Here is a 121,896-nt window from a genome sequence, read left to right as displayed (position 1 = left end):
GGTGTCCTTATCTAAGAGAGGATACTGAGTTATCAGAAAGAGTTCAAATGAGGGTTACTAGAATGACTCTGAAGATGGGTTAACATCTCTTAACCTACTTTCTCTAGAGGAAAGAAGAATAAGAGGTGATCTTATTAAAGTTTACAAAATTATCTGGGAATCTATAGAATAAAAACTTTTGATTTTTTAAGGCAATAGAATGAGAAGACACAAGGTTAAGATTAAGAAAAGGCAGGCTAAGCTCTAAGTAAGGCAGTTATTTTTCTAACAAGTTAAATGATTTATGGAGCAAATTGTCACAGGCAGTGGTTGAGGCTAGCACTTTACAAACGTTTTCTGAGGGGAAACAACGAATTCCTTAAAAAGTAAATGGTGGGTGGAAAAGTTTAATTTTCTTAAAGGTGTGGATTCGTGTGCAGCCTTGAAGGACCAAATGGTCCTTTGTTAGCTGTCTGTAAGTTATTTTTTATTAATATTTGTGGAACACAAACTTTTAAATAAAGAGCATAATTTCTAAAATATGTTCAGGTCCTAATAAACTCTTGAAACTTTAGTAAAATAATAGACCTGTGAATTTTTCATGTTATCTTAATGATTTGTAACTTGCTTATACTGAATTCTATTATTGTTCAAATTTTGTATCGCATTAACACTTCATTGCATATATTTGCATATTTAACTTAAAATTTAAACACTATTTTAATTTCTTTATATTGATGCCTCTTTAAGTTGAACTGTCATTATATACTCATTTTATGTTGACATATTTTGTGCATCTTACGACTAGTGTGCACATTTAATTACTTTTGTGCCCATAATTTTACTATCTGAACTTGTGTATTTATGTTTTCACGTCACTCTGATATATTTCTGGTTACACTTGATACATATCAGGAGAGAAAATGTTGGTATTATTGATCTGAGCTTTTGAATAACGTTCAGTATTTAAAACTAAACTACATTTATTATTCTATATAGCTCACGTTTGTGTGTCACTTATACTTACGGGAAAATATTGAATTTAAATTTCAAACTACACCATAAAATAATGACTAAAGTAATTTAGATTATCATATACTCGGGGTGGGGGGCTACTATTACAAGCCAGAGTTTCAACCTTATTTGCATTTCACTGTTCAGTTAATTTGTATTAGATCTAAAACCGAACAAAAAACAAACGAAACATACTTCTCAGAAACTAACCTTACTTTAACATCTACATGTCTGATGTTATCACTGTGAATATCAGGTTTTCCAAAAATATATAATTCACATGTTTTTCATCGCTCTTTGATTAATGCTAAGTTATCACATTCTTTTACAAATTTATATTTGAGTCAGGTCAACGTAACTTCTAGTTGCCACTTTGCGTTCTGAATCAACAACTCTCTCTATTCGAACATATCCTGCTACGCAAGGTTAGGTCACATAAGCTATACAAGAAGCTGACGTAGATTGCGCATGTTCAATACATCTAGGCAAGCTTGTATATAAACTCTTACATGGCTATATTAATGCGCAAACTTCTTTGTATATTATATCAGTAATATTGAGGAAATCAACATTTTTATTCAAATATATTAGACTAAATTTATTGTCGTTTTAAATATGTACAAGTTTTAACATACTGTGGCTAATTCAATGTTAAAATGTTTTCATGTTCAACGAACTATTTTCCAATATACTACAGTGGCTGCCGGTTTGCCCCATGTATGTTGTTAGGTGAACGCCAATACCTCAAGATTCCAGTGTAGGACTAAGCGACAAGTTTAAGTTCTTTATAATGTAACCAGTTCATTTGTGTAATATGTGAGATTATTTATTTTACAAAACAATAAAGTAAAATGTCTGATTTAATTAAAGAGCCTAAGAAAACGTCATCCCTTGAAGCAGGTGGGGAAAAATTGTTTATCTCGTAATGGTGATTTGCTGACGATGAATGCACTCGTCGAGTTACAGTGACTCTGGATCTAAATTCGTTTATTTTATTTTCTTTCAGAATTATATTATCTCATCGCGAAATTTCTAAATTCTGGGCCATGCAAAAGAAGTGCAGAGGTAAGAATATTTTCATAAGCTTTAGAATAATTTGTACATCATGTGGAAGATATTAATTTTTTTTAATTTTTATTTTGCAGGTTCTTCGGCAAGAGATCGAGGAGTACCAGGTAAGTGTATATACTCAAACTCAACAACAGGCTTAGCTCTCTATTCAATTTCCTCGTGGTTTCCACGTGGTCTCTCTTGAATTCAAAACATTGTCAGTAACCACGTGCTTAAGTTACTATGACGTAATATTTTGTACTAGTTTTTAGAAATAAAAAGTGATTATATTATAATACTATCTACTTCTGCTTAGCTTATGCCATGCCGTATAGATTGGTTGGGACGCAGTCATCAAAGAAGTTTTGAAGATTTGGTAAGTAAATAAATCAGTTTTGCTTGCCTACATTACTGAAGCAATGTCTTTTAATATTGTGTGTGTGTGTTTATGTATATCGTAAAACATTTGCCGTTGCTCCTTACCCCATCTTTTATTGTTTAAGACAGTAGATGTACATGCTATAAAGTTTACCATGAATGTTGAAATTAAATCATAAAAAATCAAGTTCTTATTTAGGCTTAACGTGATTAAGAAGGCTACTAAATGTAAGCGTAGATGTATAACGTAAATGTGACGTCACAAACGAGTTCACCGTGTGGTTGGTTTATTAAAATAAGCGTGACGATCCTCCCATCTGTTGGTTGCTTAAGTAACTACATTGCTCAGTGCACTTTTGCGTAATTTAAGTAATTAGATTACTTATTAATATAATGTTATGGTTGTTTGGTTAATTAACTTATAAAACTTTAAAATAAAACGTTTTTAATGCAGGTTAAAGTATGTTCAATTCATAAATTATAAATCACAGTTTGGATTTATTTTCAAAACAAAGCTGCTGTATTGATATATATATACAGATATGTACATATATAAATAAATTTTAAGAAAAAATTAATTATACACACATAACGGTAAAATAAAGTAAATAGTTGTGTATGTATGTGTGTGTGTGTGTGTATATATACACAAACATCCATACTCTGTGATGTCCAACTTTCTGCCAATTTTATTTCAGAAGAACCTTTGAAATGTATATGTTGTAAGTTAGTTTGAAACATCTTATTGCTATTGAAATAATGGGAAAGACCTCCAAGACTGTTTATTTCACCCTGTAAAATAAAAATAAGATATGAAAAACAAATTTTACAAGTAAATATAGTCAACTGTGATACGATAAAAAGTAAAAAATAGATTAAGGGAAGTGACAAAAAATGGCCCATTTGTAAAAAGTAAAGATAAGACAATAAGTACATTCAAATATAAGCGTGAAAAAGGATAAGAGAAACTTCACACTAAGATTAAAAACAGAATGGTAAAGATTTTTTTATTACTATAATTTGTTAAATAAAGTTTAATTTAGTGGATGAGGCAGCTTCAGTGGATTAACAGGTCCTTTGTTATCCTTAAATGGTATGCTAAGAAGCAAATAGAGAAGTTGTACTAGTAAAAGAAAATATATTGGAAAGTGAACAAAGAGAAGAAGAAGAAAAAGAGAACAAAATAATGTGCAACAAGAAAAGAGCAAAATAGCAACTGTATAGAAAACAAATGTTAAAATATATAATGGCTAAAAAAATGAATAGTTTCCTGGTATAAAAGCAGATATTTATGAAATTGTAAGTTCATTAACAGGGTTAAAAAGTGCAAAAATATAGGCCTGGAATATGTCGTTACACAAATATTGAATATCAGATTCAGGAATAATCACCATAAATGTGTATGTTATGACTATCTCAAAGCCATACCATAAATTATGTCAATCAACAAATAAAGTGGTAATGCAAGAGACAAAAAATTAAGTAATAACAGGACCAAAAGATGATTATCAAAATTAAGAATAAATGTCAGAGTAATGGAAATTGAACAAAAAAAACATACAAGTAAAAATTAAAACCAAATTGCAACAATTTGTGATGATGAGAATGGCTGGCAATGGTCAGTTGCAAACCCTATTTGTTAACCTTAAGATGATCTAAGAAGGTCAAAATATTGTTTTGTACTTTATTTTAATTGAAGTTTTAATACCCACACCAGTCATCTTGAAAATACAAGTTATAATAAATATTCATACTGTGATTTCCAACCTAATAGATTTGTTTTTTTTACCAGTATATAGGTTAAAAGACACTTAAAATATGACCTTGTTTTTTTATACTTGCAGCCTGTACATTTGTGAACAATTAGCAACTTTTATTATTTACACTGTGAAGAACAAAAAACGGGTTTATAGAAAAGGAAGATTTGTTAGATAAAAAGTTTTTATATTGATATTTCAGAAAATATGTAATATTTGTAACTTTAATCATGCATTTTCAATCTATATAGAAAACATACCATAAAATTTAGATATGTTTGAAAAAGGTACATTATTTAGACTCATATTTCAGTCAGTTCATAACATTTAATCATTTTAACAGTCAGCATTTCAGTATATCAGTACAAAATTAATTTTATCTTTTAAAGTCAATAAAGATATTTAGCCTTAACTCACCCTAAAATAAGCAGTTTTATAACTCTTTGAAAATAGGTAAAATATTTTGTAACTATTTTTAAACTAATAATGGAAATTATCTACTTCACCAACTTTCATATACTTATGTGTATTAAGTTTATGGCTTAAACTATTGTTAAAAGCAAGGATACCAACTGGTGAAACAATTTTTATCACTTTGCCTGGTTCTAGTTACAATAATATATTTAAATTAGTTACATTAAAATTAGTGAGGGTTAACGTGTAGGTCTGATCTACATAAGTAGCTTGTTTTTATCAGATGTGAATTATAATTGAAGATGCTATATCACACATATGTTTAAGCATTTGTTGTTACAAATTCTTTTTAGGAACAAAACCATCCTCATATATCACATGATCATCTTCTAAAAATATGTTCTCGACTTGGTCCAGTGTTAGACAAGGAGGTACCGTCCAGTGTACCAGGTGTTCAGACTCTGTTAGGTGCTGGGAGACAGTCTATGTTAAGGACAAAGCAGAGTAATCCACCATTTTATTATTTGGTTTTTAACATTTGTAATGTCTTTAAAACTTCTAATGTTCACATTTTCTTTACCATTTATACAGTATGTGTGGGAACTCGCTGTGATGGTTTCTTAGTATAAATTAACTTCTAAAGAATTTTTGTTTGAGGGGTAACTAATCTTGTTAAGTTGATGTATTTAAGTTTTTTAAGATGATGTATTTTGGTAGTTATTTGTGATATATACGGTATTTTGTTGTCTGTTTAATTTGTTAACCTGAAAATGACCTAAGAAGATCAAACATTGTTCTGTACTTTATTTTAATTAAAGTTTTATTACCCATACCAGCCATCTTGAGTTACATTAGTATTGTATTGTTTTCCTGAAGGGCTTTTCTAAAATTTTCTTACAGAAATTATTAACATATCGTTAAATGGTAGTTTTGATCATCTTATTACTGGTACATCTGGCTTAAGAGTTATTTATAGTTTGCTCTTAAACAACCTAAGACTTCAGTAAAAAGTGGTGTATAACAAACCTTCAAAATGATTTATTTTAGTGTTGTGAAAATGTGTATTACTACGGTTTTTAAACATTGAAGCCTTTGCATAGACTGGATCAAATCATTAGCAATTATTTTATTATTCTTAATCTATTGAATGTTAAGAATATAGATGGCCAACAGTTTGTAATTATGCACAAAGTTACATAGTAGCATATCTGTGCTCTGTCTGCTATAAGTATCAAAATCCAAAGAGCCAGTAAAGGAAACTTGATTGCTATTTTAACAACCAAACATTATGATTCCTTAATGGTAAATGTATTGAATAATGTGTAAATGTTTACTCAGTCAAATAGTGACCTCAACCCAACATACAAAAAAAAATTAAGAAACTAGTCAAAATACTATTTAAAAAAATACCATTACTTTTAAACTTTATATTGTTTTTGTATACAAACCAACCTGGAACACCACAAACTTACAGTTTTATCAAAAGTTCATAAAAATCCAATAATCTTAAACTCAATTATGTCCTCTCTAAATTACAACCGAAGTAAATACATTAACTGCATTTTAGAACCTTATGTTTCCAAAATAAGAATCTAATTAAAAATACATTCCATATCTTCTGTAACTTGTATAGTTTAGAGAGTAATGTCGTTATGTCCAGCTTTGATGTCGTAAACCTATTTCCATTAAACCTCTTGTCACAAAGCAATACAAATTACTACAGAATTTATTTCACAAGATCTCAAAAAAAAAAGAGAATTACCATAAAACAGCAACACCTAATTACACTGTTACAATTAGCCACATTTATTTGCTTTCAATACAAAAATTGGTCCTAGCAGTTACATGGATTTGCCAAGGGAAACAATTGTCAAGTACTTTGGCCACTTTCCTCACATCACACAGAACAGCATGCCATAGCCACTTCCATATATAGTATTTTTGCTTAGATATGTATATGAGGTTTTTTGTGGTTTTATTTGTCAAGATGAACAAACACAACACATAAACATATCTACATAAAAAGACATATTTCACAGTGGAAAATGAAAGCAACTATATGATAATTTATTTAAACATTAACATCACATGAACCTCCAAAGATTTTATCACTAAAATTCATAGAAAAAACACATACAGCAGACATTACATAAACTGGTTTTCTAATCATGTAATCCACTTAAGGGTCATTCCATGTCAAATCATCCAGACTTTGGAAAATTTTCCAGGTGACCCCCTCAGAATGCCTTGAAAAAAAAATGCCAATTCAGGTGTGTTACTGTGTGCAAATATATCCATACAAGTTTGAAATAATTTATGAATCCCATTGAAATATTCTAATCAGCCTTTACCATATATTCTTACATCTCTGAACATGATCTTCAAAAAATTCAAGGTTGTGTAAAATAAAAAATTATCACATTTTAAGTTTCTCTGATATGTACCATTGGGCAAAGGACCACATTCAGGACATTCAGTTCTTTCAGGAATCAGTCCTGCAGAATTGTGTAAAGTTTGATCTACTTGATCACTATGAAAACTGCAAAACTGTCAGGTATTAGGTCACATCATAGCTTTATTCTACCAACAAATTGTATATGAGAAGGCTATCAGATGATGACGTGTACACAGTTGTAACTGTTTGTAGTAACAGTGAAAGTGATGCTGCAGCAGCTCAAATAGAGTCTAATGATAACAATGACAATTATCAGCCAGGGAAATATGTGGCATGCATATACAATCATGAATGGAATGTGGGAAACATAAAAGATAGATCAGATGAACATTCTGATGTGTTGGTGTCATTTATGAAGAAATCAAGAAACGAACTGTTCTCATGGCCTGCAAGGTCACATAAAGATGAAAGCTGGATTCCTATCCAACATATTCTTTGTCTGATAAGTGCACCTACTGTGCAAGGCAGTAGTGCTTGCCACTATGTTCTAAGTCAAAGCGATCTCAACATAATCAAACTTGAATTTCAGAAATTTATTCAAGCTGTCTGAACAAAGCAATGTTTATTTGATGTTGTTAAGGCTAATTTATCGCAAAAGCATTTTTTTAAACATTTCATTGTCACGATTATTTCAGTTTGGTGTGACTATAATCTTTCTCAGTTATCCCCTGTTGTAGCACTGTGCTTTTTGTGTCCCATTTACCTTTGTATTTATTATATTATGAATATTAAACTCAGCCATATCTGCATAACTGTAATGCATACACAATATATTTGCATTGCCATGTGATCTAATTAGTTATGCCAATAAACTTGTTCAGAAATGAATTAATTCTTTCTTGTTTTTTACAACTTCATTATTTAACATTGTGAAAGGCTGGTTAGAATACTTCAGTGGGATTCATAAAATTTTGACAGGTATTTTTCAAAATTGTATGGATATATTTGCACACAGTAACACACCTGAACTGAATTTTGTTTTAAATAAAAACATATGGTCAGAGGATACTTTAAAAAATTATAACTCAAAAAGTAGGTTAAACACCATCTTGAATATTTTTGTAGATCATATTTAGAAATGTAAGAATATATGGTAAAAATTTGAAAAGGCTGAATAACTGATGACATGGTCAAACTGTGGCCTGAAGTAGGGCTATTTTTAGTTAACTCATAAAAAGTTGCATGCAGCTACATTTTTTTACAGGAAGATCTCCTGTTAAATCAACAGACTTTTAATTACAACAATTGCAGATTTATCAACTGATATATTATAAGACATTTGAAAAAAAATATTCAGCTTTGTATCATATTAAGTCTTAGAGCTATGGCTTATTAAATAAACCAATGTTTTTTACGATTTTGGGTTTTAATGTGATTTTACAGCTTCACTATGCAAATCCTAAGAGAGATAAACTTGATTTGAGACCATTTTTTAATTTTGTGGGATTAATTCAGTCAATGTAGCAAATTTTAGCCTTCTACCACAATTACTCTTGCAGCTTTAAGCAGCCAAAATTGCCTGAAAATGAATTCGCCAAAAATAACAAAAAAATTAATCAAATTTTACAGGGCTGTAAATCAGAAACTATTGGAGATATTGATCTAATCTTTGGCAATTTTTCATTATATGGGTATATGAGCACGTGAATTTTTTCAAGGCATTCTATGGGGTCACCTGCAGCCCCCTGAATGATTTGACATGGAATGACCTATAACATACACTATATGCACCACACAAAACATTGATAAAGAAGTTACATACTTAACTGAATGTTTGTTTTACTTATGTCAACCAGTTACCTTCTAAAGTAGTTATAGAAACTGTTAGAAAATTTTAAAAAACACAAAAAAGAGGCATTTAACAAACAAATTAAATCAAACATTGCAAAACAAAGAAAACCTAAGCACTTGCACCATCCCATATATAAACAATATTAACATTCCTTTGTGAGAAATTTCTAAAGACTAGCACATAAATATAACCTTAACATAACAGCTAAATTTGTTTTCACCCCTGGAATAAAAAATAAATACTACTTAAGAAAATTGTAAAATGAACCCACTTCACCAACAAACATTTACAAAATACAGTGTAAAATTTGTCCAGCCTTTTGCATAGGTCTTAACTTGAAGATAGGTTAAAATAACACCAAAGACCCCTTTTCAAAGTTCATGAGCATGACTTAAAACAAACAAGTTTATCTGAACTGAACATCACAGTACTAAAACATGAGCTTGACACTAACAGAAGAAACATCAAAGAAGCAATATTAATAAAAGTAAACAATCCTACAATTAGCAAATTTCCAGGCACATCTTTATATATCTTTGGCCATTACTTCCCCAAACATTCCTAAGCTTATCCAAATATTTTGCATAAAATATTTTATAGTTTGTTTGCTTTTTAATTTATTCATCTTTGAATTTTTTGTTTAGCCATACATAAATAATGTGTGAGATTCATGCAGATTGATATTTACATAAATAAATATCTATAATCAATTATAAAATTTAAATATATTGTTGGATTTTGAATGTTGATTTAAATACTAAAATGTTCTTTACTGTAAAAACTTGTCTGCATTATAAAAATCACAATAGTGATAGAAACAACTTACTTGTTCTAAACACTAATCTTAGTCACTGTAAAAGCTGTAAATTGTAGTATAATATCATGCAGATGTTTACTAATGCCACTTTAATTTTTTAAATAGATATAATTCTAAGCAGTTAATTTTGAAAATGTATTATCAGAAGTAGAAAAATATTATAGAATTTTGTGGAATGTTTTGATTTGTCACAGTGTGTAGTAATGTATTTAATTTTCTAAATAATCTGTAAATGAAGAATCAAGCATCATATCATATTGTTTTCTTTCTTAGATAGGTTTTATTAACTTGTTAATTTGATTAAAGAAAACTTAATGACTAATTTTAATAAAAGAATAGTGATCATGCCATTTCTCAAAATATTTGTTGTGAAATATTTTTAAAACATAATTATCTTAAAGTTAATCCTCAGGTATTGATATCAGAAACTCACAATTATCATTCTTATGAACTTGTTGCTGATACATACTGAAGTATTAACTTTATTATTTATGTTCTCTTCTTCTAGATGTTTTGACACCAAAATGGAAAATTTCAGAGATGACAGCTTGCCACCATGATCGTCCTTTTTTACCTCCTAATCATGCAGAATCATCTTACCCTCCAAACATAGGTATGAAATTTAGAAGAAAAAAATAGATAAATTGATGTTCTTTACGAGTATAAAAACATAACAGATGATTAACCCAATTTGCCTTTAGGTATTAGTGATGTTAAGTTTTTGTTTCTTTAAAACTATATTTTTTATTCTAGTTCCTTAGGGATTTTTGAAAATTTAGATGAGTGTATAATAATAGTATCTCAACCACACTACATTTGTCACACCCATTGCTAATGACACATTTTACTCAATCCAGAGCTCACCAGTTGTATTAAAAGAAATAATAGGCCTGACATAATGTCTTATGGCAAGTATAATTAATTCTAACCAGGCTTTGCCAGCTTGTAAAAGGCATTCACACTATAACAATTGTTGTTGTAATTAATGGTCTATATAAACAGTGCTTGGACCATTACTATCTTTGTTTTATCTTAGCTGGCCTGAAGAGTATAAGATGGAACAAAACGTATTGTCAGCAGTTGATATTATAAATATACTATGGTTAAAATACTATTATTAAGTTGTTATATATTATTATAGTTCTTGAAACTCCCTAAGAGAGTAGATTTAGAATGTGTGTGTGTGTGTTTTCTTATAGCAAAGCCACATTAAGCTGTCTGCTGAGGGGAATCAAACCCCCTGATTAAGAATGTAGTTTTAAAAATGATAGGTCTAACATAATGTCTTATGACAAATATAATTAATTTTGAAATGTGTTTGTCCCAAATTGATAGAGTGTAAATTCACTTACATTAAATTGGACTACTGACGTAAAGTTGTTACACTCTTGTTCTCTCCTTAAACTTTCTATCAGCAAGATCTCATAATGATGTATATGGCTAGCATGGTTTATATGTATTTTATAATCTTATGACACTGGACCAAAATGTTCTTGTGTTGATTTAAAAAACCAAAAAAAGCCCTAATATAAAACAGCATGTCCATATGAAGCACTGATGTTTATATTCTGTATATATTATCATAACTTAAAAATACAAATACTTCGGTAAATTAAACTTTCAAAGAATGATGCTCAGGTGGTATTTTGCCCTTGGCTAATCCCATTTAAGCTGATAACCATGTATTATCAGAGATGGCAAGTTTAGTTTTATACCACACATCCTGAGAAAATTTCTACATAATAAAGACATGATCAAATGAGATTGTTGTGATGTTCCAATTTCTTTATTCATTTCTATCATTATAACAACCATTGCTTTTGGAGTGTGGCTATAATTTTTTGGATTTTTTACTTGGATGTTTTCATCAGCTTCAAATTTATTTCTAGAATACTTTTAATAGTGTCAGGAAATAGACTGAATTTCATCACAGTAACTATTTCACCACAGTGTTCTCTTTGGCTTTTGTAATCAAAAGTTTGTTGATGAGGGTGTTGTTCTGATTTAACTTGAAGTGTGGTTTGAGAGCCTGTTCTCCTAAACACACTGTATGCAAGTCTTCTTTCTATTGTGTCTTGGTTGATTTAGAGTGTGGTTTCAGAGCCTGTATCATCCTAAACAAACTGTATGCAAGTCTTCTTGCTACCATGTCTTGGTTTGTTTAGGGTAGGGTTTCAGAGGCTATTGCTGTCCTAAACACTACATGTAAGTTTGTTGCTTCCATTGATAATATTAAAAGCTCCTTTCTTGAATTGCTGTCTTCTTTGTCACTGTCATTCAACAATTATGTTGTTTGCAATCTTTACTGATAGTCTAACAGTGTTTGTGAAAATACACATACTGTATCAAAAGTTACAGTGCAAATACTTAACATGTGCTAATATGTAAATGAACTTGTGCATACCATACTGAGCCTGTAGCAAAAGGGTTAACTTGCCACAGCAACTCAGCAGTAAGTCTAAGGGCTTAACATGCTGAAACTCAAGTTTGATTACCTACAGTGGCCAGAAGACAGATAGTCCATTTTGCAACTTTACACTTAATAACTAAAGAGACATGTACAAACAAACTTGTTTAACTTCTTATCACAAATAACTCGGATAGTGATGGAGTCATTAGTGTTTTTAACTTCTATATTTTTCTCAACTTATTTTTCATTTCACTTGTTGTTTTCTATAAGTGGTAAAATAAATTGTTGTTTTTTTCTGGTTTTTTTTCTTTTTACTGTTTAAAATTCTCAACTTTTTTAGTTTCATCCTTTTCTGTATAGCTCATTTCATTTGAAAAGTTAGGTTTTTCTATCTACCTCTTTTATGTATAATCAGTAAATTAATTTGTAATTAAGGAAGTGAAATTGTAATTTTAACTGATTGAGTGATTCCATTCATTTTTAAGGAGAATTTTGAGTGATCATTTAGCTGAAAATGATGCATTGCTTGAATAAATGTTTGGGTCATGGCTGTCACAGTGACTCTGTGATTTTTATGATCACATGTTAAAAAAATTTAATATTGGTATGAAAGATATTTCATTCTTTTTTTTATTTTTCACAAAGAGGTAGAAACCTTAAGAACTTTCATTAAATAAAAGCTTTAATGATGGTTGAATCAACAAGTTGTAACAAGAGGTTTACTGTATACCTTTAGAATTTCAGCACTTATGTGCAATTGTAATATACTTAAAATTTAGATATTTGTAACATCAGTCAAAGGTTTCATTTATAATTGACATAAACATATACATTTTGAGTAGTTGTTTCTTTTCAAATACAGTGCACAAACCAGTTAAAGAATAACTGGAAATTTTGAATATGTTTATTTATGATTAAAGTAAAAGAGATTTATGAAGTAATGTCAAACACTCCCACATGTAATTATTATACAAATTAGTTATGATAATCCTATGTGTAATTTGCATTGCAAATTATTAGTTGTCAGCCTATTCTTATAAATGATGGAGGTAACATTGTGCATCTTTATAGCTCATGATAGTTCACTTTACTGTAGTCTGTCATTGACAATGCATGCTTTAAATCATTGCTGGTGGGGCTGTAACACACACCTGACCACTATTCTTAAGAAGTTGTTTCCAGAATGTGTTTAGCGTTTGATATCATTTAAATAGATGTAACTCATACCATGTACTTTGAAGTGTGGTGAGCAGGTCACTTTATTCAGTAAAATCAATCTTCTGTTTTCAGCCAGTTTACCATGGTGGGGTTGGGAATTATAATTTACTATGCTAAAGTTATGGACACTTGCACAAGTGCATGGCAAAAAAAAGGTCATGGGATACAGTCTGTATAATGTGAGGCATTAATGGTATCATTTTGTAAAATATAGAACTTAGTACATCCACCAATACTTGATCATGCCATACTTCCATCAGTGTCACACCCATCAAGTTCCTGTATGTCATGTGTATTTCTGTTTTCTCTCTTCTATTACAAGGAAGCTGTTTTGTGCCTGACTGTTAAGGTAATATATTTCACTCACTGAGCATCTGGCAAAAAGAGTGGTCTTGTGCTGTCGTGTTTCTAATTATCTATTCATTAACATGTTGTCTAGTGGTAGTTTTAAATTACACACTAGATTTATTCTTGTGGTAGGTACTCAACAATTGCAATGAATCAGAATCAACAGATAGCTATTGTCTGCTTGTGTTGTGGACAAACGTCTGCATAGCCCAGGTGTTCAAGGAACTGTATCATCAGTTTGGAATCAATTCTGGTGATGATATTTGTAATTAATTCATTCAAACTTGCTGTGTTTGTCTGGCTTTTATTTTATCTGATTTCTCTTAACATCCAGCTGTTCAGCCATGGCTTATGAACTTTCTAGATCACTTTAAGCTTAGTTAATCATTTGAAAGTGACAATTAAGACAAAATTATGTGAGACTATATGTTGAGTGGCCAGTCACTTCACATGAACTAACAATAACTTCATGATTTACATAATAATGAACTGACATGGTCATAAGACTTTATTTCCAGTTCCAAACAGCATATAATTGTCTTACACCAAATAATTTATTTAAGATATATTGTAATTTTTATGTTTGGAAGAGACTTTGTCAAATGTAAAGTCATACAGTAGATGTTCTTGGTACTGTGCCTTTCTCTCAACGTAAACAACTATAAGCGTTTCATTTATCAGTAACTATCATGGGCCTACTTACTTTAAAACCATGCCACCTGATTGTGGTTCATGTTAAGGACATTAACCATTCTTTACACTATCTGAATAGGTATTTATTTATAATATTTGCCTATCAATAGAAATACTTAACATTTTACATTAATCCCAAAAACCCAATTATTTGTTGGCAATCTCAGTACAGAGATCTTTTATGGCTCTATTCTCAGTTTCACCTCATAATGTTCTGTTGAAGATGTGTATGGAAGTGATTATTGTAAATTGTTATTTTAAGGTCTTTACATACATGTTCTGCGTAACTGCAGTTTAAAGTTTTGTCAAGTTGTAAGGAACAAAATGTCTTAATTTTCTAACTTAAGATTTAGAACTTAATTTTGATAACCTTTACCAAAGTAATATAAATGACAACTTAAGGTTTTTGTTTCCACTAGTTTATGGATTGTATACACGAGAAGCAAATGGATCTATGAAATGTCACCATCTTGTTTCATCCAAAATATATTCGAAACAGCAGTTGTATCGTCGCATGCTAGGGCATTTGTCATCAGTGTACTGTGTTCTTTTTGATAGAACAGGAAAATACATTTTTACAGTAAGTTTTAATTTTGTGCATAAATCAGCATTTATAATAACATTATACATAACTAACTTATTGTACAGCCAAATCTAGAATTACAGTAGAACTATATATTGTTAAAAAGATTAATGTTGTTGCCAGAGTACTTTTATAGGAATTGAAATAAAGAATAACTGAAATGTTGTAAAACATAAATATACTTTTTGTAATCATTGGGTTGAACATATTTTCTTGCTTTCAGAGTATTTTCACTCGTTCTGTCGTTAATCTTTACCTTTTAAGTGTGCAAAAAAGTTTTAATTTTGAAATAATTATAGTTGTAATATTTGTTGTATTACTTTTGTTGTTTAAGTCTGGAATGTTTAATTCAAATTAATTATCACTGAATCTTTTACGGTACATTGCTGCTCAAAACAGTTAATAGGTAATCAATTTTCTTTGCAAAGGCAAAGACAAGGCACAACTGTTTGGTTGGAGTTTCTGTTATTTCAAGTATCCTTTTTTTAGTTGTGGTTTTCTTCTTGTTAAATTCAGCAATCTTCATATTTATACTTCTACAGACTGTAACTCTTAATATTTGTCTCTTCCTATTTGTATTACCTCTTATGTTTTTCTCTCTGTGTTCCTTTCAACAGTGCTGCTAAGATAATTTACAGATCTTATTTCATAGGTTTTTTTTTTCTTGGTTATACTCCTGTGTTTTGTCTCTTGAAGAAGCGATAACACAATGTATTTTTCTGTGAAGATACATGTTATTGTTTTTTTTTAAAGTGCTTCTTTCCTTTTGGAAATTTCCTTTTAATTATATATTTGTGCTCTCACTAGTAATGCCTCCATGCACCATTCTGAATGTTAAAATTTTCTGTTTCATTTTACTACCGTGATTGTACAGTTCCTGGTTCTAGTAGAAAGTTTACCTTAGTAACTACTATAAAGAAATTTTCTTTGATATTGTTCAACACTGTTTAATTTTTTTTCCTCCTTTTGTTTTATACTGTGTCTGTAGAGTCTTATCCTGTTATTCTTAACTGGGTGCTCTTTCCTTGTAGACTTCAAAGAGCACATTTTCAACAAAATATCAAAACTACACAGGTTTCCATGAGGTCTATTGAAAATAAACTGTGTATTCTCTTCCATACCATAGACTGGATTGTGTATTCTCTTCCATGCCAAAGACTGGTAATGAAGTCATTAGTAGAAGTTACAGTTTTGTATCCTGATAAGATCTCTGGGTGCCTGTCCTGCATCTTATCATTTGGTTTCTTTGCAAGTAGAATAGATTGGATAAGTACACAGGAGAATGAAAACTTTAAATTATGAGAGAGATCTTGTTTTTGAGAAACCTCATAATTTAACCACATTTATTATAAAACAGTTGGAGGAGAAGGTCATTGGATGACAACTTGTTTAACTGTAGGACATAACTGAGTTAGAGTAACATAAATTATGGTTTTATTAATCAGTTCAATTTACAAATATAAAATAAAATTATAATACCTGACATTTTATTTAATTTGTATACTTCTCACTGAGAATGTTCATATTTTGCTCAATAACAACTTGAGAACAATACACTAGAGATGAATAGGGTTATTTTAAACTTATTGTTTGAGTCAGAGTGTTATGGGTTATATCTTATGGATTGATTAGCAGGGTATCTGAATAGTGTCTCATTCACTTCTGTATCTGTTTTGCACATCAATAAACTTTGATATACTATTACCATATTTTCATCAGGGAGCAGATGATACACTTGTAAAAATCTGGAGTTCTTGGGATGGTCGATTACTGTCATCTCTCAGAGGTCATTCAGCTGAAATCACAGATATGGCAATCACTTACGACAATAGCCTCCTTGCAGCAAGCAGTGTAGATAAAATGATACGTGTCTGGTGTCTAAAAACTACTGCACCTGTTGCAGTACTTACTGGTCATACAGGAATGGTAACCTCTTTACAGGTAATTAATTTGTTTTACACTTCTAGTTTCTTTCTAAAGATTATAATTTGTGCTTTAGAGAATGAGATAAGTTCGAGAATTTCTCAGTGTTGTATTGGCTGCTTTGGAATTAAATATAACTCATAACTGAAAAAAACATTAAATCTTTAAAGCAGTGCATCATAATGCTGTGTGCTTCAAACATAATGGATTTTTAATCACTTACACGATAACCCAGCTGGACACCCATGTGCTTTATGAAGCTTTTGCTGGTACTCAAGTTTCCTTCACATTATAACATTCCCGTTTTAAATGTTTCATGTTATGACACTTTGCATATTGTTACCTTTGTTGTGCAAATAATGACTTTACTCAATTTTTCTATAAAGAAGAAACTACAGAAACCTAACAAAGCTCTTTTTAATTTTAAACATATTCATGATATCAGCTTCTTGTACTCTGATAGAGTGCCAAAATGTTTAAAAGACTTGACTTCTACTCACTGTTATAGTGTTGACTTTTTATGGAATTAGCATGTATAACAATACTTTTCAGTCTAAGCTAAATTTCCACATTTTGTTTTCAGTTTTGTCCTTATCCTAAAGGAAGTCTCCACTACTTAATATCTACAGGTAATGATGGATGTGTATGTTTTTGGCAGTGGAACACAAATGCTACTAATGTCTTCAAGTAAGAAACTTTATATTATTGACAGAATTCTAAAAATAACATTATTTTTTATAAAAATACCTAAGCTAAGTTTAAGGGCAGTTTGTTGTAAAGTTCTGGTCTGAATGTGAAACTGCTGATTTTTTTATTTATTTACTCTAAACAAGAAAATACTGTATAATGGAGATTATAGTTAATAACATGCTGAATTTATACCACCTTAGGTACAATGTTATGAGAAGGTTTAATTAACCCTATGTAACAAAATATTTTAGGTTTTCATCATAACAAAGTTATTGTAGTAACATTTATTATTTTATGTCTTGGTGTCATGAGCTATGATATTTATGTTTCATATTCAGGATTTGTAACAGCCAATGTCTACAAATTACTGGGGATAAATTAAAGTTTCTTCTGAGGTTTCTGTTATTTGTATATCAATGAAGTTAATGCTATCAGATATCCCTAAATTGATCTAGCTATCATACTGTTTTTAGACCTGATGGCACACATAAGCATTGTTTTTGAACAACAGTGAAATAGTCTAATTATAAGTTAGATCACTTGATTAGTAACAATTATTATTCCACAATGTTAAATACTTTAGATCAACAAGATTTTTCCCATTTATTTACTAAAGTACTGATGTAAGGGTTTCCGATGAAGGGTGGGTCCTTTTGGACTGTTTGGTAAATAGAAGAATGCAAAGTCCAATCCACTTAATGGTAACAAAGGTGTTTTATGTGTAAACCAACAATGACCTGACTTTACAAAAAATAATGTCTTGATATATATTCTAGTTTCTCATCAGTTTTTTTTATATGTACAATACTTGTGTTTTTAAAGCTTTATTGAAAGTACAAACTCAAAAGTTACAATGCTAAACTAACTAAGTTTCTAGCTGATTCAATGATGAAGGCAACCATGTAAGAGACTAGTAAGCAGTATACTCAAGAGTCTTGCTTGACCCTGGTGTTGTAGTACGAGAAGAAATAGTGACACTTATGTGGCTAAACCAGCAAAAAGTAGTGTTATGGAAAAGGAATAATTTAGTGACTGACATATTTGTAATATTATTAACTGGTGAGGTATTAAGACTTCCATTGTATGAGAAGAAATAGTGACACTTGTATAGCTAAACTAAATAATGTATGTTGCTATTGATGGATATGGAAGGAATTGAATTATTATGGAGCTCAAGATTTTTAAAATCAAATTTGTTTTACCAGGTATGTAATGTCATCTACTCTGTGTATCTGGTGGCTTAAGTTTGCTAAGCATGAGCTTGAATATTTTATAAGAGAATTACCATAGTAAAATGTTACCTAAAACATCAAATACCAGAAATTTAATGCACTGTTAGAATTTAAAACATGAAAATGCCAGAGTATATGGTAATATATGCTAGATGATCAAATATTGAAGAAATTTTAGCACCTTTGTATTGAGATTCCCCTCAGTCAGAGATGTTGCTAGGTGCTTAAAAGATTTGGGCTGATTGGTGTGAGAATTTCCAAAATGTACTTTCCATGAACTGACACTATAGCTGTTTCTTTATCTCCAGAGTTTTCACTCTTTACCCATTTAAGCATTAAGAATGCTTTCTCCAGTTTTTTGTACCCCACTCAAGTGCGTTAGGTAAATTTTAATTTGCAAATTTCTTCTTCAACTTCAATGTGTTCTCAGTATTGGTACTGTATATAAACACCCCATTCCAATAATGTGATTGTTTTTTCCTAACAGAGCATTTAGCATTGGATTCTATCAACAGGAGTGTTGTGATTATTTATTATTTGTGTTATGAATTTGAACATGGTTATCTTTTTATTTATATTTATACATTGCTTAACCAGAAAAAACTTACCCACGATATGAATTCCTGTGTTAATATTTCGACTACAGAGGTCAGCCAGTCCTCTTCTCTGCTATCTGGTGTTGTCAACAGCCAGAGGATGAGTAACTTTCAATCAAAGTTGTCTGTGATATGATCCACTGAGAAAGATCTTGCACAATGTTAGTTATGTACATTTTCCTCTTAATTATAGTCAGAGTAGGTCTTAATTCTATATTCTTTGCCACCTAGGTTACATTCTCTCTCTGGTGCCTTAGATATTGCTTAGTTATTATTTTTCTTGGTAACTTCAGTTAGATGGCATTTTTGTTACTTTTATATTCTTTGTGGACTAGAAAAAGTTTGATACTTTTGCCCATTTGATGTCTGTTAGTTGTTTGTTTGCTGGGTATGTTTCAATAGTTGGTACAGTACATATCATTATTACAAGTAATATCTATTCATTGTTCTATCTGAATATTTCATGAATGCTCAATTATGCCATCCTTTCCTAAGTTTTGTCAGTGTGTGGCTTAAAATTTTGCCTTATTACCTCACTAATATGTTTGTTTCTTTCCAGTTCATTGGGCTGAACTTAGCTGTTGTTCCTTTTTCTATGTAAGTGATCCTAGATAGTTGTTTATGTGTTTTGTTAGGGAATACAAACTTTTGCCCATCATTTTCTATCTATGAGTCTTGCATTCTTCCTTCTTTTTGTCTTTGGAGCAAGCAGTTCACATGTCCTTTACCTTTCTACAGCTTGATATGTTCTATCTCTTTAGGAATATGGACTTCCTTAGAAGCTCTCATTCCTATGGGTTGGACTCGTATACATTCTCTTCAATAAACACTTCTCAATCAGTTGAACTTCTTCTCTGATTCCTATTTTGGTGTTTGAACAGAGTCCAGACTGTGGCAAGGGTGCTGCTTGCTCCATCTTGTCCAAATTTAGATTTGTTGCCATACTCTTCTCTAGGGACTGAAGTTCTTATCTCAACTCCCAGGAGATTTATGTTCAAGGAGTCTTTTTCCATGTTACATTTTTTGAGCCTTGTCTCACCTATCCACTCTGGTCACTTATTACTGAGCCAAAGGATACATATTCCTGGTTTCTGTTCTTTCAGATTCTTGGTTTTTTCTGAGCCCACTGTCATCACATTGTGGCTTTTGCCTGTCTTTTTCATGTATGGTTTTGTCTTGTCCATTGTCTCAGACCAGGTTTTGCATCCTTCCTTTCCAATACATGAGATCTTCTTCCATTTCCATTTCCCACTGATGTTAGTGTACCTCTTGGCTGTGGCTCCTATCCTACCTTCCTCTGCCTTTCCTATCCTTCAGCTGGTATCTTGTAACAGACTTGTTCACTTCATCTGTGCTCAGCTTTTGGGTATCTTTGTTTATATCTCTTCTGTATTTTTGTTTTCCCCTGTCCTTTCCTTACTTTATGTTCCTTTGCTTTGCCTATTGTAATGTTAATGTGGCCCTTTATGTCCTTTCCCATCCTACATTTCAGTCTTTGTCTTAATGTTCCATCTATCTTCCCTCCCTCACAACCTAATTTGTTCTCCTTGTTGCTTGTGGTTGTTGTCTTTCAAAATTTTTTATATCATTCATGTTCCTACATCTATACCTTTTTCTCTATTCCAATTTCAGCCCCTATTTTCTTTCCTTATTTTCCCACTTGTACTTCCATTCTAATCCAGATGTGCTTCCTTGTTTAGTTCAATTTCTTCAGGTGTTACATAGAACATTCTGCCTCCTTTTGGGGTCCCCCTTCTTGACTTATTTCCTGGAACTCTTCATTTTCCAGTGTACTCGCTGGCTAGGTCCATCAACTCACTCAGCTGGCTTATTCGGACTCATCCATGAAAGGTTGCCATCTCCTTAGCATCTTTTTGCATCAGATTTATCACATTACTATGTCTTCTGTTGTTCTCTCTCACCATTCTTTGAAGGAGATCATTCAGCTGGAATAGGAAGTACTACCAATACCTTCATCACTCATTACTTTCTAGATCTGGCTGTGTCTTCTTCTATAAGTGATTCCACACGCATCTTTTCACATTTACCTAAAGTAGGTCTTATATCTTAATTTCATCTATGTTTTCTTTTCAGCTTCTTTATGGATCCCATGTTGAGGCAGACATTGCTTGGCCATCTATGCTTTGTCTCAAACCCATGCTAATTGAATTAACTATTTAATGCTCAGAGTTGAGATGGGGTGTTACTGTAAGACCACTTGACACTTTCTTCATGTTTCAGATATGTATATCTATGTATCAGAAATCATTAAAACTATTACCTCTGGTGGACCATCACTCTTGGACTTCATGAGTAAAGGCAGAAAGGGATTTCTGCCAATCATTTGATTCCTTAATAGGTTTGATTTGCTTCTCAGAATAGTTAAATTGCTCTCTCCCCTGTGTGACATTCTTACAGACTACCCAGAACCTTTTTAACCCTCTTTTTTCTAGTGGATCATAGGAGAAGTCCTCACCACTTTCAGTTCCCAGTCACTGGTGTGGTGGACCATGGAGTATTCCATGTTACTATACCTATGCTCATTTATCCTTTTAGTGAGAAGAAAGAGAGAGCAAAGCTGGTTCACTGCTGTTGCTTTTTCCCAGATATCTTCTACCTGAGAGGACTACATTCAATAAAACTGATGATCAAATAATAACTGGAGGCAGCCTATGTGAGACCTTCTTTCTAATTTCAGGTTCAGAATGACAGCACCCTGGTCTTATGGTTGTGTGCAGTAGATACTTCTCTTGTTAATTTTGGATGCAGAAGGTTCTTTCTTTCTTCTGCAGTTGGGTTGAGAAACTTTGTCTCATAATACTGGCAATGAAATATCTGCACCCTGTTCTACAGGAGTGGGGAAATGCTGCTTCTCCTCCCTGTAATTCCAGATACAGGATGTCTCTGTCCTGCATTTACAGTTGAGTCAAAGCAATGCCAACACCCTGTAATGATGGGTTTAATTTATCATACTTCTTGCTCCCACAGTGGTTTTGGGAATTTGTCCTCTTTTGGTTGTTGCTTGCTTCCTCTTCATAATACCATTGGCTTGAGGTACAGCACTCTCTTTACTTACAGATAATGTTGTTGGGTACCAGTAACACATATCTTTTCCATTCATTTGGTGTTCCTTTATTCATTTCTGGGTGAAAAGCATATCTGTTCCAGAAGTAGTGCAATACCTCAAAGGTGTTCTTAATTTTCATCCCCAAGCAGACCCATTACTTATGGACAGTTGCTTTCTGCTTGGTTTGTTCTTTGTGTGCCCTACACTGGCCCTCTTCTTTTGCAATATAGGATTCTAACTCTAAGGTGAGTATATTTCAGAATATAACATTTTCTTACATTGAAAATGTATTTCCCATTGGTACTTACTTTCTGCTAAATTTCCTACCCTTTCTCCCCACTGAAACCAGTGTTTTTATTCTACTACTTGCCACTTCTTAAAAGTGAGGGTTGAGTGGGCAGTAGGTGACCCATTATAAATGATGCAATTTTAGTGGTGGAGAATAATCACATGATATGTACATTATTAGAAATGGCATAAAATTGGTTAGGTAAATAGTGGGTGTAGTGATTACTAACAATTATTTTGGAAGGTAGACAATGATTGAGATAACTTTTGTGTGAGAAGATTAAGTACCTGTCAAAATACATTTTCATTGTAAGGAAATACTAACTTGTAATGATACCATATGTAATGTATACAAATCTTTTACCTTGAACAGAAACATTTGTTTTTAATTAAATGGAATAACTTGTTTAATACAAATGTTTTGTTTAATGTTATTTTGTATTCATTTTACCAGCACCTGAAAATACATAACTGTATTACAAGTTTGTTTTTGAATTTTGCAAAAAGTTGCACAAAAATTATCTGTACTAGCCCTCTCTACTGTATAGACCTGAAGATTTCACACACAGTCACATGTTTTAATTTTTCATATGAAAGTGAAATAGTGGTTTCCTTTGTTTTGCTCAGTTTTATAATAATATTCTTTATGAAGCAGCAATTTACAGAAGGACACAGATTTTTACTTCCCATACATTACATTAATTATAATCTGACTGACTGAATGTAATAAAACTTCAGTTTCAAAGTATGCCTTATTTGTAGCCTAAATGTTAAAATGCATGGTACGTGCAAAACTTCGACAGCAGTGGTGTGGTTCAAAGTATATCAAAAGAGACTAATTAAGAGTAATACTGGTACATGTTACTTAAGTCTATAGAGTCCTGCGTGAAACAAGAAAAACAGAAACTGATTTAGACCAGTTTGCAAGTACTACAGACATATAATTTAAAATGTATAACAAAACATCTGGATTGTTTCATTTGTGATATTTATACATTACTATCTTTTCGTATATCTACATCAAACAAACCGTCAACATTCTTCTTATCATAATTTGAAATTAAATAATACAATTTAATTCATTCCCAAGTTATCACACGTAATACATTTTTCCTTACAGTTATGTTTTTCTTTAGTTTCTGTATGTGTGATTTGGACTACCCATTCAGAAGTAAGAACTGTTTATGACATCAAATGATAAATCCAGCTGGATATTGTGCACTTCTAATAGAGTCTAGCAGTGGGGAGGGAGGGATGGTTGGTTGTTAGCAAACTGTGATATACAAAAGTTTCATTGTTAGATGTTTGAATGGAAGGTTTGACAGATTTATTAGGTAAGGTACTAATACATTTACAGCACAACATTGGTGTATTGAATAACAGTAACATTACCAAAAATATTTTGAGTATGTAAAAAAAATAATTGAGTTGGTATATTTAAAAATGCACTTGGTATAATAAACATGTTAGGATTGTTATAATAAATCTTATGTGTCATTGTGGAATATCTGCCTTTTGGTGACTAATTTTGTCAGGTACATATAAGCACCATAGGCAATCACAGAGACTATTAATCTTTTTATTGCCCATATTTTAGAAAATCATTATTTGAGGTTCTCCTAATGTTTACTCTTTTTTTTTAATCTTCAAGATTAAAAGTTGCTTTGATAAGGCGTTAAAACATTTCTGATTGATTTGACAAATCATATATGACATATTTTAATGTGTTACAATTTTTTTTATTGTATCTGTGGAGACACAGTAATTATTTCAATTTTAAAAAATTCTTAAAGAATAGCCCTTAAAAACTTTCACTTATTAACCAAAACATTGGAGGGTTAACCCGTAGTAAAACTTTTTATCTGTTGAAATTAATCATTAATATGCCTCATTAATGCCAATGCCTTCATACATTTAATATTAAGAATATTTTGAAATTTATTTTCAGTTGCTTTCAATTTTCTAATTACAATGCAACTGTGTTAAAAATAACTAGATACAATATAGATATATATTGAAGAAAACAATATTTTTATTTCATATTAGTGTATATTACTTATGGAATTTTAATGAAATTACCTCTTTTTTTGTACTCTAGCCCTAAACCTATCAAGTTCACAGAGCGAAATAGAGCTGGAGCCCAGATGATTTGTTCTTCATTTAGTTCAGGTCTTGTATTTTTCTTTATCTGGCATTTGTTTGTGAAATGTAGTAATACATCGTTAACTTTTTTTTCCCCTATAATTTATTATTGTATTTTAGTAGGTAGTTTGATGTTTGAGTCCTTTGAAACACAATATTTTCCTATTAAAGCATGTAAAGATGTTAAGAAGCATTTACAGCAACATAAATTCTTCTGTTCCTCCTATGAACTTTTGGGACCATTTTTTCCATCCACAAGTTCTGTCTGAGAATCTGTCTTCTTGCCTTTTTTTTCCTTTTTTCACAATTTTAATGTTAAGGTTTTTCCCTTTTTTATGATGGTTCTTTGGAGTTTCTTCTGTGTTGAATTTAACTGTTGACATGTTTCTTGTGTGAGTTATGCTTGTATGGTTATATTTCTAACTTTTTTCGACTGTTGTCAGTCTCTCCTTCTCTCTCTCTCTCTTTTTTTTTTCCTTCTTCTTCTTCTTCATGAAAATATAGTTGAAAATTTTCATCAACATGTGTATTTGAGTGCTTTTACTGGCTGTGTGCAGTGTAGTTTTGGATGAGTTTCTGGTCTGAAACTAAGTCTTTGTCTGTTATGATCATTAACATTTACAATCTATTAAGAGTAAAATACATTTTTTGGCATGGTGAAAGAAACTTTTAATTAATTGTGTCAGTCAGCTAGTTGTGGTGATACATCTGATGATGGTAACTGTGTTACCAAAACTAGTTAGCTGTAAAAACTAAAAAGATTTTATTTCTCATTTTGCTAAGAACATTGTTTTTATTTTTTTACTTTTACTATACAGTAGCAAAATGTGCATGAAAGTAAATTATAACATTTACGATAATGTAAGATTAATTATTGATCAGTTACTGATGTTTAGTGATTACAAGATACTAATCAATAACTAGTGTATGTCCAGTGTTTTGACTTTGTTTACTGCTCTTTTAACTCTCTCAATACAGGCTCAGTTGATTTGAATGACAATGCAACCTTTTTGTACTTGTTTAAAATTATTTTACATTTAATACTTCTAACTTTCAATATAATGTACATCTTCAGAAAATTTGGTGGTCTTTCAGTTATTACAAGTCTTTCACATGCAAAGAAAAATTATATTTTTAATAAAATAATTTTAATAAAATAAAGATTACTCCATGACTGTATTTAGTATTTGTTTTGAATAAGTCAATGTGCAATGTAATTATCATGTTAAAATTTAAAAATACTTTTCCTCAGCTCAAAAATCTTAGTTTTTTTCCAAAATTAAATTTCTTTTGTGTAATCCCCAAAACACCCCAAAATGCATTTCAGACTTTTTTCAGTAAAACTTTATACTTTACCTGTTATTTTCTCTATTCTATCTCAAAACAGAATCATTCAATTTGACTAACCTTGCAACCACCAAAAAAAATCAAAATAAATCTGAATTACACATTTTTTTCTTTCCAGAGTGATTTAAAATTGTAACATGAAACTACGTTCATTTGTCATAAGCAGCTATGACTTCATAACAACATTCTTCTATTTATAATTAAATGTTATTGATTTATTGTTCTTTGAACTATGTCTAACATCTATCCATACTATTGTAATTTGTATAACGTAAACAAAAAGTAATTTAATAAAATTTTGAATGAAAGACACTAAAACCTTGTGCCATGTGCAGTAAAGGATACTCATAGCAGTAGGATTAATGGATGTTTGGAGGACGGTATGTTGGTGATGGTGGCTAGGATTTGATCATGGGTTTTCCTGTTTGAAGGGCTGATATTTGTCTGGGATCTTCCGTATTAGGGCTTCAATCACCTAACAATTGAAATGATTTTAAAAACATTATCTAGGTTTTGATCAATCTGTGCTAAATTTAATGTTTTATTAAGTTAGTTAGTTATAAAGGCTTTTTTATCTTTGTCTTGAATTTATATTATATCCCACTGTTTTTGTGTTAATCTATTTGATTATGTGTTCTTTTCCGAAATAGTGAGCTCTTACAGGTAATTTCCAATATGGGAGTCTTGTTTGTCTGTTATACTCCTGAACTTTTTTTTTCAGTTATTTCTTCATTGTATCTATGCTCATGCATACAACAAATGTAAATAGTGTTTTGGCTCTTTATTGGATTTAGTATGTATTACAGTTATTATGTTGTAATTTCTGGATATTGTTCTTTATCTATGATGTTTATATATCCTGTGAGTGCTTTCAAAGACAATTGATAGAGGGGAATATGAATATGTGTGTGTAATTTTCTTCTTGCTTATTTTTAGTGATTGTCTTTTCATTGTTTTGTTTATCAAGTGTTCTAAGCATGTATTGTGAAGGAAGATTGCAATGGTGTGTGTTTATTCTTTCTTCTTAGATTCTTCTGTATAATTAACCTTAATTCTGGAAAGGAACTGAGCAGTCTGTGGCATTGTTCTTTACACTGTTGGAGTTATTTGATTTATAGCTGGTGTATTAACTGTTGTCTGAAGATTTCCTGCGATTTCCTTTTTAGGAATTGGAATTTGTTATCTTTTCTCTGTTTCCATTGTAAATTGTATCACTGAATGTTCTTTGTTCAGTGGTTCAAGAATTCCGGTTGATTTTTCAATTGTATTTGGCCATAGTGTGGATGTATTGTTAGCATATATTAAACATAAGATATAAACTAGTTAGTAACTATTATCTAATAATACAAAGAAAAATAATAACTAACTAATAATTAGACTTAAATGTTTGTATACTATTAAACTCTACTAACCATAACAATTGATATCTGATTACCATAACCTTGCCATAAGTATATAGTCTTTAGCTCTTTCCACTATCTGGGTAGTTGTGAAAGCAAATGACTAATATGCTTTACTTTATACTAGCTTCATATCATTGCTGATCATATTCATCAATGAACATGGTGATGGACCATCAGCTGTCCTTAAAGCAATAGTTTGATGAACCAATACAACCAGATAACATAAGATGGATAATCAGTTCTTCTTAACACAGTAGTCTGATGAACCAGTGATGCACCATTATCATGTTCTGTCTTCATCAGAAGGGTTGTTTGTCACAATTCTCCACATTTGTCTGTTCTGTGATTTTTCTGACCAGGTCTTCATATTTCACTATTTCAGTCCACTCTTTAATATTTGTTATCCACTCTGTTCTTGGTCTTCCCCTTTCATTTTACCTTTCAGTACAACTTGCTGAATGTTGTCACATCTCATAGTATGGCAAAAATACGGTACATTCTCTTAAAACAGTAATCTGTTGAACAAGTATAATCACTTAACATGGTGATGAATTACCAGTTCTCATTAAGCCATCAGTTATCCCTAAAACTGTGGTCTGATGAAGCAGTTCACATGGTAAAAGACCATCAGCTTTCCTTATAACAGTATTCTGATAAACCAGTTAACAAACCATGATTGTGTCTTAGTCTGCTCAAACGTACATATTTTTTTAATTAAAATACAACTTAGTTATTAAGTTTGATAAATTCTAGTGGAAGTATTTGGTAGCAATATAGTTATTTATAATTTTTTTGTTATTTCAAATGTATAAATAAGACTTAAATTATTTTGTTTCACATCATCCACATGTACAATTTGAAAAGACTTAGCAGTCTATGGTAAGCAGCAAATGAATACAAATATTGTCATAATTAGAAGATGTAATTGTTTTCCTCATTATTTATTTACTGTTTTATGTTTTAAGAAAAATAATTTTAAGACCTTATTTGTAAATAATAATAGTATATATATATATATATATAGAAATCAAATAAATATATTTAAATGAAGTTAAATAAGTAAACAAAATTATGAGGAAGGACTATGTTAGAAACAGCAAATCCCAACCTCTGATTAATTACATTATAACCATACTTTTTTAAGCCAAAACAAAACACATTAAAATTAAACAAAATATATTGCATTTTTAAAAACAGATCCCAGGGTACAAGCTGCAATGTGGGATTATAAAATGTATCCTAGGTTTTGGAGGTGATTGAAGAATTAGGACTCACATTGCAGTGGGGATACACCATCGTTCACTCTTAACTTCCAACTTGCTAGCCTCACATAAGAAATAGACACAGTTTGATTAGAAATTAGGAGAGCAAGATGTAGGTGCTCAAGCCCACAACATCCCACATCTATATCACCCTTCACTGTCTGCAGACAGTTATGGGAAGGTGATTACTCTCCCAAGGTAAAATAAGAATACAAAAAGATAAAAATAAGTAAATGGAAAATATGAGGGGATGAGTTAGCAAATTGGATAGAAGAATAGTTGGATGGAAAAAAGCAGAGGATTGTTTCAAATGGATCTCAATCAATGTGGATTAATGTAATAAGTGGGGTACCTCAGGGCATAGTCTTAGGACATTTACTCTTTTTGATATACATCAATAGCATAGATGAAAGAATGGTCAATAAATTACTTAAATTTGCAGATGATATGAAGGTCTTGAGTGTTGCTAGTTATGAAGAGGAGGTTACTGATTTACAAAAGTATTTAGATCATTTAGTGAGTTGAGCAAATAAATGGCAAATGGATTTTAATTATAAAAAATGCAAGATAATATATGTGGGTTATCATTATTTGAATTATAAGTATAATTTGGATGGGAGTAACCTTAAAAATGTCATGAAAGAAATAACTTTAACATATTTATGAAAGAAAAAGATCTCGGTTTCACAGTCTCTAAAGCCATTTAAGTAGCATGCTGTTGGTAGTGGTAGGGCAAGTAGGACTTTAGGTTGTATTTACAGAAATATTGAATACAAGTCTAAAGAAGATATAATTTTATTGTATAGTTTACTTGTTAGGCAACCTTTGGAATATTGTGTTCAGTCTTGGGCTTCTCATCTTAGAAAAGACATTGAATTGTTGGAAAGAGATGGAAAAGCTCTCATACAGGGAGAGGCTGAAGTCTCTTAAATTATTTTCTCTTAAAAAACTAAGAGTGAGGAGGTGAATCTGATTCAGGTGTTTAAAGGTTGTAAAGGGAATTGATGGTGTTGATGCATCATCTTTTATCATATGTAATAGTGAGAATAGTAAAAATAGAGGATAGATATAAATTTTGGCACGGTAGGAGTCATCTTCAGTTAAGACACTTATTTTTTTCCTACAAGGTGGTTAGCCTTTGAAATGATTTGTTTTTTGATGTTGTGGAGCAGTAAATTTAATTGAGTGTAAGAGAAAGTTTGGTAAGTATAGTAATTATCATAAGGGCTGGCTTTAAGATTTTGAAAAAAATATATATCCATTAATAGTTTTAGTTTAGTTTAGTGGATGGAAGCTAAGTTGGACCAATTGGTCTCATATTATCACAAAACATTGTTATGTTATTAAAATTATCAGATGTATATTAAGTAGGATAGCTCATACATTAGAAGCTCTAAACTTTATATAATATATAGAATTACTTTCATGATAGTGTTTAATACATCTTGTGGTGCAATGCAGCATAAAAATTAGTTTGAACACCAACCTTAAATGATTTTAGTAAATCAGTAAAATATACAAGAGACTAATATTTTAAGTGTTTTAGTTGAAGGGGCAGGGAAGCTTTAACCTGTGAAAAACATAGATATTTCAAATTTGCATCTAGTATCTATTTGAATTTAATTTAATTCTACAAATGTAAGTAGTTAAACACTTGGTTATGCTTTCACTTCTGTTCAGGTGGTGTCTTCTTAGCAACAGGAAGTACCGACCATCATGTTCGAGTGTACAACATTCTTGGAAATGGTGATCCTGAGAAAATTATGGAATTAGAAGGCCATTCAGTGAGTGGGAATATATAAGAATCTTGATAAAAAAATTTCCTTTACAGTTTTTAAAATGTGGACTTAAAAGTAAACTTGTAATATGCTTTTTATTTCATTTCTGTGTGGATTAAAACCAAAGTAGCAAGTACTGCTATACCTTAAATTATCTTGACTTTATTTCAGAATATTTTATGTTGCACTATATATACCAAATGTTTTATGCACTTAGTGTATTATGAAATAAGAACAATGATTTTTATACAATAATTCACTTAATTCATTGTTTAATGGCTAGTACTAGAATTGACTGGCTAATTGAGAAAGGCTTATATTTAAAAATTATAATAATAACATACTTGTTGACTACTGTATTATTGTGAGTGTTTAACAGACCTAGAAACTAGAGTAGGTATGTTTTTGCTAAATGTATACAAAACTTTTAATATTTTACTCCTTGAACAATATTTGTTCAAACAAAAATTGAACATAAAAAGTATGCTAAAATGAAAAACAAGTGTATTCTCAAAGTAATATATCAGTTTTAGTTCATTAGTCAATTCCCTTAACTGGAAACCTTTATTTTGTACAGTTTGGAATTAGTTTTGGTAACCATAAGTTTACATGAACCACTGTTCATACAAAAGTTAGGATTTTATTCTAATTTTGATATTTTAATTCAAGTACAATGTAGTTAACGATAAGAAAATCACTGTTAAAAACTTTATGAATAGTATTCATTGTGTTAATTTTATAAAAATGTGCACATAGTCCAACAGAATCTAACATGAATAGTATTCATTGTGTTAATTTTATAAAAATGTACACATAGTCCAACAGAATCTAACAGGTGGTAGTTGAATGTGGAATCTTATGTAAAGTGACTGAAAACTTCCACTGCATATCCTTGCTCAGAAGCGAATAAATTCTACTTAGAAGGATCTCTAGCCATCTCTTAAGGATAGTGAGTGGCAAATTATCAGATTATTTGTGGTTACAAGATTTGAATAACCTGTAGTTGATGTCTTGAGAAAACTCGGTGTGGGCTATGTAACAAGATGTATGAAGAAAGAATAGAAGCATTTCCAAAATGTAAGCAGTTTTGGGTTAAAGACTGTGTAAATGAAGTCTTGCTATAAAAACAGCTTGTACCTAATGGCAATCACATAAAACATAAACTTTTAAATGGGGACCAGCTATTGCCAAAATGAATAGAAAATACATTTCAGGAAAACTCAAATACAAGAGTATTAAGAATATAGCTTTATGTAGTCTTCAAATGTTAGGGTATTGAAGACAAAAAATGAAAAGGATCTTGAAAAGTGGAAAATATAAGAATGTGAGTTGAAAAAAAAAAAGTAGAAGAAAAAGTGATCCAATTGGTTTGAATAACATAAGAAAAATTATTTATTTATGAGAATATTTTGCACCTGCTTACCATACTTGCCATATCATCAAAGAGTAATTTTAGCTGACTTTATTTGGTAAGCAAAACAAAAAAACTCATGTTTCACATACATTACAACTCCAATAAAACTGTATAACATCTGTAAAAAAGTAAAAACACTAATTTTAATCAAAGGAACAGACACAAGATACATTTTATTTAACCTTAATTAATCATCAGTCAAGTGACTTCTTTGTTTTTTGTGTCTAGGTAAACTTATATTTGATGATCAAAAAATCTTATTCAAACATTGTATATTTGTTTATGTGTTAAGCATGTGATAAAGTTTTCATTATCAAACACACAAAGACATTCATATTTTGCAAATGAAGGGAATTGAAAGGGCAAAAGCTGCAATTTCAAAATTATCTTCTTTCCAAAGCTATCTTGATCCTGGACTACCCTATAAACATTGTCTTTTATACCTCATCAGTTTGGTGTCATTTCAGAACACATGCTAATTATGTGATAACTCTCCATCATTCATACTGTGCCATTTCAGAATGTGTTTTTAAATGGAAACAGGAAAAGATTCCTTCTTAAGTTAACAAAAGAATATTAAATCATGCAAAATGATAAGCCTACAGAACATTTTAAAAGTCATATTTCTGGGGTTTGAAGTCATAAAGAACAAGTGAAGAACTACATAGTTACTCACTTTCTATGTGTAAAAGGCAACCTGTTAAAATTCTAGGCAGATAATCTGGCATTTCTAACAATCAGCACCCTAAAAAAAAAGATAGTATTGTGCAACAGTAATCATTTACGTTGTTAATGTTTTTTTACACTGAAAATGTATTTCTCATGGGCACTCACCTCCTTCAACCCAAAACTATCTTGATCCTAAACTGCCCTCCAAACGTTGTAAAAATTTTGTGATAAGAGTTTTTATACCCCATCAGTTTCACACCATATCAGAATGTACTGATATGTGATAGCCCTTCATCAATCTTATTTTGCCATATATACTGGCATAACTAGGTCTCTCTACTACTGAACAACAATCCTCACTTTCTTTAATGCATTCTACTATGTTAATGTGTTTTTTAACTTACTCTGTTTATGACTACAAAATTTTAAAATTGCTTTATCACAAATTTATATTAGTTTCAACTTCTTTTGCTTGATTTCCAATGTTTAATCTCATTTGTTTTAGACAAATGTCTGTTTTTTTGAATTTTCATTTGTTCATATGAAATTGAGACTTAATATGTTGGATGATGGTGATTCCTGCAATAGTTGACGATGATCTTCATGTAGCCCCAGACCTAAGGGTCAATGATGTATGCTGAGGAAGTACAGGTTTTAGTTTGTGAGTAGTTCATATATTACATTCAGCTGACAGTTTCTTCATTTCACATTACCATTATTTCAAAGGAAGAATATAACTACTGAATGGAAATTTCTTTATACTGCAGCTTCCACCTGTCACTATGCCTCCTTGTAATCTCCTGTTTTAGGTATTGTTCATTTTTCCAGGACACCTGTGGTATGTTCTTCAGCATGTATCTCTCTCTTCTAGTAGGTATACCCATGTATAGTAAGTTTATATGAGCTTTTATAAAATAACCTAATTTCCTTGTGTAATAAAGGTCTTTCATGTCTTCTGTGTATGTCTTTGATATCCTTTCAGTATTTGGTAAGTTAGACTTTTATAACTCTTTCATTTACAGATTGATTATTACTTTTTGTTTAATTTTTAGTATATGGACAAGTTTTACACAGTAGTTACTGTTTGGGTAATTGTGACTTAGTCCAATTTTGTGAATGTTTTGATTTATTATTAATATTTCATTTTACTCTGTGTCAGTTTGTTAGTCCTTGTTTCTTTTATAACACTATGTAACAAAACTTTTACTTTTTCTTGTGCCTGGGCAGAAAATGTTATTTCCCAATTGCTTATGCCTAAAGTAAATGGAAAAGACCCATTTTTCTCTTCAAACTTTGCTTTTGTGACCTGGGAGTATATAATGAAAATGTGATGGGAGACTATATTTGGGAGCTGATAAGTGAAAGTGACTTACATTACAGTCGCAAATCTCAAAAAACTACTCACTTCTAAACATTTTTGTTCATTTTTGAATAACTTTAGTATAAATACATGTAAATCTTGATTCATATGTTGTTTTGTTCAGACCTTGTGCAAATGAAATGTGCAAATTTGCCCATTTTTACATACAAAATAGGTTAATTTCTAAATTTCATTATCTTGGTCACAAAAGCAAAGTTTGGAGGGAATAATGGCCATTTTCTGTACTTTTACAACATAAGCAATTCAGAAATAACACATACTATCCAGGAACAAGATTTGTGTTAGATACTGTTATTAGTCCCATGTAATTGGGGTATTAGATTTTAGTCCAGTTTTGTTATTGTTAATTGGGTGCCTTTTCTTGTGTCCTTTAGGAGAGGTTTTACTTAAATGTTCTTTGTTTTGTGGTTCCTTAATTGGACTTATAATATTGTTATGTAGTGTCTTTTATCTTCCAAGTTTCTTTAGTGGTTTTTGACTAGGGGTGTTGCTTATTGTTTTGTGTTTTTAGGTTGAATTTCATAGTTTCACATGTTTCTTATTTCTATGTACTTTAAAAACACCAAATTTCTAGGTTTTGCTAATTCTTTAGTAATGAGTACATTCTGTAGTTCATTTGTTTTTTGGCTACATTTCATGACAGTTTCATGGGTTCTTTCTGAAGGTTTCTGTCTTCAGTTCTGCTTACCCCTCCTTTCCTTATCTCTGCCCTTCCTACTCAGGATCATACCTTTTCCAGTCATTTTGCCTAGTTTTTTTTCAACACAAAGGGGGTGTTGAATGGGTGGTTCCCATTCAACCAGGGTTTCCCTCCTGTCTAATTGTTGTCCCCAAAAAACAGAACTTAGAGAATTGTCATTTCCAGGGGGTCACCTGGAAAATTTTCCAAAATCTGGATGATTTGACATGGAATGACCCTTTATCTTTCATTTCCCACCTGCACTTTTGTTCAGATCCAGATTGACTACTTTTTCAAGTTCATTCCCTGCAATGTTATGTGGTTTTTACTGTCTCCATTCATGGTTCTCACTGTTGATCTCAATATTTTATACAAGATGTTTTCACTAGATATTTTGCCTGGCTGGACTGTACTTGACATACTCAAATGTCTTTTTTTGTTATTTATACTGATATTATCTCCAATATCAGTAACACAGTGCACTGCCTTTGGCACATACTTATACAGTTGCTTTTATGCAAGACCTTTCATGTTTGTCAGCATGGTGTTGTACATCACTTTGTTGAATACGTTAGTGCCTGCTGATTCAGTGTTGCCTTCTGTTTGTTCCTATGCTAATTATTGAGCGAAGAGCATATCTGCTCCAGAAGTAATGCTATACTCCATAGGTGTGCTTTCTTTTTATATTCTTGTTCTTTCAGTGTAGTTGCTTTCCATTTGATTGGAAATTGATGGACCTGCACCAACACTTTCACTTTTAAAATTTTGGGTGAGAGGCAATAAGTCCATTTCAGAAGTTAACATATTATTAAAATGAAAATGTATTTATAATAGTTACTTACCTCCTCTTCCAACCCTTTTTCTCCACTAATGTGCTGGATTTTGTGGTTTGTATCTTCTAGTTCTCAAAAATGAGAATTGTTTTTGAGTAGTAGAGGGAGCTAGCTGTGCCAGGATAGGTTGTGCAGTAAGACTGGTTGAGAGTTGTCACATGATTAACGCATGTTCAGAAATGGTGCAAAACTGATGGGTATATAAAACTGGTGGACTGTTATAAAGATAAAATTTAACAATGCTTATAGGGTAGTTTAAGATCGGGATAACTTTGGGTTAGAGGAAGTAAGTATCTATCAGAAATTCATTTTCAGTGTAAGAAAATGTTAACAAAAATTAAACCTATATGTTTACTGGAACATGATACTATATTTCTTTGAGGCTGGTGGTTATTGGAACTGCCAGATATTTAACTGCTAGTTTGCAAAGTTGTGGATACAAATGAGCATTAACTGCCCAGAATCTTAAAGATTTGCCTTGTAGGTGTTGAGAGTAAATGGTAGTGTACTTATTCACTTGCTTTTCAGAATGTTTCTGTTCTGTGAAAATATTCTTATTCTAGTAAATAAGCATTAGTATTTTAAAACCAGCAGTGTCCTTTTTCTTCAACAGAAGTTCTTGAACCTTTTGACCACAGTACTTACTGTAAGGTTTCCTTTCCTTATTTGAATAACTGTACTCATTTATTTATTTAAAGGAAGCGAAATGCTTAACATATATGCAATCATTTTACAGTTAGGACACTGTATAATATTGAATAATGATTGAATAAAATGTCAATATTATTCACATACCTAAATTAATTTACATTACATTATGGTGAAGTAAAATGGACTTGAAACACCATAGATTTGATCCTTAGAATGTTCTGAAGTTTTTCCTTTTTGCATGATTTGAGATTCTTTTCTTAACTTTAGAAAGAGCCTCCTTCCTGATTCCATTTAGATCCCTTTTTCTCTTCAGTATGAGTATTCTGGTCTTCAGACTGTCTGATCTTCCCTTGTTTTTATATAATAATATTTTAAGAAACGAATGCAACTTTTAGATGTCTTGTGGCATGTATTAGGTCATGTAGATCAAAAGGCAACGATTACTCATGATCTACATCATCTCAAGATTGAGTTACAGAACAGCACATTGAAAAAGGAACAAGTCTTTGAATGTTCCACAGTTAAACAGATTATTATATTATGGCATCCTTTAATAAGTAGGAGTTTGAGTTACATATTTTTTTCTCCTGATCTTTCTGTAGGATCGAGTTGACAGTTTACAGTTTAGCAACAAAAGCTCTAGATTTATTAGTGGAAGTAAAGATGGCACAGCTCGTATATGGTGGTATGAAAGACAAAAATGGAATACCATATGCTTGAAAATGACAACTAAACTTCCAGGGTAAGTTTCTTTGATACACTGAATTAAATCTTCTAAACTTAAGAAAATTTTTGTATCTATTCAATTTTCTAATTACTTAAAAATGTATAAATGACTTATTTATAGTTTCCAAGAACATTTCAGTAAATGTTATTGAAATAAACTTTATAAATATTGTGGATGTACATATCTAAAGATAAACATCTCCAAATTTGCTTCATTTATTCCTTCCTTATCTATTCTTAAATACTTTGTAATATATAAGTGGTAGTTTTATAAATTTTGATACTTCTACAGATTTTAATAATACATTTCCAAACTTTGTCAGGAGTTTATTTTGTGAAGCAACTTTACGCTTATCTCATGTGGGCCATTAGGTTTCAGGAAGTTTATTCACTTTGTCTTCCATCTTATTAGTATATCTGATTTTGTGCCTTTCCTATTTAGAACAGTTATTGGCTACTTAGAAGTAGATAAAGGATTTAAATGCTTCTCTGGCTTACTGATTTGTTTGATCTTGCCATGAGACTTATATGTTATTTTGAGGTATTTCTTTAAAGAGCTATTTTGTTTGGGACTTACTTTTTTCTCAATATTTTTTATCATCTCCAATGGACTCCTGTCTTGCAATATTTATTTTAGTTGATATTTCTTAATTTGGTTGTTAGTTAGGTGAAGCTTATCATAAGGAACTGATTAGGTATTTGGCTTCATATATGATTTTGAGTTGATGTCCTACTATTTTACATTCTAGTGGAACTAGTTATCCTCCTACATTATTTATTTTTTCTGCTGCTACTTTTTATTCTTCTATTTATAGTGTGTCTCATTCTTTTTGTTTCTTTTGTGTTTTGAAAAGGAGATATAAGAAAAGTAGGCCATCTTAATCAAGGCATTGACTTTCCAGTTAGGTGGCTTTTCCTCAATGTATTTTAGGACTATTCATTTGAATAATTCATTCATCTGTTGAATCTTTGGCTTTGGACAAATGGGGCTAAAAGTCTATTTAGTTTATTTTTTATATCAGCTTTCATCAACTTCCTCTTCTTTCAATCTTCCAGTTTCTTTTTCTCTTTCAAAAGGTAAACATGAAGCGTACTGTATGAAGTATTTCTTATTTTCTTATGGCCAAAGAGAACATGAGATTGAAGATTTGTATTAGATCTTTTCCATTTTAAAGAGGATACTTCTTGTTCTCTCTCTCTCTTTCTTTTTTTCTCCTATTGGGCTATATACTTAAACCTTGGTAGGGTTTTCCTTGATATGACCTGAGCTGCAGAGAGGGACATATCTTTTTCTCCTTTGTTGCCTACTCTTTTTGGCCCTGATTGGCCACAGGATATTTTTATGCCCTTCTGGGCTGTTTGTTGCCATTTTGCACAAACAGAATCTTTTTAAGAGGTTTCGGCATTGGTTATTTATACCTTTGGACAAATTCCACTCAACCGTTCTGTTTTATTTGCATTAATGAATAGGCTTATGCAGCTCATCCATCTTGTTTATTGTGATGTTCTTGAATACTTTTGATACAAAATTTAAGTTCACGATTTGTCCATGTCTTTTGCTTCCTGGTCTTTATATTCAGAGGACATGTATGCCAGCATGTGAACAAATTCAAATACTCTTTTGCAATTTTCTTTGCATCACAATGTTATCTCTTCAGAACTTTCACATATATATATCTTTTAATCTCTGTGTTTGTCCTCTACACAAGTTCTCCCTCTGTACTGGAGATCCATGGGAGAGTGTTGCTTTTTGAAAGAAGATTAAGGATGCCATCTGGCAGCTCATGATGTCTGAGTAGATATCTTACTTTCCTCCAGGTGTGCATCCTTTTGTTATATCAAAGATTTCACTAAATGTCTCCACTCCAACAAGTATTGAAATCTTTCATGTTTTGCTTTTTTCTTTACTGCACTTCCTCACATTATTTAACCCATCATTTCGGACTACTCGGGCCTTTCTTATGTTCATCCTGAGTACTATCTAACTTGGCCAATTGTCACTGGTTATTTTAATTATGCATGAAGAGGAGCTACTTCCCTTTCATAATAAGTGTCTGTGTTACTCATTGTAGAATCTTCCTCTGCAAGATCAGGACTTATCGCTCTTCTTTTGTCATAATGCCATCACCTGAATCCTATCTGTGGCTCCAAAAGTTGAATATACCCTAATGTCTTTCAGAGCAATCCCTTTCATCTGAAGAGTTTAATATTTTTATAAGTCTGGTTTTCTCTATTAATTCTCCCTTGCATCCTCTATGTAATGCATGTTATCTCCTATTCATGCCCTAATTCTTCCTGTACTTTTCAAACCTTTTACAGATGTATGCTAAATATTTTATTTCCTCCCTCCCTGCAAGAGTTCACTATGCCTTCCCACACCTTCCTAAGGTTGATTTACTTGGATCTTATATCTCGGATATGTGTTGTTTTATTTTTTGCTGTTTTTTTGTTTCTCCATTCTCCTTTTGTTCAGGTTTACACTGCACTTTTGCCACCCCATTTGGTAATGGCATTGGTATGCTTGTCACCTGCAGACTCTCATTTGGTCCACCCTTGCAAATTTTTGGACAGGCTCCCACATTCTGGACCACCTGTTATGGGTTTAGTTTACCTACTTGGAGGAATTACTCCTAAAAATGTCCTGATCATTCAACTTCTGTCCTGATTTAAGAATCAATCTTTCTCTTTTTATCTGAGGTTTTTAATGCAACCTCTTTGTGGTTTCTGGGAGCATTTCCCCTCTTCTCTTCCACTGTCAGCTGCATGTTCTTTTTAGTTATGGCCCTACGTATGGAGTTCACTTCTCTTCAGGCCTTTCTTGGACTACAATACTATATTTTCATGGATTTATTACCCATTTCTGTTTATATGAGTCATTCATAACTATGGCCTTGTTTGTATGGCATTTCAAGTTTGCCCCAATTATTGTGTCCTTGTTGTCATGGGTGGTTTCTGTCCTTTCCTTGCAAGAAACCCAGTTTTTTTCAGGTGGGGCTCCAAGTATTGTTTCCTGAACTTACACTTTCCAGCCCTGAATGTAACAGTTTCCTGCTCTACTACTGTTCATCTTTTTTGGTGGGGATACACATCCTTTCCTTCCTCCTTCTCAGAATCCCTGGTCATGCCACTGTCTGTCTGAGGCAGTTTTTGTCCTTCTACCCCAGTATATGTTGTACCTGCTCCACATGGGTTTTACTGCTGCCAGTTTGTTTGTCGTAAAATGGCATACCTTTTATGGCCTTGTCCTTTGGCCTTGCTTTCGTGCCATCTGTTTTTATCAAGTGTTTGCCCCCTTGCTCGGCATATTCATACCCTGATGTCTACAATTCCACATGTACAGGGGCAGCTGGCTTTCTCTTGCCATTTTCAAAGGGGAGTTGGCCAGTCCTACTCATAAGCTTCTTCTCAAAGCTGTGTAGGTGAGATTGTTGATCACTTTGAAGAGATACTTTTTTTCTTCCTCCCCATTCTCGGTATTTTGTACAGCTGGGTATTTTCTTCAACATCTATCTCAGTTGGGTTCTATCTTTCTCTCTAAGACTCCATATTGTGGAACTGACAGGCTGTGTTCCTTGACTTCCTACTGACAAGGTTCTATAGCACCTGTAATAGTCCTTGGCAGGGCTCATTTGCATTTACTTCTGTGGACCCTTCATGACTTGTAGAAATTTGTACAGGATCCCTTGGATGCTCCTGTTAATCCCCCCTGCCTTCCGATTGTTAATATTCAATGTACAAGGCCCATATGTTGACAGGAGTCCCACTTCTTCCTTCATGGCCTGAGTGGCATCCGTGTAATATAGGTGCTTTCTCTCTCTTGGTCCATCATTTTCCCCTTCCATATATATTTCATCTCGGGTATGGTCCCTGCATCCTGCTATTTATTGATATTTCTGTCTGCATCTGGGTAGACCCCTTATTGATGCCTTTGGCACTGCCTTCAATCCCATTTACCTTGGTTTTGGTTCACAGCTACCCATCCTCCAGCCTTGGCTGTCAGTGCCTTCAGCTGTGACTGGTCCTATCTGTTCCTTTGTGTTTATGTCCTATTCATTTACTTCTTCTGGTGGTCTCTTTTATCTTTGCTACTCTATGAAATAGTCATTCTGGTTGCTACTTACTGTCCTGCTAAACCTTGGTTCCCTCAGTTCCTCCAACTGCAGGCAGTCCCACCACTTCCTGTTTCCTTCCATCCTGACCTACCGCATTAACTCAGTCACAGGCACTTCATCTCATGCCATCTGTCCTTCATCTTTCTCTCTAGCTTTTGTCAGGTCCTTGGCTAGATTTTCTTGTTTCTTTTGCAGAGAAGCCTTACACTTCTCCTGTTACATCTGACCTTCTTTGGTATCTATCTACACCAGTTGGGCATTTTTAGCTCCTGGGCATTGACCTAGAATTTCTGGCTGCTTCTTACTCAGTGATTGCCTGTATCTCTAAGTGTCTTACATGACTCTTTGAGAAGGGTTCTTTGGTCTCCTGAATTTTGGGTGTCAAATGGTATTATCCAATTTATTTCATTTTTCCTGTTTCTGCATAATTCTTTTTTTCCCATCCTTTCCATATCAATCATTTCCTTCTGGCTCTGTTGGTCATTAAGGAGTTTGCTGCTTTTCATCTTGGACATTAGCATGGTCCTTTTTGCCCTCACCTTACCTCCATTTATGTCTTTGTCTGTGTGTTACATTTTCCTTTGATGGTGTATTTCTTCCTCCTCCGAGCCTGCTGTTACCATAAATCAGATAATTTCACCCTCAATGTTACCAGGTCCTTGTACAATTTTTCTCCCTTACTCTTTATCCAGATCTTGCTTCCTTTCATGCAGCTTTTCTGACTCATAATGTTTAGGTCTCCTTTCTCCCATCTGCCTGCCCTCAATTTCTTTCCTCTTCCTGATCTGGATGAACCCCTCTGTTCTGTGTCTTTCATTGTTATATTGCTCTCTCTGCTTCCTTCTGGGGTTCTTGTTTCCACCTGTTTTTTCCCTTGCATTCTTCCTCTTCCCATGATCTTTCCCTGGTTAGCTTGAAACCACCTGAGTTTGACATTTGATCCAGGTTGCTTATTCCTCCTTGTTTCCTTCCTGGCTTGATCTCTTTCACATTTCCTCACATCAGCTACATCACATTTGTTTCTCCATGGCCTCTCATCTTCATCAACCATTGGAGAAGATTCTACTTTGCACATGTTTATCTCCCACTCCTTACACCATGCCACTCTTTCTTTTTCCTTGGGATATTGCCTACCACCTGTGGCTCTTCTATCAACTTTGACATGGCTGTAACACAAGATAAGTCTTTACTTATGTTTTCTTTTCTTTCAGGAGACCTGTGTCAGCTTCACTTTGGATTTGCTTTGTGGCAAGTGATGTCTGACCATGTACTCTATCTGTACTCTGAATAGGTTCCACTTAAATGATGTAACTATTCACAGATATCCTTCCATCAAATCCATACTGTAGGCCATATTGATTCCTGTATTTCACTCGCTGTGTGCATTCACTCTTGTTGGGGGTTTTCATAAGTGTAAATTCCTCATGATACTTGGGTCAAAATATGTCTGTTCAACACCTCACCACCCATGGAAAGGTATTGCTGCCAATCCTTCCCATGCCTTGATTGAATAATTTGGTGTGGTCTGCTTTTAAATATAGGATTTTGTGATCAACCATTGCACTGACTCAAGTGTTGCTGTTCTCCTGGATTCCCCAGTGCACTTTTTCCTCCTTTCTTCCAGTGGAGTATGGGAGTCCTTACCACTTAATACTTCCAAGTTGATGGGTTGGTCAATTCATGGAGGCAATCTGCTGGATGGTTTCCACACAGACGACTGTATCCATTTAGTTCAATGTAAAGTATGGTGCTGTTCTGGTGTAGAGGGAGTTGCAAGATCTTCTAGATGGTTGACTTTCCTGTAGTTGAGACACTCAAAGGCAGTTCACCATTCCATTTGGGTACCTTCCTCCTATCCTCACTTGGATTCAGTATTCAGCAAATGAAGTATTGGAGATCAAGTGAACCAGTCACATGAGTCCCTACACAAATTTTGGGTTGCCCATCTTCCCCTCTCAGTTGCTTTTCTGTATAGTGGATTGCAAAAGGTCTTTGTGATATGTTTCAGCTTCTGTCCTGGGTTTTACCCACATTATGAGGTTGTTTTTGACTTGTTCATGGTAACTGGGGACTGAATGCATGCAATTTAATACCTTCAGATTCTGAATGTCATCTTCCCAGGTTGCTGGCTTTAAGCCACCCTGTTTGTTCCTGGAATCTTCTAATAGGTTTTCTCTGGACTCTTAAGACTTAAGGTGAAGATAGTATAATTTCTTATTATACCCTCATGAGGATGTTGATACCTAGTGAATAATATTTTGGATGTAGGTGACTTGCTGAGTGTGATCCTTTGTGCCCTAGCCACTCTACCATGTGGCTTCCATCCTTTCATCTTGGAACTGTGCAATTTTACTTTTTTAATGGCTCTCTGTTGTATCATTCTTTCATATGTGTATGTACTCTCTTCTTGTTCCACCACATTTGGTCTTCCTGACCTTGTTACTTTTCATGACAAAAATGTACTTGGCTCAGATGTGGTGCCTCTCCTCCGATCTTTTGATCTATTACTCTCAGTTTAAGAAGTGTCCTTTGGATGTTTCCAAGGGATATGCTAGTTCTTCCCTCACACCAGTCCCTTCTCCGGTTAACTGTGGGATTCATGTGAGTGGAGGGTGATTACCGTAACAGAAGTTTTAATTTTCCTAAATGAAAATGTATTTCTGATAGGTACTTCCAACCATCATCTTCTGGTGCTTGCATCTTCTGCCAAACTTCTAAGTGATAGTTCAGTGGTCACACATAAAGGAACTTCCATGCCTCATGTGATAGCAGTGCTCTCTCTTATTGGTGGAGAAGTGACACATAGTGATTTACATGTTGGAAATTTGAATTCCAGCAGAGAGAAGGTTGAAGGCCTTTGGCATATGTTCAGAAAAAGTTTGCAAATATAGGGCAACATAAAATGAAAAAAGTTAATCTTGTGCATGAAAGGAAATATCTGCCAAAAATACATTTTTATTTAGGAAAATTATAAATTATTATTAATCAATGTATTTGATTTAAAGTTTTTCTATGAATCCTGTCATCATTGTTGTGGAATGTTATTTATTTTAAAGTTTTAATTTTTTCTCACCAGAACATATTAAAATATCTCTCATGATTATTTGTGTAGTCAGTAACCAAGTAGAACTACTGCCTGTTATTTGATTTTTCACATACTCTTTATACATGTTATAGAGGGCAGTTAATATATCTGTATTTATTTAAGACCTTTATTATTAATTCCAGTTTCCCTACTGATGAAGGAGAAGATATAAAGTTAAAATTGAGAGTTACAATGGTTGGATGGAGTCTTGATGATTCTTTAGTCATTACTGCAGTCAGTGATCACTCAATCAAGGTGTGGGAGTCTCAAACTGGTACTTTGAAGCACATACTTGACGTAAGCAAACTGATTCCTTACTGCCATCGTAGTATTTATTATTATTATTATTGTTTTTTATACAAATTTAAATTGCATGGTTTTAAGGTCATGACACTAGCAGAGACCTTGTGAGATCTTTTACCCTTATGGTTGTAAGACACACATTATTAAAAGTAATAGTTTACTATGTGCATAATTGTAAACTGGCTGAATATCATTTATGGGTTGATATGAAGTTGTAGTAGCTGAACTTATTGTAATTATTGTGTGTTGCCAATAATATTTAAACATTATTTAAATAAAAAGTTATTAAAAAAGTGATTAAGGTAAAGAATATTGTACAGAAATATGTTAAGATATTATCTTCATCTTGATATTTTATTATTTTTTTCTTTTGTCAGTGTCATGAAGATGAAGTTTTTGTTTTGGAAACACATCCTAGGGATCAAAGGCTAATGCTGAGTGCAGGTCATGATGGGCGTATTGTGTTATGGGATATAGTGTCTGGAATTGCTATCAAAAGTTTTTTCAATACAGTAAGTCTTTGGTATTTTCCCCAGCTGAATCAGGGTTGGATAAACCTGTTCACAGGATTTTCAACTCTCCACACATTTTTTTCTGATTCGTACTCTGTTTTCATTTTGTTTTATATTCCTGGTAAATGACTTTGCCTCAGTTTCATATTTCAAAGTCATGTGTGAACTGTCAAATTGAGTTTCACAGTACAAAGACCAAACTCAGATCTGTCTTAACTTGCTCTAGAGTTTTGCTAATCATATTGAGTTTTTGAAGGATGAACTTCCACACAATAATCATTATTCTAGATTCCAGTTTGACCATTTCAGCCCTTAAACCTGTCTTGTCCACAGAGTACCTTTCAGGTGTCAAATATAAACCTGCATATCACGTTTCAAAAGTTAAGGAAAAGTAATAGTTCTTAGGTATAATTTCTGTGATGTAAATGTCTCTTCTAAGTTAGAAAGGTATCATTATAGCTAATTATATTATGTTATAAGATATTAATATTGGGCATGTTATATTCTGCATACAGTACATTATTTATTTGGTCCATTAATGTTTTTCAAGAATAAGAGTATATAATAGTATATGAACCACACAGTGTCAACCATATCCATTGTCATACCTTACCAGTCTGCTTTTCAACTAGTGATACAACCTGTGTCATGTGAGCAATGCTGCCTCTGTATTGATGCAATAAGTGCTCTAGATTTTCCAAGTGAAGACAGTAAGTGAATATGTTATTAATAAAAGTGAAAAAGGTTTTTATGTTACTGAATTCAGTTCTAGCAAGTGTAAATCAAAAAGTTACTTGTCAAAATAGGTATGTGCATTTTGGGCATCCAGATAAATATGAGATCTAGGTATGTGCTTAGTTTGCCTGTGTGTTAATCTGACCCTAGGTTAAAATAGTGTTTGATCAACTGTTTTCCAGTAGATACAAAAAGGCTCTGCTTTATCTCAATAACTTTTGTTTTTCTTCTTCTTGTGTATAAGAGTGAAGAACACTGTAATAATTTGTTTTGTATAAAAATTATATTTAACACCTAGTTGATAAAATTGAATATTTTAATTGACTTATTGAATTTGGTCTCTCACTCAGTGATGTCGAGAAAACCCACTTGTAGAGTGTTTTTTTTTTTTTCATGATTACTGAAAATTAGTCTCTTACTGTTTCCTCATTTTGTAATAGGTCTCAGCAAATCTTTCCTAAACACCCCCTTACCAATGAATGGAGCATTATCACTTCCTGGTCTTTCCATTCATTATCTGTTACTTTTGCTAGTATTTAATTATTGAGCTTGAAGAACAAAAGTGATTGAATTTTGCATTTATTATACAATAATTGTGATTTTTTGTATCATTGTATAAGTGAAAATCGAAAGAATTTTGAATTGTTGATTATACTTCAAGTAGTTTTTAACCTGTCTTTATTTAAGATGAGTAACAATTTTATTTCAGTACTATCTATGCTTTACAAGGATATATTATGTAAAGAATAGAAAATATTCTGTTTTGTAACTATTATAATTTCCATTTTAACCTTTATAACTTTATAACTCTATGATTACAGGAATGGGTTTCAGAGACTCATCTTTGTATGAAAATGCCCAAAAATTAACCCAAATATGTTTGGAATAAAAGAATATAGGAAGAGTCTTGAAAGTTTAATTCATGTGTGGGGATCATCAAAAATAATCAGTTTCAATAAATTTTCTTTAAAAAAAAGTGAAAAAACCAAAAGTTCACAAAAGAAAAGATGATGAATATCTAGAAATTTTTTTTTTTTTATATTGAATTTGAAAAATAAAGTGACAATATTAGGCTTTGCAAAGTGAATCAGTGGTAATTATTAGTGATGACAAGAAAACCCACGTGTAGAGAAATATATATGTAAAAACATATAAGTGGTAATTATTATTAATTTTCTAATGTTATTAGAAGGAGATACTTATGACTGAAGTTTAGAATATATGGCAGGAAGTAGCAGAAATAACTTTATATGTTCAGTGTATCACACAAAATTAGAAGGTTATACATTCCAAAGTGAAAGTGGTTAAAGCCAATTGTGAATGAAAATGTGTGCTCTTGGTTTCTTAAAAAGTTTTAAAGCTAAATTTTCAGTGTTAAAACAAATTTTTCTTGTGGTTATAAGGTTATTTTTTATCCTTATATTATATTTTATATATGAGTGGTATACAGTAATAACTACTTGTGGACTTTAAGTGTATTACTCATATCTCGTGATATTTTTTTCTCTTTTTCACAGTGAAGTTACTAAAACCAGTTGTATTAAACTTAAAAAAACTCTATTTAATAGTATCTAGTCATTCCTATAATATAAGTTTTTTCATCATTTTCTGTGTTATGAAATTTCAAGAATTTTGTTTTAAGATACTGTTTTCAAAAATTACTGACAATACATATTTTTGTTTTAGAACAAATTTTTCTTAAGTATTAGTTGGGAAGCTCTGTTTTATATGTCCAGTCAGTTTCAACTTATTGTTATTCATTAACACATATCTTTTGATACTTGAGCGAGGTTTGGCCTAATGGTTAGGGCACTCATCTTGCAATCTATGTGTTGTGGGTTTAAATCTCATTGCCAAACATGCTTGACCTTTCAGCCATGGGGAACATTTATAATGTCGTGGTCAATCCTAATATTTACTGGTAAAGAGTAGTCCAAAGATTGGCAGTGGATGATGCTGACTAGCTGTCTGCCCTCTAGTTTATTACTTCAAAATTAGTAAAAGCTAGTGCAGCTACCCTGGAGTAATCTTGTGAGAAGTTCAGCTAACAAATGAAGTTTTGCTTTTTTTTTCCAGTTACAGTAGTCAACACTTCTGGCTTTTAATCATGAAAAAAATACAAAGTAACAAACATTTGTTGATGACCTAAGATCTGACTCTTCAAAATGGTGTGCTGTCAGACTAGGCAACAATAGCTTTCAAACAATGTTATTAGTTTAAATCATATTATGTCTAATAAGTAAATTTTCTTTTGAATAAACTATAAGTTCTTTTATTTGTCTGCATTATTTTTATGTGATAAAAATTAAAAATAATATCTAAAAATAAAAATTGAATCAACAGAATATTTTGCCATCAGCTGCTGTAATCTGTGAACCTGATAGGACTTATCTGATTTATCATCGTATAAGAAATTTTCATAACTTTTAAACAAATGCTTGAAAGAATTACATTTTGAAAATATATTGAACCTTTCATGGCAGCTACCATTAGTATGAAACTGCCACTTTACTGTTTTTTGGGTTTAAAAGAACAAATAAAAAGTTTATTTATAGATTATTTTTGTGATCACAGCAAGAGAGATATTTATTGTTATTATTGAAAGCAGTACTAAAAACTTGTAGTAAAAAATTTGATCATTAACTGCTGCAGTATATCCTTATTATTCAAATTTTTTTTAACATTAGTTATGTTTTTAACTAGATTGAAAGACAAGGCCATGGAGCTGTATTTGATTGTAAGTTTTCCCCAGATGGTTTAATGTTTGCTTCTACAGACTCTCATGGACATTTAAGTATATTTGGGCTTGGCTCAAGTGAACGATATAAGAAGGTAAAATGTAGTTTAATAGTGCCATGTTTTTATTATTCATTTTGTTATCATATAGAAGTAAGATAATTTATTGTATCTTTTAGTCCTTCTATTTGCTCTTTGTTGTTGTTGGTTTTTGTTTGTGGTTAAATCTTTTAAAGGTTTTATTTAAATTTTTTTATTGTTTAAGGTGAAGTCGAGTTAAATATTTTCTTTCATTTTCTGCAAATTTAAGATATTTCTGTAAACTTTGCCATTAGCATTATCTAATACTCACTTCAAAAGAACTAGACAAAAAGACTATTTTAGAGGTGATGCTAAAATATATAGTTTAACTAATTTAGAAATTTTAGTGTCTTAAATGATAAGAAAGGTAGAAATTTGACAAAAGAAATATTCAGAAATGATAAAAAGTTAATTTTCTGAAGTCTCAGCTATTATTTGTCTTGTATTGTATGTGAATAGCTCATTTTTATTTAACAGTTGTACTGTACTTTATGACATAAGAAGATGTTTAACAAACAACTGAATTCATTTATTACTCTTTTAGGTGCCAGAAGAACAGTTTTTTCACACTGACTATCGTCCACTTATTCGAGATACAAATCAACATGTACTCGATGAGCAGACCCAATGTGCTCCACATTTGATGCCACCTCCCTTTCTTGTTGATATTGATGGAAATCCTTACCCTCCAAACTTGCAGCGACTTGTACCTGGAAGAGAGAACTGTAATGAGTCTCAGCTTATCCCCTACATTGCTGTTTCAGCAGAGGGTAATGATATTTTCTTTAAGTATAAAAAATATCCAAGTACCTAATTTTATGATTGTAAAGCAAATAAATTTTTGTGATCTCATGAATACTGTAAAATACTTTATTTATCCCTTCAAACTTTATTTCGATTTATATTTTACTCTAATGTGTGCTAGCATCTTTGTTGCTGCAATTGTTAAAGTATAAGAAATACATTAACCATCATGATATTTTATATTGTTTATATTTTTAATTAAGTTATATGTGGTTTAAACTAAAGCCAAAACAAGTAAGGGAAAGTTATTATGCATTAACTGTCCACTTCCTTAGGATTCCAAAACTAATATTCAGATTTCATTGTTTTACGACTTGACATCAGTTTTTCTCAGGATAATGCTAGAATGTGTTGTAACCCATTTGTACAGAAGCATTGTGTGACATTATTTCAAAAAAATTACTAAGGTGTAATTTTTTGAGAAATATCTGAGGAGATTACTGTGGGGACTGTTTTGAGGAATAGGGTCTCACATTAGCTTACAGACATTGCTGTGGTTAAATGTGTATAGAATATAGTCTATCATTGGATACTGTGGTGAAAATATAAAGATGTGTGGTCTGACATTAGTTTGCAGAGAATTAGTATGGTGAAGATGTTTAGAAATGTGATCTGACATTAGCTCACAGAGGATTGCTATGGTGATTGTGGTAAGAAGTATGATCTGACATTAGTTCAAAGATAATTATTATGGTAAATGAGTGCAAATTCGTGGTTTGACATTAGTGTACAGAGGATTGCTCGTATGTATGTTCAAATTAATCTTCAGGATGCTCAGTCAGATTTAAACCTTTTACAAAAGACTTAATTAACATACAGGAATTTGTTTACATAATTGGACATGTTAAGTATTTGCACTATAACTTTTGTTAAAGTATGTGCATCTTCAGAAAATGTGGTAGACTTTTAGTAAAGATTACAATTCTTTTGTACTCACAAAATCATATTTTTTTAAAGAAATATTTTTCTGAAGAACTGTTTGTGAAAGTATTGAGTCCGTCTTGTTACAAGTCCGAGTGCAAAGTACTGTCATGTTGTAATTAAAAACTATCCTTCATCCCAAAAATCACAAATATTATTTGCTTAATCTCTTAAAACCTCCTAAATACATTTCAAACATTTATTTTCAGTAAGACTTTATATTTTATGTTATTTTCTACGTTCTAATTATGTAGGGTCTTTTACTGGACCAACCTTGTATCCATCATAAAAAAATTAAGAAATAAATTATACTTTTTTCATGCTAGAATGACTATATAAAATGTTTAGTGTAAGTAGCTTAAGTCTCATAATTCTATATATTTTTTTATTATACTGACTTTCCGGTCATGCCCTCCTAACATCATGTAACTTGCACTGAGATGGTGCACATGCACTCGTGACATATCCTATAATATAAAACTGACGTTTAGTCTTCCCTGTCTTGGCTGGGTTTTAGTGAACTAGTATGTTGTAATATACAGCTACATTTCAGTTATTATACATTATATATGTACATAGACTATTACTATTTAGAAATAAATTATTAAACTTATTTTTCTTAAAATGTAGAATAATAAATAAAGAAGTAAAACAAACAATTATCTCTTCTCGTTATCACCTCTGAACTTTGTTGTTAATGGAGGATATCAAACAGATATTTTTAGTTTTTTATATATATAGTTGAATAACCAAAAAATGGTAAATAACTACACTGATACCATGGAATTCCACTTTAATTTTTCAAGCTTAGTAACTAAGATGTATTTGCATTAAAAAAATGAAGCTTTTAGCAAACTAAAGATACAATCTATCATCTTGAAATCTTGGTTTGAAAGAATGTGATCGCCTTTGCATAAATTAAAATGGTTGAGAAAACCATTTGGGGGCATTCTAAGCTGTTGATTGGTTATTCACATGTCATATATAGAAGTAAATGTATATAAAAGACTGTTTTTAAAAATGGGGTCACTGTGTTTGATTCAGTACATAAGCCATATCTCAGCAAAATAAAAAGATAATGATGTTCTTATTTTGTATTCGTGCTTGTTAATATCAATAATATGAGTTCTTAATTCATACAAAAATATAGATTTTATATTTTGAAGTCTCAAACATCTAATTTTAACCAGTGCTTCATTCAACATACCACATGACTCACTAAAATCTATATTAAGGTGTGTTCTTTTAATAATTACTTTAAATTAAAAAAATAACTCGTGTATAATATTAAAGTTTGAATTATAATATATAACTTTATTCCAAAGTTATTGACATAAAATCATAAAATAGTAGTTCAATAAAATTTTGAATTCAAGTCAATAAGATGACATGGTCTTTGACCAGTGACCCATTGTGAAAGGATTAAATCCAGTCATTGTGTTGCTTATAGAAGGTTATTATTGCAGTTTAGGAACCAATTTCAGATGATATAAGTATAGTGGAGGAGCCCTTGCCCATTAGGTGAAAAATTAGGACTGTTGGCAAGTTCAGCAACTTTGTTTATGTACACTTTAGACTTAATATTTATATTAGTAATATATCTAACCCCTGCCAAAAAGAACATTACCTGCATAATTAAATCACATCTGAAAATTGACACTATTAGATCAACATAAGGAAGGTCAACTGTAATATTTGTTTTTGTTTAATTTTATCGTAACATCAGTAATACTAGAGGTCACACTGGTTAACTGGAAGGAAAAGGTTGAAATTACTGAAGTGGAGAAACTACAGAAATGTATGGGAAGGTATGGTGTTACTTAAATTTAATTAGACATTATTACTAGAAGAAACTTGAGGGAATGATTGGAGTAGTGAGAATCTGTGCCAGGGCTGATACTGGTCTCCTCAGATGTACAATAGTAGTAGAAGAAATAGTAATAAAATAATCTTATTTTCATTGGACATTGGTGTTATTAATTATTGTATGACATATTTTATAATTTTAAATAGTAAAGTAAAAATTAAAAGTGGAATGTGTTGGGCAGTTGCCTTCTTGTGGTCGATGGTTTAGAATTAGACATGACACCAAACTACCTGGATTATGCACTGATAAATGCACTGCAATGAGACTTCACAATTGGAAAGGGGAGAGTATGTGTTTTGCTGTAATTAAACTCCTCTAGAAAATAAATAAATAGCAGTAAAAAAGGATGAAATACAGCAACTCACACCACATCACATGCTTCAAGTGATTCATTGTTTCCAGAAGTCATGCTTTTTTTTGTTGAATCTGAGGTAAGTATGTTGGGAGCTGGGAGTACTCATAAAGTGTTCAGACAACTAATTACCTAAACAAAGTATATAAAAATACAATGAAATTTTTAAGAACTTTATGAAAATTAAATTTTGGGTCCTAGTTTCAAAGGCACTACAATATGTGTGTATGGGGAAGTCTTTCTCCAAGCAATTATAGATCATTTCTTCTACACAAAGTATTTAAGTAATTTACATGAAAGCTAAGTATTGGAGTAGTAAAAGTATAAGTAATTCGTAGTATGGATGTTTTATTCATGTTTTGTTAGTGTTGCTGTAATTTTTCACCTTTGATAATGAAACCAGAGGTTGATAAGTTTTACCTAGGCAACCTTTTTATTTTTCCTTGATTCTAAGATAACTAAAGAAGGCTTAATTTACTAATTAACCAAATGCTTTATATTTTATTTGTTTTTTATATTAATGTTTTTAAGGAGGGATATTTACACAATGGCAAATTATTTACTTTAACAAATAAAATTTATTCATAAAATATGAGGTAATTTCATTTTTAACTCACTATGATAACACCAGGCTAATACAAAGTAATACTTGTGATACCTATAGCAATTATTAATTTGTGAGTGTTAGAAAAGTTCATAAAATAAAAATATATTACAGAACCTGAAATGTAGTGAAATATATTGTGTAGATAGGTTAAAAATAATTTTCTGTTTTAAGACTATTATTTGTGAAATTATGTTACTAAGAATAATTTTCTTTGGACAGATAAAAACAGTGACCCTGATTTTTAATATGCTTGCCCAAGCTTACATAAAAGAGTTGTACAACAAAATTTGCTGTGATTAAATGTTATCATGCTGTCAGATAATGCATTATTTTTAGAACATTCTCCAAATGTACGAAAACAAAAATAAATAAAAAACATTTTGTTTTGGTATTAGATGTTAATATGATATAGAATATTAAATAATTCATGACTTACAGAAAAGTGCAGTTTCACTGAAAGTGTTTTAAACTGGTCGTAAGCAAAGGAAAACTTGAAATACAATTATACTTTTACTTAACCATTTTCGTTAAAGGACAAGCAGAAATACTGGAACCAATAAGGCCAGTGGAAGCTGAACAACAGCGCCCAACCATTGATGACATGATTGAAAGACTTCAGCAAGAACAGAACAGCCGTAGAGTGAATCCCTCAAGAGCTTCTGGTACAGCAAGAGAAAGTGAACGAAATGCTCAGGGACCCATTTCACCTCGCGTGCTTGGTGGCCAAAGATCATTATCTGGTAAAAATTGTGTTTTAAATAAATATATTTTTGAAAGAATACTTTCAACTCAGATCACACAGTTGACTGTGTGTGTAAAAAGCATAAAGCCCTAAATCTCCATGCTTCAAATCAAACTAGAACAAAAGAATATAAATTCATATCATTACTGATAAAGTATTTCAATTTGAATTACCCTTTTATTCATTTCTAAGAATGCATGTTAAAAAACCAAGGGTAATGAAAATTGTTTAACAACACCTATAGAATAATCTTTAATAAATTATTAAATAAAAATTGAATTATTCCAACATTTACAAAGATATATTGATATGTGTGAGCATTAACTGTGCAGGTGTTTTGCAGATAAATGGGTATACATCTAGGGTTTCATTACTAAATTCTTCATCTGGTTGCATCCAAAATCATATTTTGCCACTATAAGTTTGGGTGAAAGGTTTCTTCTGAAAATTAGTAACCATCTATCAAGATTAAAATGCTCAAGGTTGTATCCTAGGTGAAGGGAATCGAGCATTTTTGAAGATAATGTATAGGTTAAGTTCCCTGTTTTTCCAAAGTACCCACTTTCATGAAGAGCACACTAAACAGCCATAAAGGATATAGTGAAGTGACCATAATCCTGTCTGACGAGTTCTAACATTTTATCGTACCAACATTTGGACATTCTGGTTGATATGAATTTTTTTTTAGAGATTATACTACCAACTGACTAGCAACTCACACAGGAAATTACATGATCATTAAATTCAATGGACTATATCAACATAATTTTATGTAATTGTCTTCTTCCTATTAAAGTTATAGAATGTTAGTGCAGTGGGTGGAGCCATTAAAAAAATAATTGAAACAACATTCCTATGTTATCTTATTACTTTTATTACTGTTCATGCTGTTTTATCTTTCACTAATAACAAATTCATAAATTACTTTAATTGGATTGTTAGGGAGAAAAAGCTTGTACTTCATTTATGAAACATTTTTTGATTGTGGTATTTTGTATTTTTGAATATCTAAAGTTTACTAAATGTAGAAGCTGTGCTCTGTATTTAAAATAATTAATACAGTTAAATGATCTTATTGGCTACTCATACAAGAGATTAGATACATAGAGTTCTGAACAAGTCGTATGATCATGCAGGGTGCCTCAGTGGCTACAAGTGAAATCTAAATGGGTTAAAAATATCCCATAACATGTAGTACCCATCAAACACCTCTAGTACAAAAGATATTTTCAACTGAAAGGTGTAATCGAAGATGAGAAACTGACCAACTCATCTAATAATAGACACCAGACTTAGTGATGCTTTCTAAACATGGTTATAGGAGGGCAAGTATTAACTCAGAAAAGTTACAGGTTCTGTACTCTAAGTGTTTATAAACAAATGAGGAAATTCACACACAAAATTTTTATACATAAATACTGCTGTTTGAGATGGAGCCCTGAGAGATGAAAGATTCTTTCCCTAAATATCTTTTCAATTGCAATGCCAAATATTATTTACACTGAACTCTCACTTATATGTATAGTAATGCTGACTCTATTACTGTCCTCCTAATATCATTTTCTGCTTAGTTTAATGAAGTTTAAATAGCTTTAAATGTATGCAGATGTTACTTTTTAATTATATATATATGGTTTTCTGTATATTATGGTGTAACAACTCTGTCAAAATCCTAAGAAGATTTTGAGCTATAAATCTTAGACACAATAAATCCAAACAATTCCTTTCCAATCATTCTTAAAGTGAAAATTTTCTAAAGTTATCTCCCAGACATTCTTAAAAAAAGTAAAAAAAAAGTGTGAGTTTAGATAAGTTAACTATTACTTAAACATTTTTGTGAATTGAATGTGTTTGTTACAGGTCATAGTCGGGTTGGTATGAGACGTAATGGAGACATTGAAGGAGTTAGACAGTCTAGTGGTAATTGGCAGTCTCGTGGTCAATTTTCTGGTTCTCCTTCTTGGCTAAAAAGAGTAGTGGTCAAGCCTATGTGCCCCCCTCAAATCAGGGAAGAGGAGAGATTCAGACAAACATTAGCTGATCAGGAACTAGCACACTTCAATGGTGAAAAGAGGAAGAAACCGATAAGTGAAACAAAAGAGGTATACACGGTATACTACTTCTTTTTAAATCAACATTTAAACTGTAATTTAAAATTACTGTTTTATTGCCCCCTTTATCTTTTTTTGTCTCCCTTATATAATAAAACAGACATTTACATTGTGGTTTGAAATTACATATGTAAAATTATTATTATATCCTAAATCCAGAATATGTTTGTTACTTCTTAAAGAAGAATGGTTGTACTTTATTTTTGTGAAGAACAGATTTATGTTTTAACAGCAGTGTGTTGAAAAATTAAGTAAGCATATTTCAACAGTAACATTTATATCCAAAAGTAAATTAACATTTCTTAAACTTTCTTTATACATACATATATATAAACCAAAATTAGTAATCAAAGTTAACTTTATTATGAAATATTTTAATATCGGTTACAATAGACTTAGGATAATTACGTGACAGTTGCATTTTTAATGAATTTCCAATAAAAAATCTAAATTATAATTATTAGTAATCAAATATTATGTTAATGCTTTGAATTTGTTCTGTTGTATTAGCAAAAATGTTTGATGTCAACACTGTTTTCTTAATAATTATTTGTGTAAAAATTCAGTCTTGTCAGTCCATAATCTAAAATTTTACTTTCAAAGATAAGTGCTTGTTATAATTGTAAGGTTACTACCTTTCTTTTATGTACAAAAATGGTTACATCTTCTAGAAAGGGTGAGGTTCACGATAGTACCATATACTCTTTTAGTGTTTATATAAATCTTTATAATTTCTGTTTTTATTTCATTTCAATTTAAACACAGGATGTCTCAAAGTAGAAGCCTGTCTTTTTTAACAAATTTGGTTAACGTCCAAGGTGTCCTTTCCATTTTCACTTCAGTCAAAGTGGGTGATGTTTACATAGTTGAAGAATGACAAGAGTACTTTGGTCCTGTTTGGTATTTTAGTACTTTTAGTATTAAAGCCTAAACTCTCTTTTGTTTAGCAGCTCAACACACTCACCATAGACCCATTTGCCTCTGTTTTGTTTTGAATGTTGTAAGTGTGATTGTTTACAGTAAAGATTGTCGTAACCTGTGTATTTCAACTCTTTCTTCTTAATTAACTCAGTCAGAGTATGGGTTCTGCTGAATTGTATGACTGTTTTCTCATCAACTCCATTTCCTAACCCTGTGCACACACCATTTCATAGATGACTAGTTACTGGTGGCACCATCTCATCAAATGTCAGAAGTCATACCTAGATTCTACTTTCAGAAACAGCCAAGGCAAGCTTCATTATTAGAGCTGCTGAGACATATATTCTTGCTTCAACACAATATGTTGTCAGTCTGGGTATGTTTTTCATCATATATTTTAGTCAGGCTCAGCTGACTCCCATCTTGCTACACACTATGGAACAGAAAGTCCCACCTTACTCACCTCTCCTTCTTCCACTGTATGGGTGATTCTTTCTCTTTTAAAAATGTGCAAATAATTCAAATCCTTCATGCTTTCAGGACAAGTGCATAAGAGATCCCTTCAGTGGTCTTTACACAACCACTGAATCATGAACAATAATTCACTAGATTCCTCAGTTTCTTTATACAGGATCACTTTCTTCAATCTCAAAAAGTGGTTGGGTCTGAACAATATTAAGACATGGATTTCTCTGTTGCTACCTCGTCTTTGTATCACAGACTAGTCAAAGTTCTGCTTTCCAAGGAGTGGAAATCTGTGTAATCATTGATCACAATAGCTACTCAGACAAAGATATCACCACAGTTGTAATAGTCCCATTTCGTAGTATTTTAGAGGTGATTATGAGTTCCGAGCTCCCTCAAGTTGAATTTTCACTGAGAATCAATCTCTAGGAAAAATCTTAATTCATTCTTGAAGAGGTTGCACCAAATTTTTATTCTATTCTATGTATTGGTGACATCAAAATAAAGAAGTTTTTTTATGAAGATATTAATGAGACATAAGCTATTGAATATCTGGCATACAGATTTTGTTCATGAAGTCCTTTGGCTACAGTCTATTTCAATATAGATCTTCCTGTAGTTGTAGATAACCTTGTGCAAGTAGCAAGTGGTAATGACTTTATGTTATCTGGTAGTTAGAATCAAACATGGTCATTTCAAGATGATGTGGCTCTAGGACAGACAGTATCTCTTGTCTCCTAATATTCTTCAGAGCCTGGATACCAAGCTTCTGGAAATACTTAGCCTTTTTGCAACCTTAAACTGCCATTCAGATAGTACCTTTTTGACATTTCTTACAATGAATCTCTAGAGAATAATCTGATAGTAAACAAATAATGATGGAATTAAATTTTCTCTCTCTTGATTTCATTTGGTAATGAAAAATGAAAATAAACTTGTATTGTTCAATGCTGTATTTTAGTGCAACAAAACTCAATGCTAACTTTATAGATAACTTATCGTATAGGGCAAGTCAATGTAATTTTTTTCTTGCCTAATTTTGGTTTGCACTTGTCCTGTATGCCATCACATTTTTCTTCTATTGAAATACCACAAAAAAATTAAAGTTGTAAAAACAGTACTTCTGCTATTATCGTAAAACAACTTGTTCTGTTATCTCACCAGATGACAAAAAAAAGCAAACAGCAAGTTGCTTTGATGCATTTATTTAGAAGTGATATTTTAGTCACTGCACAAATCGTTTGGAAACATTTATTACAATCCCATTAAATCACATGTCTGAAAAATGATATCTGATGATTACTGTTTATTAACTCATTAAAACACTGCCAGCAGATGGTGACAATGTTTGATAACATTTATTTCTCTTTGGCTGAAAACTGATCTAAATCATGTTATTATTTACCTTTTATAAATAGACCAGATATTTATAAGGTATCATGATAATTATTAAGGCATAATTCCAGCAGAATGTGCAAAAGAATACAAGTTTAAAAAGTTAAATATTGTTGAGTGTGATTATATTGACAAAGTGATGCATTACACTCAAAATTTTACAGCTTACAAAACTAGATATTGTTCAGAATAGTATGCTCATGGATTAACACAAACTCAATTTATAACTATTTCATAATTTTTAATCATTTTGTCTTTTCAAGACATTTCATTGGTTGTCATTTTAGACAGGTAAATGATAATAAATACGTGTTTAAATCAGGCATTGTTTTGTTGACCTGGAAAACTGGACATTTGTTAATGTCAAGCCTTGTGTAATATTTTGTGTGTGTAATGACTAGATAAGTGGAAGTGAAAATGCAACTTACATGAGTTAAATTAGTGATTGTGAAATGCATATATGGTAAATTAATACCCACGATAAAGTTAATATATACTTGTAAGTTTGAAGATACTTTTGTTTTTCACTATAGAAACTTGTATACTTTATAGATTGAGTCAGAAGGTTTGACAGAAATGAAATTTTAAGCTTGACATATGTTTCACAGTATTTAATTTAAACTTGCCTATTACAGTCATAAAGTAAACACGTTTTTTTATTTCCTCTATTCAATTTAGGAAGAAACCGATAGTGTTAAATTGAAAAATCAACGCTGTGGTACTCGTAAGCAACAGCAACAACAAAATATGAGGACAAGACTGGTAAGATAATCTGGTAGTAGTAAAGATTATGGTAGCAGTGTAACATTAAGTTAGCATGTACTTAAAACCTACTTCAAAATTATGCTTGATATGTATTCTTTTCAAAAAAATGCTTTTAAAAATGATCAACCAGAATTAAAATATAAGTGAAGTAAAAATTTCATAGTTAGTACTTCATTGTTAGGTCTTGTCAAATTGTTTTATTCTAATTTTGCTAAGATTATGTAGATAGTCATAGCTTCCAAAATCAGTAAGTAATGAATTAAAGATTTGAAAAGTACACAAGTTCCAGAGTTCCAAGGCTTTGCAGAAATAAAACTTTTGCAATGCTCTAATGAAACTCTTGCTTGAATGATACTAGAAAAGCCTTTTTATTATGCAACATGCAGCTCCCAACTTCTCAATTTTTATCCCTATGTGCATGTAGATATGCAATAGGGTCACGATTTTCCTGTTTTGCTTCCATATTCTGTCACAGAGAACTTTATATTTCTCCATTCTCGGGGTGCAAATAGGACATCACGAATACATCTTGTGCAGATCTAATGCACTGGCGCCATCTATACAAATATAATAGTACTGTTTGTTGTATGTTCATGTAAATACTTCGTAGGGTGTAGATGGATCCTCTCCAAAATTGGTATAGAGGTTCATTAGATCCAAGGGAAAAATGCACACAGATTTTCAATTTTGCATTTTGCAGTTTATATAATTGCTTTTGCAGGGGTTTTTACCACTATTTTGCCCATGTTAACGGATCTTCACCAAATTTGGCATGAAGGTTTGATGTGTCCATGAGGAGATACATTCAAATTTACAATTTTGTGTTTTGCTGTTTTTGTGGATGTTTTGATTTTGTTTGTTTTTTAAATTATATGTAAAAGAAACAACTTTCATGTTCTAAGATAACCTTTCATTAATTGTGAATTTACATAACTTTCATCCATGGTACTGGTACCCCAGCTAGTTGGATTAATAAAAGTACTTTTATATTCTATGTCATTAAAGATTTCCATTGTTCTCTCAATAGAGGGTTATTAGGTCAAGAAACTTAGCACCACTGTATACTGAGTATATTGTGTAAACAGGTTACTGATATTATGTTTAAGAATCAAACAGAACAAAAGAAAAATAAAGTTAAAAATGTTTAAATGTGTGAAGCTTTCCTAAAAGTAACCAATGAACCATTGCAGAATATTAAAGAAAACTTTACCTTATTTATACATTTAATGCACAAATCAGCACTGAAAAAAGAGGAATAATCACATATAGTGTTTTAATTTTTGAGTATTTGGAGAAACATTTTTTTGAAAGTGAAATATGTATTTTATAGTAATTATTTCACTAATTTTAGTTATGTATTAAACAAACGTAGTTATAAGAGTATTTATTTACCAAAATTACTGTGTAGCAGTATGCATGCAGACTCACACTACTAGAAACCAGGTTTTGATATCCATGGTGGGTAGAGCACAGATAACCCTTTCTGTGGCTTTGGGCTTAATTCCAAACAGTCTTGTTTTGGAATACAAATTTTAAATCTTACTGTTTAACTAAGGGAAGTATCATACCATGAAAAGTGTATCAAATGTTATTAATTAATAATCAAGATGGTTAGAGCAATAAAATTAATAGTAACACATGCTGAATGAATAAAATGTGTTATAAAGTTTAAATATATGTTCAGTGATAAGTTCTAAACATTCATGTGTTCAAATGAGTAAGTTATGAAAACTTGCTTTTACTTCTCTCATATCTAATTTTTCATTAAATGTATATTTGTGGGCCATATGAGTCTGATATAATAGCAGAGGATTTATCTGGATTTCATATGTAAAGGGTTAGCAAATTACATTAAAAATTCTAACCAGTGTTTTTTAACATAGTTGTGCTCCCTGGTGGTTCAGTGATAAGTCTTAGAGTTTATGACAATAAAAATTGGGTTTCAGTAATCACAGTAGTAAGCAGAGCACAGTGTAACTTTAACAAACAAATTAGCATTATTATAAACAATTACTCTGAATAAAGATAATTTCATGTGCCCTGTGTGGCTAAAGTCTGAATAACTGACAGTAAAGTATAATTTTTTAAAGTACTGCAGTGTTAACTGGTTCTTTTATAACAGTGATAATGATGTTGTAATGGTAGTCCATTATTTTACTTTTTTCTTTGGTTTTTAACACACTGATGTGATAGAGTTTCTGATATTTATATCAGAAAGCTGTAACAGTTATTTCTATAAAGATCATTAGGTCAGTGGTTTTATTTTATCAGCATCTTTTTGAAATAGATTTGTTATATCTACCATCATTAGGGTTTGTTTTTGTTTTTATATAAATTTAGGAACAGAATGTCAGCTATTCAGACTCGTCAGACAGTAGTGATATAGAAAGGAGAAACTGGAGAGATAGTTCTAGTGAAGAGGCTGGAAGGTTAGTTAATAGTTTTTATTTTTTCCAAGCTAAGACTAATATGACTTTATGTTAAAATGCAATGTCATCCACTTGTATCAGGACAATCTAACTACATTGATCAAAACTAAAAATTAACCAAGTAATTAATATAGCCAACCCAATATACTTGTCTGCCTATGGGTATGCAGTGTTACAAAACTAATCCTTATATTATTTAGAAGTCAATGACATACATGATATCCTTCCTTTTAGTGATATTTTTAACTGTAATCAAAATAATACATCATGAGTTTCATTAATCTTTTAATAATAGATTTAGGTTAATCCTAAATCCACATAGCTAAAAATACAAAATAATCCTCAAAAATTGTATATGTGAAACATCTTAACCAATACTTCTAATGAAATTAACATCAAAAAAGGATAGGATATAACTTACAAAACAAATATAAGCTTTCTTTCTTCATGTGATATCACCAGTTCCCTATCCCTTCAAAAAAGCACAACAATAAAACATGTACGAACTTTGAAATTTATGTTATATTCATAGAGTTTTATTCTGGCTCATTGTATTTTCATCAGAACTATTTAAAGCATGGAAACAGCAGGAAACATTTCTTAATTAACTGTATTAATGGAAATACTCATTGATGATACAGTATTTGTCTCATTAAAAATGCCTTTGATTGTTTTGAGAGTGTTTAAACACTGAAGTGTATTAGGTCTACTATGAAGCAGTGAAATGAGTTATCTACTTCTAATATAAATATTAAGTAGTTAAAAACTGTTATCTCATGTTAAAACTGGAACAGCTGGACAATCACTTATCTAGCCCTAAAATTGAATTTATTTCTTATCACAACTAGCAAGTGGGACTATTTTCACTTTCATGTTTGTCTGTTGAATTTCATGCAGAGATGCTTGAGAGTTATCTAGACTACTAATTTGTAACTTAGAATTGATAAAATAGAGCTGAAAGTAGTTAGTCAATGCCATCAGTGCCATAAATATGCCCTTTGTGTACCCGTATTTGGGGGGGTGAAGTGAAGTCAAAAGGAGGCCCACAAGGAGTTTAAATGTAAGATGCTCAGTTACTTTTTATACAGGAGGGGAGAAAATGTGTTTTGAAATTAAACCATTTAACACCACCCACTACTAGTTTATGGACTACTATAATTAAATAGTGGGTTTGCTCATCACACTATAACACCCTTACAGATGAAAGTACCAACATGTTCATTGGTAGATGCTGCTTGGTATCAAAGTTAATTTGAAAACCAACATTAAAAAAATTATGTTCCACTATTGGCTTTAACAAGAGTTGCTGAAGAATTGACAATGGGCAGTGTTGATTAGCTCCCTTCCATTTAGTCTCCGATTCCAAAATTAGAGGTGACTTAGAGTAGATACTCCTTGTGAAACTTTGTGTAAAATATAACAGAACATGAAGATCTCTTCTAAACTTTTTGTATCTACTTCTAAATATTTTTTTTACCAGTTGATATGCTTTTAATTTTTCAGATCTTCATTGTTCTCATTTCCTTGCTTCATAGAAGAGCTTTTCTAATTCATTCTTCTCATACACAGTCCATTTTCTTTCATCTGAGCAAGTGAATCTCTGCATCCTTTTCACTATTCCTCTCTCACCAATGAGTCTCTCTGCCAATAAATACTTCAAGTTTTTATCAAATCAGCTGTATATTTGCAAATGTTGTGGTATTATCAGGTAAAATTAAATTTTCTACAGGTATCAGATAGGTAGACCTACAAATAACAGAAGATATGAATAAAATCTTCATTGTTAAAAACAAACAGAAAGCACAGTGTATGTAATTGGGTAGATGGAATAGTTGCTTCTACTAAATTGTGTTTAGGACTGTAGTTTTTTTCTCTTAGTATTAATCTCCATGTAACTAAAACACAATGTTTTCACCAAGCAGTTTCCTAGTGAAACTATATGACTAAATAAAGTGCACTTGAATTTAACACATAAATCCACTTTCTTTATCCAGTCAGTAGTGTCATCTTGTGGCATTTGTCCTGTCTCAGCATTGTCTTGATATTACCTTTAGTTAATGCCAGCCCAAATCATAAATTATATTACAGTACCAATCTGTTGAACTCAGATGCTTTATATTACTGCAGTATCCTCTCAGACAGAATAGACTTATTTTAGTATAGAGAACAAAGTAACTACAACAAAGGAATTTTAATAACTTGTTGGACCACATGTTCCTGCCACTTCAATGTGGATGATAAAGAACTGAACAATTTTGTAAATATCTATATTATAAAAGCTAATAGAAAAAATATGATATACCTACATATCATAATCTTTGTAAACAAAAGCACCTGAACTTGGCCCAGACTAGCTTACCATGCTGTTTTTTGGTCATATTATTCTTTTAGTAGCCTCAGAAAGAGTTCAAAATGAGCAAAGACTCCCTTAGTTGCTCATTAATTAATTATGAATTATAAAATGGTTACAATTTGTATTTAAATCTTGTATTCTAACTGATTACATAGAGATTTTGGAAGGATTGATGATTCTATGAACATCATTATGAATTAGGGTGCCTACCAGAACAGAAACATATTAAAATATTGTATCTAAACATTTTACTTGTTAGTGAATCAGAAGAGTATTCAGACTGGACTGCTGATGCAGGAGTGAGCTTGGACTCTTTCAAGAAGAAATCCAAATCAGGAAAACACCGAGCTGGTGAGGAAGATCATAAAGGAGAAGAATCCCAAACCAAAGATGAAGATGAAAGAAAAACTAGCATGAAAAAACAGAACAAACGAGTTAGTTTTCTGTACCCTCTTCAAATATCTTATTACATAAAAAATTGTTAAGGGTTGTTTGATAAAAAGAAATAGTTCATGACTTTGAGTAGTTTGTAACTGAAACTTCTTACTACATTAATAAATTTTATAACTATCTTATGGGAAAAAATAAGTATTGTGCAAAAGGTTATATGGGAATTTCTAAAGTGGTTTGTCAGTTATTGCTCACAATGAAGCATACACATGAAGAATACATACCCATGCACAAATATTAGAATGCGTAACTAAAAGGAAGCAGAGGAAAATGTGAAAATATTTTTCCTGCAGTGAAAATTTAGGAAATTTCACTGGCTGAACTACATTGTTATTGGATGTATTTTCAAATTTCATATAAATTCAAATTATAAGAACAGAGAGAGGGTGTGGTATTTATTAATTATCTATCATTTTTGGAAATATAAAATGGATACCAGTGATTTTATATCTTTCAGTAGTGCTCAGAGTAAGCATACTCAAAACAAAAATGAGCAACCATTGCCTCGAAGCTCAGTAATGAAAGTCTATCCGTTAAGTATTAGCAATGGAACAGATCCAATAAGATATGGAACACTTTTAACAAAAGTGTTTTAGTACATGCATTGTTTTTAAAATTATTCAGTGTATTAACACTCTCTCTGGTGCATTTTAAATACATGATTATTAAACTAGCTTTCTTTTGATTGACTATAATGGTCTCATATGTCACAAAGCTGATTAATTAATTAGTTTCATAAATATGCTCTTAAATATGAATATTTTAGATTTGTTTTAGATTATACAAATGAACAGATTTCTCAGGTGAACTAGGTTTTAATTTTAAACATGTAACTTGTGTACAAACCAAACTGCCTCAGATGTTGTCTGGTTTTCTTCTTTTTGGTGTTTTTTTAGTACATACCTTGCTTTTTATTTTGTATTATGAGCTAATGCACTACTCACTGTTTTCTAAGTACATATTTACTGATTATTTGAATTACATGTAAGTACGATATATTGACATTATTGTATAATATGGTCATGAAAAAAAATGCTTGTAAAGCAGGGAAAATGCAGGAAATTTGAAAGTGATAAATTAATGGATACCCTGATATGTATGCAGTAATAAAAATTAGGAAGGGTCTTTGTACAGGAAGTTATGTTTTCCTGTCTCCTTCTTTTCATTTTGTTCATTTCTTTTGATAGTGTCTTTTGATGATAATTCTTTTTGTCACTAAACATGGAAGTACTTAGTATTTAGGAATGGTTCAGGAACAAAATGACTGATGCATCTTATGTATTGCTTATTGTAATCTTAAATGTCTCTTATGTTACAATTATCTTAGTCTCAGTTATGTGTTATAACAATCTAAGAGACTTTTATAAACATCTAACATAGGTTTTTTATAAGCTATTAAGACTTTCAGTATAGCCAAAAAACACATTACTAAAGTAGCAAACCAGTGAGTAGTGTAACTGCCAAATGTTTTGTTGATTATTCTGATTCTGACATCAAAAATATTAGTTCATTAATGCATGAAATTGTTGTGATGATATACACATTAAAATGTTGCATTTTAATTTTGGGAGTGAAAAAGCAGTGTTTTTCTAATTTCAACACATGACGTCCATCAAGACAGCTCATCGTGACAGGCTTAAACTGTTGCTTTCATAGCAGCTACCATTCATTATAAAATATTCTTTGGTATTGGTTAAAGAAAAAAAGAGTAAGGGGTGGTAATGCTAAAAGTACAGAAACAAGGTAGGGATGAATACACAAAACCATACAAAAAATTGCTGCATAAGTAGTCACTGAATCAATGTTACAGGAATTGGCCATTGTAAGATTTTTTAGCATTATTCAGTTTAAATATTTTTATTCAAACTTGAAATCATGCAAGTGAAAGGAATTCAACATTTAGTAGAAGTAAACTTTTTTCTTAGAAATATGTGGCTACCTGTTTAGGGATTTTCGTATGGTTTTGTGTTTCATCATTACCTTGTTTCTGTACTTTTTTAGCATTTCCATCCGTACATCATCCTTAATTTTTTTCAAAATTTTTAAAATTATTATTTGTACATTTTATTGGAATTTATATCTGTTCTTTCAATGTGAGCCTTAATTAAAGACCTACTTTGATAATCTCAAATTACACTTAGCTTTTCACATATTATAAATATTTTAGTTTGATTTCTTTTTTAATGCATATAGAGATTTTTTTGGAAATACTTCCTATGGAAAAACAAAAAGATAATAAAGTTTTTTTGCAATATATCAGTGTTATTATTAGAAATCTTAAAAATAATTACTTGTATTATTGTAGGTTTTTTTAACAATAAATTCTTAATCTAATTCTCAAAAAATCCCTAAGGGACTAGATTAAGAATGTTTTAAACAAATAAGCCTGATGTAATACCTTTGACAAGTATAATTAATTTTAACCATACTTCACCAGTTTGTGAAAGGCATGCACACTACTATATCAGTGTTGAAAATATTCTCAAATAATTAAATACCTTTATATACATCACATAAAATATGTATGATGTTTGTATTCTGTATCTCACCATTCTGCAATTTTTATATTTTGATTACTCAGAAGAACAGAAGAATAAAAGAAGTACCTGATGAGTACAAGCCACCGGAATGGCTCACTCATGTAGTGCCTCAGAAGAACCCATACGTCCCTCAAGTAGGAGATGAGGTGCTTTATTTTTGGCAGGGACATGAGATTTACTTGAAAGCTGTCAAGAAAACAAAGATATATGATGTTAGTTTGAAGTCTCAACCTTTTAGGAAACTCAGATTGCGTGTAAGTGAATTGTCCTTAGCACTGCAGATTTTTTTTTAAACTCTCTAAAATCAATATTTAACAGCAAATTTACTGTGACTTCAAGTTAGTAAAAATGTAATGATTTTATGCTGTCTCCAGGCTAGTGAGCTACAGAGCCATCTCATTTTCTTCTACTTGAGTAGCAAAAATAACAGTAAACTCTAAGGCAAATGGGCAATTTGCAACTAATATTATATTTTGTTTTCATTTTTGCAAAGAGAATAAAAAATAAAACAAAAAAACTTAGAATTTATCTTTTTAGGTCTTGTGTTGCTCTCTGTTTTCTCACCTGACCATTTTAATGATCTGAAATCTGTACTCTTTATCTAACTGTTTAAGAACTTGGAGTTTGAAGTTTATGTATAGATGTTTTTTAATGCTCAAAAATTAATTAGAATGTATTTTAATTTAATGTATAAATCTGTAAGCAAGCAGAGTTATTTTATTTTGCAAACAAATGTTGTAAAAATATGAAGAAAATTGTGTTTTAGTCTGAATTGTGGTTAACTTGACAAAGTGAAGGAACTGTATATAAATGTAGCAAAAAAGAAGTTTAAATCTTTAACTTACAAAATATATACGTGTGTTTGTGTATATATTTGGTAAAAACATTGTTCTGAAATAGTGTGTGGAGCAACTCTGAATTTCAAAGGGTTTGCAAAAAAAAGAATTTTTTATGTTTATAAAGGCTTAACAGAACACCTTAAGTAATCTGTTAGATATATCTAGTATGGCAGAAGATATGAATGATATCGTTAAGAACTTTCAAATTAGTCTTCTCAAATTACTAAACAGTTGCTGTAGTTTGAATTGTGAACTTTTTGTCATATTTAGACATTAAGGAAGTCCTTTAAAGCTAAATTTCTGTGAAGTTTTATTATATCTTTAACAGCTAAAAATATCTTTCTTTTGCTCAATTTCAAATTGCCCAAGTGACTTCTTACCTTTTTCTTGTGATTGGTACTTTGATAGAGAAAATTTATCTGAAAACCTAAAAAGGGTTAATCATTCAGTGCTTGTCCATTACAATATACCATCTGTCGATATATCTGCTTCCTTTTTTATTCTCATGTACTCATGTATATGACATTGTGTAATTAATAGTTTTGTATAGTTACATGTAATTCCATTTAAGAGCCTTTCTCTGTCCTTTTATCTATTTTTCAGTCAAGAAATTCATTGATTAATCAAAATGTTTGGTCTTTCATATGATGAATCTTCAAGTCTATTTTCACCTGTGTAATTGGGTACTTACGTGTATGTGCCTATCTTAAAGTTAGTTGATTTGTTAATTTTCAAGTGTCAGCTTGATTTTTAACTTACACTAAATTATTTTGATTCACATACATCTTAAAAATAAGTAGTGTAAAGTAATAAACACAATTTAATATTATATGTTCATGAAGCATAAGCTTCTTATCACTAACTTACCAATCAACATTAAGTTCCCTGTACACCATAGCTTACTTTGCACCTGAAATAATTTGTATACTATTTTTATGTGACGTGTTTTAAATACAAGTATTTTTTAAATACAAGTATTTCAGTTTTTCAATAAAAGTAATTTCAACATCAATTCTTCATCTAAAGAAAATAAGCTATAAGCTATGTTATTGAACATTAAGATTTCTGTTTGTATCACCCTATGCAGGAGCAGGAACTAGTTCGTATAGAAGATATAGAGTTTGAAATACTTCCTCCACGCCTGTGTCATCTAAGGTTGGTCATGATTGATCCAGAAACAGGAGATTGTACAGGGGATAGCTTTACTTTAAAATATCATAATATGGACAGTGTTCCTGACTTTTTAGTGTTGCGTTACTACTACAATTTGGCCATGGATCAACACTGGAAGGCTGGTAGGTTAAAATAATAGTTTGAGTTTTTTATGACTGGGCAAATAACAAAAAGGGAAGTTATTTCTGTTTAGCTAAATTGGAATCAGTTGTAACAAACGTGTGTATGTATATGTGTGTGTGTGTGTGTGTGCATTTTAAAGCAAAAATCACAATAATGTGATATTATATATTGTATTATGTATTTAAATTTACAGTTGCATTAAATGTTTAACCCATTACAGTTTGGGTGAAATCCACCCAGCTTGTAACCACAAAAGTATTTATAGTATGGTTTTTGATATAGTGAGCAAATATCTTTTCAAAATTTTGCAAGTTGTTGGTAAACATTACAATGCTCTCAAATACAAAGAATTTGATTTTTAATAAATTAAATATTAAGATTTTTTAATTAAAGATTTTCTTGTACATTTTTTTACAGAATGTTGACTATCCAATATGCAGAGTAATTTTGATTTTAAGATTAAAAATACTTTTATGTATCAGAACATTTTCAAATTTCACATGCAAAGTCTTTATAACCTATAGATAATTGTAAAATATTTTCAGAAAAAAAAGTTTTATTTTATCTGTTATTTTCAATACTGTATCTCTGTAAAAGTTGGTTCAATTTCACCAGTTTTGTATTCTCCATAAGAAATTCAGAAATAAATAAAAATCATGTTTTTTCTTTCTACAATAATTACAGATTATAAAACAAAAACACAAATGTTTAGTCTAAATAGCTTAAATTTCATAAAATTATATATTTATATATATTTATTTTTATTATACTGATCTTCCACAAAAGTCACAATGACCAAGCACTTACGTTACTGTGTCCAAGAATATAAAACTGGCCTTTACAAAGCGATCAGTCTTGGCTGTGTTTTACTTAGTGGACTAGTATTTTGTAAAATACAGTCACATTTCATTTATAATACATTATGTATGTTGAATATATGTTATTAATATTTAGAAATAAGTTCTTAAATTTATTTTTCTTAAAACATAGAACAATAAATGAAGAAATAAAGCAAAGCATTATCTCCTCTAGCTATGACCATTGTATTCAGTTTCTGCTTGATGTAGATTCCCAGGCCTTTTCAAGCTTTGCATGTAGTGGATATGAAATAAAATAATTTTTTTAGGTTTCATATATACAATTGAATAACCCAAAACTCATTAAGAACTACACTAGTACCACAGAATTCCAGTATAATTTATCAAGCTTAACAACAAAGCTGCATTTTGATTTTAAAAAAATGTGAGATTTCAAGCAGACTAAAGATATAGCCTACCACCTTGAAATCTTGTTTCAAAATAATAAGTTGGCATCCTAATACTTGAAAAATGGCTGAGAAAGCCTCTAAGGGGACATTCTGAGCTGTCAATTGATTTACAAGTATGTGTATATAAAGGACTATTTCTAAAAATGAAAAGAGTTGAGCTGGGCCACTGTGATTGATTCCGTACATGAGCAATATTTCAGCAAGTAGAAGAGATAGGAGGTTTATATTTTATATTCTAGCTTGTAAATATAAATAATTTGAGTTCTTAATTCATACGAAACTATAGATTTTATATTTTGAAGTCACAAACATCTAATTTGAACCAGTGCTGCATTCAAATACCACATGACACACAAAAAATAAATGTTTAAGTGTATTTTTCAGTATTTTCTTTTAAATTAAAAATTGAATAATATATAATACTAAAATTTGAATTATAATCTACAATTGGATACCAAACTTATTGACATAAATTCTTAAAATAGTAGTTCAATAAAATTTTGAATGTGAGTTAATGAACACAATGACATGGCCTTTGACTTGTGGCTATTAATGATATAGGGGTAGTCCATGTTCCCATTTAATATTTCTACAAGCTTGAACTCTTGTTCACTGTCATAAGTTATTGTGGGACTATGTAACAAATGATGTTCCAACCTTCCCAGCACTACTAGAATTAACATAAAATCAATTTGGTTGTACAAGGATATCAGTAAGTGTAATAGCAAATGCAGACCCAAATACTTCATGATAACATACTGACTGATTCAACTCTGTATCTCATTGTAACTCTACACTTCGTAACTTATTGTACTTATGATTTTCAGTATATTAGTAAAACCTTGGAAAGCACAATACTCTGAGGTTGGGATGCATTAGATATGAGTTATTAATCTATTATTTCCTAGTAAAATTACAAATTAAAATGCTTTTATTTTTTTCTTAAGTATTTAAGGATTGAGTTATCTGTATATATTACATGCACTTGGATTAATAATTATTTTCAAATTTTTGGTAGTGGCAAACAAAGAAAAAGTGATTACAAGAACTAAATTTTTACTCACCTGCTCTGAACCCACTTTTTGGCTTAAAAAATACTCAACATTTTTATTTCTGGGGAACTATAACATATCCACTATTCCAGATCTTTATTTATCAGAAAGCTAACATTGGATAACATTATTATATTGATAAAAAAAAACATTAATAATTAAAGTTTCAACCATCCTCTGCTTGAATGATTGATATTTTTACACAGAATTTTTTTATATGTCTTGAGTGTGTTTTTGTATAATTTGCACAGTAAAAACTAAACACTGTTCTTTTATAATAAAGAGTTTTTGAAAAACATCAACATTTTACTTTTATATTTATGTTTTTTTTTCCCTCAGGAGATCGCTTCAGATGTATAAAAAATAATACTTGGCAACCTGGAACAATTGATCACCAAGAACCTTTACAAGAAGAGTATCCAGATTGCATGTTTCAGTGTTTTTTTGTCAAATTGGACAATCAAGAAATGGAGAGGATGAGCCCTTGGGATTTAGAACCTCTGATTCATAATGGTAAGCATTCCTTGATAGAAAGTTCTAAAATATGTGTTCTAACAATTCAAAATAGTTGAAGTATGTGGTACAAAAATTTTATTGACCTTTTGAATGTAATTTTTTTATCACCAAATCTTCATCTTAAAAAAAAATTGCTTATCTATTTTTAAATTTGAAGATAGTTTCCAAACCATATCTTTTTATTTGATGCATATGTTTAAAATCAGTAAAATGAACTTATTTTCAGTTTCAAGCTTTATGTGGTCCTTTTTTAAATTGGTACTAATGTGTGTTAGACTAGCAAAGGATTTGATAAGTTGCATGTTGATATGCAAGTTGATGCTCATGCTATTTAATAAGTTTGTTTGTTGTTGTTTTGTTTTTGCTTACATAACTTAGTTAGAAAAACCTGTTAAATTGTAGTTGTTAAGTTCTATTTTAGTGATTTATGTATTTTATGTTTTAAAATGTAAATTTTAAAGATAAAGGAGTTTTCTCTGCTAACAAAGTCTTAGAAAAAGAAAATTAGCTTCAGGTAAATATGAGTGCACAACTCCAAAGCTGCACGTAAATATGTGGAAATTTGCTAACATTATGTGTCACCCTTTATACATAAAAAACTGAACATTGTACAATCCAGTCAATAAAACTATTAAAGTAACAAAAATACATGTGAAAAGGTAAACAGTTGAAATAATAAAGATAGTAGAATTAAAAAATGGTAACAATTCATTCAAAGGAAAAGAAAAAAGATATTGTTGATTTTATTTCATAACTAGCATATACAGCTCATCAAAAGCACCACCATCCCTGTGCCATAGAATACTCTCACTTCACATTATGTAGCTAATTGAAATAAATAAATTTTGCAAAATCCATCTGACCAACAAAGAGGCAAAAAACTGCAGTCAAACATTCATAAGTTCCTTTGTGAACCAGTCAAGATAAACTTGTGGTGTATTCATAAAATGATCATTGGTAAAAATCAGAATAACAACTTCTAATATATAGAAAATCCAATATGTTTGATAATGCTACATTATGTCACACTGGTTAGCAACAAAGTTGTAACCTAATATTCTTGTTAGTCTATGTACTGAAAGTATAAAATGAAATGTGTAGACAACAAAACTGGAAAAATGTTTCATTTCTTAATTTGGTTTCCATTCATTAAAGAGGGTTGTTTTCATTAAAATCTTGGTGATACAACAGAAAATAGATAGCTTAATTTAGAAACAGTTTAAATTGAATTCATATTTTTTTAACTTTCATAATAACTTTTATGCACTTGGTTCTAGGCTAGGTGATCCCACATCATGTCTTTACTTTAGGCTTATTATACCAATATTCACTACACTTACAAGGTTTCAAGGCACTCTCCTTTCTCCTCCCAGCTCCCATGCACCACCAAAATTGTGATGGGCAAACAGTAATTGAACTACTCAATCTAGATAAATACATCTTGGCATTTACATCTTCTCCCATTTCAAGAAATCAGGTGTGAAGTGATGCAATGCATGCTGGCTTTTATATAGGTCAGATTTTCAACATTTTACATCTGTGTACATTGATGATTTAGCTACAGTTAGCCTTAGGCTAGAGAAAATAACACATAAAAGTCTTTACATTAAAAAAACAACAACAACATGGTATTCATTTAGAAAGTTCTAGTAGCTATCCAAAGAAATATGCAAAGTGTGACAACATAACACTGAAACATAACATCTTTTGACCCACATAGGCCATGCTATCTACTTATCTAAACACTGAAAAAAAAAAAAAAAAACCTCAAAGCCAGCCCTTATCATTCAAATATGTATCAAACTGTATCTTAAGCTCCCTTAATTAACTGCATCTACCATCCATATCCAAAAGCAAACCATTCCAAAGGCCAACCACCCTCTTAAAAAATAGAACTCTTAGCTGAAGATTACTCTTACTATGCCAATATCTGTATCTGCATTTCATAGTCTTATGATTCTTGCCATTAAATATAAAAAAATTAAAAAGATAATGAATCAACACTATCAGTTCTCTTAACAATCTTAGAGTCCTCTAACTCATCTTTTGACAAGAGAACACAAGTTTAGGGATCTTAAACAATCCTTGTATGACATTTTTTCCATCCTAGCTATCATACTAGTAACCTTCCTCTGAACCCTTTCCAACAATTAAATTTACTTTATAATGTAGCAAGCCCAAAACTAAGCACTATGAAACTTAACCAATGACATTTACAATGAAGTTTTAATCTCTTTAGACTTATATTCAATGTTTCTGTAGGTATAACCTAATATTCTTGCTTTACCGTTCTTGGATGGCTTAAAGGTTGATCAGCCAGAATGCCAAAATCTATTTCTTCTAACACTGTTAAAAAGTTATAAGTCATTTTATTTATTATACTTAAAACTCATCTGCAATTTACTTGTTCAACTTGTCAGATCCTTTTGTGAAGTAGCAGCAACATCCTCATCACAGCCAGTAACACCCAAAACTTTAATATCATCAATAAATTTAAAAACTTTATTGAACATTCCTTCATCTGTTTCATTGATATAAATAAAGAAGAGCCCTTTGTTCCACCCCACTTGTGACATTAATCCAACTTCACTGAATTTGATGTATAAAAACCCTCTAGTTTTTATGTCCAGTCATCAAAGCTATACTCCCAAACCTATACTGATAATTTTTTAAAAAGCCTTTTATATGATACCTTGATAAATGTCTCCTGAAAATCCTGATACTCCAAATCCACACATGCACACTCATCTACATAAGTTGTAACTCCTAATTTTTCGTTAGTGAAACCATGCTGACTATCCAACAAAATTTTAGGCTTTGTTAAATGACTTTGCAAAGCATCTTTTATCAGACTTTCCAAAACTTTTCCTACTATTGTAGTAAGACTAATAAATCTGTAATTACATAGACAATTGTGATCATCTCCCTCAAAAAGAGGTGTAACATTAGCTAACTGCAATCTGCTGGTACCTACCAACTATTCAAGGGCTCAATAAATATTAGCATGTGGCTTCAAAACTGTTCAAAAGCTATTTGTGATATTGGGGTAAAAATAATATTTATTGCTGTAATATTTTTTTTTTATCATTTTAGTATACTCTTGAAAATTTTATCTGAAAGTACAAATGTCTTACAAAGTAGTTTGGAGCAATATTTTGTTTTTTGAAGATGATGAAGTAGCTATTATCTGTATCAACATGCCTCTGTAACTTAGACATGAATCAATATAGTGTGTTAATTTTTGATGTCGAAATAAATCAGACATAGTTTTTTTATTCTCATCAGAAGTGTATTCAAATGTTTTACTTGGATTTATAGGGCTACGTGACAGACAAAGGCAAAATATGAATGTTGCTGAGAAAGAACAGATCAGTGCTAGATATTCTCCCAAACCATCTGAATGGCCTAAATGTGGACAAGAAGAAGAGTGCAACAGGTTAGCACGAGGTCTTGAGCAAATTATGGAATTAGCTATTGCAGAGCCATTCATTGTACCTGTAGACTTGAATCTTTACCCTGACTATGCACTTGTTGTGGAGTATCCAGTTGACCTCAGTACCATTAAAGCCAGATTGGAAAATCATTTCTACAGGTAGTAATGAGTTCATAAATAAGTTACAATCTTGTAGTTAAGTGTTGAAATAGAAGGCCTATGTCAAGTAAAACTGAAGTAACTGCATAGAATGTGATATAATTATAATTTAACTATGAAAATTTTCAGGGTGGCAAATTATCTTCTGAAGTTGAACAATTCTTTCCTAAGGTTTAAAACATAAGACAGGGCATGTTCAAACCCACAAATATTCTTTGGAAAATACATATGCAAAAATTGATAAATATTAGTTACAACTGAAGTGTTGTAAGGAACTGAGCCAAAACCATATTGATGCAATTATTAACAAAACTTCTGAGTGAAAGTAAATAAGCATGTATTATTATTATATGTCAACCATATGTGCCAGCTGTAATACTCAGATTGGAAGAAGAGCTTGTCATTTTATGTAGAGGATTGGATAGCGAGAGATATAATGTAAAACATTAAAATCATATACTACCATCATCTTACATAAAAAGTTATACTATGTAAAGCATAAAGATATTTTTAAAGTTGATGAAACTTTAAAAAAAAAAAAGTGATGAAATAAGTGACTATAGAAAATGTCAAGGATTTCTAATATGGCACCTAGGAAGTATAATTAATTTACAAGTAAACTTGGTAGTTTAAAGTTAGCCTTAGGAAACTTTCAAATAAGATATTGTAATTTTATTATTTATATAAATGTATATATTGAATTCTGATGTGACACATTATCTCCACTCACATGTATGGCTAGTCTCATTCAGTGATGCCCTCTAGATGAAACAATTTGTTCACATGCTACAAGCCTTGAACTCCCACGTATCCCACAATCAATGTGGTTCAACTGCATCTTGCACATAAATCACCATGTGACAAACCTCCACCAATAGGAGTATAACACACCCTCCTGATGCATGACTCCTGCAGTTCATTTCTATCAAACTGTAACTTTTCACAAGACAGTTATTGAGTGTTGATGTTTTTCCATTGTGCTCTTTTCACATGTTGTTTTATTTTTTTATATGTCTGAATTAGTGACTTGATTTATTTCTTTGCTACAGTTAGTTTTGTATGTTGTGAGGATTGTATTGGGAATGATGCTGTCTTTTCACAGTTTCATCTACCTTCCCCTTATCTTTGTGATTTCTGAATGACCTTTTTTCCCCATTGGCTTGTTTTTGGAGTCCACATTTGATCCATTAGTTTTTGGTTACTCATTTTTCTCATTCTGATACCATAACTGTATCTCATTTTGCAATCTCTCATCCATCACTAGTTCCACCTTCTACTAGAACTTCAAAATTTTGCTGTGTGTCTCAAAGGTTCATTGTCATCAGCGATCCCAGTGATTTTCAGATATTTTCCAGTCAAGTGGGTTCACATTTGACTAGCTTTGTTCTCATGTTATCTGAGTTTTGTCAAAAGAATTTTTCATCCTTTGTCTTCTGTACTTATTTCACTCCTATTAACTCAGGTTTCAGCTACATGTCTGAATCTACAATCTATGGTTGTGCTGACCCTTCTATCATGGAGAGCTATCATTAAGCCTGTCAACCAACCTTCTCTGGTATTTCACTCCAGGTTTTTTGTTTTGTAATCCATCTGTTCTTCCTCAACAAATTTTTGGTTCATCCTCAATTTCTCATGGAGTCTTTTATTACACTAATGTTTTTTTCTCCAAAATACAGATAACCAGTGTAAACATCTTGAATGCCTATATTCATAATTCTCATCAGTTCAGATGCTGTCATTGGTTTGTCCACTATGGGGTTGTGTATCGGTTTCGTGCCTGGTCTTTCAGATTTGCATCAGAATCATATATATTTTATTGGGTGGTCATGGTTTTTGCCCAATTTCTGCTTGCTTGAGGGTTGTGTTTACACCATTACATGGATAACTAGCTCCTTTTAGCTTATTCAAAGCTGGAGTTTTCTTACCATACACACACACACACACACACACATCTACTGCTAACAGTAGCAGTTTATAGTGGTTGGATTCTACACTTGTTGAAGTTTCTTTATGTCAGTGTACTAGCTTATCCACTTGGATGTATTTTTTGACACTCTGGTCATTCAGGCTCATAGTTCTCCAATTTTCCATTCACTAGTGCTTTCAGTTTTTCATGCATTTACTGCTTCCTCAATTTCTGCACAAAAGATTCTGTTGCTTTGAAAGACTTGGGCTTCTATGGAAACCCTTATTCCTTTGGGTTGGGTACACATGTATTGTCTTTAGATGTCTCTGTATGGCCCATGGAACCTTATTCAGGACCCCTCAGACTGTTCAACTTCTTTCCTTACCAACTTTCTGCATTGGTGGTTGAACATGGACAATACAATGAAGGGAGTGTTGCTTTCTCCACCTCTTCTAGATATACATTGAATCACAGTTGCTTCTCTCCAAAGTTGTAGTGTTGATTCTTCAGCAAAAGGCTTCTGGGTAGTGGTATCACATCATAATGTCTTACCATTTCAACATCTTGGAGTTTATGGTGGTACGACATGCTTCATTTATTTTTTTCCACTGTTACAGTATCAACACATCATGCTCCATTCCAACAATTCCACTGTTGTGACCTATTTCAATCACTATAGGGTCACCCATTACTCTTCCCTTTGGGGTTGAACATAGGACCTTTTTATTTGGTCCAAGTACTACAGGTAAATCTTGTGTCATGTTCTGGGTGTTTTTCTTTCAGGTGTATCATTCTTCAAGACCTGACCATGTTTATCTCATGGAGCAGTTTCTCAGCCCTCAGGTTTTCAGGCAGCTATTCAGCTAGTGAAGTTATCTTCATCTGGATCCTTTTGCCACTTTACTCCAACACAAAGTTACTGCCTTTTTTTCTTTTGGTCTTCAGTTTATCATTTTCAAATCCTGGCAGTGGATTTTCACAGTCAGAATTGGATCAACTGGTTAAATTTACATTCTTCTCAGACTCTTTGACTTATTCACCATGTGATTCTTCCAGGTGTATTTTACCTCAAATATTTGGTAACTTGTAAGAGTCATTTTTTCTTCATTTTCTCTTCCAGCCCTTTCCCACCTTTATTCCTTGTCTGTTTCAAACAGACTTTTGTCCAGTATGTACTCTTTATTGTCCTGCTGCTTTCATTGACTCCTTTTTCATTCACTGTCTCTGTTCATCTTTAAGTGACTTTTTCTCTTCTACACTTATGAGTTGAGATCATCAGTTCATTCAATTGGGACTAAAAGGGTGGCATTGTGGTCTGATTTCTGTGCAGTTTTATCTGGAGGATGATGTTGATCAAGATGATGGTTCTTCATCTTGTGCATTACAAGGTCTTTTAACTGCCTGAACCTAATTTTGTGCAGTGAGGTGCCAGTATAAGTTGGATGTATTCTGCCATGTGGGCACATTTTTTCCTACAATGATTCAGATGTTATGTTTGAAAATACATAGTTGGTTTGTGCTTATTTCATAGATTGATTTGCACAGTATATTCTCCCATACTACTTAACATAAGGTGAAGACTGTATGGAGCTTCATCCTACCACTGGTCAGAAGTTCTACTCCCAATACTGTTTGGTTTTGGACTAGAGTTGACTGGCCATGTACAGTCTATCATACCTTAGCCACTGTACACCATGGAGCACTTCCATTTTAGCTTTACTCGCATTCTTGTCTGGTTCTTCTACAGTCATTCTTCACTGTGATTCAGATTCCAAACCAAACAATTGATTCTCCTGTTTGTTTATGCTGTTTCAACTTTTGCCCATGTATGTGACACTTATTTCCACATTGGGTAAAGAGTATAGCTGGTAGAAAAGGGGTGTGGTCTCCCCTGTGTGTTCATTTTTCAATAAGGATTACACTTCATAAGTGTTCTTTAGACATTTTGAAGGATACTTGTTTTATATCATTCACACTAGCTCTTCCATATATAGCATTCCAGCTATATATGTGTGAGAAGAGGCAGTGTACCATATCGGAAGTTATTATTTTCCCATATATATTTCTGATAGGTACTTACCTCTTTACACTTCTCAACCTTCCTCCCCACTGCAAAATGGTTCTTTTCCTTTCTGTTTAATCTCAAAGTGATAGTTCAGTAGAATTGATTAGTGGGAGTCATATGCATCAGGAAGTTGAGTAGCACTCTAACTGGTGGGGGGTTGACACATAGTGATTTACATGTGATGTGCAGTTTAACCACATTGATTGTGGGTTATGTGGGAGTTCAAGGCTTGTGGCATGTGTACAAGTTTTAGCATATAGAGGACAGCACTGAATGAAAATAGCCATACCCTTGAGTGGAGGTAAGTACCTATCAGAAATGTATTTTCAGTATGGGAATATAATAACTTTAATTGAGAATGGATTTTTTCAATTTGATTTTAGTGCTAAACATTTACCTTAGAATAAAAGATGCTATAATACCAGTGTTTATTCTGAAAATTAATACTTACTGTATAACTAATAACAGCCTACAAGAAAGCTTTATATCTAATATCTGTACTTTTCATCATTCTTTTTATGTGCAAAAATTAACTTAAAGTACTATTCCTTGTACAATCTGAATATGTTATGACATTTGGCAATCAGTGATCGAATTAAAGTGAACTTTGTTGATGACACTTAGTAACTTAACAGAAGCATGTCACAGCAGTGTAATGGCAAACAGAGGAACATTCAAGACTTGGAAATTAATTGATGTTTAGAGACTAGAAAAACATAATGAGAAAAATATCTAATAAGATACAATTAACCAAACTCAAGCAAAATTAAAATGTTGTTTCTGTACTCATTACTGATTTTGAGATGACTATTAGTTTGATCTTTTAAACTAATTGGCGTGGGTAAGTACAAGAGTAGTGTTCAGGTTTTGAACTTTCTTTAAACTAATTGGCATGGGTAAGTACAAGAGTAGTGTTCAGGTTTTGAACTTTCTTTAAACTAGTTGGCATGGGTTGCTGTAATAGTAGTACTCAATTTTTGAACTTTCTCTAAATTAGTGATGGCCATTGGACAGTGCTAACACAATGTGATTTCTGCCCAGTGCTCTGAATGTCAAAGTGAAGAAATTCAACCAAGTGTGAGTAAACGGTTGGAGAATAGAATTTATTTCTCCAAGCCTGTTCCCGTGGCTGTGGTTTCACTAGATAGTAGGAAGGGACAGTGGGAATCTTGTTAATCCATTCATGCACATCACTAAAAATGTGACAAGGCATTTGGCTACCTAAAGAGAGTCATAATTACTCCTGCCACTTACTTGTACTTGGATGAATTTCTTCACTTTGACATTCAAAGCACTGGGCAGAAATCATATTACCTCAGCACCATCCAACAGCCATTGCATTGCTTTGTTTTAATTAGACAGTCAGATTCCCCCTGTCCATGCCAGTTCTGAGTCAGCTGTTAGTTGATGGCCAAAACGGTTGTGCCAGGTGGGATCCGGCATGTCACATAGCTGAGGCCTTTCTTGTTAGTACAAGAGTAGTGCTTAGGTTTTGAAGTTTCTTTGAACTAGTTGGCATAAATTGCTGCAAGAGTAGTACTCAGGTTTTGAACTTTCTTTTAGTTGGTATGAACTGCTGTAAAAGTATTGCTCAAATCTTGACCTTTCTTTAAACTAGTTAGTAGAAGTTTGAAGAAGTAATGCTTAAGTCATGAGGTTTCTTTAATTTTTAATAATGTTATCAAGTAATTGCTAGAACTAGCTAAACTTCCATACTAGCAGGGCTACCAACAGCCATCCTGGACCCTAAGGAAAAACTAGTGTGCTCCCCCTTTCTAAGTAGTTATTGGAATGATGTCATGTACAGGCACGAGTGATTGAAGAAGAATTTAATGTTTACTTAAATGTTCAACATTGATTTGTTACATTTTGATTTTGCTACTGTCATGGACTCCTAATAGGCAGTGGTATGCACAGTAATACTTCAGTCCTTTTGTTTTCTAAGTTGTTTTTTTAATTGCTAATTTTGCTGTTTGGCTGTAATCAAGAATTTAACTGAACATATCTTATTTTTATGCCATTTGTTGGATTATTTTGTTCTTTTTTGATTCTCAAATATTCTTTGTAGTTGATATTTGCTAAATGAAAATATTTTTGTGCATTTTTAATAACATGATATTTGTAAACAATATTTGTTTGTTAGTAAGTTTTGCATGTTTGAGAGAAGTACTTGGAGAAAAACTTGCAACTTCCATGTTATTCTCTCCCCAAGAATTATATCACTTGTAATATTTTTTTTTTGTATTTCTTTGGACAATGTGTGAATAGTTGTTGTTTGAATTGCAATAATAGTTTTTCATTGATGTGTGTATGTGTTATTTTCAGGATTGTGAAAGTGTTTAGTTATGGTTTAAAAAAGTAGTATTTTGTATTTGTTGTTTATTTGGGATGGTTATGTCTTCCAGCAAACTGAAAAATGTTATTCTTTTTATGTTTGTTTTTATACCCATTTTTCTAACTCTCCCACAGATAGAATTGCACTATTTTGTATAGCAACATGTTCACAGTAATACTGTGCGTTATAACACTTCTGTTATACTTATTAAAGTTTTAATATATGAACTACAGTTGTTTTGAGATATCATAAGTTTGAAAACTTCAATAAAAATTTTGTTAGGTAGTTTCAGTTTTTCATTTCCTGTTTTGTAAGCCGTTGTGCATACAAAACATCAGGTTTCTAAAATTTTATATATATATATATATATATATGTGTGTGTGTGTGTGTGTGTGCATAGACACTTGTTTTTGGTTTTTTATCAATTTTAACAAATATTAGGTTTATATAACTATTGAGATATGTTGTGTTTTTCTTGTTTTTAGTGTTCTGTAAATATTTTGAAACATAGGTTGTAAATAAAAAGGTTTTAGTTTTTTTTTGGACATTTTGCTGTGTTTTAGAATATGTTTATTTTCAGGTTACCCTTTTGTTGTGCTTACTTGTGTAACATTTTAATCACGTATGTTTTTATTTTACATGAACATTTTATAATTTGAATTTTTGTGTATTTCTTTCCTACCCATCTGTAGTCGTATTTAAAATAATGTGATAATTTTATGCTGTATAGTTTTTTAGTTTTTTATGCCTTTTTTAGTTTCTCTTACTGTTGATACGTTTCTGTTTTTCACATTTTTTATTGTTTGCATTTAGTTAAGGATTTTCACTACTAATCTACGTGTTTTTTGTAATGTTTTTTTGTTTGTTTTTTGCTATTCTGTTTGATCAGTTTGTCATTTGACATAATTTTATATTTTGTAGGATTGTTTTCTGAAATGTTTTCAAACAGACTGTGTATAATAACTTTGTGTTTTTTTTATGGGGGCTGTTTTTATGGAAACATTTGTCCATGTGTAAATATGTTTATTTTTATATTCTTTCTGTTATAATTTCCAGGTTGAATTTTTTGTCTATACATATCTTTGAATATTGTAGCCCCTTAGTGGCTAATTCTTAGAATTGAGTAGTTGTTATCACTATGGGTAAATTTCTTATGACATACAATTTAATATTAATAAATACATGAGTTAAACATATGTTACACATGTTAAAAATGGTTCTTTATAGTTAACCCTTTTTTACGTATATTACTATTATAAATTTATTATTTACCCAGTTCCTTTTAACAATATTAGTTGTTTCTGTTTCTGAATGTTTTACATAATTAGCCTTAAATGTGATCTGAAATGTTTAATTTTAGTGATTTATTTTAAATCTTATTACTTGTGTGTAAAATTCTCTTTAAAAAAAACAGTTTTTGGATTTAAACTTTGATTTCCTGCTGGCATTATTTCCATTATTTAACATGGCTGACATGTTGTGGTCAAGAACTCATTGCTTAATTGTTCTTCAATGAACATTAGCATGGGACTTTTACTAGTCTACATCACATACCATGGTAGTTATTCAGTTTAAGGCATTGTTTGCATATTTGTGTTTCATTTGGCATTTTGAAAGCTTTTTCTTCTTTTATAATGAAACATTACTATTAATGATGGTGTTTTTAATAGATATTGTAGGATAAACGGAGGGAGGTTAGTATTAAGACCGTGAATATTTACAATGGTGTAATATCTGCTGAAAGACATTGAACGATACTGTTAAACTTTAATATGCTACAACTGTTTTGACAGTTAATGAATTTTAATTGTGGCATTGTTCTCATATTTCATAATTAAATTAGATTTTGAGGGAATTTTTTTATCGAACATATATAGTACATGTAGGAAGGCTATTTAATAAGTACTTATGGTAAGGTCGAGGCAATTGATTACACAGGCCTGCAATGGTTTTATTGGTTTAAAATTTTTACATGTTTTACAGCATATTCTGTACACTGAATCAGAAAATATCCATTTTTTTTCTTGTTATTTACAGATTTTTCACAAAACGTCAAATGTACTTTTACATAAGTGAATTATTTTCTTGGAAATTGGGTCACATTTTGTTATTTTAAATTGTTGACAACCACCGGTTATAGATTTATTTAGATCAGATGTGACGTAAGAGTCTTATTTATTGTTATAGAACCCACAAAAAACACACCAGTAATATATAAACTGTTAACAGACTACATGATTTGTCATTTCTGGATAGCATTTGCTTTAGTGTGCACTTTGACATTATGTTTTTCTTTTCAACATTAGTTATTTGTTGTTATATCAAAAAGAGGTTGTTCAAATGACCTAAATGTATTCTGTTATATTTATGGTAAATTTGTTTTAAAGAAACAAAGAAAAAACATTACAGAATTCATCAAAAAAGTGAATTACTCATATTTTGCAATAAAACTTAGGGACTAAGACAGATCCCAGGCTCCACAGTAAGTTTAAGACCTGTTGCACATGGACCTGATGTACCTGTACCTATTCCACCACAGGCTCTTGATACAGTTTCAACTGATGTCACTAGATATCATGATAGAGATTGTTTTCAACCTGAAATGTCTGGTGAACTATAACTTTTCACACAAGGTGAACTTAATGATTTGGTGAGAGATTTAGGCCTTTTAAAGGATGCATTAGAAATTTTGGGGCCCAGATTTTGGGCTAAGAACTTTCTCCAAGGACATTATTTTACAAAAGTCATGAGAAAAAGCATGTACCACACTCTTTGCAAAATGTTTCACTGGTTTATTGCAACTGTCCTGCTGGATTGATACCAATGCTTGGAGCTGCAGTCTGTGGGCCAAGTGAGTGGTGATTATTTATTGGTTCCTTAAAAAGAAGTCTCAGGCATGTTCATCTTCACAATGATAACATATATGTATCTGTTCCTACTGCTGATTTGGTTCACTTGAAGGAAGCCTATGAAAATCTTGAACTTACTTCTTAATAAGGTTAAATACAAAAAACATGGTTGGCTACCTTGTGGAAACTTAAAAGTTCTTTGTATGATGTTGGGTCAACAGTCTTGGTATACAAAGTTCCCATGTTTTTTTGTATGAATAGAACAGCAAAGCATAAAATCAGTACTGGATAAAGAAGCAATGGCCACATAGAATCAACTTGATACCAGGATTGAAAATACTGAATGTGAAAGTTTCTCTGACACAGAGAAAGTTCTATTACTTCCACTGTACATAAAACTGGGCTTTATGAAGTAGCTTTAAAGGTCTTAGACAAAGATGGCAACTTTTTCAAGTATCTATGTGGGTAATTCCAAGCTTTTAAAGAAGGGATTTGTTTTTGGCCTCAGCTTAGGAACTTGACTTAGCATGAACATTTGGAAAGAACAATGAAGAAAGTTGAAAAAGAAGCATGGTTTACCTTTAAGGACGTTATTGACAAATTTTTAATAAACAACAAGGACACAAATTACAAAAATATTGTCAGTAACATGCTCTATAAATTTGAAGAGTTGAGTTGTAATATGAGCTTGAAAGTTCATTTCTTGTGCTCACATATTGACCTTTTCTCTAAAAATATTGGTGCCATCAGTGAAGAGCCAGGAAAATAGATTTCAGGAAGACATCAGGAAAGTGGAGAGGAGGTATCAGGAAAAGTGGAACATCAACATTATGGCTGATTACTATTGGTCATTGAAATGAGATGCTCTAGATACAATACATAAAAGAAATATCATAACATGTAGTTTTGAGAGTAAAAGAGAGATTTCACAAACAGAATCAGGATGAAGGAAGATACATATCCATTTGACATCAATGTTCTTCCCCTCTCTTCAGTTTGTTTGTAATTTTGTTGACAAACATAATAATAAAAAATGCTCATTCAGGTAAATGAAATAATAATTTGATCCATGTGAGAGTTTTTTTCTTCCTGATTTGTAAAAAAAATCCTTATTGGATAGAAAAAATGAATATAATTTTCAAAAGTTGTATATCTGAATTATGAAAAATCCATTATTAAAATCAAAATAACATTTGTATCTCAGAATGTCAAGTATGGATACTAACACTTTTATTGATAAGCAGAGAACATTTTGACCTTCCTAGGTTGTCTCCAGGTTAACTTTTATTATAATTTTATATAAGTACTTTTCTATTCATGGCTTTCTTACTCAAAAATCATTTTAATGTTGAGTTTCCTTTCTCTAGGCGTCATGAAGCAGTAAAATTTGATGTGACATTTATTGAGAGGAATGCCAGGAAGTTCAATGAACCAAGTAGTCAGATTGTAAAACAAGCTAGCATTGTTACAGAACTTTTACTTCAATTTATTAAGTAAGTACTAGTATTAGTACATTTTGAAATATGTTGCTGAAATAATTGGTTACTTAATTTTTGAATAGATAATGTTTAAAAAAAATGGAAACAAATTTAAATTGTCCTGTAAGAGCACAAAGAATTCTGTATTGTGTGTATAAGTAATATAAATTTCAATTTTATTTTAGCTAAAGCACTTAATCATACATTGTATTGATTATTATTTAATGGTTTAAATGTACAAGTTGTTCTTCACCAGAATGTTGCATCAGAATATTTGGTGTATAATTCTTGTTTCCAAGTTTTCAGTGAATCTCATTATGTAATCTCAATAGATGTAAAGAATTCAAAATCAAGATTAAGTTTTTGTAAAGTTTCCCATTTTCTTGATATATAATTATTGAATTCTATTTAATTTTTAACAGATAAAGAAAACGTATGTGATAACTGATGTATCAGAGTATTTATCTTTTTATTTTATCCATGATAAATGTCTTTACTTTTTTTAATTGGTTATTAATCTTTCATTTTTTTACATTATTCTGGTCCTTCTTTGTTTGTTTCAGCACTACGGATTGTGTGGATCCCATGCAGTTATATCAAAAAATAATGGAAACGCAACAGTTGCACACGTTCTTTTCAGAGAGTGATCTTGATGTCACCGTATCAGACAGTGAAGCTGAAGATGAAGTAGAAGAAGATGAAAGTGCAGAAGTAAATGATCAAAGAAAGAGAAAAAAGGTGTGCATTGAATGTAACTCGGTCATAACAAAACAGACCTAAGTTGACATGAACTGTCCTGAATCTTTTACCAAACAAAAAACAATACAGCATAATATATCATAGAGGCAAATGTACCATTAAAGAAAGAAAACATTTATTAATTATTGTAACTTGTTCAATTTTTAGCATAATATTTAACTAAACAGACACTGTAAAGTTACCTTATACATTAATATTATAAAACACAACTTCTTTGTCAGTTACCTTGTTCTTAGAGTATTTGCTCAACCAGATGCTTATACTTCAACATTTTTTACTAGAAAATGTAACATACATATGAAACATAAAGTAAAATATCATTTAACCTTGGTTTCTGTTTGACCAAATGCTGCTTATGTTATTGAGATATTAGATTCAGGTTATTCTTAAAGGTGCTAAATTCTTTTCAATTGAACATCATTAGACAATTACTATTTATCAAAATGCTAATATTCTTATTTGATTTTATTTCAGATAATATGTACTTTTCATTTATTTAAAGAAACTTGCATTATTCGGCATGTCACCAGGCTTAGAAACAGTACAGATCAGAACATTCTGCACCTAATGTAGACATCACCTCAAAAAATGGTCTGGTTATTGGTTTTTAATTGCAGTGTAATTTTAATCAATTAATTATTGCATTTATAATGTGATACTGGTGCCTTTAAAATTTTTCAATTATCTTATATCTTCTTATTCATTTAAGGGTTGGAATATGGAATAATGAACAGTTTTCACAGTGAAATGTTTTCTCTTTAAAATTACAATTTTCACCAGAACAGAAAATATTATGAATTTTATTTCTTTAGAGTTTAGGAAAGAAACCAAGCAAACGAAAACGACTACAGTCTCGAGAATATACTTCTAACTCTTGGAAACAACAGTGTCTTGAGCTGTTAGAACTTATATTTGAATGTGAAGATTCTACTCCTTTCAGGCAGCCAGTTGATCAGTCAGAATATCCAGTAAGTTTGTGGGATATTTAAAAAAAATGCTTAAATGTTATTTGAAAGACAAAATAAGAGAGGTATAAGTAGTAAGTTAAAAGATGCTCATATATTGATGACTTACTGGCAACTTGGCTAATTATTAGTTAACTGTTATTTTATTTTGTTAATGTTTGAAACACTCAAGTTCACTGTATGAGACTGTTGAAATTTGTTTCACATAATCTTTTGATATATATGTAATTTTTAACATCAAATCTAATGAACAAGGAGAAGTTATAAACCATAAGTATTTTACTGTATAACTCTACAAATAGATCTTTAGTAGGGCATCTTGATATTCTGCATACACTTTACTGCTAGAAGCTACCACCAAGAAGCACTAAATTTAAAGAAATCTTTTATTAAAGCAGTCTGTTTGTATCTTTTTAAATGAAGTAATGAAATGCTTCATTTATTGTTTATTGGAATCCTTTTTGCTGAACATGTCTTCCATTAATTTTTTTAATACATATTAACTAGCAGTTAGAAAATTAAACAAAAAAAAAGTGTGAAATTATTCTAATAGAGTTAACATCTAAAATATTTTTGAAAGTATTATTTGGAAAGTGTTTATCATAGATTTTATTAATGATTTATTTTAAACAGGCGGGTAATATATGGTAGAAGGCATCCCAGACTTTGGACTATTTTTGTTTTTTTAATTTCTCTTAATTATCTATTATTCAGATTAAAAGTGGGTAGAAATGCTGTTTTAATTCTTACTATCGTCTACCTCACATCACTACTAAATAGGATTTTTGTTCAATATCAGTACTTGTAAGATGGGTTTGTGATTTTATTTGCATTACAAAAATCAGCATCTGTAATTTAGTTATTTTAATATATTTGCAGTCTAGTATCATACTGATCACAAATATTAGACCTGTTTGTTCCATATTGCTTCACCAGCTTTCAGCATTTAACACTTTAACAAGTGAGATAATTTATGTTGCAAAGATTTATGAATATAACTTTATAATATGACCCTAGGATAACTATTTTAGTAATTCTGATTACCACATTGAAGATAATGAATGCTGAAAAGAAGATCAATATTTTTACTTAAGAACTTATTCTGTAGAAATACTACTGCACAAGCTGTCTGAAAGTCACTCATCAATGACACATCACTTTTTTCACAGCTTTCATTATAAAAACAGTCATTTTTTTTTGTATTCTTACTTAAACCCTTCATAACATCTTTTCTACCTTTTGAAAATGCATAAAATGGTTACAATTGTTGTAATGACAAAGAAAATATACAAGATTTTGGCCGAATAAAGTAAAACAAAATAGCAGGATAGGTTACACTCAATATAAGTTCATTCTATTTGAAAAACAAAATTTATAGCCTATACTTTAATACCTGTGTTGATTCTTATTAACGTTGAAGCTTACAGCCTTGTTCCTTACACTTGTTTGACAGCCTGTAAAAGTATAAGAAATAAACGTATATGAAAATAAGTGTAAGAAACAAGGCTGGGAGCTTGAATATTAATACGAACTGGTTTAAGTATTAAGGCCAGACCACAGATTTTCTTTTCTTGTAAGAACTTTGGCCATATGAAAATATTTATGTTATGAGAGGGCATTTAATAATTTTCTTTTTATTTGTAGCTCCCTGTGGCTCAGCAATAAGTCTGAAGTCTTATAACACTGAAAACTGAGTTTTGGAACCTGTGTCCTTTGTGTTTAAAAACAAACTTTTTATTTGTTAATAATATTCTCTTTTGAATAAAAAATATTTTAATCATCTGTCTTTTCATTTTAATAAAGATAATAAGTTCATTAAACTTATGGCAGATTTTACCGTCTCAGACTTTTTTTGTATCTATATGATTTAATTTCTTTGGGATGTTAAAGAATATTATAGCTTTGTTTATAAACAATTCAACATGATTGTACAGCATTTTATCAAGCTGGATGATATGGTTTGCCAAAAATCTACATTGAAGTTGTGATGAAATAGAATAATATAACTGATTTTTTTTTCAAGAAATAAATTTATTTTGTTTTAATAGAAATATGTAAATCAGAAAGTCTGATATAATAAGATAAATCTCATATAAATGATTTTACAGAATACTTTATTTCCCAAATAGTATCAATGTATATTGAAGAAAAATCAACCGATTCATATAATATTTACAACACTTGTTTAAAGTAAAAAGCTGGGCCTAATCTTTCTGATTTAACATACAAAGGATTATGTACAAATTTTGTCTTATTTCATGTGCACATATTACTTTGTTAATCACAAAAAATGTTGAAATCCAATATATTTTTTGAATGAGCCATGTCATTTGTGTTATAATTATGTTCATTAACTCTTATAGCAGTAACTGATGTTTTCCTTTTATATGCTGTTGTCCATACCAATTTTTTGTAGTGTTTTTATAAAACTTTCTTTAATATGTTACATGTTGTCATAATGATTATTTATAGCAGTGGAACACATCTTCCTTATTTCTAAATACATCCTGTGATTATATACAGTATCAGAACTTGATGTCAGTCCCTGAGGTCTTTAGATTTAATATTACACATAAATTTATTTAACAAGCTGTAAGAATTAATTATATCTCAGTACTTTAATATTATTGTTTTCACTTGCTTTACTCATACTCAGCTAATCTATAAAATCTGAAAATGTATTCTGTGAATGCACATGAAAACAAAGGTAACATTTTGACTAAAACCAAAATATGTCTTGAGAAAACAAATAACTTATTTCTCTTAGTTTTACAGTCTATACAAAAACAAAAAATATAGTAATACATACAACAGTCTCTCTCTATGCAAGCACTATCCATGAGACTGAGAGACATTCTTGTACGAACAACGATGTTGTCTCAGACATAATTTTTACTAACAACAAGAGAATATGTTATGTCCCTGGTGACTCATCCAGTCCCATGAATAACCAACTTTAAGGAAACAAAGTAGGTCTCCTAATTGATGTTTTATATTAAGATAAACACTCAGCATATACAAATTTTGACATTTTTTAGTAATTGTGGATGCAGGAAATAATTGTAGCTTTGCTTATACAGTGGCTCTGTTCATTGGCAGTACACGAGTCTTTTGTTTTGGTAGGCCAGAGGTTTTCAAACTTCTTTTGTGGTATCCCCTCCCCTCAAAGATATTTTAAGCTGTGATGACTTTCCCCACACTCGAACACAAAGTGAAGCAACTTATTATATATACTCTTAAAATATCTGTTACTGCAGTGTTTTTTTATAATCTTGTGACCTTTCTATGATAGTCTTGCAACTCTGTTTTGCATTGGGATCCCAGTGTGTGAAATGCTAAAGCATGCTATTCTGTCACATATGAGAATTGCATAGTCAAAAAGAATGGGTTTGTGCTCCTAAATAAAATAAAAAAAACTCTTTAACAACAGTCATACTCTCTCTTTTACTTTGTGTGTGTCTCTTTCCACTTCTGTTTCTTTGGCTTTTCTTTGAAACAGAAGTTGGCATCTTTCTCACTTGTTGCCTTGCTTCAATCATCTTTATTCATTCTTAGGCTTACTGAAATTTCATTCTCATTCATGTCTCATTTAATCCCAACACTCTACTGGCATTTCCACTCTTCTTCATGCTGGCTACTAGAAACATTAGTGTTCTCCTTATTGCTTGTTCTTCTCCTCCTCTCTTCACATGACTGAACCAACTCAGTCTTGCATCTTTTATCTTTTCCTCTATTTTACAGACTGCTACCATTTCCTTATTTGTTTTTTTCTTTTTCAAGAACATTTCCAACAGCCATCTCAGCAGTCTTATTTCTGTTCTTATCAGTAAGCCTTCTTTTCTTTTTTTCAGTGCCCTTGGTAACCTTTTGTCACAGATGACTGTGGCTACTTCTTTCCATTTTCTTCAATTCATCTGGACCCTATCTCTCACAGCTTTCTGGTGTTTTCCTTAACTCAAGATTGTACTTGTCAATTATCTAAAGTTTTCTGTCTATTCCAATACATTCCTTCTTCTCCCTTTTTAGTATCTCCAAGTTTCCATACAAAGTTTTAATTGCCATTTTCTCTACAACTGCAATTGTTCTCTTAAATCCTTTCTTACTTTTTATATAGACTATTCATGAATATTCATCCTTCTTCATCTGCCATTCTACAAAGGATTCTTTCTTTTTCATGATGGTTTGTTATACTTTTTTTTTTTTTTGCTCCATCACCGTGCTTTCTTCTCTCTAGGTCCTTATTCTTTTGTTTGCCACAAATATTTTCTGCCTCTTGAATCAAACATTTTTTAGTACCTCCCAGTGTCACTTTCCACAAGTAATTTACAATATTTTTGAGTTGGTGAGACTTATGCAATGTGAGAACTGGTTTATCTGAGGAACCTAAGCCTTTTCAAACCTCTTAACCCACTGCCTCTGTTTTCCACACCATTTTTGGTTTTTCAATATATATTACAGTCTAAAAGGGGTACTTATTTGTTTTAGAAGTATGTGAGTATCCATTTTAAGTATTCGTAAGTTAACTGGCCATTGAGTCTGCTGCACAAGTTTGTTAGGAATTATATCATTTTTACTGAATAGTGTCTGTTTTTTATTTATTTTTGTATCACTAGTATTTATAAATAACTTGCTTGCTTTTTTTCTAAGAGCAGTTCATTTTTTTTCTTATAGGATTATAGAGATATCATTGACCATCCTGTAGATCTCAGCACAGTCAAAGAACGCTTGCAAACAGGACATTACAACACTCCTGTGCAGTTTTGTAAAGATATGAGACTCATTTTTCAAAACTCGAGAAACTATAATACTAACAAAAGATCAAGGGTGAGATTTTTATTGTCATTATACAAGTAATCTTTTTTTTAGTAGAAACAGTTCAGTGAAAGGTAAATGTTTATTAAGAAGGCAAATTGAATTTATGTTTTAAATTTACAGATTTGCACTTTTTGTTTGTTTATCAAATTTTAAATCTTATATTTTCTTTTAACAGTAATTATTGGAATACATAAAAGCATGTTTTCATCAGTGGGGTACAGATCCATATGCTATGGCTACATAATGTGAACTATGCAGAAAATTTCATTAGTTATATATTGTGTTCAATTTTTTCCAGGTACTTTTTTCAGTGTCTTTTTAACTTCATTTTGAAACATGAAATTTAATGCAATTAAAGAATTTATATATAGATAACTAATAATGGAACTGTTGAAAAGTCTTACATTGTTAAATCAAAGAAACAACACTAATTTACTTTTTTTTTCTCTTTTTACTTCAATGTTTTTCATGGCAAGTAGATATAACAACTTGCATTAGGTCATGCATCGGTAACAAATTCATATGTGCCTAATACTACAAAAAAAATTAATGTTTATTTGTTTTTGAATTTTGCACAAGCTACATGAGGGCTATCTGCACTATCTATCCCTAATTTAGCAGTGTAAGACTAGAGGGAATGCAGCTAGTTATCACCACCCACTGCCAACTCTTGGGCTACTTTTTTACCAACAAATAGTGGGATTGACCGTCACATTATAATGTCCCCACAACTGAAAGGGCGAGCATGTTTGGTGCGATGTGGTTTAATATTTGTAAATGCTATAATATTTTATTGAAAATGAATACATAATGAGTGGTAAGTTTTTCATTGCATACAATTATTAATCCTTTATTGTGTATGGATGAGTTTTGTCCCATTACTGTAATTAGCATAAATATAAGGGTGCAGGTGATAAAGGATTAATAATATATTAATTACATGAACAAGAATTTGAAAGTTATATGGCTGTAACAAAATATTAGGATGTTATATTTGTCTCGTTATTAAACATTATTAACCAGAAAGAAAATGGAGCAAAGGAATCGGAATGACTATTTCAATTGTTGTAGATTGAACTCACAAATTATTGCACTGATAATAAAACTTTAACAAATACTGGTTTTTGAGCTTTCTTTTGTATCAACTCTAGTTACTACAGTGACAAATGAATAGTGTTTGCAGATTTCATAAGCATTAGCATTATAAAAGCAACCAAAACTTTCATACCTTCAATGCACATAACAACAGTCTGCTAACAGAACAAACAAAAACAATAACCAACCCACTTTTTTTATTGGACAGCATCTAGCCATATATTCCAATTGATATATATCTATAACAGCAACTATTATGATTTGTTTTTTGTTATTTTCACATTCACTTTATTTTATGAGTACCATTCAAGTAGTAAACTTACCAGTGACTTTAGATTTGTCTTTGTTTTGAGGGTGGCATTCTAACACAGATATATGGAATTCTTTTTCTTGTGATTTTTCAGAAAAATGTTCTTGGCTAGATTGGTTTCACTTTGATATTTTCTCATAAAACTAACATGGCTGTCTTAGCTTCTGAATGGGGTAGCTATCAATATTATTTCTGATTCACTAATATTTTATTCAGTCTTACATAAGCAACCCCATCTGATTTGAATACAAATGATTAAAGGACTACAATCTCTATGATGTTCTTTTTTCATTTTACCCTCATTACAAATATACTGGACTGTGTTACATTAAATCTGCAAAATGTATAAAAAAAGAAAAATCAGATATTGAATAGTATGATCATAATGGCATGATGCGTGATTAAAAATCAGAATGAATTCATCAAAGTAGAGACATTTGGCATCTCTGATCATGTTAAAATACTTGTGTTGGATAATTTCAGCAACTGGATTCTATTACACTACACATGCATAATGTAAAAATTCTTATGTTGTGTATTTGTAAGTGAGTTGAGAGGAACTATATGAAATTAAAGTTTTACATTTAATTAAATTATTATGTTGGACAATTGTAATGAAATAAGTAGTTTATTATTTTGTGGACAACATGTAATCATGTATGTCAGCTGCAGATATCTTTATAATATTAAACATAAATGTTTGAACAACATGAAAGGTTTTAATTGGGTATTTGTATATCAGTTAGAATTATTTCCTGAAGTCACATTGAGCAAATATCAGATATTATTTAATTTCAGTTTGTGCATTTTTCATTATAAAAATTTTGAAGACAATTTTTAATTAGTTAATTTTTTTTATGTTTTACTAGATCTATGGAATGACAATTCGTTTGTCAGCAATGTTTGAAGAACACATCAGGGCAATCACAAGTGACTGGAGGTCAGCAGTAAAATATGAAGAAAAGATGCGTAATAATAAGTATGCTAGTAATCGTAGAAGGCCCTTACCACTAGCAATTGCTGATTGGCTCAGCCTGCCAGCAAATCATCCTGCTTTGAGAGCTGCCTCATCATCAAGCCAACAAGAACCCCTAACTGCCAGAACTAGTCATTATCGAGGGTCTGGATCTTTGGATGAAGCAGGACCCAGTTCTTCAAATGGAGGAGAAATTTGTAAGTAGAAATGATATTATGCATGCAAGAAGACTAACAGATGGCATGAAAGAGAGAATTGTAATTTTCAAGACATAATAAAAAAGTAAATAAAATGCAGTAGGTATATTTTTAGTATTTCTGACAAAACCTCTGCTAGAAATAAAATTACTTTGATATAAAGTAATTTCCCATAAATACTCAGATGCTTGGTAGTGAAGGGAAATTAGCTTGGATTTTTTTAACATCAATCCTGTTTTTTTTAATTAATAAGAGTACGTTGATAGAATTACAAGCTACAATAACTTAGATCTACATGAGTATGCACGTTTTCATTTTTTTAAATGTAATTGTTATGGTGCATCAAACCAAAGCTCAATAAAAACAATGGCATCACCTATTATGTTAAAATTATTATATTTCTAATATGTTTTAGAAAGAAGTGTGCTCTAACTGAATGTTTTCACATTATGGTGCACCAGGTAATTAGAAAATGCTCAAAGTTTTATTTTACAAACTTCTTTGAAAGGTTGATCACACTGCACAACAATTTTTTTGTAAAGTTTTTGCTGATTGTGACAGGTACCTGTTTGGTATGCACAAATATAGTTTTGGTTTTGCTTCATCACGTAGGAACTCTGAGAAATAGACAGTTAACTCTTTACCGGCAATAACGTATTTAATTGCATTTATGTTTCTAACACACGAATAAGTTCAACTTAATTAAAAGTGTTTTGCTCCTGATTTTCGTTTGTATTCAATGTCTGGTGCATCACATTGCAGTGTCCAACAGTAATCAGCAAGCATTGACGGATTCCAATTGCCCTTGTATCTTTTTTCCATTGTAGCAAAACTGAAGATTTCGATGAAACAGTATGTGATGGACAAATTTGGATGGGATTTTCGTGATCAGCAGCCAAAAATCTATAAGGAACACCCAACAGTGTTCAAGAAGCAAAAACTTTGTTGTGCAGTGTAATTTTGTAAAATTGTTGTGAATTTTCTAAAGATAAAAGATAAACATAATCATTACAACCCTATTTTTAAAATGGTTTATTCATTGATATTACAACTTTTTCTTTTTTATATTTCAGTTATTTTTACTTATAATACCTGTAGCTACAGTACTTAATAATGAACATGAACATGTTTTTTGTTTTTCAACTTTTCGATAGCTTCTAAGAGAAAGAAGGGAATCCTTAGCTCAAGAGAGAATGAAAAGAAGTTTAATGAAAACAATAGGGTGACTTCCTTTTCCAAGTCACGAGTGGTAACTAAAACGACCCATAAGAGACATTTAGGTATGTTTTGGTCACTATAATTCTTCTTATTAATATTACATTATTTTTATATTTTGACCATAAAACTTTGCTGATGGCTATTTTAATTTCATTCCCACTCTAGATTGGGCTAAAAAAACTTCAAGTTCATACCAATTATTACCAATTGAGTATGGAGACAACAGCTTCTAAATGTTTTATCTTCATAAATATATAATTTGAACACTTCTGAAAGTAGCTTTTAACTACCATTAAAGGTGAAGGATAAAATAAAACTTTTTGTATTAATTTGTGAAATTTAGTTAGTGATACATTACAAATGATACTTATATAAAAAAAACCTTTTTAGGTATAATTTATATGAAAGTTCTAAGTAAAACATAATTATGTAACTACTTCTGTTTGCAACTTGAAGTTTGGGAAAAGCTTTTACTGCTTTTAAAAAATTCAGAATCATTTAAAGCCTAAAATAGGAATCTTAATTGGATTAATACATTCAACAGTGCATATGTATATTGTAAGAGAAGGTAATAACTGTGATATAAAGATAGTCTTTTGAATGGGATGATATAATTATTAAACATATTATGGTAACCAAGCCACTTAGAGTTAGTGTTATTTTAAACCAATTATAGTCTTTGTTGTTAATCTTCACAAAGAGCAAATGGAAAATACTGAGTAAATGCTGTGGTCACAAATAATCAGTAAATGTTTATTCATAAAGAAGAAAAATTTGAGAAATACAGTGCTGAAATATTCAAAAAATCACAAATAGAATTTAAATTAAAAATCAAAATACTACTTCTAGTTGAAACTGAACTAACTTAAAGTCATCTTAAGGTAGCACATACATCAACCCTGTTTTTTTAAAATATCTTATGAATATATCTTGATGTGAAATCTGACAGAAAAAAAAAAAAGCTAGTCTTTCTTCTGGTTCAGCTATTCCTGAAATCCAATGATAAATAAGGGGTGACATTTAAATTTAATAAAAGAAAATGAGAATGACTTCACAATTTATATAAGGTAATGTTAACTGTCTTTAAGCTACCTGCTGGATTTGTGGTGTTAATGGTGTAATATTACATTGAACACATATATATTGCTTTATAATGATTTTATAGTCATCAAAATGTGAAATGTGAAGGTGTTACTGTATCATTTTTAAAATTTTTAATAATAATTTATTTTGCAGAATTAAAATTTTTATAATTCACAACTGGTTGACATCAGACAAATCAAGAAATTCTGTTATAGATATGTCACAATTTTTTTCACAGTACTTGACATAAGTATCCTTATTATATTGATAAGAAACATGACAGAAACTAGTGCTTGATGATCATTCAGTTAAGTATAAACTTAAAGAGTGAAACATGGCTTTTTTGTTAGCTACAGTGTACTATACAAAACATGCATATAAGAATGATAAAGGACAAAACAGCTTAATACCAAAGTTAATTGTTTTCTTGGACATCTTGTCAAATGGCATTTTACTGTTACTAGATGACTCCTTTTGAGCCATGTTGAAATGGTGGAAGCAAGGTGTGTTTGGAGCAGAATAAAAAAGAAAACGTTCTTAGACAATGTGTGCGAACATGTGTTTGCATTCTTTGCTCTCTTTGGTGAACAATATATTACAATGCATCAAGTAAACTAGTCCAACATTGGTATGCTCTAGTAATGGAATATGGCAACATTGCTTCACACTTGAATTGATAGTACAGTAACTGGTGAATGCTACACCTGATAAAGTAATTCAACAATATTTTAACACTCTAGTAATGAAATAAAATGACATTGTTTCAAATTGCTCTAGTATCAAAACAAAGCCACATTGTTTGATACATGGATAGTAACTGGAGAATGCTCTAATATGAAACAACACAGAGCAATGCAATGAGCACTATACACAGTTTTAATTGGTTTATAGTTGTTATGCAGAAAATTTATGTGAAATTATAGTTCACTCTGTATCTATTTAATGCTTCTAGTATGTCTGTGATGCTATTCTCTCAGAGCTAGTATTATTTTCACGGCCTTGTATAGTTGCTTATGACCCCAGAATACATGTACTCATGTCAAAAGAATTTGGACATCCAGTAAAATAAGAAGTTCCTTTTGATGACTGTTAAAAAATAGTACAGTGTTATCCTTGACCTGACTAATGTTATCACTCTGCAAAGCATGCTGTGAACTACATTCCAATTGTTTATTTTTCTGTTGTTTTCAAATACATAGCCAGGTGATGATTTCTGGATTTCTGTCATATATTGTTGAACCAACTGTCCTTCCAGATGTGCACGTCCTTAAGACCTGGTAACTGGGCAAACCATTGTAAGACACTAATGTTATCACTTTAAATACAAGTCATTGTTTGTGACATTTATCACTGAGCTAGAGCTGAACGTCAGTCTGCTGATCAAAACATTTTATAATATCCAAAGGAACATCTTCATATATGATCTCCTGATATCTACAGCTCCTAGACATCTTGTAGTTAGGTTGCATGTCTAATACACAGAATGCAGCAACTTCATAACACCTTCAACAAAACCCTTCACAGTTGGCATTAACCATGAAGTCTTATGCACATCATATCTTAAACCTAATATTGTAACATATGTATATTACATGTTCTAATGAAACAAAAGTGAAAATGGGAAGTAACTGTCATATGTTGATAACAAAACTTTGTTGAAAGGGTTTCAGTAAAGAAAACTATGGTGATAACATTTTAAGATTTTTCTCTCATCAGAACTGGTTGTGCTTTGTATTTGGTGAGAATGTGTAATGTTGGTTGTGATTGGTTGGTGATACTGAAGCCATACTGATTGATTAAGTTTTAGATCTTCATTGGTTGATGAGGCAATTTTTATTTTTGATTTGATTGAGAGTTGTATACGTGTGTTCCTGGGTTTTGATCAGTGATACCAGTATGTGTTTCATTTCTTATTATTTGAAAGATACTCCAATTAAAATTATTAACCTTTATAGCTTTCCTCAGAAAAATCCCATAATTAATTAAATCACAACAGTTTTTGTATTTTCAAACTGTCCATTCACCATTAGATGTATTAGTAATAGAATTTTACCCAGAGAAGTTATTAGAAATTAAAGCATCTCTTTTTTTGGATATTTGTTGTTTCTGGATTTTTATTCTACAAATTTAGTTTTTATTGTATGACTAATCAAATTTTTATTCTTACTTAATAAACTTTTATGAAAGGATTTTCCAGTAATTAAACTTGTCATTACAATTTGGTGCCAGAGACTGGTAATATCGTATTGATAATGCCACATTTTCTTTTTTTAGTCCAACTTTTATTGTATTATATTTAATATTTTTTTACTTTCTATGATGCATTTTGGCTTTTGTAAAATAAATACACTTTGGAAGTTTTAAAAGACTTGCTCAATCTTGTTTGGAAACAAATGTTTGCCCTCTTAGCTCAGGCCCATCTCTAGTGCATTGAAATATCTCCAAACAGATCCTTGAAGTCTAATGAACTCCTAAAATAAATCACATTCTTTTTTTTTTTCTTTTTTCAAAATATTAATGTTTTTTCTTGCTTTAAGTTTTAGGTCACCTACATGTAAAACAAGTAGTTAGTTTTAAATGCTACAAACAGTCTCAGTTTTGCTTTTTTCATATTATCAGATTTAGGGTAACTTATAAGATGCTTTTTCATGAAAAGCTTGAGATAAATATAAATTTTTTTTTTTTTTTGTTTTATATACTTCATCCTAAAGCTAAAATGAATTTTTAATGGAAAATAAAGTTATATTTTATTTTGGATTTTCTTAATTTACATTCTGTTTTTGTACTCAGGCATACACATGAGTAATGGGTTTGTAAAGAAAAGTCGATCACTTAGATCATCGACTGCCACAAACAGAAGAGAGAATTCTATGGTGGGACCATATCAGCAGAAGGCATCCAGTGGTGGTGGTGGTGACAGTAATCAGTCTGATGATGAAATAATGTCTGCATCTAATAGGAAACTAAAAAACAAGAAGAACATTAATTTACAATCAAATAATGATCACAGGCATAAGCAAAGGTTTATAGGAAGGTCTTCCAAGCAGAACAGTGGTGAAAGTGACTTGACTGATGTAGTTCATATGAAACATATGAGGTGGAAACCAACAAAACGTAAATCTGGGATGCGTGAATGTTCTAATCTTACAATAGAAATGAACACAGGATATGGAATGAAACCTAATTATTCTGCATTCAAAAGCAGGTTTTTTAAGAAAGAGGAAGTATTTTTCTGATTCAAAGCCTGGTGCAGATATAAATACATACCAGAATAAGTTTTCAAAAAGATGTTCAAAGAGAAGAACTAGCACTGTATTTGATGAAGCTACCCAAAGTGGAGAAGAAAATTATGGTGAAGTAATTCTAAAAAGAAATAAAAATATGCAAAAGAAAGTAAGAAATTTTAATAATTTTTTGAAAACAGAACAATGCGAAAAAATGACATCTCTAGAAGAAGAAGAATGTGAAGGTAAAAAGCCAAGAAGCCAAAAAAGAGTTTATTGCAAAAAACAGAAAAATAAAAAACTAGTAAAAACAGAAAAGTTGAATGAAACAATCATAACAGAAATTGCTTTTAGAACTGAAAAAAGAAGAAATGTTAGAAAATCTAGTAGGCAGAGAATTCCTCTAGGAAAATATTCAACAAGGAAAAAATGAGGGTAGCTCACTGTTTAGAAATAAACTAAGAAGCTCAAGATCTCAAAACTCTACAAGTAAATACACCTTTTCTGAAGATTTAAATGATAAAGACAGTAGTAATAATAATGAGTCTACTTCAAACAGTTCCAAGCCCAGTGGAAGTTCTGGTAACTGTAGTGGAAGTTTAGATTGTAGGTCTGATTCTAAAACAAGTTATGAATATCAGAAACTTACAACCTTTAAAGATTTTGCTAATGCAAGCAAAAATGATATCAGACGATCTTCACGAACTGCCACACGTAACAGCACCAAAGCTACAAGAAGTGCCTTAACCTCTAATCAGTCTGTAGAAACGCCATCTAGACGTTCACAACGAATGTGTAATAAAACAGTGGACTATCAAGAAGAGACTGATCAGGATTACCTAAGTAGTCCATCTGATGAAAGTGAACCATCTCAGCTGCAAGAAACTCTATCAGAGACCACCCATTGTCGTATGCATAAACTTACCAGTCACATCAGGCCACTGGTCGCAGAGTAAGGCGAACTCTTGTCTATAAGAGCAAATAACAAATTGTTCATCTGTGATTAAACCAATTCATTTTAATTATCCTTCTTCATTGATATTGCTACTCCATTTCTGGTCAAGTTCCACTAAAAAAATTTTTGAGATATGAAGTGAGTGGTGAAGTTATGACTGCATGATTCCTATAAGGTTATACTGCAAATGTACAATTTTTTTCCATTCCTTCCAACCTGAAAAGGTTTTAATTAAATATTATAAATCTGTTCTGTCTTAGAGTGCAAAAGAACAGAACTGTAAAAAGACTGGACTCATGTTAGAGAACTTGTAACTGTTTAGAATTTTTTTTAGTAAAATAATCAGTACTTGGAATACTTATTAATGATTTTGTATAATTTGTATTGTGCTGAAGTCATCATTGTAAAATAATAGTTTCTTTTGATCTATGTATCTGGATAAAGTAAGTGTATTTACAAGTTTGGGTGTTTTGAAACCTGGATAAGAAATATTAAAATATCTTATATGTTAAAGTACCTTATGTTTTATATAAGACTTCTTAAAAAGTCCTGAAAATTTGAGTTTCTTCGTGTTATATGTTAGTATCAATTATGTTACTCTCATTGCCCTGCTCATTGGCAGTAAGAAACCAAAAGAGCAATCCCATGATGCACTACAAATGTGATTCCTTTCTTTTTCTTTTTTGTTTTCAATAGTTTCACAGCATTTTTCAACAAATGATGATATTGCTGCAAATAATAAAACCTGATGGTATGAATTTCTTTATTTACTGTGTTCTAATGCAATTCATGAAGGTTTAAGTTAGATTTAAAAAATATATATACACATTAAACAGTGATCTGTAAGAAAACTTCATATGTGGATTTAATGATGTTTGTTCCAGAATAAGAAAATATTTTACAAGTAGTTATACAGATTTAAATCCATCAAGATTGATATGTTGGTTACCACATTCACTGCTAATAATACTGTGGTCTAGCTTTTAAAAAGCCTTTAGGAAAGTTTTGAATGTTATGTTCTTACATGTTACACTTGAGGGTTAAAACTAGACTACCAGTCATGTAGAATGTGCCTTCCATATGTTTGTGAATGTATTCTGCATGAATTTATTACTATTTTGGCCACAGTTTAAAATTACTGTTTCACTAACAGGTGATCATTTAGAGGATTTTATGTGCTTTTGGAAACTGTATTTTAGGAGCCTGTTAGTGTAATTCCTGGTAGAAAACATAATATATACTTATTGAGTAATGTTTTTTTTTTTATCAAATTATTACAAGGTTTTTCTTCAAAATATAAAGGATTATAATTTTTTTCCAAAGCTATAAATTACCTTGTATGTAAAAAATTTAGTTACTTTATGTGTGGGATATTTTGGAACTTGCTTGTGCATGTGTAAACAAAACTTCAATACTGAAGGGCCTGTTATTATATATTATTCAGTATTATATAATACTGAATATTACATCAGTATTAATGAATGCATTTCATTAAGACTGCTTGTTGTAATTCAAACTGGAGTATAATGGTATGGTTTGTATTATGTAATTTATGCAGCCACTATTGAGCATTATGAAATGTATGAATTAGAAACTAATGCAAGAGCTCTTTGACAGCAGTGGTATCTGCACTGATGTCATTATAACCTTTTTAGAGTTCCTGTTGTTAAAGAAAAAACAGGTAGTTTAAACATGCTGTAGGGTCTGTGGTGTGTTAATGATATAGATTGCAAGAGACAGCTGAAAGTTTAAGCTGTAAGTATGATTTTACTCAGAAATGTAATTTGATGTTGATTAATATGTTTTCCAAACCTCTACTGATAAGTTTTGTCTGTCAGTTTTAATACCAAGTGATCTATTATATCATAAAAATTATCAAAACCCAGAGTAATTGATGTGTGATTTCTATTTTACTGAATGATACTGTTTTGTATGTTAAGAAATGTGTCATATGAATAAGAGTTGTATAGTAATATGTGTATTCTTGTAAACCAGGAGGGACTTAGAAGTAACCAAATGCAATTCTTCAATCAAACAGGAAAATTGACTACACGTACTTGTGCACTATTATATAACTTCAGTTTTTTCTAATTTGTTTCTGAAAGTATTTTTGAAAGGAAACTGTGCACTCTTTGTTAACATATGTTTCTGCTGTTTTAGTGCTTATATGTGTATATGACTAATTGTATATTCCTATCTAGTATCAATATACCAAAGTTAAAAATTTGAAGTTATTTCTTTTGTGACGCTTCAAATTAATTATAGCATAGTGCATTAACAAGTGTATATATAGGTTTAGGAAAGATATGTTCACCACTTTTTCATTATTAACCAAAACCACAAGGTTAAAATAATTTAATTTCCAGTAAAGGGTAATGCAATTCGTAAAATTTTACAGCTAGTTCACAAAAAATTTATGAACGTAAATGTTTTTTAAAAAGTCTAATTCTTTATGTTTTGGCGTTTTAAGTCAGACCACCTATAGTAATAATATGTGAATTTTTTCTTCCAATTTATCAGTATAACTCTCGATTTTAATTTTATTAAGATACGGATTATTTATTACTTATAAGACTGACTACGTGGGAACTTCACTATGTTGTTTGAACTTTTTAAATGTTGTTTTAAGAAACTCTACTGCTGGTGGACTGTTGGAATATATCTATTGTATTTTCTTATAAGTAGTGCGTCACTGATACATTAAAGCATTTTTTTAACATGACTGGGGTTATGACAAGAAAACATTGTTTTTTAGGTATAACACTAGAAAATGTGATAGTGGTATCTTGTGTTGATTACGTCTAAAATAATCTTAAAAATGAAACAAATGTGTAAAATAAAACATACAAAAACATAGTTTGCCCAACCTCAAGGTTAAAGAAACGCGTTATTATTCTAACCTGTAGAATTTTGGGTATTAACGTAAATCAATAAAAATAAATATGACCAGTTTATTGAACGTTTTAATATTTTGCTTATATTTATGCGCTGTAAATATTACAAGTTGTAAATAAAACTTCGCATTCATATAAGGCATAGCAAATTATAGGAGTAAGAAGTCTGCAAAACAGAAAACCATATTATTGGCACTGAAAATGTACTTGTATTAAATATGTTTTCTAAGAAACTTGAAATTTCGCAGTTATTATATTAGTACCACTCTGGTACCAAAATAGACAGTTTTATCATGACATTATTTTTCTCCAATAGTGCCATCGGTAGATGATAAATTTAATGAAAATAATCTTAACTAGGCTCTGGTTACTGTTATGACAGAAAATTGAAATTATATACTTGTTTTCGAGTAAAAACCATGAAGCTTCTAATGGAAGTGTTTCATCGGCAAGTTTTGTTAATTTAACGATAAATTTCAGGGTTCGATACCAGCCGTGGACACAGAACATATAGCTCACAGTGTATCTTTGTTTTTTTAATTTATTTAATGAAAGTTTTCTCGATAGGTGCTCTCTATCGTCATTTTTTATTTTAAAAAATGTTAAAGCAGTTGAAGCTATTAGACATTTCCTGATGCTTTTCAGTCAGCTACGTTTATAGTAAAATAGTATAAGGCTGTAAAGTTACTACTCTTGTTTCTGTTTGACTTATTTAATGATTAAAACACAAACTCGGAGTTTTGTTTTCTGTTTTCATGTACATTTTCATTTGTGAGAGTTGGAAAAGTTTATCGGAAGTAAATATTATTAAATGTTCTTTATAGATTTGTTCTTAAATATTGTGGTAATATTTTGCAAACTATTTAAGAAGTTTTACGTTCGTTAATAAATAATTATATATCTGCACTAATTTGAAGTATTGGAAAGAAACAAAATTAAAGTGCGTCATTTTCAATGTGAATTACAGAAATAAACAGGAAATGGCAATGTATATATGGTTTAATTGTTGTAAAAGGTTTACAAATGTGTGTAATATTATTTTCAGGTAATAGATAGTACGTGCGTATTTTATGCATTTCTATTAGAATGTTGGAAATTTATTAAGCACTACGTATTTGAAGAGCAAATTGTACCAAATTTTAAAAAAATAATTTGGGACGTTTTTAGTATCACTGAGCATTTGAAATTTCTGTTTATGTTATCAATGTATCGTAAGTATAATAATTACCACACCCCCACACGCTTACCAACCACAGAAATTAACGTAAAACATAATTTAAATTTAATTAATGATTAAATTCAGGTTATTTATAAAACAGGTGATTTGTTGAAATGTTTTACTTAAGTGTCAAAACGTTGCCAAGACTTAATGTTCTCACTTACGATGAGGCCAACCTAAGGTCTTTTCATATCAGTTATACAGGGTGGCCCGTAAGTCCCTACCCATCCATATGTTATTATGTTATATTCAATTACACGTGTATTATAAATTTATTTCTTTTTTTCAGAAAAATATGACCGATGTAAGCCTATTTACACTTGAAGAGCGTATTGTGACAAGTTCGTGGGTACATGAGCGCAAGAATACTGGTAACAGCACACAGATACACTGGATACATAAGATATATGGATGGGTAGGGATTTACAGGCCACCCTGTATTTGTAGCATTAAAAAGACCGTCCCAGTGGGAAAAATAAGTAAATCTAATTAGGGGATGCAATATTATAAGATGTGTTTATGCAAGTTTAAACCTAAAGATATAGTTCGCTCATTTATTTTTTATTATCGTTCAAAGCCATATCTTTTATCAATAAAATTTAAAACATTTCCTTTATAATTATGCCTAAAATTGTTTTCTGAGTTAATTCTATAATTTAATTATTATGATTGTTAGAAGGCTTTAAAAGTGAAGTGTAACTTTTAAAATTGAAATTAAATGTGTTTTGGGGAAGGTGGTGCTTACGTTTAAATAGATACATATTAATTAAATAAAAAGCAAATCCTCCGATGAATCAGAGATATGTTTTTCGACTTCAAATGTGAAAAACAGAAGTCTCAATTCCTCATGACGAAAAACAGAAGGCCCATTGTGTAGTTTAGCGCTAAAATAACACAAATGATTAATGGATGATATATTAATCCTCCATCTTCGCGCGCAGAATGGAAAGGTTTTAATCGTGTGCAAAATACATTATTAATACTAAACATTGAAACTAGCAGATGTTGTTCAGTAATGCTGGTTCTTTTGCCGAAATGTTTGAAATTTGAAAATAAATCTTTTAGAGAACGTTTAATAAAAGAAATATATATGTGATGAATAAAAGAGTAAAAAGTTAATGATACATTTGTAACCCACCTTTTTAAACTATGAATTAAACTACCTGAGATCGTATTAACATTAAAACAATTTTCGCACAACTTACTATGAAACTTATTACATATTTTAAAACTATGCCGATTATTTTAGGCTAATTCTAAAGATGCTCTATTTGTTAAATACGGTAATTAAAAAACTTAATCAGTCATGGAAAAAGTACTAAAATAAAATATACGAAACTTATGTTTAATGTCTTATAACGCTAAAGTATGGTTTCGATACCCGCAAAAGGGTACTTGCTTTTCCAGGAAAATGAGAAACATAATTCTTTCTTTGTTCATTCAGCATATGTATATGAATTTACAAGTTTTAAAATTAATTTCACAAATACGCTATTTCTAACACTTAATTTTCAATTCTTATAAAAGTATCCAAGTTTGCCAGCAATTATACTTAAAATCTCTCGATACATACTTTGTAGCTAAATATTGAAAAACTTTGCTATTATAGCAGCTTCTCAGATATTGGGCATGACAATTCTCATTCAGGTCGTCAAAAAGATGGATACGGTTTTGCCAACATCCCCTGAGTCCTGACACAGTATGATCGGAATCAACCTGTCAGGGATGTCGAGAGGTAGGTGGGGTCCAGGGGACTGTTATGTCCCGAGCCACTTTTTGAAGTCTTCATAAATTCGTGGTACATTCATGAGTATATGAAACTTTTTTTTCTGGTGGGCGGAAGCCAAATGTTTTGAGAATTTACAATTTTGAGGCAAAGCGATTTCCCGCAGTACTGCAATATTTTCTTAAGTATATTATGAAAATAAGAATGCATTATTGTTTATCCCATATTTCCCCGTACCCCAGGAATGTAGCCCGACCCCTCCTCTCGTCAGGCCTGCAACCTGTTGCCACTAACACCGACAGGCCTGGCATAGGCCGGTGGTTAAGGCACTCTAATCGTAATCTGGGGGTCGCGGGTTCGAATCTCCATCACACCAAACATGCTCGTCCCTTGAGCTGTGGGAGCGTTATAATGCGATGGTCAACCCAACTTTTAGTGAAAGAGTAACCCAAGAGTTGGCGGTGGGTGGTGATGACTAGCTGCTTTCCCTCTACTCTTACACTGCTAAATTAGAGATGGCTAGCGCAGATAGCCCTCGTGTAGCTTTGCGCGAAATTCAAAACAAACAAGCAAAATAGCGATAGCACACTGTTTGAGAGTCTACATATATATATACACACATAAAGAGAGAGAATATATAACTTCAAATTTACAGTATGGCCTAAATTAGCCTGACAGATATTAATTAAACCCATCAAATCTGACTTTTAGAGCTTTATTCTCTTGACCGGAATGATGAAACTTTGAAGACGCGTCCATCATTCCTTGATTTTGACTTTGCCCCACCCTTCTGGAAAATTTCTACAGACGTCTAAGGAGGTCCTGTGGGCCAAACATATCCCACTGTGTAGCTTTGCATTTAACAACAAATACTACCTAAGTAATTCTCCCATGTAGTATTTGTTGAAAGTATGTGAATACAACGCGTCATGTTTTAATAAATCTTTTATATTATCTCTTTAAAATTTATTAGAGATGTATATTATTCAAAGCTCAATGCCAGTAGTCTAGGAACCCTTGAAAAACGCATATGATTCCGGTTTAAACAAATAATTTTATTTTCTGGGATTTTATTAACCGCTATTTCAAGACAATGTTTCATTCTTTCAGCCTACTTTATAAATGTTGAATGCTGTTACCACAAACACGCTGAAAATTTCTGCCAGCAGTTTCATTTTGCTGACAAAATATGGAAAAATTTACTGAAGTTTATGTAATTCACTGATGTTTCTAGAACACGTATGACGAAAGAATAAACTATCGTTATCGTAATTCTGACACGTCAGTATGCGTACTTTATGCATAAACTTTGTTTTGTATACATTCATCGTTTTTTTACCGGCACTGTAATGAAGTATGAGGAAACTGTAATAGATTATGTAAACAACAATTAGGTTCTCGCCGTATTACAGACGAAAAGATCTTAAATATTTAATTTTAAGATATAATATGTTTCAGTTATGTAACTTACAAATTTAGTGCATAAATAAAACTGTATTTCTAAAAGTAGTCATGAAAGGAACAGTCGTGGATTTATTACATTATTGACATACTTAGTGCAGGAAAATTTTGAAATGTATCAGTTTGATTTTTTTAAAATAAAGAATGAGTGTTCATAGATAGAACAAATCTATAGGGTTTTGATGAGGTTGTATTCCTGGTTCATATCTGTACTTGACCTTGTGATTATAGCACTCGACTCGCAATCTGAAGGTTTCGGGTTCAAATCCTCAGAGTTAGCGGTGAGTGGTGATGACTAGCTGCCTTCCCTCTAGTCTTACACTGCTAAATTAGGAACGGCTAGCGCAGATAGCCCTCGTGTAGCTATGCGCGAAATTCAAAACAAATCAGTCAAATCCTCAGGCATGTTTGCTATTTTAGCTGCGTGTGTATATCATAATGTTATTGTCAGTATCAATATTCGTTGGTAAGGGTAGCCCAAGAGTTGGCGGTGGGTCATATTGACTACCTCCTCTCTAGCACATATAACTCAAAAAGTTTTGCATGCAACTGAAAACAAACATCTCTACTTATATTTATTTAATTAATTGTCAGACAGCCTAGAATAATAGCAATGATTTGCTCTTATGAAACATATCAATAAGTGTTGCCTATTGCAAATGACGTCATGATTCGTATACTACAGCTTGAGTAGGGGTCTCGTTGACAGTCGATAACATCAAAAAAATATAGAATTTCACCTTTGTCAGCTAAGGAACCGTATAAAGCAAAATATGAATGGCAGTGTTTAATATCAATAATCTGGAGATAGCAAGAGTGGGGAAAAATTCAAATTGAAAAGTACTGACATCTAGAATGTGTGTGTGTTTCTTTTTCCTATAGCAAAGCCACACCGGGCTATCCGACATATAGAATATTTAATTGACACTAACTGACAATAAGACCTTTCGCTACATATATATATTTACTTTAATATCAATGTTTGTTTTAGTTGAATATATATTGAGAAATGCACGTAACTTATGTTCTTAGATGCGTATTGCGAAAGTCCCGCCTATTCTCTAAATTTGTAGAAGATTCTCAAATGTAAGAATCAACGATATGTTTTACATTGTCACCAAGTGAACTTTCGAAAACATCGCCTTAAAATTTATAAATCACTACACGCGGGAAGATAGTATTGTGTTGTTGGTTTGCTACAGTTAGTATACTATAAGCCTCAGAAACAAAAAGTGTGATAAACGCTTATTAATCGAAAAACCTACAGCCATTTGACCAGGGAAAGTTTATAGATTTCGAACATTAGAAACCGTTTAGTTACCTAATATTATATAATTTGATAGATCGACTGTGGGCCCGACGTGATTATGACGCTTGACTCATAATCTAATAGGCGCAAGTTCAAATCCCTATCCCACCAAACATGCTCACCCTTTCAGCCATGTCAGCGTTATAACGTGACTATCAATCCCACTATTCATTGGTAAAAGAATAATCCAAGAGTTGGCAGTGGGTGGTGATGACTAAAGTGGAAATAAATTTTGTTCTTGGACAAATATTTATGGTTATGCAAGCACTACCTGCATTGTTTCCATTGATTCACTTGTAGTTAGGGTGGTACTTTCATCTCAAAAGGATGCTATTGCTTGAGGATTATATAACTGTTACATGATATAGCAACGTTTACCATGACTGTCCTTTGTCGGAAGTGACATAGTTTCATGATGGCTGGAAATTATCATGCCGCCATTAAACTACCAGAGCATATTGGGCTATTATGAACATGAGTTTTATATATGAAAATATAAATGAAAACTTTCATTAGTTGCTCAGATACACTTGTTAAACACTGTTATTTATGAGATAGAAGTAGAAATTACTTTTCTATTGAACCATCAAGTGTAGTGAGGATACATTTAACTTTCTGTAATATTATATGAAGTGTAAGAATATATACATTTATTTTGACACAAAACCATTGTTAATGTGTTGTGGACATGCAGTTTGTTTGAACTGCAAAGTTTATTCTGTAGTGATGTGCGTAAATACTCTTTATCCTGTTTTCATCTCACCTATGTATGTGTGATACGTTACCTACCTCTATTTTAAACTGGGCTAAGAGGAATATGAGTTTTATACGTGAAAATATAAATGAAGACTTGTATTAGATGTTCAAACATACTTGTTAGAATTTGTTATTTATGAGGTGTAATTTATCACAAAAGACTAAGCTAAAATAATTATCCGAAACTTAATCTTTCTTCTGAAAGCTGATTTGTATAATTTGTAAGTGGAAATATGATACATTTTACTGAAACATTTTTTTTCAAAATCTTTGTGAGGAAAATAACATGACGTGGTATTTAGGGACAACAAGGGACCAATTGGTCCATCTGAGTTGCTCGATCTTCTAAACTAAATCTATTAAATAAATCAATATATTAAAAGCTCGCCCTTATCATTCATATAGTTATCAAGCTTTCTCTTAAACTCACAGCATACAAAAGCAATCCATTCAAAGGCCAACCACCCAGTTAAAATAACTGCCTTAGTTTAAGATGACCTCTACCCTGCCAAAATTTATATTTGTGTCCCCTAGTCCTACCATTCTCACTATTAAATATGAAAAACCATGAAACATTAATAAAATCAATTCTCTTAACAATCTTAAATACCTTAACCAAAACCCTCTAACTCTTCTTTTTTTCAAGAGAAAGCAATTTCAGAGATTTTAATCTCTCCTCATATGAAAGCCCTCATTCCAGGTGCCATTCTAGTAGCCCTCCTCTTTTCAACAATTCAATGCCTTTTCTAACGTAAGGACGAAAGACTGAACACAATACTTCAAACATAGCCTAACCAGTTATCTATACAGTGAAATTATAACCTCTTTAATTATACTTGTATTCAATATTCTTCAAGACAAAATATAAAATACTCTTTATTCTACCATTAGCAACAGCACACTGCTTGGATGGCTTAATAGACTGATCAACTACAACATCAAGATCCTTTTCTTTCACAAACCTGTTGAGGTTATCCCTATCCAAATTATATTTATATTTCAAATTATGACAAGTTACGTGCATTATCTTGTATGTATTATAATTAAAACCCATCTGCCATTTATATGGCCGACTTACAGAATGATATAAATCCTTTCATAAACCAGCAGCATTTTTCTCACCGCCAGTAACATCCAATACATTAATATCATCATCAAATTTAATGGACCATTCCTTCATCTATGTCATTGCTGCAAATCAAAAAGAGCAAAAGTTCCATTATTTACTACATTTTTTACATTAATCCAGTTTAAATAAACTCTGTATGTAATAACTTTCTGCTTTCTTCCATTCGGCCCTCTTCTATCCAATTAGCTAAAATATCTCCAAAACCTATAAATATAGTTTTGTGCAAACATTTTTTTTATGTGGCACACTGTTAAATGGTTTCTGAAAATATCTAATATACCAATTCTACTATCTTACCATCATCTACAAAAACCTTAACCTTTTTCAAAGAATCTCAAAGGATTTGTAAAGCAAGATTTTTCTGAGTGAAACCATGTTGACTCTCCAATATAATTATAAACTTTGTTAAATGACTTTGCGAAGCATCTTTTATCATACTTTCCAAAACTTTGTATATGACCGATGTAAAACTGATAGGCTATAATTACTTGGACAATTTTTATCTCCTCTCTTGAAAATAAGAATGATATAAGCCAACTCCAATTCTCTGGAATCTGGCTTGCTAAAAATGGTACCAAGCGGTTCACATATCCAATTTGTAACCTCCTTCAAAACCCTTGGGAAAATATTATTTGGCCCAGAAGCTTAATCTTTTCTTGAACATTCCAATTTTTTTTACCAAGTTCAGAATTAATGTGATCATCTTGTTTCCATCTATCAACTGTTAAAAATGAGAAATATTGCTTAATTTTTTTCATCCGAAATGTAAAATAGTCGATAAACAAGTTTTTATAAGCCTACAACCTGAAATCTCACATGCATTGAATATGAATGTGAACAGATATTACTGCTAGTGTCACAAAACAATTATGTTTGACTATAATGCAGATGGATGAATCATTTATTCGTTTATTTATAGTGACATATTTTTAGTGCAGTAAATTAAAACATCTCGTGACAAATTCGGTGTTTGATTTCATATAATGTTACACAAATGAAAAATATAAACTAACTGAGATAAACAAACAATAATATTAACATAATATAAAAAGTTTTTGAAAGCTGATACACTATTTTATAAGTTAAGATTTGTATACTATATTAGTTGTGAACGTTTTATTAAACGTTTCAGTATGCCTGTCAAGTTTGTGGTTTTACATTGTTACCGTAAAATATACTTTACAAATAATAAACAGTAAATATGCTGCATTTATAAAAGGTGAAAGAATGATCACCTGATTTATAATTAAAGGTCTTTTCTTTTTTAATATTATGATCGTCAGTTCTCTTTCGGTTGTAAACTGTGCTAATTTGTTTTATTGATTGCTTAATAAGTTTAAGTGTTACAGTATAAATTAAGTTTAAAATATAAAAAGATAAAGAAATATAATTTCTGACTTGTCAAAAAATATATAATTGACCTTCTATTCTCCCAGTTTTAATAGGGAGTTGATTATTTGGCAACTTGACAACCGTTCTTAAAAATCAAAGTTAATCAGGGCTATTTGAGATGCACTTCGTGGACAGTATCAGTTTGAGTTAAAAATCTCCGCAAGATAATCGTTGCTTACGTTTAGGTTCATACATGTAGAAAGTTGATTTATAAGTCGTAATTCAAAACCACAAAGTTCTGAATTTTAATTGTATAGCGTGTTGTGTACTTCAAATGAATGTTCTACAGAAAACCGTAAAATGGTAAATGTTGCTATTTTAAAATGCTTCTATAATAATAAATTGATTGTTAAACAGTAATTCATTCATCTTTCACATTTAGTTGTAGCAGAATGATTTGCTACTGAGTTAGAAATATGAATGAAAACATAGCTGTAAGCAAAGAGGATTACCATAAGAATGTGTTTTAAACCAAACATTGAAGATTGTTGTATTTATGTATATATAAATACATACATATTGCATATTAGCATTTAATTCATTATTGTTTTATAGTGCTGATATAGTCGCCTATAAACAATTAATGTAATTAATAGTTTAAAAGCAATTTATTTATGTACATACTTATAAAGTGAAACAGAAAGTTTTATAATAAATCATTAAATATTATTTAGAGAGGCCCGTCATGGCCAGGTGGGTTAAGGCATTCGACTCATAATCTGAGGGTCGCGGTTCAAATCCCCGTCGCACCAAACATGCTCGCCCTTTTATCTGTGGGAACATTTTAATGTTACGTTGGTAAAAGAGTAGCCCAAGAGTTGGCTTCCTTGTCTTACACTGCTAAATTGGGAACGGCTAGCGCAGATAGCTCTCATGTAGCTTTGCGAGAAATTCAAAAAACAAACAATTATTTAGAAAAATAAATAATTATTTACGTGACCATGAAAAATCCGTCTTTTTCAGGAAGATAATTGCAAAAAGTAAATATGAAAGTGAAAATGATACTGCATAATGTTAAATGTATACTAAACTGATACTTAAATTATAAAAAACAGAGTCATCTGTAGAATAATAATGTGACTGTTTAATATTTATAAAACTGAAACATTAAGCATGAGAATATCCTTTCGAGACACATAATTTTAAAAATATGTAAAGTAGAATATTGGCTGTGCTATAATATTTGACTCGTTCAAATAGTGGATAAATATAGATAGTATGTATGATAAAAACTGACATGTAATACAGTACGCTAAAATAGTCTCGTTAAAATAATGGTTTTACTTGCAACTTTTTAAGACATGATTAAATCCAGAAGTGAGAATAACAATAACATAAGCACATGTTGAGACATCTCACAATGAGTTCACCATCCTATTGAACTATTCGTTTACAGAAACACTATTCGCTCTATCAATGCCAACCTCAGTAACACAATTTGATAAGGATTATCATCTGTCTATAGAACTTTAATAACACAATTCACCTTGTGAACCCATCTGCTTTGTAAGACACATGCAAGTAAGTTAAATATATAAATGAAAACTATAAACATATATTGAGATGAAATCTGTATGCAGTCTTATGGAACTATAGTAATACTGTTTGCCTTTGTAAAACACACGCAAACCATGAGTCTAAACAAACAGTACTCTTAGTAACATCATTTACCTATAGACCTTAGTAACACCATCTGCCTACAGAACCTTGACAACAGTATCTGCTCCTAGTAATGAGGGCCTGGCATGGCCTAGCGCGTTAAGGCGTGCGCTTCGTAATCCAAGGGTCGCGGGTTCGCGCCCGAGTCGCGCCAAACGTGTTCGCCCTCCCAGCCGTGGGGCGTTATAATGTGACGGTCAATCCCACTATTCGTTGATAAAAGAGTAGCCCAAGAGTTGGCGGTGGGTGGTGATGACTAGCTGCCTTCCCTCTAGTCTTACACTGCTAAATTAGGGACGGTTAGCACAGATAGCCCGCGAGTAGCTTTGTGCGAAATTCCAAAACAAACAAACAATCCTAGTAATGCGCCATCTTGTGTCTCCTCATGGAACTATGACTCCTAGCAACTTGCTTTTTTCTGAGTAAGACATGAACTAACATGTCACACGTCTTCTCCTAACAATGCATTATATGGCAGCATACAACTCCCATAGTCAGGTGTCATGATGACATGACAACTTCCGGCTCTTTGGTGCCACTTCGTGAAACTCTGACATCACTTTCGACACAGGAGAGTCACACTTATTACGTAATAGTTATGTAACCCTCAGATGACACCCTTCTGACAAAGGAGTACTACCATAATTACTGTAACTGGTGGCAATGCAATATACTGTTTCCGTATAAAAACTTTATAAGACCATTTGCGAAGGAAAACTGAGACAACTGTATGCAAGTGTCCATTCCACTGTCTCTGGATTCCTAGGGGCTGACGTTCAATTGTTTTTCTACAAATCTACAGCTCAAGTGTCCCATAAACTATACCAACAGGTTTTTCATGTATGTGGCCAGTATTTAAAGATACTCTTGTTGTTCGTTTTTTAAGGTTTAAACTACTCGATAGATGGTTTTGTTCTTTACTGTGTAAACCGATAGTAGAGTTCAACTACAATTGTGTCCCAGTAATTAAATTTCTCTTGAACTACAGCATTGGACCATCTAAAAGAGTAGCAGATATTGACCTGCTTGTGTTTGTACCCTGAGTTCTTATGCAAAAACTTGCTTGGTCAATTTAAGAAATGGTTCATATCTTCTTTCAGAGTGGACTGAAACTTTACTCATGTTAACTTGAGACAGTGAATTAAGTGGTTCTTGATTGGCATTTCAAAAGTAACTAAAATGGCAACATCACGAAATGAATAAATATTCCATGCTTTGCAGTTCTACTCCATTCTGTATATGCAATAATAATACTCCAATTTTACTATCACTGGCATTAGTATTCAACATTAACTCATAGCCCCGTTATGGATATACCAGCACTGAAGCTTTCACTAAAGTATCCTTTAATGATAGGAAAACGTTCTTACATTCCTTGCTTCATCTAAAATTAATATGAACTTTAGGGAAAACAGATAATGGAGTAGTAATATTGGAGAAGTTAGCCATAAATTGATATTAATATGACATAACACCAAGGAAACTGTGGAATTTTCACTTGGTCATAAGTTGAGGTCTGGCTCATACTATTAACGGATTCATTGGATTCATCTTTGCCAATAAAATGACTAAAATATCCTATCACCATATGCATTACATATTTTCATGGCTTCAACTTTAAACCAGTCCTTCATATGTTCTAAAATACCAAAACTATGTTTTCAATAACAGAGTCGAACATGTGACCAAACACCAACATATCATCGACGTAGGCCAAGTATTTTTCCTTTGTATATTATTCAGAGTAAGCTTTACATTAGCCTGTATAAACTGTCGGATGCATCACAAAGGCCAGGCCACATGGCATGACACAAAATTCGTACAAATCATCCAAACTACTAATTTTATGTCTGTTCCTATCATCCAGTTTGACTGTCAGTATTCAGATGTCAAGTAGGAAATGTTAAACAAACAGACTCCTTTTTATGAGTCCAAACAATCATTTGTTTACAGGTTATCACGTTTACCTATCTAAAAGTAAGACAGGCCTTAGCATACTTCCTTTTTTCTGGCAGTCACTACTGGAAAACTATACACTTTCTGAAGGCTATATGATAATATTTTTTAATATCTACTATATCTATATGTCGGCTATATTGTTCAAGGAAAGCCTATATGATGGCTGTTTAATTAGACGTGCTTTACATGTAGCTATTTGATGGCAGGTTATTTTTCTTTGACCCAATCAATCATTTGGTCCCATAAATACATTGACATGTTTAACAAATAAGTCACTAAACTTCTGTTGCTACACTGAGCTCGGTTTTCTTGCAAAATCCTTAACCAGCAACCTCAGTTATGTCAAAAACCATCCAAGTACTCTTGAACAACGTTTAATAAATGCATCACTAGTTATACCACTAATGTTTACCATTTCCAGCTTGCGTACTATGCTTGGAGCTAAATAACTACCGCTTATAATTGTGGAACAAAACCGAGGCATTATTTCGCCTTGGACAAAGTACCATCCGAGTAATGCTACTTGATTTCTGGGTAGAAAACAGTGAATTTAGTATATTGACTCTATCGCTGCATTACATAGCACCAGCACCAACCTACTAAACCTCATCAATAATAAATCAATGAACACCACTTGCATACGTGGCGGTACTGTGACTCCATTTATTACATGCATTTTTGCAATTGACTGTTATTGCTTTGACAAGTATCTGATGGCTTTCTCCTGGAAATGCGATTGACCTACTGCACAGACAAAAGAAGTTGATAATTTCTGCAGTACATTCACATCGAGGATATCAATGTCAGAACCATGGTCAGACATGACTACTTTCATTCTATGGCTGACACTATTAAGTCCATTACTATTTTAAAAAATAAAGTCAGTGTTAAATAGCTGGAGCGGTTCCTTTGCTTGGAGCACCTAACATATAGGAGGATAAACCAGTGTCTTTGCAACTTCTGTTTCAACCATGAACTCGATATCTCGCCCCTACATTTGCACTATCACATACCGCACACCAAATAGTAAGAGAGAGCTGGGCTTACTAGCAAATCTTTCACAACAACCTGTATGATGCATTCCTCGAAGTCAGTTGGCAGATAAAACGTAGTCCTGCTTGTTTACCTAAACTAGAGTAGCAGCAGTTGTTGTTTTTCTGTTCTTACTATACACTCAGGAAAAACCAATAGTCTTGCCTTGTACGGGGAACTCACTTTAACCTTATATGTCTCGACTAAGTAAAGTTGTGTCACCCCTGTTTGTTTTGTTCTTATACTTATAATGCTGAATTAAAAATGATTGCACAAAATCGGGCACTCATTTTATACATTATACTTTTGAGCTAGAAAAGATATATATAATTTTTTAAAACATATATAATGTTATAGGTCGTGAATTTCTGGACATTTTGTTGTGAAACACGGTTTTGAGAAAATATAAAACATTTCCTTTTGTTTTAGACCTGGTATGGCCAAGCGCGTAAGGCGTGCGACTCGTAATCCGCGGGTTCGCGCCCGCGTCGCGCTAAACATGCTCGCCCTCCCAGCCGTGGGGGTGTATAATGTGACTGTCAATCCCACTATTCGTTGGTAAAAGAGTAGCCCAAGAGTTGGCGGTGGGTGGTGATGACTAGCTGCCTTCCCTCTAGTCTTACACTGCTAAATTAGGGACGGCTAGCACAGATAGCCCTCGAGTAGCTTTGTGCGAAATTCCAAAACAAACAAACAAATCCTATTGTTTTAAAATTTCTGTTTTTTTATTATATGCCTAAAATCATGTAAATTTATTCCAGTAAAGTTGCATTTATAATAAAGTTATATTTATTGTGTCTGTTTTGTTCTAATAACAGCATAATCGATTTCTCGCCTGTTGATGGAAAATCTTGCTACAGAGAAAATAACTATTAAAACATGAAACAAAATAGCATTTCTTAAATATTATTGTTCAATTTTACGCATTATTAAATATTATTGTTCAATTAGCTTAGAATATATTATTTTCACCAGTTATTTATATTTGCTCCTTAGCTTTAACAACTGAAATAGTTATGTAGCAGCAAAAAACCAAGTTGTTTATCCTTAGTTTTATAAACCTTGCATTAGAATCTCCACTACGAGAACTTCTAGTACTCACTTTCAAAAGTCATACATTTTACCTTAATCAAGAGTTTCTTTCTTTACAATGTCGTAGAGATAATTTTTTTATTAAACACAAAACCAATCTTCTAAGTTTGACACCAAATAACCAGTTTTTATAAGAAATAAAAACACGTTCATACATTACATTATTTGCATGACCAATTTATCACTCTCATCTGTAATATCTATAAATAATCATTAAACACTTTTACATGTGTGAAATGGATGATACTTTAATTTAACAATTTCTTTTGCTATATTCAATGACCTCAGAAGTAATAGTTGTAAACTATTGAATTAATTTCGGCTCGTAGTCCGAAGGTCGCAGGTTCGAATCCCCGTCGTACCAAACATACTTGCCCTTTCAACCGTGGGGGCGTTATAATGTTACAGTCAATCCTATTATTCGTTGGTAAAAGAGTTGGCGGTGGGTGGTGATGACTACCTGCCTTCCCTCTAGCCTTACATAGCTAAATTAGGGATGCCTAGCGCAGATAGCCCTCGAGTAGCTTTGCACGAAATTCAAAAGAAACCAAACCATATTGTGTGTGTGTGTTTTCTTATAGCCAAGCCACCCCAGGCTATCTGCTGAGTCCACCGAGGGGAATCGAACCCCAGATTTTAACGTTGTAAATCCGTTGACTTACTCTCTGTACCATCGGGGTACAAAGTCATATTAAAAAGATTTGGTTTGGTTTGAGTTTCGCGCAAAGTTACATGAGGGCTGTCTGCGCTATCCGTCCCTAAATTTGCAGTGTAAGAATAGAGTGAAGACAGCTAATCATCACCATCTGTCGCCAAATCTCGGGCTACTCTTTTACCAACGAATAGTGGGATTGACTGTAACATTGATGCGCACCCACGGCTGAAAGGGCGCGCATGTTTGGTGTGACGAAGATTCGAACCTGCGACCCTCAGATTACGAGTCGAGTGCTATAACCACCTAGCCTGTTGAAAAGAAAATATTGGATATGTCTATTTGTAAGAGATGCCAGGGTCCAGGTAACTACAGGGTGTTCGAAAAGTCACTGTGCAGTTTTGTAATCAGCATTCATTCAATCTATTTCAAGCCAGTAGTTGATAGTGGTGTTTAGAAACAAAATAAGAAGGATCCAGGCTTGTATTGATGTCAACGGGGTCACTTTCAACATTGTTTATAATTGTCATTCATATTTACCTCCTGTATTCTATACTGAAACTTGTCTATTAATAAATATATAAGTGCACAGTAAGTTTCTGAACACCCTGTATAAACCTATACTTTAGAGCAGACATAAAAATTCTGAAAAAACTCTTTACAGGCAACAACCATTGGAATTTAGTAGAAACTAAAGTTTAAACATTTATTTTTTTGCAAATTACACCAAAATAAATGTTGCAAAGAAACAACATATCGATTCATACGTATTTCGAAGTAAAAAATATTGAAATATAGTTAGAAGACTACTTTTCCTTAAATTGTAAAATGTGATTTACATGCCCTTGATCATAGAGACTTAGTCGTAATAAGATTAAATAAAGTGTTCAGATTTCTAATGTGGTGCAGGCACTTGAGTGGGATGGTCTATCTGAAATATAACCACGGTAGCTACTTCTCCAGGCTTCTTCCTCTCCTGTGAATTATTCGAAGTTATTACTTCAAATTTCATTAGTACTGAAACTATCTCCGTCTTGAAGAGGTTGTTTCTCACATCCAAATAATGTCTTCTTGTCCAACCCCATGGTGAACTTGTCTACGAGAATATTTTGTAATCTTTTAAAGTTATTTCATGTTATTATCATGATTTTTTCTACAAATGATGCAGGTCATCTGTGTCAGATGTCAAGCACCCCTACTTCAGTTGGCTTAATTTCAGTTTTCAATCAGGTAGAACAGTTATTCTCACTCAGCTACAAATATGTTTCACTCCTAGTATTGATATTCAATGAATATAATTGAGGAATAGGCCATCCGAACTCAGCATTATGTGTTGCACTGCTTATTCCAGTCTAAGCGGTAGTTGGCTTGCAATGCTTCAATAAAGACTCGAAATCTTCTCTAGTCACACCCTTAAATCAAAGCGGCCAGATTTTATTTTTACCTCATTTACAAGGACCTATGATTTTATCAAAATAATTTTATCTGTGGCTTTTGGTCAATACCACGTTAAGAAAGAAAAAAAAGAGAAAGAAAAGAAAATGTGGCA

At 31.6% G+C, this 121,896-nt stretch overlaps 1 protein-coding gene across 1 annotated transcript; it reads left to right on the top strand.

Annotated features, from left to right (window-relative positions):
• Positions 1–1,705: 1,705 nt before the first annotated feature.
• Positions 1,706–104,301, top strand: LOC143223481 (PH-interacting protein-like). Its single transcript, XM_076451524.1, has 32 exons — positions 1,706–1,893; positions 2,000–2,058; positions 2,139–2,168; positions 2,360–2,419; positions 4,946–5,096; positions 10,165–10,269; positions 14,745–14,905; positions 16,628–16,849; positions 17,415–17,518; positions 24,803–24,873; positions 30,539–30,642; positions 36,866–37,005; positions 44,330–44,483; positions 44,867–45,001; positions 48,440–48,568; positions 49,098–49,323; positions 53,638–53,844; positions 55,707–55,948; positions 59,417–59,500; positions 61,844–61,932; positions 64,545–64,719; positions 67,317–67,529; positions 69,202–69,409; positions 72,069–72,242; positions 75,564–75,837; positions 86,360–86,485; positions 87,034–87,208; positions 88,042–88,197; positions 92,866–93,018; positions 95,284–95,587; positions 96,742–96,867; positions 100,679–104,301. Exons 1-32 carry the CDS (start codon positions 1,845–1,847, stop codon positions 101,122–101,124), a joined length of 5,052 nt encoding a protein of 1,683 aa, XP_076307639.1. The 5' UTR covers positions 1,706–1,844; the 3' UTR covers positions 101,125–104,301.
• Positions 104,302–121,896: the final 17,595 nt, after the last annotated feature.

Source organism: Tachypleus tridentatus, chromosome 8 (genome assembly GCF_004210375.1).
Source record: "Tachypleus tridentatus isolate NWPU-2018 chromosome 8, ASM421037v1, whole genome shotgun sequence".
NCBI lineage: Eukaryota > Metazoa > Arthropoda > Merostomata > Xiphosura > Limulidae > Tachypleus > Tachypleus tridentatus.
The sequence above is the reverse complement of the archived record's forward strand: the minus strand, read 5'-3'. Positions and strand labels throughout refer to the sequence as shown.

What these genes read in the sequence shown, in the direction of transcription:
- LOC143223481 (XM_076451524.1), top strand. Translation starts at nt 1,845, where the DNA reads ATGTCTGATTTAATTAAAGAGCCTAAGAAAACGTCATCCCTTGAAGCA. An exon ending in ATCTTACCCTCCAAACATAG is followed by an intron (nt 10,270 to 14,744) that starts GTATGAAATTTA and finishes TGTTTCCACTAG; the next exon opens with TTTATGGATTGTATACACGA. An exon ending in GACCCATAAGAGACATTTAG is followed by an intron (nt 96,868 to 100,678) that starts GTATGTTTTGGT and finishes TTTTGTACTCAG; the next exon opens with GCATACACATGAGTAATGGG.